Source organism: Ammospiza caudacuta, chromosome 3, assembly GCF_027887145.1.
Source record: "Ammospiza caudacuta isolate bAmmCau1 chromosome 3, bAmmCau1.pri, whole genome shotgun sequence".
Taxonomy (NCBI): Eukaryota; Metazoa; Chordata; class Aves; order Passeriformes; family Passerellidae; genus Ammospiza; species Ammospiza caudacuta.
Window position 1 is genome coordinate 109,985,088 of NC_080595.1, and position 144,179 is coordinate 110,129,266.

Genomic DNA, 144,179 nt, shown 5'->3' on the forward strand with positions numbered 1-144,179 from the left:
GACCAAAAGACCCATCCAAAAAGATCTTATTATCATCAAGCTAAGACATGAGCATCGCCTGAAAGACACCTGAAACTCTGGCTCTCAAAAGAATCAAACTTTGAATAATTTAATTTCCTAGAATTAATTAGGAAAATCACAGCTATTGAATGGATTAAATGAAGTTAACACAGATAGCTCAAGAAGGATGAGGGTTCAGACAATAGGTTTTTTCCTGTATCTTTATTGAGGTCTACTAAGCACAAAAATAGGCTCAAAGATCATCCTACATATGTTAGGATTAAGCCAGACTATGAAGTGGTGATCAGAATGGTTTTCTGGAGTGTTTGAGCACCTTATGTCTTTAATAGGATTCCTGTTTAATGGTAAAAATCAAGAAATTAGAAACCTAATAATCAAAAGTGAGAAAATACAGGGGAATTATACGTACAATTGCCTGATTTGGAACTTAAAAAAATAACTCTATACAAACTTAAACAATGATTATTCATAAACAATTTTGAAAGCTTGCCTATGTAATTCTTCTATGAGAGTATCAGTGGGGTTTTGGATCTTAATTGTAATTTTTTTCTTGACACTAAATTTATCTCAGTATGTCTTACTGTGTCTTAATGATTCCAACTGCAAGTACAAGCCTGTCATAGGAACATAAAACACTGTATTGTTAAAGTCTCTTTTAGTTTTTCTTTTTAAACACCTTTCACTAATAATTAATCTTTCTGGTTTGGAAATACATTCATTTTATTGCTATGAATAATATACATCAAACTGGAAATTGAAATAATTTACATAAAGGCATAAAGAAAAAGAGCTAAAGATTGCTGGACCGTGACACACTGGGAGCAGCTATGCTGTCCACCTTGCAGAGGGAATTCCTGCTGGATCATAGCAAATGTTTTGAAAATGTACCTCTTCCTATATATGGAGTGCAAATTGATACAGTTATGTCTACATAAACAGTTATATTTACTTAATTACACTTTACAGGAAAACTTAGGAAAAGTAATTTGAATATCTAAAGTCAAGCCAGCACATATGTGTTTATGAAATATCCCAAACTACACTTAAGATCGGCAATTTGAAGCACCCAGTAGCTGAAAATACTTGAAGAGAAGGATATTGCACTTGCAGCACTTATCTACAGCCATGATCTTCTAAAGAGGAGTGGGTGTGAAGCTGTGAAGAAAAGCAATTCCATTCTCAGTAGGCTACCACAGTACATTTTCAAAAGTTTCTAATTGAAGACATGCTTCATTTGCCTTAGCTATAAAAGAAGTCACATTTACTCATGATTATGTCTGTAAATGACCTCATAAAAAGTAGTCTTGAAAAAAAAAACCTAACCACAAAATCCATCCAAACAGAATTAACATTTAGAAAGCATTTTTAATTATGTAAAATTGTACATTTATTTGATCTTATTATCAACCCAACACCAAAAGAGTTAAACTGAAGAGGACATATATTAAGAGTCTCAAAAACAATACATGAAAAAAATGACAATATTGTAACTAATGTATTATTAATAGCCAGTATATATTGTGGTGCCTTCAGAAAGTTATGATAAAAGTGTTTAATAAACTAGAAAAAATTTATCACAAAACGTGCAAGAAAAACCAAGAATTGCGATACACAGTTTTTATTGATAGCACAGACAATTAATTTTACTTGAATGTTAGGACCTGAGGGCTTCTAATGCCATGGCCTAAGCATGCCTAGTATCATATTTAAGACTCTCAGCCATACTTAAGCACACAGAGATTTATGGTTCATTGTGTTAAAGGTGCTTTAATTTGCAGAATTTTAGATTGGTTAGGGTTTGGTGGACATAGTTTTGTTGGGTTGGGTTGTTTTTTATTTTTCCGGGGGTGAAGCTTTTTAAATAGGTGGTAGAAAATAGGAGTCAATACATTTTAAATAGAAACTAAATGTCCTAGGGAGAGAAAAAAAAAAAAAAAAAAAGCAAGAAGATGTATTAAAACCTTACAAATAATTTGCATAATTGACCTTCAAGGTAAGTATGGGAAAAGAAAAGGGAACTGGCAATTTATATAAGTTTGTTTTCATTATGTGCACAAATAGAACATGTCTGGGAGATCCTTCTAGTCACACCTCTAATTTTGCCTAAATTTATATTTCTATCAGCCTTAAACTAGTCAGTTGAATTTTAGTTGACAATGGTAAGCAATACTTTCTTCTGAGGTGTTCTTTGTTTATTTAAGGATAGATATACAGAAATATATAGATGCTTGTTTTTATAAAATATGCATTTCTTTCTACTATTTGAGAAGTCTTCATTGAGGCCAAGCAGATGTTATTTGCCCACCCAAGAGATGTGAGTGGGCAAAGCCTTCAGTGAGAAAATTAGCTCGCCTTTAAGGCCACAGCTTTGCCTTCTACATAGAATTTTCAGTCAACTCAGACAGAATAAAGCACTGCAAAATCTACACAGAGGATTGGCTTTCTTCAAATTAAGGAACCAGAGCAACTGTGAATTTCATGACATTTCACTCAAAAATTTTTTCAGATTTCATATTGAGAAAAAAAATCTTTTTTTCCTGACTTAAAACAGGAATAAATAACAAAATATTGGCAATTTGAATACTGATTCCCATCACATTCAAGCTTCTAATTTCCAATTTCTCTATGGACAGTCTCCAGGAATTTGCTGTAGTGCTGTAAAAAAGTTATCAGAGCTCAAATTTTGCTGACCATAAAGCAGCATGGTTCAGTGCTGATGGCTCTGTCTTTCATGCCACTTTCCCCCATCTGCCCCAGCACTCCAAATGGATCACTGTTACCTACTGAACTTTACTTCAGCAAATATGTACATATGAGCCAAATAAGTACCTCTCTACTATTGTATTTTAGAGGCCAATTCTCTCTGGCCTTAGAAAAAGAAGGAAAATATACACAGGTTCCAGTATTCCTTGGCACCTGTTCAAATAAAAGCAAATATACTGTATATGATTTTGTATCCGCATGTTGTTCAACGTACAATGTTTTTTCCTACAGAGTTTAAATTTGTGTTGTTTCTTCATAAGTTTTGAGCAATCTAGATATATTGAAAAATAAACTTTTAAAGGAGATACATAAGCAAATCCATAATTATAATAATTTAATTGACAACAAATCATCACTCACTCACTCACTCATTCACTCATCCACTCATCCACTCATCCACTCACTCCCCAGCCCCTTCACAGGGATGAGAAACAAAATCAGAAAAAGGTCAAACATATTGCTTGAGAGAAAGACAGTATAATAATTGGGGAGAAAAAAAGTAAAATTATAACAACAATAATAAAATAAAAATATTAACATCATTGTAATGAAAAAGAGAGGGAGATGGAGGAACAAAACCCAGTAAGTGATGCTCAACACAGTTGTTCACCCCATGCTGGCTGATGCCCACTCTGCCCCCAGGCAGCGACTGGCCCATCACCCACAACTGTCCCCGTTTATTCACTGAGCAGGATGCTCTATGGAACGGAATTTCCCTTTGGCCAGTTCAGGTCAGCTGTCCCAACCATGCTCCCTCCTGGCTTCTTGTGCAGCTGTTTTCTGGGAGAACACAGGGAGCTTAAAGCCCCTTGATTTAGATTAAGCACTATTTAAGATCAACTAAAACATCAGTGTAATGTCAACATTATTCTCTTACAAAATTCAAAACACAGCACTGTGTCTCTAGCAAGAAGAACATAAACTATATGCTGGCTGAAACTAGGTAAATGCTGTTCTAATTTCACTCATTTTATTATTAGTTATATTTTTTTTCTTCTCCTGAGGAAATTTACCTTCTCTCTTCAACAATTACTTGAAATTACTGTGTTACATTTGAACTCACATGTTTGGAAAAGATTCTATATGAACTAAATGGAATTTGTGTGTTTGTTATACGCAGTGTGGCCTTGTGTCACTAAATATAATTGGCATGATAAACTGTGCATAGCTTACCAGTTTTTGAACAGAGATTAAAAAAAAGGGTTGGGAAGCTCATTTTCTTCACTGGAAGTTTTAGTAAGATAGTCAGTTCTTTAAGTTTTTATGCTCTTTTCCTTATTTATTTAATTAGGGGCACCCAACAGGCCAACATATGCAATTTAATGGTGCAATTTGCAGAAGTTACAAAAAGCAGAAACCCTGCTGAAAATTTAAAGAGTGAGTGTACCTATTTTCTGCCTCTATTACTTGATATAATGGCTTCCCAGATGATACAGAATGGCAAGCAAGCAAAATGCTGATGATGCATGACTTACACCAACTGCTTGTGAATTGAAACCAGATGTGGACAGTGGGAGGCTGACCATTTCTGATTCAAGTTACAATATAAGTAGCTGGGGAAAAAAAAATAACAAAGTCTACCAGTGGTGTTCAAGAATACATGTCATAATTGAAATATCTCATTTTAAGAAGGCAGAAAAAATGACAGCTACCACAACAGTAAAAATGAAGCTGTATCAAACATAGAGTGCAATGAAATATACAATATCAATATAATGGAAATAGATAAAGCATAATATCATTGCTGTGATCATGTATGTTGCCATGTATATATCAAATTTATTTTGATTTTCAGCGTTACAATGTAAACACCAATAGTATTCAAACCTGAATACCTTGCAATGTTAAGTACCCTTGTCATTGCACTGGTATAATCCACTGTTTTGTACAGAAAAAAGTCTTTGTTAACAAAGAAGCACATGCTGCACACGCACATTGCTTTTAACTAGACTCTTGATTGCACTCAGCGTGCTCTGGAAAAAGGGAAAACAACCAAATTGGACTCTACTAGCACAAACTCCTGAATCAGTACACTATTCATTACCTATATTTTCATTACAAGTTTATTCATTTCCAACTACTCCTTATCATAGCATTCTCAATATTTGCAGTTTCTTACCTTCTCAGGCACACTGTATTTCTCTTGTACCGACTCTCACAAATCAACATTATTTATGGGTCCTTGGGGTTTTATCATACCAAAACTTTCTCTAAAAGGAAGATACTCTAAGGGATATTCATAGCTTTTATCGTGCCAGTTCTATTTGGTATTTAAATAAAATAACCTCTTCTACCTCCTCGTTTTTGTAAACTTCTTCATTAAAGATCAACTCTAAACACCCTTAATTAATGTCAAAGCTCTCTTGGTGCTTTCAGGTTGTACCAGATCCAAGTTTGTATTCAGTGTACTGCAGTGAAGGTTATTAGTCATCTGAGACTATTTTACTAGAGCCATGTTAAATCACTTTATACAAACTGTGACAGCATTTAACTTTCTGTGCTAACATTATTTTTCCAGCTTTCAACAAGTTTTTGGATATACTTCTAAGAGTGGCCTATTTTTTTTCCTGCTCACTTCAGATTAAAGTTCCATTTGGCTTGGGTATTTTGCCACCTTTCAAAGAATGAGACTATTCATCCTGGTTTGATCCTCATTCCAACTCCATGGTTTTTGTTTTTTTTTTTTTTTCTTTTTTTCCTGTGAAATTTATGTCTTTTTCTGGAATATGGAACTTTTCTTCCTTTCCCAATACTGCATTTAAAAATTTATATGACATTTTTGCATCAGCAGATTCATGTTTCAATAAATTACTTAGAAACTTGAAATCAATCTTTCCCTATCACTGTTATTCATTGGGATCTTTGCCAGGGCCTTCAGTGAAGAAATGGCATCAATATCATTCACAAGTTTTCAGTATTACTTAAAAGCAACAACCCTTTTGTACAGGGGAGGAAAAATCTATTTTCTAAGTTAAGAAAAAACTAGAGAGAAAGTGCATAACAAGTTCTTGAAGTATGCAAAGGAAAATATATTTCAGGATGAGATTATTGTCTTTTAGGATTAAAGAACTTGGTAGAAATGCAGCTGTTTTCAGTTTTTCTGATTGTACGTTTAGATTATTAATGGAGGATCAGATAACAGTTTTGGTTACTTTATCCTAAGGTTTTAGTACCAGTATTTATCATTTTTGCTCTCTTGGTCTGCATGAATAATCTACAAATTACCTTCTTTTTCTTTCTGATTTGGTTCCTCAAGTTTGAGAGAACTAGTCAATGAATTGATCTACTCAGAAAACTTAGAATAAATAAAATGTTCTCTCTGCACCTGGAGAAGGAGCAGATGCTGTCAGGAGTGGTTTAGTAGTTCAACAGACTGCTCTGTCTGCATACCCAGTGACTTTTGCTAGTTCACTAGTCTGATTTCCTTAAAGTATTGGCAGCAAATATGTTCTACTTCATACTTTTATCTTTTAAATTAAATTGAATACACTCTAATGAGTTTAGGCCTAACTGTCATAGTAATATTATCTCAAACTAAAGGCTTTAATGTGTGAAATAATTACAACTGCTAATTTAAATAAACAGCTCTGCATCTGTTTTGTTACATCATTGCTTTTTTTTTTTTTTTAAAGTCACATTGGGTAGTTTTTTCAGTTTCCTTAAGTATATTTTTTTCAGATAATGAGCTATGTGTGACACAGTGTCACACATTTTTTTTTCTCTGCTAATCAAGGTGCTGATTTGTCTTCTACATAAAGTATTGCTTGTCAGCAATGGAAGGGTAGGCTACCCTCACTTTCTAGAACACTTTCTAGGAGGGATGAATGACAGGATGAGCAGTCAACTCTCACTTCTTCCTCAGAAGAAGCAGGACTATTTAGTCTCACAAAATACATTGTTTCACTTTTTTTTTGGGTTTTTTTTTTTTTTTTTTTTTTGCTTCTTTTCAAAGTTTTCCTTTCTTTACCCTACAGAGTGCAGGATGAACTTGCTAATTTTTATTCACTACCACGATAGTTCAAATAAATGAGCCAACACATCTGCCTAGTACTCTGTATTGTAACTCCAAGTTTTCTACCATACTCCTTTTCTCAAAGTAGACATGATCTGAATCTTTACAACACCTCACAGAAGGTACTTAGATATCTAATCCTCATTAGTTTCATTAAGATTTATGGTTTATGGACTCACCTGAATGCAAACATTTCCAATCCCTGATCCTGCAGCAGCAAGGTTAAAGAGTTCTTCATCAGTGAACTAACTGAGGGTAGAACTTGATAAAATTATTACCATAATTAATTATTAGGAAACATTATTATTATAGGCTTACCATCATATACTTATGCAAGGTGTCAGAAAATGGAAAATGTGCACCTAGTCTTCTTAAGTCCAACATTCAAATTAAAAAAATTTCAACAATCTTCCCTGAATTATTGTATATTATGGATACATTAATTGCTTTTGTTAATTCAGAGTAATTAGCAATCCTAATTTTTGCTCATGTTATGAAAACAAGTTAATCAAAATGTTGTCTAAATAAGGGGAAGTATTATTCAGTACAGAAGTGCTCATCACTTGTGAAATAAGATCTTTCATTTGAAACGTTTCAGAATTCAGTTAAGCTATAAATTGCATCAAGCTTGGCTTCTTTTTCTGCTTTTTTATCTAATTATGCTTTATCTTTCAACAAACTGCTTCTCAATACCTTTTTTTGTACTGAAGAAAGCCCTCCAGAAATCAAAGCTGCTTATCTCCATCACTGTGGCTTATTTACTTATCTTCATCTGACAGAAATGTGTGACAGACTTCTTGTCCCATTGCTGCCTCTGTGAATGACAACTGGATGTTTATATTTCCAGTCCATAACTGATGCATTAAATGCATCTAAAACTTCTTTTTTCTCTGGTATTTGAGGTGTCCATTAATACATGTGTGACCATATTAACTCATATAAATGTTGATTACTGACATGTTCATACACTATCCCTTTATATTCATATGAATTGATCACTCATCAGCTTGGTTTCCTACAATCTTTCTAATCTTCCAGTTAGAATGCTTTAAAATGTCCTAAATATGCATTTTTTTTATTTACAGTCCATGTAAGGAAGTCAATCTCCTTCATGCAAAGTTACTCCTTTATAGATTCTGCTTGACATACCATTTCAAGAATGAAGTTATAACCATGAATATACATATTGCTGATTTAAAACTGGATGATGCACGTGGTCAGCTGGACTTTGCAGTGTTACACACTGTAACCTGGTGTGTAACACCCAGCTTTGAAGCAGCCACCTTCTCTATTGCAGTGAGGTTTTGCAGAAATTAATATACTCCAAGATGATTTTTAAACTCAATCCCGTGCAGTGGTCTATGATATATCTATTTAAATCTGAATTTCCAATATAGTAGAAATTCCTATTGTTGCTTTCCTTTTAGAGACGAAAGTATGGTCATACAAAGACAACTGAATTTCAGTTTTCAGGAGAGGCTTGCTTTCACACTATTTTCTGTTTTACAGTCTGAACAGAAGAATGTAAGGTAGCATGCAATCACACAGTCACAAAATGGTTTGGGTTGGACAGGGCCTTAAAAAACATCCAGTTCCAAACTTTCCCCTGCCATGGGAAGCCATTCCACCCACTAGAGCAGGGAGCTCAGGTCCTCATCCAACCTGGCCTTGAATTGTCATGGTTGTTACTACTTTTATAAGAAGATTTCACATCCCAAATATTACTGATGAGAAGATATTGAAAAAAGGAAAAGTTCAAAAACCCAAATAGTTAATAGTGATTTTTTTCTGCCAGGTGTAATCATGTTAGTTGAATAACATTTCATGCTACAATTCAGGGAGACCCTTGTTAATAAACCCCATAAATAATATAAGAATGAATACTGTAGTTGTAAAGAAGAAAAGATTTCTGACTACTGCAGATCCTGCAGGTGGTATGTGGGAGTATACAGTCCATTACCATTACAAAGTGTCATAAAAATACATTAATTAGTAAGAAATGTCTGCAGCAAGACTTGTATATTATATGGGTTTTTTCTGAATTTTACTGCTAAGATAGTTAAACTGAGCTCACTTGGAAATTTTTTAAGTCAAGTATATTAAATTGACACAAAAGAAAACTATGTATATAAAGATTTGCCCTTAGTATACTAATATTGTCTCAGAGACCTGAATGAAATAACACTCTGAGGAACAGCTTATAAAAAACAATTGATCTTTCTTTTCACTTTCCTCCTCCCCTTCTCCCACAACCCATACATTATTGCCTAAAAAAAAAAAACAAAATACATGTGTATGAAGGAACGATTTGATCTATTGTTGGCTAAAGATGGACCATGAATAATTTAAATTGTATGAGAAAACATTTTCAGTTTCTATTTTCTGCTTGTAAAGTGCTGCAGTTCCACTGCCATGAGTCCATAGGTAATTCTCAATTAATCATTTCACAGCCTTAAATTAATTTTAAATGAGAGCAGATGGAATGTGTTAGATTCCTTGGGAGGTCATGAAATGTGCTGGGTTTTTTCGGTTTCTGTGATGCTTGAGAGGTTTGGCTGAGTCTGGTTTTATGTGTCATTATGGCAGATTATTTTTTTTTGAGGGGGTGTGTTGTTTGGGTTTAGTTGCTGTTGACATGTATAACACCAATAATAATCCCATAATTTACATGACAGCTCCTACACTAGTAATATTTTGAAAAAATAACTTTCCTGATTAATTTTGCCTGAATCTTTATGGCAACAATTCAAGGATATCTGGTAATGTTCTAGAAGACTCAGTGTGAACATGGGGAGGCTTAGGTGGATTGGTAACCACTGCACAAGGTCCTGCAATCCATTTATGCTAATAATGGACAGAAAATATTTTATATTCTTTCCTTTAAAGTTTTGAGGCTGGGAGACTTTGGGGGGCTTTTGTGGGCAAAAAACAATTAAAAAAGATTTGCTGCTTTCTCTACTCTTTAAAAATCCTCATGAATATGAAAAATTATTCTAAACAGATTCCTAGATTAAGATTGATTCAGTATATGAATTTATATACATCTGAATATTTAATTAAATTAAAAGGAAAAAATGATACTGCACTTCAAGATATCAATTTAGATTATTAAAAGCAACAAGATGTGCAATAGTATTCGTATTATTTTATTTAAAACTTTTTTTTTCTTTTAAAGATGGGTATTTTGTATCATTTCATGTGTTGGAATGAGAGGACCAAGTAGAACAGTAACTCTAGCATCCCTTAGTTTCAGATTCCTTAATTTAAAATCCCATTGTCATTCTCTTTAAGGTCTCCCTTCAAGCTAGGAATGGATAAACATAACATTAAACATCAGAAATGTTCTGACTCTCAGTTTGTAGGAGATTACTGATTAATAGGAACAAATTGATATGAAGTAGCTGTTGATTTAGGAAGAAAAAAAATAAGCACTCTTATTGCATATTGAAAATGAACCAAACCACAAAACAAATAAAAAAAAAAACCTCCGAAAAACCATTTTGAATAATGTAATAGATACTGAAAACTCAAATTCTTGATATCTAACTCACTTGCTCCTGATAAGATCTAAAGCCTATTCATAATTATTTTTAATGTTGTAGTAGCTAGGACTTTTATTGCACTAAAATTTAAGGGGATGCATCATTTTAATAATAGCAAAGATTTTTATTTACCCTTTAGCTTAAGTATGAAAATAGTTGTGAAATTAAGTGAAATTAAACTGAGATTTCAAGTTTTCTCATGTTGTTTTAGAAAGAGAAAAAAATACTTTTGGTGTTTTTCTGACCAAAATAATAAAAGAAAAAATGAAAAGTTCAAAATTACAAGTATTGCATAGGTAGGTATGGCACCGGAATGTGAGGTACAGATTACCTGGGTTTGTAAATTGGAAGTAAGTGGAGCTGGAAGTTTCCTACCGAGTTTGTTTAATTTCCTTCCTCTAAATAAGGTTCTACTATACCTTTCTAATAGGGAAATGGCCTAAATTTTGTCCAAATTGTTGATAAAGTAATGACAGGTCCATTACAGTGTTCAAATAGTTCCTTTGTTGTCTTGCTTTCTTTTCCCCAAATGGATCATAAATGAATTTTTCTGCAGATTGTATTTCTTGTTCTATGGATGTAAAGAATAATTATTTCTATGTCCATTGCATCAGTTTATTATATATTTGGTTATTATGTTTCTCCTTGAACTGTGTAATAACTTGCACTGTGTTCCTGTAAAACAAGTAAATTCATTATTTGTTTGAACATACTATATCTATTTTAATGACTTTTCCAATGCTTTAAATAGTCCAGACAAAATTACAAAACAATTCTGTTAGTGATACTTATCACTGAAGAATCTTAAAAACAAATAAAAATTGAACCTTGCTGCCAGTGTTGTTATAAACACAGGTTAAAAATTGCAATCATCTTCAGAAAAACACCTAACTCCTGACCCTACACATATGTATGTGCTTAATCTGATGTAACAGAATTAAATTTTTTTGATCCTGTAGAGAAAACAGAATTTCACCTAAGCGGGAACTGGCCTGATAAAAATCCTTTTGCCTGAATTTTTTTTTATTATTCAATAAACATACTAAACTATCAAAATCAATAACCATCATCATTAAGAGACTATATCACTCATCCTTCAAAATGTCCTTTAGAAGAACGCAGCGTGTTGAGGCTTGCTTTATTCCCAGTCCTGCCCTCTGTATTTTACTTGTCCCCTAACTCATTTATTCCACACCACTTACCAGACTCTCATGCTTCTCAAGTGTTTTGTCTGTGTTTCCACTTTGATTCTGCTTTAGCCTAAGTGGGTGTGAAGGTCAGGAGTTGGGGAGCTGATGCCAGCAGATTTTAGGAGCAGTAGGTCCTTTAGACTCACTGTGGTCTGGTCATGTGGACTGACTGCCCACCTGTTGTTGGAATATTTTACCTGTGTTCCTGGAGCACATCTTATTCAGCTATACATGCAAAGGCACATATGCAAACACATGTATATTTAGACAGATGGATAGACAGATATAAGCTAGAGGTTCTGTTAAATAGCCTTTATACTCATCTCTTTTCTTTAAAAGATGGCTGCCTTTCTCAATTTTTTTATTCCCTTTGGTATTTTATGCTTTACTTTTTATTCTTTTAGCAACTGTTGAATATGTTTTTTCTATCTGTATGTTTATATAACCTAAAAGAGGTTAAATCTTCTGGGTGTACAAGAGTTACAAGAGTGACAAGAAAATGTCAATCTCCTAGTTATTTATATTGGCTAGGGTAGAAAAACATGGGCTTTTTTTCCCTGAAGTAAAAATTGAATGTTTCTGAAAAGTCTTCCATCAAACACTTTCCACTCCATTAATAATAGCAAAAATTCAAAAGTAGGTAAATCTAGCTAATTAAGCCTTGGAGTAAAGTGAAGAAAAACTGCAGCTATGAAGTTCTTACTGCATTTCATAACTCTGTCAGCATTGGAAGGCTATTATAATAGCTTTGCTTACAGATAGGTCACATATGTGCCAGCAGTCCTGGTATCAGCAACACAGCCCCTTCTGAAAAGGGTGGATTTGACCGCAGGATGAATGTGTCATTGCACAACTAACAACTGAATGTGAATGCACAAGAGGTCCAGGGAGGGAAAACCCTGAGAAATATTTGCATTCAAAAAGGCTTCAGAGGGTTCACTGGATCCTGAAAATGTATAAGCAGAAAATTCCATCTTACAACAGTGTTTCCTCAGGAGTACTTTGAAAAAAAAAGGTTGCATCTGCCAAGCTTCCTTGTCCAGTGACACTTACCTTGCAAATGTGTTAACATCAAGTATATAACAATTATGACTGGTTGGATTATCTCTTAATATAGCAATATAAAGATTTCACTGAAATCACTTCTCTATTCTACTATGAGGAAAACAATTGTTTTATTTTTATGTTTTATCAATAAGAACTGTTTTGAGGCTTTAGTATCCCAATCTTAAAAATCTTAATTTTTTGTAGCATTCATGGCCACATCTTGTTCTACGGAATTTTCAGTTATTGCCTTTGCAGGTTGACCGCTTTTATGAGAATTTCTCTGCAGCAGTAGCATGCTGTCAAGTGCTTAAAATCTGTCACTGTGTTCTTGATTCAGCTGTTTAATCTGTGAGAGCTAAATTCTGCTTCAAAATTTGCAAGTGTGAAAGCATTCAAAAAAATGTCTGCAAAAGTCTGCATGAGTGAAAAATGTAACCTCATCTCTCTTAGATGTGCAATGCTGTGATCAAAACCTTAATCAAGACAGACTCCCAGTCAAAGCAGACAGAACATGACTGGTTGTGTCTTTGTGGTCTTTGATACCTATTTCTTCATTTTAGCTAGACCAGACACTGAAATTCTTCTTAGAAAGAAATTTGGCTTGTAGATGTCTCTGTATTTATTCATTATATATTTATTTATTGTATAGTTATTTGTCTATATATATTATACATATACACTCACTTGTTGGAATATTCACAGAATTGGCAAAAATTGTACCAATTTGAAGGAGTCCATAAAAGAAAATTTCCAGAATCGTAAATGGTTTATTCATGTCTTAATTCACTAAAATATTGTAGAATACCTAGAAAGATCAGTATATTTCCCCACTACTGGTATTGATTATTTTTTAGTTATTTTTACCACAATAATTCCTTGAGGGTATAATTATCTCTTATTTAAAATCAATAATTTAGTTCATATTTCTACACCTTCTGATTCATAGGGAATTTATTTTATACTTTTCAATTCATATTGTAAAAGGAATACTTTTTTGCTACTGATTTCTTTCTTCTGAGTATTTTCAAGAATGCTATTACCTGCTTTTCATTTTTGCCATAAAAACTTAATTTCTGCAATTTCAGAAAGGAAAGAATTATCAATAATTGTTAAAAAAAAATAAGAATCTGGTTAGGACATTACTCTTGGTTCAATTCCTGAATAACTTTTTTGATAAGGTTTCTACTTTTCATTGGGAAAAAGGTTAGGCTGACTACTTCAAGAGATCTGAATTTTACACAGCTATTGTGCTTCAATTCTGTGTACGAGATGTTGATTTTCAGGTTTCAGTTCAGCTGTCATGCTTTATAATTCTAATCTCTGTTAAATACTATATGCTTCTACATTTGTGAATATTATTTTTATTTTTTAGCAGTCACGTACTTAATCAATGGCTCTACTCATATTTCTTAATAATTTTCTGGAAAGATTTTCAGTAATGAACTATTTTTTTCCATTGTTGCCCACCTCCAAAGAACACTGGTCTGACGCCCTCAGGAAATTTGCTGATAGCACCAAGCTGTGAGGGGGAGTCAACACGCTGGATTGAAGGGATGCCATCCATGGGGACCTTGAGAGGCATAAAAGGTGGGCCTGTGTGAAGATCACAAAGTTTAACAGAGCAAAGTGCAAGGTGCTACACCTGAGCCATGGCAATCCCAGACACATCTACAGAGAAGTGACTGAGAGACCCTGCAGAGAAGGACTAGGGGATGATGGCTACAGAAAAACTCAGCGTGAGCCAGCAGTGTGCTCTCACAGCCCAGAAATTCAGTGGTGTCCTGGGCTGAATCAAAAGGAGTGGGGCCAGTGTGTCGAGGCAGGTGATTCTCCCCCTCTATTCTGAAATCCCACTGGCAGTACTGTGTACAGTTCTGATGTCCCCAGCCTAAGGACATGGAACTGTTCTGGAGCAAGTCCAAGAGGCCACAAAGTTGACAAGAGGACTGGAGCATCTCCCCTGCAAAGAGAGTCTGGAAAAGCTGGGGCTGTTCAGCCTGGAGAAGGTTGTGTCTAGATCTCATGGCAGCCTTCCAGTATCTGAAGGGGGCCTACTGAAAAGATAGAGAGGGGCTCTAGTTCAGGAACTATACAGATTGTAGAATGGGCTGAAAAAGGAAATTTAGCAGATAGTAGGAAGAAATTTTTCACTTTGAAGATGGTAAGACACTGGAATAGGTTACTGGGCAAGATGTGGATGCCTCAACCCTGGCAATGTTCAAAGCTCAGTTGAACAAAAGCCTCAAGCAACCTGGTCCCTGCCCATATCAGGTGTGGTTGAGACTAGATGTTTTATAGCTTACATTCCAATCCCTGAACATTTTATGACCCTATTCTTTTTTTACTTTACCGAATCAGTCTCTTTATATAAAATTTTATTTTCCTGTTATAATTTCCCATTCAATTTTATAATAGAAGCAATGATGCATTTAGGTAAGTGTAAGGTAAGACTTTTTCTATGAAGAGAAAAAGTGAAGAGTTTGTGAAGAGTTTCCACTACAGTCAAGTCTTTATTGTACTGTTGTTCCTGAGATTCTGAAGGGTTTTTTTGTTTGGTTGGGTCTTTTTGTAACTTCAGGAGTTAAACATTCAGGCTATGAAAGAAACCTGAGTGAGACATTGCAAAACACAGTCATGTTATGACAAAGGACTACTCAAGGTTATTTTTTATTTTGTTCACAAAAAGGAGGATGACAATAATATCTATTCCTATATGGACAATGTCTGATTCATGCATGATTCCCTGAAAATAATTTATAATAAAGATTATTATTCCATATAAACCTCCTCTTACATGCTCCAAACCAGTTTCTATTCATCTGGCTGGTCAATATGTTCTGCCATACCATCTGGGAACTTGTCATTTCGGATCATGATTTGAAATGTTCCATACAGAAGTCGCAAATAGCATTGCACAATACCTTTAATTATTGGTAACACATTCTAGTCCTCTAAAATAGACATTAAGTTAGTGATTCACAGTTCATGGTGTTGGGTTGTTGTTTCTTCTAATTGTTTCTCTCTCTTTGTTATTATTATGCGTGTTACAGAAATGAGTTTGTGAGAATTCAGTCATTACTTGCTGACACTTTCTACACGGCCATATCAAGCTCTTTTTTAAGAGTATAGCTGTGCATTTTTATACTTCAGAAATAGAGTTATTTCTTTAATATGATGTCTTAAACATGAACGACTGAACCTAACCTTAAAATACTATTTTTTACATTCCATAAAAGCCTTTTCAGAATAAACTTTATAACCAACATTACTCATAATTGGTAAGAAAACAGAAACTATTTTTAAGTTTTTAGATGCATTATCAGCAGTAAAACGGTGAGTCTTAGGCTTAATTTTTTCTTAATGTTTATTTGATATGTGACATGATTGATAATGAAATGTCATAAAGAAAGATGTTTCCCTGATTTGCACAATTAAAAAGTTTAAAGCATATGAAGTCATTATCAATTAATGGTGTATCGATGGTGTATCACTTCTTAGAATTCTATGCTTTGTGCATTTTTGTCCTGTCTTTTCAACAGTTTTGGAAGATTGGAGAGCTTTGAGCACGCAATGCTGTGGAAGTGGAACTTTCCTCTTTATCTTGCTAACATAAAACAAATATATCAACATGTATTTAAAAATGTACATGGTGGACTGAAAACTGATGACACTATGCAATGTGGAGTTCATACCACATAATACTTACTTTTTTGACACATCACATTGCTTTTTTTGATGGCCAAAAATAATGCTGTGGAGAGCCTGATGGGTAAGGTTTGCAGGAAATAGTTTTTACAGAAGCTGTGAAAAATGGAAACAAAATGTGAGTTCTCATAAAATACATCAGCTGCCAAAATTAAAGTGGATGCATTATTCAGTACTGAAAATGTGATCCTGTTTTTCTTTGCTTTGGTTTTTCAGTTGAGCTACTTGTAGAAAGTTTAACGTGTTGACTGACTTAGAATGAAGAGGAAACTGTGTATCTAGGATTGGCAAAAGTAAAATGGTGCTTCAGTATCATATACTAGTGATGAATTCTGAGAAAAGCAAATCTGCTTTGCCGGCAGTGAAATTAAAATCACCTGGTTGCTTTGCTTAGGTTCCCTGAGTGACTTTGAATCTCAGCTTGGGGCTGGATACACTCCTGACATCTATGACACAACAGGTGATTCGATTTTTCCTGTGGTTCTGATGTCTGTAATGATGCCCTGCCCTGCAGGCTCCTGGTGTTCAGTGTGGTTGGACATAATGCTTAGCCTTTATTTCTGCAAATACAGTAAAAAAAGGTCACTCTTCTTTACTTACTCAATGCTGTTGTGATATCATAAAATATAAGGTGCTTTCAATTTCTTATATTTCTGTAAAATTTGATCAAAATTCACCATGTTAAAAATTTATTAGAAGAAATAAAGATTAAACTTATTTTCTTGTAAAAACACCTGAAAGTAAATGAACAAATAAAAAGGAACCAGGTGCAGCAGGAGAGGGAAAATTTTCTTGGAAGCATGTGGCTTAATTAGGAAACATGGCTAAATTAGTTAAGAAAAATGCTAAAATATAAAGAAAAATTTTCCATAATTTCATTATCCTCTTTTAGTTGCTCTTTTCTGGACATCTTTTGGTTTTCACCTCACAAAAATTAAAATGTCTAGCAATAAATTATCACCTTGTATTTGGATGCAATGCAGTATAATAAATATAGCCTTATTTTGCAATAATATAGTAAAAAATATCTCCTGATGTTCAAGAGAAGGCTTCTTTTTATTCATGGAGTAGCTGGTCAGTACACAATGAGTACCTCACAAAATATTTTTATTATTTTTAAAAACTGCCTGGCAGAGAAAAAAAAAAACCCAAAGCAAAAAAAAAAAAAAAACCAAACAAATAAACAAACAAACAAACAAAAAACAAAAAAAAAGCAAACAAAAAAAAAAACCAAAACAAGAAGAGGAAAACAAAACAAAAAAAAGAAAAAAAGAACAGGAAAAAATTTGAAAAGCCCCATAAATAATGGAAGTGTACACCTTTTCCCAGGAAATTCTATGTGTCAAACATGCATTACTATTCTTTGTTGTAGCTCACAATTATTTATATTTCACTATAATTTATAGCATATAAATTATGTCTTATCGTTAAACAGAACCCATTTTTTTATTTCTGCCAAACACAGTAGGTTTAAGGAATTTATAAAGTGTCAACTACCTGTGAAATCTAAATGATATTTCAGAAATAAAATAATTTTTAAGAGAAACAAAATAATTTATTTTGTCAAGATGTAGTTTCAGCATTCATTTATTGCCATAAGTGTTTTTACACGAGTGTTTGGGAACTTTTTGCATGACTCTATTTACAATAACTACCAAAATATAGCAAAAGAATCTTGGGAGTATTTTAGGATGATTTTTTGTTTTTCTCTCTTGCTACTATCACTTTATAATGTTAGATTTTTTTTTAAATTCAAGCTCCAAGTTTAGGTATTTCTTTGTCCCACTTAGCTATTTCTTATCTTTGCTTGAAATACTGAGGTTTTCATTGACTCTCACAGAATCACAGCATGGAAGAGACCTCTGGTGGTCATCTGGTCTATCCCCTCATCATGCAGGCGTGCCTAGAGCCCGTTGTTACCCAGGACCACATGCAGATAAATTTTGAATAACTCCAGCTAGTGATGAAAACTCCATAACCCCCCTGGGCAACCTGTGCTGTCACTCACAGTAGATGTTTACTGATATTTATGTGGGACATTTGTGCCTGTTGCCTCCTGTGCTGTCACTGAGCAGCACTGAGATGAGCCTTGTCCTCTTTCTCCCTCTCTTCAGGTATTTATTATATACATTGATACATTCCCCCCAAGCCTTCTCTAGGCTAAACTGTCCCAGAACAAGGTGTGTCTGCCTTTCACACTGGGCTACATGGACACTTGTGACCATAGACCTAAACCTTAATCTGCCTGCACTTGGCTGGCTGTAGTGATCCCATCCCTCATATTATCAGCATTATTAAATTTTCACAAGTAACACAAAGAAAGCCATATGGAAGCATCATTGTACATAATTTTGATCCAATACAAAGAGAATTTTTCATTGCCTTTTATCAAAATAAACCAATGCCTTTGAATGTCATGAACCAAGCAGTACTTGCATATAAAAGTTGTTAAGATCAGTAAGTGCAATGTAACATAATCCTACATCTGTTAGAAACAAATTGAGATCTGATAAGAGCTTCAAACTTAAGACTAGGGATATAAAGGTAGCTGCTATCTGCATCTGATATTGTTGGTTTTTCTTCCTTATAATTCTTATAGGTAGAAAAAAAATCTTTTCAGAAAAAGAGGGTAAACATCAACTGCAAAATATAAATATTGAATTACTCCTTTTACAAAAGAAGTAAAGAATGCAATACTTCTGTTTTACTCTTAGGAGATGTAAGGAATGTAGTGAGAAAGAAAATTAGTCTTTGTGATGAAATCTGAACACATATTTCACCTTCTCACAATGGTGAAATGAGGGTGAACTCAATCCCTTCGTTTATGTCATTAGTTAAGGTATTAGGTAACACTGGTCCCGGTCCGGACTGATGAGAGAGAAGGATGTTGGGGGGGGGGGACTCTTTCAAAGGCTTTACAGAAGTCCAGATAAATTATATCTGTGCCTTTTCCTTGTTCACTGACATTGTCACTCTGTTATCAAGGTTGTTTCTAAAAAAAGGCAGTGAGAGTTGAGGGGAAGTAGATATGTTATGTAAGGCTGTGTACTGGGTTTGCCCGGGATAGAGGACCCTGTGTTGCCCCCCGTGGTTAAACAACAGCAAGCCATTAAAACCCCGTGGATAGGAAGAATAAATTTAGGAGGTGGCTTAAAAACTCAAGGCTAATTTGTACTTATAGAGATTCAAGTGAAAAGAGAAGTCAAAACACCTGTTTCATCCTTGTTCAACACAGCCCAAATTCCAACACATTTTTTAACTTTAAGTACTCTGGGAAGATTTTGACCTTTAGTATTGTGTGATAATGCACACTTACCCACTGCAATTCCAAGTTTAAAATTGCCTTTAATATTTACCATCTTCAAAGCATAAAAATTAAGGGGGTTTATTGGATATTATACAAGTGATTACATTTCTATTGTACACATCTTTGGGAAATCATGTTTATACAAAGATATTGGATAGATTAATAAACCCTCACATGTTTGAATTAAAATGGTTGGGTTGTTAGCCAATAAAGCAGAGTTTATAAAATGGCTGAAATTATTGGCAAAAAAGATCTACATAGTCATCTAGCACAGTCTGTTCTCTGAAATGAATTCTGTGTAGTGCCATTACAATGAGGGTCAAACGACAGTCATGGGTGGCTATTTCCCTTGGGTGGCTTTTCCACGGTCTAAACAATTTAATTGTTCAGAATCTGTGTGTGAAATCTAATTTTCAAATTAAAAACTTCTCCCAACATGTGATAACTTTGATCAGTTAAGAAAAATCCATTTCAGTACGGTTCACCTAGCAGTTTGGCTTCAACAAGAACTGAAGCACTTAAGAGCTGATTTATAATGTGTTTTCCATGCTTTGCAGCCAAACCAAACTCCTCATAGTTTTAATGTTTTATTTTTCTCTTAAATTTCCACAGATATCTTTTCCTAATCTATTAACAGCTGGATGTGTCTCATTGCCTTTGAAAAGTGCGTGAAAAAATTAATATAGAAAGCAGTTTTGGTGAACTTATCTCAAGTAATCAATTTGTCAAGACTATTCTCTCTATTGACATTTTTAAGCAACGTTATTCAAATTAATTTTAAAGAGAAGGGTGTAAAGATTTTAAAAATCTTTTAATAATATATTTTAAAGCAATTTCAAAACTTTAAAATAATATATTTTATATTGACTGTTTTATATGAGTTCAAAGTGTTATGTTCCCTATGAGAAGTGAGTTAGTGAAATTAGATTGCTTGGTTTCTTTATCCAAGATGCAAGGAAAATAGCAAATCAACAGAACTTAGACATGAAAAATAAGTGACATGGTATCATTAAAAAGATGTATTTTTCTGCTTCTAAAATTTGATTTGGCCAAAGGAAATACTGTGTCCTGTGCATTTTGGTCTATTTTTTACTGTTTTCAAAGCTCATAGTGTTTATATTAAAAAGCTTTGTTTTTAATTTCATATTATTTTGATATTATTATTGATATTATAATTATGTTTTGTTTTTTTTTTAAAACTGTCTCACTGAGGAAGAAAAGACAGAAAGACAGATTAATGTTTCTCAAATCTTACAATGCCTTATGATCTAGGAATTTATTCATAATCCCCAGTCTGTGTTACCCATCCTCTCTGTAAGTGAGATGTACAGAGGAACAGACTTGGAAATTCAAGGAGAGTTTAGCTATTTGACCTGTGATTATAATTTTTGAAGTTTTGATTTGGAGTTGGATCTTTTTTTTTTTTTTTGGCAAAGGCAGACTGAAGTTTGCAAGAAGCAAATTCCATTTTGTTGGAACTAGTTCAGAAATTTTAAAAATATAGGAAATATTGTATTTCCCTGAAACAGAATACTTACTCTAATATTATGGATTTAAAACTTCTTTTTTTTTTCCCTTTGCATTCCATTACACCCCCTTCCATTACACCATGAAGCAAAAACTGAGAAAAATATGAGTAATTTCTGAAATAAATAATTCCATCTTATATGGCACATAAAAGTATAATAACATCAGTTATATTCAATACTACTTTAGACATCCTGAAACTTCCTTCTTCGTGTCTATTCATTGTCTGCAAAGACTGGCAAGCACTGCTAGTCTAGATTAAGATGGCTAAGTTAGGCAAATGTTGTGCAAGAAATCTTTGAAATAAAAGTCTTTAAGTGTGTGTTTCTATACCCAACCTTCTTCCATGATCCCAGAGAGAAGTGTCAGTTTCCCAGAATTCAGGCTTGTGAATCAGAAGTCCCTTTCTCATTCTGTTTACACATGTACAAAGTGACATTTCACCACTCACAACCAGTTCTGTACTGGTGACAGAAAAGAAATCAACCAGCAGCAGATGAATGGAAACAGGGAGTTATTTTTAAATTAAACATATATACAATTAATATATGGCATTATAATAATATAAGTACTCTTTATTAAGCATTACTAAATTAAAGTCAGAGTATTCCCCACAGTTGCTTAAGGAAAATTAATTGGTTTATATTTTTTGCAGGTAGGAAGATAAGTATTACAATGGATTAAAATATGCACACAAATAAGGCTCCTAAAATTACTTATCTTAAAAAGTATATATTTTTAAAACAAGTATATGCTTTCCCATTGCAATTTAGTACACTGCATAAGAACTTTCCATTTTCAGCCTGCAAAATGTAGTATATGCACAGCTGAAAACTAATAACTGGAGTGCTTTGTATGACTTTGTCTCCCCACTAAGAATCCAAGTTATGTACATAATTGTGCTGTATTGAAGATAGCAATGGACTGAATGCCTGCAAAGAAATGAACTCCACTCCTATGGACTTGGAGAATATTACTTCAAAGCAGCTTCTAGCAGAGAGCATCATGCTGCCAGTCATTAAAAATTAACTTCAAGGGACTCATAGGTGCTGTGTATAAATGAATTTTATTCTATAGAATTCAATTGATCCATATTCCACAGAGGACAAATATAGAACGTGAATAAGTCATTGCCAACCCTAACATTTCACTGCACTGCATTCATAGCTGCAATCCACCTGCTTTTCTCTACTTATGCATCATTTATGTGTTATTTATTTCAATCAGTTGGGGAGTTATAGCTTTATTACTGCATTCCTATTCTACATCTGAGAAATACGACATGCCTTAATTTGAGAAAAAGCCCATTAGTATAAAGTTTTTTTTTATTTTGTGCTCCATACCTTTGTTATTCACAGTAAGGAATTATGCACTGAAGCAGACAAGTAAAGTAATCTGTATTTGTTTTATAATAAATTGCATCATATTATGCCCAGAGGCTAGAGTAGAAAGAGTTTGTTCAATAATAAGGTCGGTTCATTAAACATTAGAGTATTGTGTTTTCTTCCAGAGTTACATGCTGATTTCATACAGAGTAATAGTGTTTGCTTCTGTAAGTACATGCTCCTACAGGCATGGATCTAGCATCTTATATACCACCATCAATAATAAAAATGGGGGGAAAACACTTCTTCTCTAAAAAAAAATATTTTTTGTAATTGTAAGTACCTGTGGATTACTAAATGACTTATTCTGAACTTCAGAGGAGGCAGGGAGAGGGGAAAATATTAGTGTTGTTTATATATTTTCTGTGATAGAGCGTCAGCACAATCTAGAGAACTTATACCGTCATTTTTACTCTCATATTGCGTAGCTTAAAAGTGGAATGACAAAATGGTTCACTGATTTTGAAACCCAGCTTCAGTTGGACTTTTCTATACCATTCTGTTATTTACATTTTTTTTTTCATTTTCTTTGAAACAAATCATGGTCATTGCACATACATGGATAATTAGCAGCATTTCAGCTCCCTAGAATGAATCTGAGCCAACAAAGTTATTTTCCCCTGTATCAAAGAATTGCCAAGCTTGATATATGGGATGGACATAGAAGCTGTTGAAATTCAGTGTTCTATTCCCAGCTCACAGCTGAATACCTCTAAAAATCAAATGTTCTTCTCAACTCTTATTGAACAGCATATCACACAAGTTTCAGCTTCTTCTGCTGGTCTGACACATACTAGACTGACAACATTTTTCTGTGAAGAACTGTTTCCATTATGCTCTTTGCAAAGTGCTTTCGAAAAAAAAAAAACCATACAGTATATTTTAATTGTTAAATTTGCTGAATAGCAGTTGCCAGATACGTCACAACAGCCTTTTAGAATGACTGTACTAAATGAATGAGGCTCATAAAAGACAGCTATGCTAATTACACTGTTTAGGAAAGGGAAAATACTAACACATATTTACTTGGTGATGACTAAAGACACTCAAAATTGCAAAGCAAGGGAGCTGTTATCTCCCAATTTTGTTAGAATTCAAGAACTTTTTAAAAAGTCTGTGAAATTATGTTTCAGAAATGCTAGTCCATATGCTGTTTTAAAACCAAAATATATAACTCATGTCAGGCAGCCTGGAGCATTTTCTATCTCTTTCCTCTGCAGAAACAAGCCAAAAGTCCTCATCTCATGGATTGAGCTCAGATTCTGAAGTATTCTGGGCGAAGGGCAGCAGATAAAAAACAAATGTTCATGTACAGTTAGTCTTAAAATTCTGAATGTCATATAACCATTACTTATTCCAAGTTTTACAGACTGTGACTAAATATGGACAGAGACAGCCAGAGCCTGCATGAGTCTGCTTTGCTGGAAGAAGATCTAGAATATAACAAAATTCAAGTATAAATCACACCAACACAGAGAGAAATGAGATGGGTTGCATTCATGTCTGACAGGAAGGGTTTATAAGACCAGTTTACAAGTTTGCATTGCCCTGTGACCTACTTCAACTTAAAAAGAATATTCTAAGGATATTCTATGGCTCTAGCATGAATTATGTGGGGATGAAATCTTCTTTCTTATCTACAAAATCACAAGAGAGAATAAATAACACCATGATAGGGAAAATGACACAGTTCAATGAATTAATTGCAAAAAAAGAATGATCAGAAAAGGTTGGGAGTCGCCCTGTCTTGGAGAAGTAAACTGACCTTGACTCTGGGAATGTAAAATTATTTCCTCTGCCACCAGCTAGAGGTGTCATAAAGTAAATGGTAGATTACATAAATTAATCCATGTTTCATTTGGTAATAAAAGAAACAGTGTTGGATTTTTTTTCTTTTTTTATTACCATGAAGGAAATATGCAAAGAGAAGATGAAGGTGGTGAAGGGAGGAAGGTGGAACTGAGATGTTCAAAGATAAAGGCATATATGTCACTGCATTTGTGGGAGGATTGTGCCTTTTTGGAGCGGCACTGGGAAGAAATGGAGATGCTCTGCAACTACTGAAACAGCACTAGAAATACATGTGGGGAAATGACTCAAATTTGATGAATATAATAATTTTTAAAAGCGCAGCAGCTATAGAGTGAGAGTATTAAGCAGAATCTATGTTTGAATTAACATTTTCATTGGCTAACCAATGAAATAGACCTCCAAGATTTTTTTCATTTCTGTAATTTATTACATAGTTGCCAAAAATCAACCTAAAGAGAAGGAACACAAGCAATGGAAGGTTTGAATATATCTGTTCCCAACCTGATGTAATCTATATTAAATTATAAATTTGTAAAATTAGCTTAAAAACTATCCAGAAATCTTAAGAGGATAATTTTTTTGCCTGTGAATTTCAGCTGCAGACAAAATCAGAATTCACTTCTTAAGCAAGGTATTTTGACAGAGATACCATTGAGAAATGTTATTCACATGATGAAGAAGAATAATTTTCTTTTTCTTTTAATTACACTTTGGGAGAAAAAAAAAAAGACCTGGGATCATCAGTGGAGAAAAGAAGGCACCAGCCTGTGAGATGTTTCTTTAAATGCAAGAAATTTTCAGGTAGTCCTAAGCTGAAAAATAACAATAACACAAAATTACTGGCAAATACTGGTTCCTCTCAGCACTAACCTGCAAACAAGGTAATACCAGAATGTTTGGGTAATGTGCTTTTGATTTCCATTGTAAATGAATTTACAAAATGTGATTAAACTTTATCTGCAACTTTTAGTTAGAGGGCAAATTAAAGCCAAGTTATGTACAAAGATCTCAAATGAGGCTGAACAGAATCTCCCAGTGAGAGTGACAGCATAATTAAAAAAATACGTATTCAGATGAGAAAAAAAGAACAAGGTCCATAACACTAGAGGATAGGCAAGAATAGGCAAGGAAAATTTGTAAATGCTTGGAAAAGAAAGTTGAAAACATTAAGATTAACATAATTCAGCTGGAAAATATAAAATTTTTGAAAGTATATATTAACTAAAACAAGTTTTCCCAAATGCAGACTAAGGTATTAAGATAAGTAGGAGTAGAATCATTGAATCTAGGTATCATCTGTTGCAGAAAAGACCCTTAAGACCACCAAGTCCAGGCATAAACCTAACACTTCCAAGTCCACCATTAAAGCATGTCCTTAAGGGCCTCAACCACACATGTTTTAAATACCTCCAGGGACAGTGACTCCACCACTTCTGTGGGCAACCTCCTCATGACTTCAGCACCATCAGCTTTGGTGACCATCTTTGGATACACTGCAGCACCTCCGTCTCTTTCTAGTAGTGAGGGATACAAATCTGAACACAGGAATCAAGGTCTGGCCTCAACAGTGTCAAGTACCAAGGAGAATTAGAAAGAAGAATATTGTACTGCAATTTATCATCATATTAATATATTCATTTAGAGAATATTTTACTGTCTATTGAGTCCTCTAATACCACTTTACATTTAAAATTTAGCATTATTAATTTCTGTTGGTAACCGTAGCAGTATTCATTAAATGAATAATTTGTGCATCTGTGAGTTTCTATATCATGCTGCTTATTTACACTTGTGACTTGTCTTTTTCAAGTGCAAATAATGAACAGAATCCAACAAGAATGTTAGATTGTATATCATAAAGTCGTTGAAGAGGAAATTTTGGTGAACTTTCCTACCTGAGAAGTTCTTACAAGATATTGAAAGCAAGGAGAGAGTTTTTCAACTCGTAGACGTTGAGTTCTTTGCAAATGAATCAAGCACAAAATATTACTCCTATACATTCACAGGGATTTTTTTGAGAAAATACTTATATTCTAATCAGAAACAAGTAGAACTGCAATAATCATGTTATTGTGCATCTAACTAAATGATATCCCAGAGTATCACAGATAAAAGTTTTATGCTGTGGCTTTTAAACAAATTCTTGAACTGTGCCCACAGGTACACTTGAAAATAAATACATGTAGAGAGTGCCTAAGAAAGCCCGTAAGAATGTTTTTAAGTAAAGAATTCAATATGTTAAAGTAGGATGTCAGTGTTAAGAAATTAGTATAAGTTTACAGGTATTACTGGATTATGCTGTTAGTATTTGCCTCCTTTAACTCTGTTTTGATAGTTGCTAAATTCAAACTTACACAAAAAATTTGGAAAATTTATTACAAAAATATACAAAATACAGACAGTGATATATTTAAACGGAAAGAATATGAATTTTATTTTAAAAATAAGGAATTTACATTTCTACTAAATATCTGGCCAACCCTTTTTGCCTGCTTCATGGAATGAGTCTTCTTGACCTGTTAAGCCATTAATTTATATTCCAGTCATTCAAGATTTTATATCAGAATAATGACCCTGTTCTGTCTCCCTTCAATTCCTAGATTGAAGCATAAATTTATTGTGACTGAATATGCTTTTTTCTGAATAACATGTGCTAGCCCTGCAAAACCTAAAATAAAATTAAAGGAAGCCACAGTGGTTGCATTACGATGATGACTAACCGCTAGAAAAACAGAAAGGGACAGCTTTTTTTTTTTTCTTTTTTTTTAATACTACCAATAGTATTTTCCTCTTAGCATTTCCAGAATGGAGGAAGCCACAAAATTTATAAAATATCTCTGGTTTGATTTTCTTTAAAAATAAACAAAGACTAGAATAATAAAAATCTGCTGCTGCTATTGTCAAGAAATATTTTTTCTGTGCTTCTTCATAGGCCTAACATTTTTTGAGGAGACTATTTTTGTCTGTTATGGCATACTGTTGTGTATTTTTGTGATATCTTTCTTAATAAGAATTTATTCACATTCAGCAAGCACACCTTTACAGTGATCAAAACCTACTTAATGATGATGGCATCAAAAATGAACATTCCAGCAAATGCACTTATCACTTATGTCAAGTCAATTCAAGTGTTTTTTCATCCCTTATCTCAGGCTGTCATGACTTAAACTGCCCTTGCCCATAGCAGAAATAAGGCTGTCAAACTAAATTTTCAAATTTATCAGTTTAAAGTCTGTTTTTAGGGCAGTCAAAGTTATCTGTGTTGAATTAATTACACAAATGCAGAGATCTCTGCTTTATCTATGTGCTTGGCTGCAAAATCATCAGCTGTGTTTCAACTCACTGTTAAGTCTGACAAGGAAAAAAAAGGATTAACAAATATTTCAAAAAAGTTTAAAATGCAGTGTGGTGAGTTGACCTTGGCTAGATCCTAGGTGCTCACCAAGCTGCTCTGTCACTCTCCTCCCCAGCAGGATGGAGCAGGGGAGAGAAAATAAAATGAAAAGAAACTCATGGGTCAAGGTAAAGGTAGTTTAATAAAGCAAAACCAAAGGCCACTTGCAGAAGCAAATTAAAATGAGATTTATTCTCTAATTCCCATCAGCAGGTGATGTCTGGTCACTTCCCAGAAAGCAGAATTTCAGTATGCATAGCAGGTACCTGTCAGACAGACAGCATCATCAGGAATGCCCCTATTCCTCCTCCTTTCTCCGAGCTTCTATTGCTGAGCAGCTATCACATGAAACAGAAACCCCTTTGCTCAGTTTGGGTCAGATGTCCTGATTGTGTCCCTTCCCAAGATTTTCCCCACCCCAGACTACTGGTGAGGGGCAATGTCAGAGAGCCATGCCAACACTGCTCAGAAGTAGACAAAATGTGTTAACAAAACCATTCTAGCTACCTAGAATAAATACCTAGCATAAAGCACAGTGGTATGGGAACAGCTGTGGAAAATTAATTCCATCTCATCTAGACCCAATACATGCAGTTTTACCATGAGAAGGCATTCTTTGATAGAAAAAGAAGAAGAAATATCACTTCAGATTCACTGGACTTGAATAACAAAAAAAAAAACTGAATACTGAAATACTGAAATATTTTCCATTTATTTTTATGTAATTAAGGTTCATTTGAGAACAAGGGGTTTTTTTAATTCCAGTTCTACTATCAGATATCCCTGGAGGTTATAGTTGGTTAACTCCCACCTTGTATTTCAGTCCATCAAAATTTCAATCATTTACCCTTCATGGGAATAAGCTCTCTTGAAAACAATCTCTCTTCAGCCAGCTGTTGAAAGGTAGCCTTTAAAATGAACATTACGGAATTTCACACTTCAGCAGTTAAATGTAGTGAGACTGGTGATAACATGACAAAGGATTTGGTATTTTCCTTGTAGATATATCAACTTTTTATTAACTAGACTTCTTGTTCATTAGTGTTGATCACCACCAGCATTCCCAGTAGCATCCATAGGAATCAAATAGAATGTTTAAAAATATTCACAATGCATTGTTTTAGTAGATTGAATACAACCACAACAAGTAACAAAGCTGTTTATGCTCTGCTTTGGGATTTGATGAATGGCATCAGAAATTATCAATAAAATAGCATTATGAGAAAAAAGAGAAAGGATTAACTTCATATCCATTTTCTATTTTCAGTCCTGTTCTTGTCTTGGGATTGCATACATTTGTCCCCATTTCTGCTCTTATTATAGCATAGCCTTTCAGTTCTCATGAGACCACATAAACCCTTCACCATTTTTCCTTTTATTATAAAGAGGGATCATTTATTAATGAAATGAAGCAAAACACTGTGGAAATAAATTATGTATTACGATTGCAGGCAAAAAAGATTTTAACACTAATAGAAAACCAGGAAAGATCAATTGGTTTTAAAACCGTAAAACTCTTAGTTGTCGTGATCCATTAGGCATGAAGGAAATTTAGCAGGGGCGAAACAGTGGTGTGGTGGCACCTTTGCCAATAAGCAGATGCTTAGCCCAGCATTGCTCACTCCCCATCCTCAGCAGGAGAGAGGAACAAAATAGGATGTAAAAGCTTGTTGCCTGGAACAACTGCTACCAAAACTTTGCCATCTACACACAGTGCAGATGTGAATAATGTTCATTTGTTTGTTCTTTGCTATAATGTGTCCAGATACTGTTCTCAGAACTCCTGAGTTTTGCACCATTCCAAGTGGGTAGCCACGGATTCATGTTTGTGCACCATGAGTTAGAATGAGCAAAAGGAATCAGATGCTTTGCCCTAGTTAGGGCAATGTCGAACATAATTAATAATGTTTACTACTACTCCTTTTTTTTTTTTGTTGGTTAATTTTGGGGTTTTTAGGGTTTTTTTGTTTTTGTTTTTTTTTAATAGTCTAGTCTTATTATATTAGTAACATTGAATATGACTTTGGAAAACATAAACTCATTAGGCTAAAAATAACCACACTATCTCATCATAAGTGAGGGAGGTAGACAGTGCTTACACATTAGCAGTCTCAGAAGAACATGGATAGAATTTTGGATGACTGCATGTTTTCATTAATGAAGCTACTTCTCGGTGTGCTATTGAATGTACACTTACACCTACAGCTAAGGGCTAACTCCGAGCTGCTCAAAAACTACCTTTGGATTAATTTGGTGTGCAAATGCAGCTAGACTGAGTGGCCAGTTTAATTGGTTTGTTTTCTGGGAGTGAGAAATATTTGCTGTTCTGTTTTGCCAAAATGGATGAATATCACAGTGACTAAAGGACCATCCTTAATAAGGCAGATGCCATAACCAGATGTCATTAGTCACCTGCTAATGCTATGAATTTGGACTGTCCCAAATATAGAAGCTTAATGGAAAAAGGAGTAGCACACTTAATTTGGGGCTATGTTCTGAAGTAGGCAAAAAAAACAATTATCTGTTTCCTTTTATAGTGTTTAGCCCATTATAAGGGTAATTTGTAAAATAGGCATTAAAATTATTGAATAATGGAAACTTTTAGCATTCTAATCTAAGACAAACTAGCTTGGGCTTTTTTTTTTTTATATCTTTTCAATGCAATGGTATTTTTGAACTCTTGTGTGTGTTTTTACATGTAGAAAAGATTCTTGCATTAAAAGCTCTTAATATTGAATGACAGTGACCGATATAAAATGGCAAATGTTCTGCTCTGGAACTCATCAGCATTTCCTAAAGCTTTTTAGAGGTCCATAATCATGCAGAACCTCAGATAGGCATTTGTGGTATCTGATTATTTTTCTAAGTGTTCTCTTGATATTAGGATTTATACCTTCATGAAAACAAAATAAAAGATTATTTGACACTTGAATTATGTATAGACATTCTTATGGCAATTGACAATAGAAATCAATAATTCAAAAGTAGAAGTGTCTTATTTACATTTTATATACATGTAACTACATTTTTCTTTTTCTTTTAAACTTAATATTGATAGCAAAAAATGTACTTTTATTTGCAAAATATAAACGAAATGCCTCTTTTTTTCTCTAGATATTGGGAAGAATTAATAGACTTTCTTTTCAAATTCTCTTGCAAATGACAAGTCTGTGACCATGTCTGAACCAGAGGAGATAAGGCATCTTTAGTTCCTTCAGTACTTCTGCCTCAGTAATGTTTTCTCATCAGTTCTTCTGCATGGGTAACGTTTTCTAATCATCTACTGACTTTTAGTCTTCTTTTCCAAACTCTGCCAGGGCACTGAATTCTCAGAATATGGTGCCTGAAACTGAGTGAAGACCATCTGTGCAAGATACACCAGTACCTAACAGAACAGGAGTATTTCACACATTACAAACCCACTTTTACTCCCTAGCTTGGTATTTATCTTTCTTATAACTTTATGACAATGTTGTTCTATGTTCTTCTTTTTGTCGATTTTAATCACATCTATTTTCAAGATTGCACCTGACCAGCCATTTCTCACCTTGGTTTTATGTAGCTGAATTTTAGCACCTAAATACAGAAGTTTTCATTTTACCTTCTTGGACTGTGGCCCACTTTTCAACCATGTCTCCAAATTTTCTAGATAATTTTACATTTTAATTTCAATATCCAACACGAAGGGAGCCATCACAGGTGAGATCGTCCAAAAATTAAAAAGAATACTTCCTTTGCCTTTAACTTAGTTACTAATTAAAACTTCAAAGAGTACCAAACCTAGAAAAAAACCTCTGGATCCTACTAAGTACATCTTTTTCTTTGACAATTGAAAACAACAGCCTATCAACAAATTTTCTGGTTTTCTTCTCCCATTTGAAATTATTTCATTTCCTTATTTCGCTTTCTGAGACGTCTCCTACTTCACATGTAACAAAGTTTTATAAGGATGGATACTCTTTAGTTTAGATTAAAAATTATAACAAAAATATTTTGATTGCATATATTTCTGAAAAGAAACTAAACTGGTTATTATTTCTTTCTTGATGTCTAACTGCTTCATAATTATTTCATTGAATGATAACAACTGCCTGCATTCCTTATGTACTTCTCTCTAGTATGGGCATAAAGCTTACTTTGTTCCAGTCTTCTAGAACAGTTTCCTGTCTTCCATAACTTTTAAAAGAAAATTTATGTATTTTTTAGGAACTCCATTGTGAATTTGACCAGTCAAAACTGTCTAAGCTGCATTTTTCTGTTTTACCTCTATGTCCTTGGTACTGCTAGTGAGCTAATCAAAACTGACTTATTTTTTGAAGAATGAATTTAAAAGACATTAAACATGCTGTCTCCTCAGCCCTAGATTTTCATTCCTGCTTTTCAGCAAATCAACATGTCTGCCTTTTCCAGAAATATTTGTAAAGAAACCATTTCTATATTACCAAGTCATGGGAGTTTTAAAATAAATTTTCATGATCATTTATTAAATTTCTCAACAAAGTTTATTTTATCATAGTCATCCCTACAGCTCAAATTTTCATTACTTTTCCATTATGCAGGACTTCTCAATACAGCCCAGCTGATGTCTCATGACCAGTCTAACTTTATACTGGTTGAAATAGTTTACAATTATGCCCTCGATTTTGCGGAAAGAACCCCAAACTGCCCTTAATTTCTTATCTCCTTGTGTATTCCACAGAAATGTCTTCACTGATTCTCTTATTTCATGATTTTTACTCTTGTGAAGCCTTCTTTTTTTCTTTTCCCTCTTTCTGACTCTACATGATCCTTGCCATTTCAGTTGAGTTCTGCTTTCACATTCTCAGCAGTAGCATAATGCCAGAAAGGAAACATTTCTGGGACTGGGCCCACACATTACCTGAAATGAACTATGCTCAGTGAGCAGCTCTTTCTGGGCCAGGATCCCAGGTCTCTTTTTACAGCCCAAAGTGATCCTTCGGGCATCTGTATCTAGGTGTTAGTTGTAGAAGCATTCTCTATACAGCTCACTTTAAAAACATGAATTTAAGTTGGTTTCTCAAGATTACCTACATCTCTAGGTTTTTCTCCACATTCTATACAGACCAAATTTTGTTTTGTACTCTTACAAGAAACTTTTTCTAGCAAAATAAAAATACTTTCTTCAAAGTGTGACCTTGTCCTTTTTCCTGGAATTTGGACTACTATGAATATAAACATTTTTGTAGTCTTGAAAATGTAGGGGTTTTGTATTTGAAACTATCTCACAAGAAGAAATTATATTATCAACACCCTTTCAGTTTTTAAAAAGGAAACAGGATAATAGAAAAAGTGTTGCATTTGTTGAAAGTTGAGTTTCTGCTAAGATTACATGAGAGTTTTCTCCACGGTCTTACAATTCCCAATTGTATTGTAAAAGTATTCACTAGAGACAAAATGTAAATGGTAAAGAACATTTCTCTATCTAAGAAGAAAAACAAGTCTTTATACGTATCCTTTCACTCTAACAGAAGAGACTTTTCTGCCACTTTTCCACTTCCCTCTCCAAAAATAATGAAAAAGCCTAAATAGTAATAGTTTCTTTTTTTTTTTTTTTTTTGTTTTTTTTTCACAGCTCAATCACACAAAGCACCTTTTCAGAAACAAGTAGAATTTGTATCTAAGTGGGTGAAAATCTCATCCTAGTCAAGACACTGGAAATGTCTATCAACTATGTCTAAATTTAGGAGATGTGCACAAGGTAGACAAAGACAGCAAAGTTCACCCTTGAGGATATTTAGAAGAAAACCTGTCATCTGTAAAACTGAAATGATAACAGCCATTAACTACTAGGGATGTGTTTCTTGTCAACTTTCCTGAAAAAGGAAGTGCATTTACTAAAAAGATAAAATGTGACTGTCAGGCTGAAAAAACAAAGAACCCAGAAAACACATGAACAGCATGATAAAAACAACCAACCAACCAAACCAAGCAACCAACAAAAGCCTCACAGAGAAAAGAAAAAGAAACCTACCACACACACACACACACACACACAAAGATGTTTTTATCTATACTGTGAAGTCCCATTTAATGCTAGTATGGGCTTTGTTTTTTCTCCTATTCTAGTACAGTATTCAGAGACAACAGAAAACATTTAAAGAAATAATGGCCACCTCTATTCAAAGCAATTACCTTGAAACATACAATTAAGTACACAATATGTGTGTGTATTCTATATTTTTATATAATTTATATTATAGAAATAATGCTCAGTGCAGCATTCCTTATTCATGCCTGAATTTTATTTAAATTACAGAAGGCAGAAATTCCAACCCTCTCCATGAGGCATTGAACACACAAAAAAGGACATTATCCCTCTCCCAAAGTGCTTAGAGTCCACAAGTATTAACAGGCAGGTCTCCAAACATCTTAAAGTATAAGACAAGTAGGAGGTATTTACAGATATTTTGATAAGTAGAAGTAAGAGAGCATCAGCAGGATTGTTTAAAACATTGATTGACAAAGAAAGCTCCAGGGACTCTGAGAATTCTAAAGAATAACAACACAGTGACAGTTCTTTTGAACAAAAACACTAGAAATGGGAATGGAAATTAGTTTTGCTCATAAGAGAGACTCCTTTGGGGAGGGAAGTCCTGTGTTAGTGCCTGCATTAAATCTCTTTTCACATTTAATATCCTTTCTCTGGAAAGTAACTGAAGGAAAACATACTTCAAAGACCCTTTTTTGGCTAAAAAGGGGTAAAGTGAACATCTCAAGAAACTTTCAATGAGGCTGATATGAAAGCCACAGGCACATGAGTATGGCAAGGCTTTATTTCTTCAAAAGGTTTTCACAACTTGTGGGGGTGACTAGAATGCCCCAGGTGTATGAACTGTCAAGCAAGTTTTAAAAAATTGCATGAGAATATACTACCAAACTAAAACCAAGAAGCTATTATGATCAGTGACTGCTCCTTTATCTTTTTTAGCTGATGGGAATCAAAACAGAAGATAGTTCAGCAAATGAGCACCTACCTGAGCATGTAGGTGTGTGTGTGTGCAATTTAATAACACGTGAGACTTTAAAGTAAAAATATAATGTAAGAGAAAAAAAATGCTGCTCATTATAAAAATTACTGTGGTAAGATAGGGATATTTAGTATCTGAGTGTTGAAAAAATGAAATTTGAGAAACATACATAAACTTGAAAGAAGCCTTGTAAGTATGTTCCCATGCCTAGGTTGCTACATAAATATTTTTTTGTCTTAGAAAAATCCAACAAAATCCCCAATAACTAATACACAGGTGCACAAATACAAACAAATTCTGCATTTGAACATCAGTTCAAGAAAGGAATCTTGGTGCACGTTATTAAATGCTCCGTGTTCTTTTACACCTGTACTATATATGGAACGACAAATAAAGACTTGCTTTATAAATATTTTGTATAGCTGGATTCCACTATGCACAAAGCATGAGCCATTTCTGCATATGAGAACTGAACAAGAACAGTTCAGTTTTTCATGCCTGCAAAAAGAACCATCCACTGAGCCAAATTTCCTCAGCCCCCAGGAGAAAAATCAGCAGGGGTAAGGAATGTGTTGGCTGAAAATGCTTTTAACAGTTAGTCTGGCGATTGGCTGTGTTGTTAATGTTTGGCTGGACCAAGCTGGCCTAACCTATTGCCAGCATAGCTCAGCATGAGAACTACATCAGCAGTGTAGAATGCAAATAAGTTTCACAGGAGAAAAACAAATGCACATTACAGAGGAAACTTCAACATCTGGGCATATGTACTTCAAAAATATCATGCATTCAACTCTGGACCACAAAGTTTGTGCCAAAAAACACAGTACAATAGTATGTTTATATGAACATTCAGAGATGCTTAAAGTATCAGAAAATCTTTAGGATTGATCAATATTTTGATGACACTGACCCAGATAGACTACTGTAGATATACATTTTCTAAAGAACACCTATTGGCTCTTAATAAACTAAATAAATTGGAGTGTCTTTTGCATGCATTGACAGTCAGCTTGCAAAGAATCCAAAATAGAATTTATGTTCATATACTTTGCTGATGCCAAGGAATTTCTAAGTCCCAGTGTTCTGCTGGACTTCTCAGCTAAAACACCAAACAGTTGTGGAACTTATAGACAACTTTAGGTTAATACTCAATTCCAATATTTATGCTGTACTGTGCTTTATTAAATTGTATACTTTATTAATGTACATTTCATTCAGTTGCAAGTGAAGAGTTCAGGAAGAAAATCAGTGTTTGGAAAGTTCTGTGTTTTCTTTTTGGGTTATTTGTTTGGTTTTTGTTTCAATTTCTCAATCACATCCTGCAAATATCTTGATGTATGCTGCAAATTAGAGTTCTTCAAAGCAACACTATTATCAGTGAGATAATACTTGAATGGTGATCATCATTCTTTTCAGCTGGATTTGACAATTAGTAAATCTCAAAAAAGACAGGCTCAACTGCAAGCATGACTGTGACTGTTGCATGTAGTATTAGTTCTGCTGGTCTAAAAACCATAATGTAAAGTTAAATTCATTCACTGGAATATTGAATAAAATTCTAATTGCTTTCACATTTTGTTTTTACTGTGCCACAGGTTTTTTATGCTATTAGAGCTATCTGTATAATGGGGAAAATTATATGCTATCTGTTGCCAAAATATTCTTTATTAATCCATGTTGCTTGATTATTTATGTGGAAGGAAATTTAGCAAGTCAAAATATTAATTTTTCATTTTGAATTCTATCTTTAAACAGGCTAAATAAAACAGAGCTCAGATCTGAAGCTAAGCAATTTGTTTAAATGAATGGCATTTCAGTGTTTTTTCTAATTGCCTACAAAAAAATACATTATTTACACAGTTTTATTAGAATTATTATGTGCAAACTAGAATTTTAAAATGTTTTCAATATGTTGACAGAATAAAGCTAGAATATTAACCAGAAAGGGAACAAAAATTTGTCTATGTATGTAAAAAGAAAATAAACTGCCCAAAATTATCAGAAAAACAATGTAATTTACAATGTATTTTAAATCATCATTAATATATTCAAAAGTTATCTACTTCATGAGTTACAATAATTTAATTCCTCATCATGTTAAATCAGATGAAGGAAGAATATTAAAAAAACCCACAATCGAACTTTTCCCATCTCTTTAGGTCTCTGGAGGATAAAGGCCATACTATTCACTCCTCACATTAGTACACAAGCTGATCATGTTGTGCGGGGTTTTAGTTTGTCTATTTGTTTGACTGTTTTCTTGCAGATTAAATATATAATAACAATTGGAGTGCATGATTGCAGAAAGAGGAGATAACTCAGCAAATTTCATTACTACAAATATTACTACAACATTGTCCTAAAAGCACCTGTAGCATCTTGAACTCCACTCAATAGCCTCTGAACGCCAGTGGCCTGAAAGAAATTAGTAAAGCAAAATTTTGTGCAGTCAATTCACTTCCCATGGGCAAAAGTTCAAGTGCAAAAGTTGAAGTGCATTTCCTGCTTGATGTCTCCTTGTTGTGTAAAGGAGAACATAAGAAAAAAACCCAACCTTCTTTAGAACAAGTAAGAAATTAATTTTAACAAAAGTTTGATCTATATTTTATCTAAATCTTTATCACAAGTTAGAACTTGATAAATCCTTATCAACATGCCATGGTTAAAGCTCTAGCTTAATGACAACTTGTAGTATATAAAGTTCGGTTTATAATTTTAAGTTACTTTAAAAATCTGTAGACCTATGGACTATGAATTTCATATTGTAATTCCATTCACATGTCACTCAAAGCAATATCTTGTGTCAGGATATAATAACTTCTGGGATTTGAGGACTGTATTCTTACAGTATTTTATTCAGAGATCATATCTAAAGGTTCAAATAACCTAAAAATGTGTATTTGATTTCTCATGCTGAATGTTATCATCTCAGTCATGATTATTACATACAAAGAAAAAAGTCCCTCTTTATTTATTGACTATCAGGTAGGTATGGAAGCATGACATAATTGTCTTATTATACTCTATTTTACATTTAACTGTGCCATCCTTATTTTATTGCAGTAACATTTGACATTTTAGAAAATAATGTCACAAGGTTTACAATTATTACAAATATTTCCTTAAATTTCAGAGTTTGCTGTCATAAGTAAGAGGCTTCATTTTCAGTTTTGCAGCGGAGAGGGGATTATTCTTTTTTGTAAATCCTTCAAGATAAGGGATCATATGGTCATTTATGTAGCTAATTGTATAAAAAGAATTTTCTTCTTTGTCTTAAACACATGTATGAATGAAAGACAGTTCTAAAAATGGCTAATTTATACTATGGTCAGTGAAAAATGGCATACAGAAAAAGGAGAAAAAAACAGAAAAGGGATAAAGAAAATAAAGACAAAGCAGTAATAAAGTTTTACAAATCAAATAAGAAATCAGTGCATATCAATTGATGATTTCACTGAAATTTAACTGAAAACTCGTTTTCTTTCACCAACTCTTCCAGGTGGAATATAATAAAACTTCCAAAAGTAGGAATGCACCATGCCTAAGTCCCTGAAGTTGTGATTCAGACTCACACAGCAAGCTTTCCTAAGCTGTGATCCCGTTCACATGGCATTTTATACAAAGCAGCTTTATTCATTTGAGCAAACACCTGCAGCTATACCTAGAGGGTGCCTTGAGCAACGGTGGGGCTGGGCACAGCTGCTCAGCCAAACAAATGGCTGAACATTTGTCCAGGTGTGAGGACAGAAATCTGGCAAGCTTTTGGGCAGTGCCAGCTGTCACCCTCCCAGACAAATCACAGACATATTTAGGGGGTTAGTGCAGGTCAGGGATCATTCATAAGAGGTTGAATGCAGTTATCTCATTTCAGAGGCTGGGATGGTTTAATCCCATAGTCACAGCCAGACTCTGACAGCTGGCATAAGGACTAGGGAAAAAGGCTTTTTCTATATTGTTTTGTATTTTACATGGAAAATACTTACCCTGTATGCAGCACTAGAGTTTCTGAAAAGCACGGTTGAGATCCCTTGGTCTGTTCAGCCTGGAGAAGGGGAGACTGAGGGGAGAACTCATTGCAATTACAATTTAGTCATGAGGGGAAGAGGAGGGGCCGGCACTGATCTCTTCTCTCTGGTGACCACGGACAGGACCTGAGGGAATGGCCTGAAGCTGTGTCAGGGAAGATTTAGGTTGGACACTAGATAAAGATTCTTCACCCAGAGGGTGTCTGGGCACTGGAACAGGTTCCCCAGGGAAGTGGTCACAGCACCAAGCCTGACTGAGCTCAAGGGGTGTTTGGACAATGCTCTCAGGCACAGGGTGTGACCCTTGGGGATGATCCTGTGCAGGGCTGGGAGTTGGACTCGATGATCCTTGTTGTCCCTTCCAACACAACTTATTCTGGGATTCATCATTTACAGTGATGAAATCTTATCAAGTTCACCCTGAGTTTGCTCTGTGCTTACGGGAAAACTGTCTCACAGAGTACCATGAATGTGATGTGTAATTCATGCAGATTACATGTTTCCATAAGAAAAAAGCTAACTGGGGATGTATTCCTGATTTCAACATCTTTTCTCCAAAAAGAAAATCTTAATTTAGCTACAAGGAGAGCACTGAAAAGCAGCAAAAAATTAAAGTGACACAGAGCTACCATCTCTTTTTTCAGTGAAAATCAAAAAAGGCTGAACCCCCAAGTACACAAAGTGGAGATTTTCAGCATTTCCATATTAGCAATGCATTATTCCAAATAATGTCCAAATTGACAACTATTCACTGAAGGTATCTATATATAATTTAAAACTGTAAATAACTTCAAGCTTTTGGCAATTTGATGGACCACAGGTCATGGCAAAAGACACAATTAGCTAGGTGCTTAGGTATAGTATATAAAAGCAGAGTTCTAACCTACCCATATTTTTAAGAGTTTTATAATAAGTGGGATGCTTCATGTTCTTTAGAGCTGTTTAACTCTGAAATATATTGTTAATTTCTCCTGATTTACAGAAGAAGACTTTGCCAACTGCTTCCAACTTCTATAGAGCAAGTCTTACAGGAGAGTCCTTATTCTAGGAATTAAGAGCACCTTTCACACTCAGTGTTAATCCAGGATGAAGGCCTCTTAAAGCTGTAGAAAGGACCATGATATCATGGTCATCCAGTGAAAATTAGTTTTAACTTACACTTGCAGCCCCTTTTACTTAGTTTTTAAATATATCAGTAAGCTTCCATGGAATTTTTCCTCATTGTATTTCCTGTTTTAATTTTGTCTTTACACATTTTTGAGTGTATAGTTATATATATATATATATATATATATACTCTATAATACAAATGAAGGGGAAAAAAAGACTGTTGCAGAAAAATATGAACATATTTTTTCACTGCAATGCTATATTTAAGATGGTGACATAAAACTTCATGTTACTCGTAAATGCTGTTACTAATTTATAGCAAGATGTATAAAGAATGTGTGTCATGAAGAGATTTGACTCAAAGAATGTTAACTGCCTCTTGACTTTGCTGAAGTTTAGAGAAAAAAAGACAATAAAGCTCTCCTGAGACAACACATTTTTCAAAGACATGCAATAGGTTCTAAAGACAAAAAAAATCTTTTTATTTTGGAAGATAACAAGGGAGGTAGTTTTATTTGTACTCCAGCTAATTTTGTTACAACATAAAAAAGCTGATCTACTGAGAATTTTTATCCAAATAGGGGACTTCAATTATCACTGTGGAAAAGAGGTGACATTCAAAGTTGATATATGGAAAACCCACATCTGTCAGTCTATATTTGAATGTCAATAATACACGTTATTCCAGTGAGAGGAGATCTTGCCTGAGGAATAAAAATTCTAAGCCTGTCAGAAGACAATTTCTTTTATAGCAAATGGAGAACCACTTACCCATGTTTAAGATGTTCTACTTGTGGTATTTCAGTTATAACAGCTGGGTTTAGCAGAATGTGTTTTTAATATGTCTTTGCTAATGGAGTATAGAAGTGGTAAGGACAAATCATGCAAAAGGAAAGAGGAACAAAGAAATAAGGAATCTTTACTGCGGCAGTTCATATCACTTCATTTGTAACTGAAATTGATTTACAAATCTACACATAAGGAAGAGAAAGAACTCTCAAGAAATCTTTTAAGTGTATGGAACTTAACTACTGAATTAAGAGTAAATGCTGAGTTAACACAGCTCTAAATGTTAAGCAATCTGCATGCAGGGTTTGTGATTTTGTATTTTTATCAAATAGACTAAATAATATCCCCTTCCTAGATCTTGATATTTCTGAAATAGTTTATAATCATGGCTAAGGTCAGTTCTCAAGTTAGTAATAACATTTCCCTGACATCTTTTGCAAAGAAAAATTAATTCTGACACTCAGTGGTGTAGGTAGACCCAAGAAAGACCAAGGTCAGAGCTGAGTTATTCAGAGTCCCACTGCTCAGGCAGGATGATGAGAAACAAAAATCAACCTCTCATTCTTTTATTCTTTGCCTTTCTTCTATTTAACAATATAAGTATTTGTTCTTGCAAGTGTAGTCAGCAAGCATGTTTTAAAAATACGACAGCTCTCATCAGAATCATAGAATCATTCAATCATTAATTTGAAAAAGATCTCTGAGATCATCAAGTCCATCCTTTGGTTGAACAATACCATGTCAACTAAACCATAGCACTAAGTGCCACATCCAGTTGTTTCTTGAACTTTCCAGGAATGCTGAATCCACACCACCTTCCTGGGCAGCCCAATCCAACGCTTAACCAGCCTTCAGTGAAAAAATTCTTCCTGATGTCCCTCCTGAAGCTTCCCTGGTGCAGCCTAACACTGCAGAAGAGACTGACCCCCAACAGGGTACAAGCCCCTTTCAGGTGGTTGTAGAGAGGGACAAGGCCAGCACTGAGCCTTCTTTTCTCCAGGTTAAACCAACTCAGTTCCTTCTTGTAGCAAGGGGCCCAGAACTGTAAAAAGGACTTGAGATGTGGCCTCACAAATACTGAGTACAGGATTCCTCCTTTGTTGTATCAGGAAAGGCATTGTATGGGGGAAATGGCAGACACTGAGCAAGACTTTCACCTTACTCAAAGAAATAGGCTCAGTTTGAATAAATTTCCTACTTTTAGAATAATATATGCAGAGAAAACAACCATATGTTCCATGCTTTTGAAACTGGAGGGATTCTGAAGATGATTTTTATGTTGTTCCACTTATTATTACTACTATTTATAATCATTATTATTTACATCTTTCACTGCACTTTATAAGAATCAGGCATTTCATTTGTCGTTTTCAGTTTCTATCTTTTCTACTTGGTGATAAGATTGAATATGGGGTTGCATTAAATATGTATTTTAGACTGCATCTTTTCCCATTCAAAAATTCTGGATGACAAAGCTTACTATTACCAGCTTTTGTACTCTCTTCTCCCAGATATAGTAGATTTTTTCTGTTAAGTTGCTCATGACTAAATACAGTCAAAAAGCTGTGAAACAAAACTAATGAAATGCATCTGTAAATGCCAGTTTTAGAACAACCTCATCCAAAGTGACTCTTCTTTTTTGGTTTGGTTGGGGTTTTTATGTTTGTTTGTTTGTTTTTTGGTGCTTTTTTGTTTGGTTGGTTTTTGGGGGGGTTTGTTGGCTTTGATTTTGCTTCTTTTTTGATTTTGTTTTTTTGGGGTTTGTTTTGGTTTTGATGGGATTTTTTTGTTGGTTTATTTTTTGGGTTTCTTCCCCCCTCATTTTGCCCTCTTTTTTGGAAGGAAAGAAAATAATCTTCCATTAAAAAAATTTGTCTTACTCACTTATTCTTAATTGCCCATGGAACTTCCATATATATGTATCAAAGACACCACAAAATATCTGGACTGAGCAGCAGTGATTGCTTCACAATCAGAAAAGCAACTTTTAAAATATACAAACATGACAGGCTAAATATGGAGGTAAAGTACCTTCAACAGAGACTGGAGAAGCACCATGTGAACATAGTTTTCCAAATATGGCAAAAGTCAACAGAATATTGGTATTTATTAAATGATTCTTGTAGAAAGCCCAATAGATGGATGGGTACAAGTGATGGGAGGTACTGCACCATTGGATTAAGTGTATGAAAAGGAATTATGGCATATGGAAAATTGTTGCCTTACATATGGTTTGAATAAATTAAGTTTTAAGAATTTTCTGTCTTAAGTGCCAAAATTTTCAATACTTTGGGATCTCATGAGAAAACTCTCTCAGAAAATCTTTTTTTTTTTATTAAAGCCATTCAAGTAATGAAAGGTAATAAACATTTTTGGTTACAAGTTAGCTGTCTTCCAGGTTTCAGACTCAGTTTTTAGAGATGATGGTTTAGTATTAAGTAGAATATAGGAATCTTCTTTCCAAAAACTTTTCTAGATACATTACATTACTACAGTTCTGGATATCAGTAGAATAGAACCTGAGTTGATTCTCAGGCATTTTTCCCCAAGGATTCTCTGTGTACAGTTATGGCTGGTTTTAGTGACACTACTTTTCTACACACTGGACATTACTTACCAGGATCTAGTTAGGAGGTGTTCGAGGACTCTATTGGATATATATATATCTGTGATGGATTTACGAACTATAGAAAAGCATTTCAATGTGGAAATTGCTAAGGACTCCATTAATTTCAAAAGGGCAAATTGATTCTGTGTATACAAAATATATACTGTGTTTTTAAAATGTTAAAACCTTGAATGAAAAGCATATTGATTGTTATAGGTATGAAAAAGTTTATGCTGACAGGTTTATGCTGCAATGTGCAATATACACACATATAACAAAAGTATTTGTATCTAAACTGTGTTGAAAAAAATAGGAGTTGCAGTAATTAATTATCTGTTTCAGTTCAATTTGCTTTCTATTGAGTACATCTCATGCTGTTTTATAGTACTTAATAAAATCTAATCCATTAGACAATGTGATAGAATCTTGTAATATATACTGACTGCAGGCCCCCTTTGGTTCCAAAACCAATTTATATGTAGATGATACCCATTTTAAATCTCCTCCAAAATAATTCAGTTTACACTTTCAAATAGTGCAAACTAAATACTTCTTGAAGGCCAACATTAAGTTTACAAAATCTTTTCATTGTGCTGTTCATGTAAGAAAAATATAATGAAGTGAAAAAGAAAAGGATTTATTTTCAGGGTACAAGTTAAAACAGCACAATGTACATTCATTTAAAAACTAAACAAGAAATGGGACAACTGGGATGTAAGTTTGGGAGTTGTTCTGAAACTACATTGATAGCATATGGGGAAATACAAATTCATAAATAAAGCAACTGAGAAATTTTCTGCAAAATAAAACAAAGAAAAAACCCAAACACCTTTGTTTACCTCACAAAGGATGCATCTGTCTAAACCAGAATTCATTCTAAAAAGAATATTTGCTCAAAAAGAAATTTTATATCATTAAAATAATACTTCATTGCCTTTTTTACCTGTTTTAATGGTACATGTGTTTCATAGACTTTTTTTCTTTGCAAGTGTAAAATTAGAAAATAAAATTAAAGATATTTATTATAATAGAAAAAATATATATATAATAGTTATCATGGAGCTGAAAAGGAAAAAAAATCATCAACAAACTCACAACTGAATAATTTCAGGATTGAAAATCTGTTTCACACACAACCATGTATGAAAATCACACCCCATTAATTTGATTAATATGAATTTTACTTCTGACAAGCAGAAAAAACTAAAAAGAATTAATCCTATATCTCTAGGTTAAAATTTACTTTTCTCTTTACAATTAACTTTATGTCTTTTAACTTATAAAAATAAAAAATGTTCTAGGGATCCTATATGAACAACCACTTTATATCCAAACATTGACCCTTGATGGTTTTTGCAGCTGAATTCATTAGCAAAGCTCATGTATTACAATCACTTAACATAAAGGAGTCCTTTAAAATATTCTGTATTCTTCTACATTTGCAGAAGGGGTCTCTGCATGATACACTATACACACGGCCCTCAAAATTCCTTTTTTATGACCAGCCCAAAATGGAGAAAAGCAGGGATTTGGCCCAGCAAACTGAGAGATGAAACTTGGGAACTATTCCTCTATGCTTGTAAATACTGAGAAGATAATAGTGGAGAGGAAAATATTTTGACTTCAGTTTCCAGTTTTACACTCAAAATGCTTGCAGAAATTGTAATTTGAGATAAATTGCTTACATAATTGAAACAGGAAATTTATTTTGTGCAATTATTGTTTATTGATGCCTAAACTATAATTATCATGCATTCAGAAGTTTTCTGTAGCCAAGAACACAATTCTCAGAGTAAAAGGTTTTGTTTAAGACATGTTTAACATTATGCTTCACCCTTGGGAATGTTGCCTTATAAATATGTATATAGGAATCAAGCTGGCAACATTTTAGGAAATACATTTAAAACTAAAAATTCCTATACTGGTGCCCAAGTGTCAGAAGGCAGTCATGGTATTAGCTCAGTTCTTTCTGAGGGATTCATCTCATGTTTCGACATTTCAAAATTTGACATCTGGGCTTATCTTAGTTATCCTAAGCTCCTCTGTAGCCAAGAGGGAGAGAGAATGGCCTGCATTTAGAGTAAGAACTTTTCTATAAAGATGGAGTTTCTAGGATAAAAAATATAGCAAGTCTGCCAGCTGCCAAGTAAAACTTCCCTTGACTGGAAAGCAAAGCACAAATTTATCTAATGTTTGATAATGGCAATATAAGTAATAGTAAGCAAACTTACAGCACCTGTGAGAGAAGAGCTAGATTTGTTTCTAGATATTGATGGTACAACCTATTTCTCTCTCTTCATCTCCCTTGATTCATTTAGAAATTCTTAAATGTTTTTTTAATGATCTTTTTTATTTGTAGTTCTTCACTGGACCTTCTACAATTATCCCAAAGACATTCTAAAGCATGTGCCTGTGAAGTGAAAGAGAAATGGGTCAAAAAACTTTTCTCAGAGCATATTTATGAACAGGCATAGCCAGATTAATTGCATTACTGCTTAATGGAACACATATTCAATTAGTTTTGCAATGGCCTTTCAATTAAATAAACTTTCTGCAGCCAATTTAAATGTCAGAAGAATGGGATTGAAACCAGACATTTTTAACTACAAATTAAAGTCCATAGATCTTTTTTTCTCCAATCCTATTTAAAAAGTAGAACACTGAATTTTCATTTTTGTGAAAGGGTTATAAAGTAGGTCATCTACAAGCTTATTTTATGAATTGTGGTGAAATTCAAGGGCTCCTCTCCACAGAGAAATAGTTACAGTAATACCTACAGACCACTACACGTCACCTTTTCCATGCTGGTAAGTCCTTTAGAACACACAGAAATTCCTACATATATTGTATCACTTTTAAATAGCAAAATTGAATGACATAGTGAAAGTGGAAATATGTTATGAATTTCTAGATATATTGTGAAAAGAAAAATAATTCTTTGGAAAAATACCTATTGTTGAAAACAAAATCATTGTGGGCTCTTTCTCTGTTTTTCATCTATTGCTTAAGATTTCCATTTCCATGACTTTTAACTATTTACAATTTCTCACAAGATTATGAAATTAATGCAAAAAACCCCAATTTAGCTTCATGAAGCTGATTCAGCTTCAAGCCAGTACAAAGTGGCAATAGTTTGTAAGGCCAAATTGTTCACTTCCATTAGAATAGCTCAGATGATGACAGACAATATGTGGTTCAAGATCCACAGCTAAGATTTTAGCTCTCATTAGCTCTTAGAAAAATACCTGACTTTCTCTTCTTTGTTGAAACAAAGCCACCTCTTTAGTGAAATTCTACCAGGGCATCTCTTTTGACTTCTGTTGTGAGCTTGAGTGATTTCATTTCTATTGAGTATAACAGAGATACTTGCATGAATACAAAGAAGATTTTGTAATATTTCCAAGAAATAAGAATGCAAATTTATTACTAAAAAGATAGAACAGCATCCCAGTCTATTTATATAGCTGTAAAAATTATTTTAAAAAGAGGTTCAGATCACATATGTCTGTACACACACATATAAGTTTAACATAATATATTGGTTTTTTAGCTGTAATGACTAATTCAGAGTTGCTGTAGCTTCATCATTGCAACTACATTGGGGTTTTTTGGCATATTACAGAACTTTTAGGTTTAATAGTTCAGGCTAAGGGACCAGATTTTGTCTAAGCCAAACAGTCTCAAATATCAGCCCAAGGTTTATTTGGAAAGAAGAGCAAGAACATGGCACTGAAAAATGAGCCTATAATGATTATGCTCACATTTCCTGGCTCTTTCTTCCTCTTAGGATCTTCTAAGCTGTCAAACTTTGCCGAATTGCTAATCCTCAGCAGGATTCTCTTCCTTTCTCTTCCAAGCTTCCCTTGCACTGTTTACACTTAAAAGGTAAAAATAAAATTCCTTTGGCTCTACAATTCTACCACTCTCGTGCATGAATCCATCTTCTTTTGTTTCTTTTTAACCTGACAGCTGGGAAATATTGTTAATGTTGCCTAGTGCTTACATTGGGAGACAGTGAACAATTATTAACCCTACATCACACATAATTTTGTAGTGTCATGTTCACCCTCTCCCCCAAAAATTGTGTCTTCACCATGAAGTTTGTATTTTGATACATAAATGGGTTTTCTACTTTCAGTCAGTCCTTTTTTTGTGCATCAGTTAAATTCAAAGGGAGGTTCTCACATAAGTGATAGCCATTTCACATACTACACAAGAAATATTACTGTTGCATTAATAAAGTTGATCTTAATTTTTCCTTTCAATTCCAGTGTCTTGTAACTGCAGCGGCGAAGTTACTATTTATACCACTGATTGCTTACCTCAAGGAGTAACATGAATTTCAGTTCTACTTCTAGATTAAGCACTCAATTAGCTAAGAAGAGTAAAACTGAAAGGAAACAATAAATTTTTCTCCTATTAAGAGGATAAAAGCATGAAATTGTTTCATTTATGACAAAATGTAGGAAAAATCATGAAAGATTAAATTCAAATAGGAAGGGAAAACCCCCACAGACACCGAACACTATTAGAACTTTGGCTGACAGGTGATACAAAAATGGTCCTTCAACAATGTTATATGCTTTTTTCAATATGCAGGAAATAAATGAGAAACTTATGCATTTTAGAGGCAGCATAAATATTTGTATACCCAAGGCATTATTTGAATAGTCTAAGAAAAGCTTCTGCTAGCATACTTCACTCGGAATTATTACCTCAAATTTAAGGTCTGGTTCACCTCAACTTGTTTCTGACACTCTTTCCCCTGTTCTGAAGAAAGGTTCTCACATTTGGTAAATAACTATTCTTTCTTCTCTTATATTAGCTTTGTTTTTAGTGCCCTGGTTCCAGTTCTGGCTAATATTTACCTTTATTACATATCATTTTTATAGGTGCTTCTAATATGGCAGGTTTTTTTTTTTAATTTTTGTTATGGATCTAGAATTTTTTACATCATACCATAGAAAATATTTATTTTAAACTTTATAAAAATTAGGCATCCCATACGTGTCATTCTACAGTCTCTTTTTATGGTCAGAGGACAAAGACATGAAGACAACATATTTTGACTTTTCTGGGCAAACATTTTTAGATTTTTTGTCTCTGTTCAGTGAAGATAAGATCTTAGAGTAGATTAAATGCCTGAAGCTAAGGGTAGTTGGATCCTACTTCATATGCTTTGTTAAATCAAAACAATGAATATTCTGTCTCCAGACGATATCATCATTACATGCTGGCTGTATAAATATCACTACAGACTCAGAATTCAAGATACAAAAAAAGTTAAATTTTCTGACACAGGATACTGACCTCTGCCCCTCTTATGGGTGATTCCACAGATCAGTCATAGAATGGAGAGAGATGAACCCTGAAATATTACCAGTGAGCAGTTTCTTTACAACACACAATTCTTTACAGTGCCATAACTGTGGTATAACCAAATCATAAGATTCAGTCGACATTTTTACCTTTACATTCTTTCAGAAAGGTAAGTTCAATATTCCCTTGTATGAAGAAAAGGAGAGAAAACTGCCAAACTGCCCCTCCCCCCCAAAAAAAATTAGAACCAAAAATAAGGACTGACATTGTCTGTCCTCATTTTACAAAAATATCCACAGTCAACGTGGGTGAAAAAGGTGAGGTCTTATTATCTCAGTGTCTCACTTTCTGCTTGCTTTCATGTTCAATATTTGAGATGTCCAGACTTAAAACCTTTACAATAATTCTTTAAGACATTGCAGCTCAATTAAATTTATAATCTACTTTGGCAGTAGAAATTTCTCTGTTATGTATCTGTGGTGAGTATATTTTCACCCCAACTGAAGTCTGAAATGGGAAGGCAACACTCATTAAGAGAGTCATTAATAGTTTTTATTAATGGTGGTCTTCTCCAGTTAGTGACTCTGATCTTGGCTTTTTTCTCATGGGTGGCAAGCATCCTAGACAGCTCAGCTCCTGGCTGGCTAGCAAAACTTACACATAAGCAAATGAGCATACCAATGCAGGAAAAGAATTTAGGAACACAGCTTTTATAAAGGTCTCTCCATATAATTATGTTGATGAGCAAGCCGCTTTTACCTGGTCAGATCCTTTGTTCTCCATTTCCACTCACTTATTGCACTCATGTTTTTCCATGATCCCTCAGTTTCCTTACTTGTTCTGTAATAAGTTCAACTTCCTTAAAAAATAGCACAGAAAGCTTTTAAAATTCACACAAAGTCCCCCAGATAGCCCATAAATTTGATATTTCTCATAGGCCCCACAATTATCATGACCAGGCAGCAGTTTGTTATCATATCAGTTGCACAAAGTTTTTCAAAGTGACCCTTTCTACATCCCATCAATCAGGGACCTCAGCACTCTACTGTCTGTAAAGGTCACTGATATCTGTGGGTCCATAGAATTTGTAGGTATTGACGTTTATGTTTAATTACTATTAACAAGGTTCCTATTAACTAGGTGTCAAAAACCACTCCCTTCATACAAGGCATCAAATTTGTGGAGCAGAATCAACATAACCACAGTACGTTTTTACTTCAGTGATACATACATGCTTTAGGATGAGAAAGTCTAACTCACCATCCAAAACTTGTTGAGGAGCCTAAGCAAGTAGCAAGAGCAGCTGCTTGGGACCTGCCCTGTTCACACAAAGCTGTCTCAGTGGCTGGGGCATGTTGGAGCTCCCACAACTTCACCATAGCAACAGACCCTTAGTGCCAGAGAACTTTCTCAGTGCCAAATGCAACATATGAAATTAAATCTAAATCTAAGTTCTTGCCACTTTCTAAATCTAAACCCTATCCATGAAAAATCTGCTGCGGTGATGTTCCTTAATAAAGTCCTCCAAATCCCTGGTATTTCTCCATTTTTCAGGATAGGATTTCTTATTGCAGAGCATGAGCTTTTGTCATTTATTAAAACTGCATTTTCTGAAGGTTGATTTGTTTGGGTTTGATTCAATATGATTTATTTGGTAAAGGTTGACATTTTGTGAATGTCATGACCACCTCAGAGAATACTGCTCATATAGATCTATTGAGTTAGCATTATACCAGGTAGCATTGGTCTTGCAAGCATGGTGTGGTGGTTTGACCAGGAAGAAGTGGGAATTCTGGGATGCTGTGGTCAAACCAATGGGTGCTCGGATTTTGATATTGGCACCTGGTGTGGCCAGTGGGGTTTGGACACACCTCTGAGAACACACAGGGGCTAAAAGCAGAGCTTCGGCCCTGGGAGGCTCTCTTAGGACTTTGAGGGACCGAGGTCGAAGCTCTCCCCTGTCCAGCCGCTGCTGCTGGGCGGGGGAGGGGCAGCCATGTGGTAGGCCTGGGCCTGGACAGACATGGGAGTGAGGAGGCCCTTGAGGATGGAAGGGTGGAGGAGCCCCAAGAGACATCGGGCAGCCATTCCCCCCACCCAGGAGAGAGAGAGGGAGAGCCAGCAACGACGAATGTGATAGCAGCCGGCCCAGGAGGAGAAGGAAGGCGGGAAAATGGAGCGAGGAGGTGCCGGCCAGAGCAGCAGCAAGTGTGGGAGTGCCAGAGCTCTGGGACAGACAGAGACTGAAATTTTTAACCCTTTTTCTTACATGATTGGGACCTTGCAAAAATGCTGATCCTCCTCGGAGCTGAATAAGAAGGAGACACAAGCTTTCCTAGGCGCCATAGGTTTTTAGAGGATGCATATTCCCGAATACAGTCAGATCGTGAGCCCTCTCTACCTAGTCACCCGTAAGAAGAACACTTTCCACTGGGGCTCAGAGCAGCAACAAGCCTTTGCACAGATCAAGCAGGAGATTGCCCATGCAATAGCCCTTGGCCCAGTCAGGACAGGACCAGAGGTGAAGAATGTGCTCTGCTCTGCAGCCAGGAGCCATGGCTTGTCCTGGAGCCTTTGGCAGAAGGTGCCTGGGGAGACTCGAGGCCGACCATTGGGATTTTGGAGTCGTAGCTACAGAGGCTCTGAAGCCAACTATACTCCAACAGAGAAAGAAATCTGCCTATGAAGGAGTCCAGGCTGCCTCAGAGGTAATAGGCACTGAAGCACAACTCCTCCTGGCACCCCGACTACCAGTATTGGGGTGGATGTTCAAAACAAAGGTTCCCTCTACGCACCATGCCACCAGTGCTACATGGAGCAAATGGATTTCTGTTATCACACACGCACCCGTATTGGAAAACTGAATCGCCCTGGGATTCCGGAAGTAATTACAAACTGGCCGGAAGGTGAAAACTTTGGTCTCTCTGATGAAGGGGAACAAGAAGTGACACGGGCTGAAGAAGCTTCACCATACAACCAACTGCCAGCAGAAGATACACGATACGCTCTCTTTACTGATGGTTCGTGCCGCATTGTGGGAATGAACCAAAAGTGGAAAGCAGCCGTATGGAGCCCCACACGACAGATGGCAGAGGCCACTGAAGGAGAAGGTGGATCAAGTCAACTTGCTGAACTCAAAGCTGTTCAACTGGCCCTGGACATTGCTGAGAGAGAGAAGTGGCCAAAGCTCTACCTTTATACTGATTCATGGATGGTAGCCAATGCTCTGTGGGGATGGCTGGAGAGGTGGAAAGAGGCTAACTGGCAGCATAGAGGAAAACCAATTTGGGCTGCTGAAGAGTGAAAAGACATTGCTACCAGGGTAGGGAAACTGCCTGTGAAGGTCCGCCATGTAGATGCCCATGTACCCAAGAGTAGAGCTAATGAGGAGCACCAAAACAATGAGCAAGTAGATCAGGCTGCAAAGATAGGGGTGTCCAAAATAGACCTAGATTGGGAACATAAGGGAGAGTTATTCCTAGCTCAATGGGCCCATGATGCCTCAGGCCATCAGGGCAGGGATGCCACCTATAAGTGGGCACGAGACCGAGGGGTGGATCTAACCATGGACAGTATTTCTCAGGTTATCCATGACTGTGAGACGTGTGCTGCCATCAAGCAGGCCAAGCGAGTGAAGCCCCTGTGGTACGGTGGGCGGTGGTCCAAGTACAAGTATGGGGAGGCCTGGCAGATTGACTACATCACACTGCCCCAGACATGCCAGGGCAAGCGCTACATGCTGACCATGGTGGAAGCCACCACGGGATGGTTGGAAACCTACATTGTGTCTCATGCTACAGCCTGGAACACCATCCTGGGCCTTGAAAAGCAAGTTCTGTGGAGACATGGCACCCCTGAGAGGATTGAGTCAGACAATGGGACTCATTTCAAGAACCACCTTATCAACACCTGGGCTAGGGAACATGGCATTGAGTGGGTGTACCATATCCCCTACCATGCACCAGCTGCAGGCAAAGTGGAGAGGTACAACAGACTGTTAAAAACCACATTGAAAGCATTAGGTGGGGGATCTTTCAAAAACTGGGAGCAGCATCTGGCAAAAGCCATCTGGTTAGTTAACACCCAAGGCTCCACTAACCGAGTGGGCCCTGCCCAATCTGAGCCTTTGCACAGAGTAGATGGAGACAAAGTCCCAGTGGTACATGTCAGAAGTTTATTAGGGAAGACAGTTTGGATTAATCCTGCCTCAAATACAGACAAACCCATTCGTGGGGTTGTTTTTGCTCAGGGACCAGGTTGCACATGGTGGATAATGCAAAAAGATGGAAGAACATGATGTGTACCTCAGGGAGATCTGATTGTTGGATAAAACCTGTCTAAATATCACTGTTTCCTGAACGTTATTACAATTGTCTGTGTATAGTTGTATAATGGATGTATCATGTATGTACTTGTAGAGTTAGAATTTATATTAGTGTTAGCAGTAAGCAGACAATATGGGGATAAGGGGTGGAATGTCCTGGGTTGACAATATGATGCTTTTATCCCCAATCATCTCATTCTGTTTATGTTGAATAATAATAAGTTTTGTACCTTTAAGAGTGTTACAGAAAGTGAAGGGGGGGAGAGAAGAAGCGCGCAGTTTGTTTTCAGACACTGCACTCACTCCTCCACATTCCTGCTCCTGACTGTGTTGTCTGCGGACAGACAGCAGGGCAGAGAGCTCTTCTTTTGCTTTTTAGTTAGTTAGTTTTAGCTAGCTGAGGCAAAGAAGTTCCCTGGAATATTTTTTTTCCTTTTTCTTTGGACCTCTTGAAACTGCTGTGGACTGAACACCCAGGAGAGCACCGGCAGCTGCAGCCATGGCCCACCGGGCCGGGCCTGGCCTGCGACAATTCCAGCACCGGAGGGACTGATCAGAGACTGAGTGAGCTGCTGCTTGAACCCGGGATTTTCTCAGTTTGTCATCTCTTTTAGAGTGGTGAGGGGTCTCATTGTTTTGATATTGTTTTGGTCTTATTGTTTAATAAACAGTTTTTTTCCACCTTTCTCCAAGGAGGTATTTTTTCCTCCCGGACCAGTTGTGGGGAGGGGCCGATTGGATCTGCTTTTCCCACCGGAGCTCCTTTGGGGGATTCTTCCCCAAATTTGCTCTAAACCTGGACACATGGAAACATGGTTTCTATAGAATGGAATTTCCTGTGTCCACTAAAATGGCACTGATGGCTGATCTGCCCAGAGCTTCTGTGAGCAGCTCCTGAAAACTTCCTGATCAACTTGGGGTTTGCTGAACGCATCACAGAACATGACTGAGTACCTGAGAGGTTTTCTGTTTATAAGCTTACTAAAATAAAAGAAGAACTAGCATTACTGCATGTTGCAATGAAAATACAGCTCTCAGAAACATGAACTGTAAGAGAAACTATGTTTAATAAAGATGAATATTAAAAAGAAAAACATTCCTAAAGCTTTTGTAGATGTGTATTATGCAGTCTACATTTTTGTTTACAATCTACACCACTTATTTTATTTACTTACAAATATAGGTCTGTACAAAAAGATACAGAACTTTAAATACTCATTAAAAAAATAGTACCAGAATACTTCAAAAGACCTTATCTGAAATGGATAGATTTTGTACCAATGGGTCCTATTTTACATGCAGAGTTTGATCTCAGAAGCAGTTGAAGGCAATTTCTGCTTTCAGAGTGTCATGAGTGTCTTTGATTTCTGAAACAAGTACGTATATAAACAATTAAATGTGATATAAACTCTTTATTTAAAAAAAGCAGTTTTTATGTGAGAGGAGAAAAAAGTTCCATCTTCCAATCCCTCTGATTAGAGCTGAAATTTTCATTTAGATTCTAGATAATGAAGTCTCTAAGCTATGAAACCACAAAGGCAAACTTTGAGGTGATTAAAGCCTTAGGCCTATTACTGTAGAAAATTACCTTATTTAGGAAACAAGAACAATTTGATGCTAACAGACTTGGAAAAGGAATAGACAAAAGAGCTTTTTGAAATAAGATTTTATTTACAAGTATTGTTCTCATTGCATAGTCTAAATAGTAATGGGTGCATTTGATTTAATTACATTTAATTAAATTGCATTTAATTGCAGTTAATTAGCATAGTAGTTTGCTATGTATTCCTACATAGTTCTAGTCTGATGCTTAGGTCCAGACCCACAAAGCAACCAAAATTCACAAGTTCTTATCTAGACCAATTTTAGAGTAGCCTTCTGGAGTATCTTTATTGAAAGCTCAGGGGGAATGTTGGGTAGAAGCCTCAGTGTTCGTTGTGAAGTTCCATAACCCACATAAATGCCTGCTTTTCCTGAGGCTTGGAGCTACTGCCATTTTTGCAATGCAGATATCTTTAGCCTTTTTTGCAACTCAGCCAGGTTAGAAAGTAAATTGTATTCCAGTTAAGGTCCAGTGATCCTTAGAAGCTCTGTCATAGCATGTCCAGCACAAGCTAATAAAAACAAGTGCTACACAGAACAGAGAAGCTATAGATGTTTCTATTCAAATATAGAGGAGAAGTGTATTTGTGCCTTTCTTAATGAAAACTGAAGGTATAATTCACAGACATGGTTTTGAAGAGTTTAATTCTACACACTCCTCAAGTGTATAGAATTAAACACTTAAAAATTACTTAGCTTGTGAAAGTCATACAGAAATAATAAGCAAAAGCCAGAATTAGGCTTTTGTGAGCAATTAGTAATTTCTCACTTTTTACTTTGAGCAAAATAAAAATAATTAGTAATCAGTAGTGATTAGCTACCTCTATTTTCCATGCAAGAATATACCACTTTGCCTCAATTTTTTCCCTTTCTCCTTTTCATGTCACAATGCAAAAACATCTTTAGTCTAGTACCTAGGTGTCCCTGACAGATTACTGTTTGAAGTATTTATACAAAAAATACAGCTGTCAATATTAAGATGTTTCTATTACTGTGTAAAAGCAAAGGGATTTTTTTTCTACAGATTCCTTATCACATAATGCATACACACTTTAACATTTTAATGATATTCAAGTATAGGGGATAAATATAAGCATAAAAACATCAAGACATAAAAATTGTGGAACCAAGAGTAAAAAAGAGGTAATGCATAAGAATCAAATGATGTCAAAATGGCTTCATTAATTAACTATGAAATTTTTAAAAAATTGAGACCATTTAGATTTACATTTTTCTTTTAAAATAGAAAATGAAATACCATTTAAAGTTTAACTTTTTTTTTTTTTTTATTTGTAGATGTAGCTGTGACCGCAAAATACTAAATAGAATGAGCTTGAAGAGGATCTTTTCTTGGGGAAGTGTAATAAAGCCTGTGCCCTGCATTATTTTGGTTTGATAGATAATCACCCTGCAGTCAGCCATATTAAATTAAATTAACATGACTCAAGCAAGTGACAAGAGATTTTTACTAAGAAGCAAGACAGTATTGGAATAAGGAGTTTGGAATTTATACTATTTTTGAACATCTCTACTAAATGCCTTTACATGCTCCAACAGCCTTTTTCAGAGCACATTTATTTAAAAGAGATTGAAAACCTCAGTAGCATTTGGATGGACTTCTCTTTTAGAATCTCTTCAAAATGAAAATCAATGTTATGTTGTAGCAAATATTCCACATTTTTTATATTCCAAAGAAGCACAGCAGCTAACAAAACTATGTTGGAGTGTAGAACCCCATACTGCAGCTTTCTTACTGCAGTATTTTATTCAGTACAATGTCCCACAAAGTTTTTTCACCTCACAAGGATATCCATTATTAATTAGCTTATAGCAATTTTCTTTAATGGAAGAATGTGTTGTGGAGCAAGTTGTTTTTAAATTAAATTATGTTTCTTCTAACACCTTTTAGTATAGCCTAAAAAAAATCCCTGTTTTATAGGAAGTGAATATACAAGAAATTTGGAATGAAAATGAATCAGAATTAATTTTGCCTCTTTTCATATGATGCTTCTGAAACGTTCATGAACAATCTGAACTCTACTGCTAGAGAGTGCACAAAGACAACTATGAAACTGTCTTATCTAAAAATATCACAGCTTGTTCCTATCAGATCAGCACGAATCTATAACCTTCCAGTTAGCATTTCTACATTTCTAATTTTCTCTTTACTGGTCTGATTTTTAAAATTTTTTAAAATGTATTTATTTTGGACAGCTTTAAAGATAGAATCATAATTTTAAGCAGTTTTTATATTTCAAGGCGATTTACTCAATATGTATTTATTAGTTTTTTAATTCACTCATTTTTTTGTCTTCCTTTGAAGGTTTACCAAAATATCTACAAATGTGGATATGTTTATACTTCATTTGTTGCCTTTTATCATTTCTAAACAGAAACACAGAAAATTTTTAGCCAATTAATCAGAATTTCAAGGAAACCCTGGATATGGTGTTGCAGCCATCTGAACAAAACTGGTGTAACACAGCTGCGCCGTGTTAATTTGGTTTTCTTGAGAAAAGAAATCATTGTGAAGGTATGAAAAATAGTATGAGCTAAAAGAGCTAGAAATCATAAATTTAAAAGCACAGGAGTAGATTAATCATAAAATAGCAGTATTTAGGCATTCAAAGACACAGGAAGAATAATACTATCTGAAAAACAGATGAGAAACAAACAAATAATTAGAACTTGAGAACATTATTCATCAACCTTCTTCAAGAAATACTTGACCATTCCCCATTGATGAAGGTTGCCCAACCAGCAGAAACCTACAGTGTGTCTCCTTGGGCTCGGAAGATTGGATCATGGTAATGTGTAGCCTACTTGCTTGTTAGTGACTTGATATTGATTATATACAGTGGAAAACAAATAATTGCACTGTACACTGCAGAACTGCACAAATATGGCCTGAAGCCTCTTTGTGTGCCATAAAACTTACCAACTGCAAGTGATCCAGAGAAGATTTGTAAAATTGTTGCTGAAACAATATGACTTCTCAAACAGGAGAGCACCATCACCTTTGCTTTCCAGCAGTCGTATTTTGACAAAAGACAAAAGAACGTGGACATCAGTAAAGCAAGGTCTGACATTTGGGGCTTACACACTCAGAACAAGTGTCACTCCTTCTTTCAAGCAAGCCAAGTGATAGAAAGGATATACAAAATATTCAGACAAGTACTAAACCCACAGAGTTGAAGGAAAAAGGTAACACTCCAAAATCTTTGGTAAAGGCAGACAAGGTAAACAAAACATTGACTCATCCACTAGACCTAGCATGTTATAAATATTTTTAAAAAATTAAAAATCAAGCTATATATATTTCTAATATACATGTTTACTGTTTTTAACTTTGCAAGAATGATAATTTTTGCATATGACTCTTTCATATTCTGCTTAAAATAATGTCACAAGCAGAGAGCTGAATAGGATTCCCTTCTTCAGATAAAGTCCCAGTATATTAAAACCTGCTGCCAGAGGAAACTGAGACAGATTCTGGTCCACACTACATTTCACCTCTGTTACATCAGCTTTAGTAACAGAATGCAGACTCTACCAACTCAGAATTCTTCTGATTTGAGAGAAATTCCTCTAAAGGAATTTAAGTTGCCCAGCTAGCTTTGCACAAGTATTTAATGTACATTTGTCAACGCAATGGGGTGTCAGTGCTCCAACTGTTCTGAACCATGCAAATGCCACTTGGGAGTTGTTGCAAGGTCTGAAGAATCCTTTTTTTTTCAACACAAGTCACAAAACCAAGTTTCACCAGCTCCATGAGGACTGGATGAGCACAATGTGCAGCATAAAGACTCTTTTCCCTGTTTTACTTTGATTTCTGAAATTAATGTAGCCAAGTGAGGGCTGGTAATCAGAGTGCATGTATGCTCTTGAGACAGAAAAGAGAACAGAGCAGCAGGCAACCTCCTGGTATGACTTTAGCAAGTAAAATAAGTCTGGCTGAATCTTTCCTACCAAACTCTCTTGAAGCAAAACCAGATTTTCAGTAAAATGATCCCTCTCACCAATATCCTCCATATAAAATTAAACAGCTTTTCAGAAAAACAGGACAAATTTCTGGGGTGCTAGGGGGAAGGGATGAGGGGGAAGAGGTGTGAAAGTGGAAAAGTAATTTTTTTTTATTTAGCAATATTAATTTGATGGAAATGTTTTGATATCCATGCCCTCTAAAAATTTGGGATTTATCTTTCTTTTTTAATTAAATAATTCTGAAAATGTTGCACAAAATTTAAGATTAGATAAATATTTCCTATCTCCTGTTGTCTGTTGCTTTAGAACTCCTAGTTGTCAAGTTGTTCTTTACAATATCAAAGGACTGAGGAGAAATAAGGCCATGCTATTCCATGATTCTTAGCACACAACTGGTATCAGCTGCAAATAGCAATATCTGCTTTGTTAAACTGACAATATAATAACATTGAAAAAATAAATAAAATCACAGACATACCAATGCTCAGAAGATGTACATTCCCAAGAAGTCCAACTGAATATAATGGAAGTTTGCAAAAAGAAAGAATGAAAAATTAGTAAATAAGGTACTTTTGGATAAGAAGCCACTTAAGCAATTAAGCTTTTTAAATCCAAGGCAAATATGTGATAGGATGGTATTCGTCACATCTTTTTCACTCCCAACGTTCACGTTTTAATGACTGAAATATCAACACTGACATAGCTGATGTGGACACCAAACTCTACCCACAGAAAAAGTTGTTAAATATATCAGCCATGACACCAAAAAAGTGCAATTAATCACCTTATCAGTAATATTCATCAGAATTTTCTAATATTCATCAGAATGTGAGCATCGTGTGATTAACAGAAAAAAAGAGGGGTCAGTGCCATAGAGCTGCCTTAACTGTGAGACCAGGCTGTCATTGGGAAAGAGAGAACAAATCACAGAGTGAATAGTAAATAGTGATTTATCTTAATATTCTCTATATTCACTATTATCTTAATAATGATAGTGAATTGTCTTTACATTCAAAACAAGCTATTCACCAAGCTTATCAGAAGTCACATTTTCACTGAGTCAACTGGAAGTATTGTCTGGAAAGGGTTATTGCAACAAGTCTCCAATCCATATTGTGCATATGGAGAAAGAAAATAGCACATTTCAAGTAATGTTTCCTTTAGACTGTGCTATTTAAGAATTGTCCAATTTGCAGCTGCAGATTTTAAGCACATGACCCGGTTTTCTCAGGGATTGTTCAGAGCTTTAATTCAGTCCCTTTATGAAATGTTTTTTCTTTAATTATGTTCACTGTCAAAAATACTTAATTTTTTTCCTTGATCAGCTAATTACTTCTTTCCATTGACTAGTTACTATTTTGGAATGCGCTGTTATCTATTTGTTTTCATATGCTAAATTTTTACTTTTCAATAATCTTTCTGACATTTCGTTCTTTATCTTCCCCTTTCTTGCATGGAATTGTTTGGAACATTTTCAGTCAGCTTATCTAAGTGTTTGCTTACAGAGATTTACTCTTTGTGTCTGCTTTTCTGTGTTGCCTTAATAATTCATGCTAAAAATGTTATTTAAGGAGCCTTGCAATTCTTCACTCTGAGTTTCTGAAGTGCTTCATAATAACTTTGTGTATCAAAGCTGCAAAGTGCAGTCTGTTTAACTACAGTCTACTCATTGTTCTTGAGGTTCTGAAGAGCTGGGTATTATACTTTCATCAGAAAAAATGTTTTCATGCATTGAATATTCAGTTCTTTGCTGTTCGACATAAATTTTTCACTGTTAAACTTCTGCAATACAGCTTTGTCTTGTGTAATAGCTTCCATACACACCCTACACAAAGTGTAGAACAGAATCAGAGGAACACAAAATTATACAAAGCAGAGAACCAGAAGGCCTTCAAATAAAGTCCTTCACTTTTAATGTGAGATGAGAGTGAGAAATAGCAGACAAAGGTAAACATAAAAGAAATTCACTACTGAAAGGGGGAAGTAAAGTATAGGGGAATGTGTGAAGACTACGGCAGAGAATAAAGTACTAATTCCAGAAGTATCATGATATAAAAATAAAAGCACAAAAATAGTAATAGAATTCAGTGCTAAATTTAGAAATATTCAGCACATAAATGAAGGAGCTTCAGGAAATGTGTATTGCATTTGATGTTGAAAAAGTTGTGAAGTGTGTGGGATTGACTTAATGATGATCGTTGATGATTTGAGAAAATGACAGAGAGGAGTTGAGTCATAAAAGCTGGAATTTTTGGACTTACCTGGAAGAATGTTGCCATGCTGAAAAACAAAGTATAAATGAGCATTTGAAGCAAAATGCACAAATTTGTGACCAAAATCAGCAGTCTACTCCTCATCAGCATGCCACATGAACATTTTCCAACATATTACAGAATCCTAATAAGAAATTATGTCATTCATGCACTTTTCAGTGTAGATGGTGAGGAATAACACAAAGCTTCATTACAAATGGGCCAACTATGGAGCACCGGTAGATGACACCCAGTAAAATAAGCTTAAGAATGAGAATTCTACCAATCATTTTAAATAAGATATAATTCAAATGCTAGATATCCTTTCTGAAGATAAAAAATGAACTGTTCTGTTTCTGTCTTTCTTGGGGATAAGAAATCAGCTTTTATATTTATTTGAAGTGAAATGCATTAAACTTATGCTTAAATTTTTTATGGTTCGGATAGTTTATTTTATCCTTCCAATGAGCATTCGTTTAAAGATGCCATGGTCAAGAGAGATTATGGACAGAATGAGGAAAAGAAAATACTTTTACCAATATGGCATGACAATTATGGTCAAGTGGATAAAATGAGTGAAAGGATTAAAGGAGATAAGCATGAAAAGGAACCTGAAAGATTCTGATTTTTCTTATACACATTTTTAAAAATACTTTTAAAGGAACTACAATAGAGCTTATGTTCTCATAACAGTGAATTTGGATGTTTTTTCATTCTGGAAGAGGCATTTTCTGAATATACAGAGTATTGTAAGAGAACACTTTTGGCTACTGTGTATTTGAAAAACTGTTATGACAGTTGTTAAATAGCATTTACCCATCAGGAATAATATTCATTTACGTTGCTGTTTGTATTAGTGAGTGTAACAGCCATCTATCGTTACCAAATTGACTGAGTTCCTATTATCTGTGAGAATAACCATGAAATTCAGAAGTGTCCAAGTGGATTAAAGCAGTGTTTGTAGATACAAATTCTGTCACTTGGATGAAGTCTTTGAATGCTAATATATTCTCTTTTCTGTGAGAAGTTGGAATATGCTGTTATTTTGACCCATTCCAACATGTGTATTAAAAACTGGCAGCCATTTAAATTTTCCCCATGTACTGATTCTCTATCCTATGAGGAACAGACAACACATGATGTACTAAAAAATGAGTCTTCATTGTGTTCTGTCTTTACATGAAACATTCTGTTCTCTCCCATTTTGTTACATTTAACATTCAGATATAAATTATTTATTTCCTGCTATAATTTTATTTTCATTGTTCATTCTTTTTCATCCCCCCACAGTAATATATTACAATAAGAGAATATTAAAATATAAGAATTTCCCAGTGACATTAATAAGTCATGAAAGGGCAAGTCCACAGGCAATATAATAGTGGCTAATATCTTTCAAGGCATAGTAGAATTCTTCAATTTAATAGGTTAAAAAATGACTGTCAAGCCTTTGATTATATTAGCATAGATGCTGCAAGATACCAAGGATGCCTAATTGCTACTAAGAAATTAAGACTAGGGCAGGATTTTTTTGGTTTTTTTTTTTTTTTTTTTTTTTTTTTTTTGTTATGAGTGCAAAATATGCCCTGTACATTTCAGTGCATCAAGTGACATCTGCATCCATATTCTCTTTTACATTAAAACATCTGGATGAGAGATTAACCCTACAGTCAATGAAGAAATCATGGAAGCAGATGGAAAGTCAAGAGCAGGGAGATACAAAGAAGATAGAATTCAGGGATATCTAAACTAAAGGGAAGTCAGAATGATCAAAAAGATTGAAAGCAAACCTACCTCAAACATCTATGTGCAGCCTGGGAAACATGCAGGAAGAACTAGAACTTCTCAGGTCATAGAACTGTGAAATAACTTGTGGGACAGCTCCCAAGACCTGGGTGCAATGAGAGAGTAGAACAAAGAATGATGAGCAAGGAAAATGAGGAATGAGTGCTCCCTTCACGTGAAGGAGCAGTTTGGGTGTATGAAGATTTCTTGTGGGATGGATGACAGATTGGTTGAGAGTGTGTGAGTCTGTATCAGAGAGGCTTATAAAGGTTGGCATTGGGGTGAAATCTTGAGTTTGATACTGCAACGCAATTGAGGGTACCAAACAGAAGAAAGACATTGCTCTTCCCAAGACATATGTAAATTAATAGTCAGGAGCTGGAGCATTTAACTTGTGAAGACACGCTGAAGGAGCTTGTCAAGTCCAGCCTGGAGATGGCTCTGAGGGGACCTAAAGACCCAACCTAAGGATCTGCAGAGAGTCTACCAAGAAGACTGAATATGGCTCTTCAGTGGCACACAGATCTCATGGAATGAGAGACAATCAACACAAACTGAAACAGCAAACACTCAAAATGGGTAAAAGAAAGGACTTTTTCGCTATGAGGCAGCCAAGCAGTGGAGTAGACTATCCAGTAAGGCTGTGTAGTCTCCATCCTTAAAAGTAGTTGAGGTTTATTGTATAAAGTCTGAACAGCCTAAGAGCTGACCTCAGAGCCAACCTTACTTTGGTCAGGAAGTCAGAATAAAAGTTTTCTGAGGTCCCTTCTGTCCTGAATTACTCAGTGACTCTATGATTTTACCCAGAGGTTGTTGTCTGAATAGCTATGGCATTCAAGAAGTCAAGATCTGAAGTCACCATCTTTATTATAATTAAAGGTTTACTTAGTGAAGTCCTAAAGCTGTACACACAGCCATTGAGAGGAATAAATGACTCTGTCACAAAATCAAGGTAGGTGTTTCAAATGGCCAGGATATGAGTCCTTCTGTCAACCACAAACAGTTATCACTTATTTGCACACCTATGAGATCATATTGAATAACTTCTTATGAAGAAAGGGAAAATGTGTGGCCTCACCATCACTACCTTCCCCAGCTTGAGTAGCATGATCCCCTTAAAACAGCACAGCAAAAGGAACTCTTCGTACACATATGAATTTGCTCTCCTAGAAACTGCTTATGGACTGGTGTGTTGATAAAAACAGATTTATAGAATGTAAGAACTGTAGCAAATCTTACAGTTCATCTTAATACCTGACATTTTCTGCTATATGAAAACACTCTCAGGGCATAGCATGAGAGGAAGATACTGCAAGTGAATTCTTTTACTCATTTTGTGACAAAATGTGAGTTTTAGATGAGACACCCTGTCACATACTATGTTTGCAAAATCATTTTTTACTGAAGAGCCCACATCTCCACAAAGAAAAACCAGTGGATAAGAATTGACCTTAACTTATTTAAACACACTAGAGCTTTTACTGGGAAAACATAACATAAGCTAAATGTGGAATAAAATTATGATATCTGGACTACAGAGATTTAAAATTATTCTAAAACTTTATATAAATTTTCCATACTGCTTTGCTAACCCTTATCATGATTTTTTTGAAGATTGATGCCAAACAAGAGTTTAGAACAGTCATTTTCAGATACAAGTCACAGTGCTATTTATCAAGGACATTCTCTACTTATCTTTTTCTTAAAAAGTTAAGCTGAATCTCTCTCATCATGTCAAATTGAAAATCTAAAGTGTGTTTGAGAAATTCAAGCACACTTCAGCTCAGGTCTGAATAAACAACTACAAAAGACACATCATACATAAGACACTGAAAGCAGTAGAACTAGTCATATAACACAATGAGAAAACTTTTTTTTATTATAGCAAAGTTATCTCTAACTCAGCCTGGCTAGTTAAAATGCTTGGCAGGTCAAAGAAATGTGGAAAAGTGCAATACAACCCTTTTCCAGTGTATTTTCCTTTTCAAAAATTACAGATGGAGTTCAAGAAAGGGGGCTAAATGAGTGCAACATAAAAACTCAAAAGAATTTCCCAAGAGAATCATTGAAGGTATTTTTTATTTGCCCTAGGCTAAAATTTATGGAATATCAGCAGTACTTTTGCTTGTCCTGTAAAGGGTTTCTTTAATAAAGTTCTGAAATAACATTATTGTAGAATCTTTTAGGGCAGTAAATATAAATGTAAATATAAAACACAAATATGTACTGCTTGTTTCCATTTAAATCAGATCTTGAGGGACTCCATAGCAGAGCTGAAGACCAGATCCAATCTCCCTTTTTGAAATTCTCATGGACACACAGTGAAACCCGCACTCCCCCCACTTTAGATAAGAGGAATATTTTTAAGTAGTTTTAAACTTTCAAGATTTTATAATCACACAGTAACCTTGAAATGTTTTTCCCTCTAGGGTCCCTGACTGAAATACACATTTCTCTGAAAGTCATGCATGAGTTAATTAATACATTAACCTGGAATAATTTTAAAAGTAGGAACTCAGATTTTTAAGACAACCTAGCTTTATTTTTATTTCTCCTAAAGCTAGACTAGACAACAGCTTCATTACTGGTCTGTCCTTATTTCAAATGTAACAAAGAAGGCCATAAAGTATTTTTAAAATGTCTTCCCATTTAAGAAAGTCCTTTTATGCAATCAATACTTTTATAGAGAGGAGAGGAGAGGAGAGGAGAGGAGAGGAGAGGAGAGGAGAGGAGAGGAGAGGAGAGGAGAGGAGAGGAGAGGAGAGGAGAGGAGAGGAGAGGAGAGGAGAGGAGAGGAGAGGAGAGGAGAGGAGAGGAGAGGAGAGGAGAGGAGAGGAGAGGAGAGGAGAGGAGAGGAGAGGAGAGGAGAGGAGAGGAGAGGAGAGGAGAGGAGAGGAGAGGAGAGGAGAGGAGAGGAGAGGAGAGGAGAGGAGAGGAGAGGAGAGGAGAGGAGAGGAGAGGAGAGGAGACTGGGATTTGGGCTTTGCCGCAACATTTGACTCTCCTAACAAAACAGAAAAGACAGACTCACAACAGGAAAGAAACTAATCCATTTTTCTACTAATCCAGTCTGGTTTCATGCTTTGTGATCAGTAGTAGACTGAAAAGTACTCCCTGTATAATCATTTGCACATTTTTCATGCTATTCACTCCACAGGACCAAGCCCTCTTTCAGCAGCCTGTATAAATAGTGTGCAATTAAGTGGCAGCTGTTCAGATTTCACATTGTCCTTTTATTAAGTGCACAGGTTCACATTCAACATAGCAAAAATATTCTCCTCTGCAGTCACAGACTCTCTTATATTATCCGATCTGTGATATTGTTTTCAGCTACTACATTTGAGGATTTCACAATAATAGCAAGTGTGTGAGGTGTTTTTTATTATTTTCATATTCTGTTTAGAGAATTAATCTGTTCTATATCATCATCTATATTCAGATCACGGTCTTCATTTATTTCAGTTTTATATTTGAATACTGAATATTTATGTTAAGGTATAGGCAGACACTTTAGGCACACTTTAAGGCACTGCCCCTTTCCTTGATCTGGGCTCAGTCCCTGAGCAACTCTGCTTGCCTCTGCCTGCCCGTCTCAAATAACTGTGAAAGAACAGGGTGTGAAGGTGCATGTGTTTGTGTGTTTGTGTGTCTGTTTGTACTGAGAGGAAGGAGGGAAAGGAGAATTCTGGCCTGAGAGTCCTGCCCAGCATTTCATAGGAAATTCATGTCCTGTTCTCAAGGCTAATACGACAGAATCACCGAATCATAGAATCATCCAGGTTGGAAAAGGCCTTTAAGATCACAAAATTCAACCACTGTCCCAGTACTGGCAAGTCCACCACCAAACCATGTCCCTGAGTGCCACATCTACATGTCTTTCAAATATCTTCAGGAATGGTGGCTCAACCACTTCCCTGACAAACCTTTTGTCTTGGTTTAAGACACTTATTTGAGGTGAAGACTCCAAAATTCATTATCTCCCCTTTTAGTTTTTAACCACTCTTCTTCACCAATAAGTAGATGAATGCAAGAAGATATAAGTGAAAAAAATACAGTTTACTGAGAAAAACAAAGCAGCCAATGCATCTGAAATTCCTGCCTTTTACAGTTTGTTCTTTAAAAGGTTAGAAAATCACACACAAATAGTCTGTGGTATTATTGTTCACATATTAAATGCCCATAATATTTCATGACACGACAGCATTCTTCAAGCCAAGATAACAGTAATAACCACTAGCTTAGAAAGGTGCTGAATTCCAGGGACACCCTGGCCACAAAGAAAACAAGCTGGCAGAGAAGCCCCTCCCCATACATGGTGGCCTCATAGGCAACGCTGTGACCAGAAGGCAAAAACAATATGGCAGAAAAGCCCAGACCACATGGTGGAGAGAGATAACAAAGGAAAAACAACACAAGCCTCAGTGATTACAAAACTCCTTTCTTCCCCAGACAATACCCAAAAGGGGCCAGGGATGAAACAAAACCTGGAGACCAATTTTTGTTTTTCCAAAAACAAGAGTCAATGCTGCCTGCTGTCTCACCTGACTGGGCCTCCCCTGGTGACAGCAGTTCTGGCAGCAGCTGGGGCTGTGAAATACTGTTTCACAGGGCTGTGGTAGTCAGTAGTAGTGGCTGGAGCTGGGGCGAGGCCTGAAGAACTCACAGAGTTTGATATCCTGGTGTAGCTGTCCCAAGTGGTAGCAAAGAAAAGGTCTGAAGGAAACCTCCTCCCTGGTTCCAGAAATGGGATTGTCCTGGCAAGAGTGACCAGAAAGGTGTTGCAAAATTTGCTCGTGGGCAGCTGGAGTGTGGCACAGCTGCCTCCCCCAAGTCACAGTAAATTTTTTTTTCATTTATTTATTTGTACACTTGTCTCCTTATTGGTTAAAGGGAAGGAACAAAAAGCTAAAAAGGGAGGTAATTCACTTTGGAGTTTCAACCCCATATAATTGTCTTAAACTAAGACACCTTTCCACAAAGAAATATTCCCCTAATACTGAGTCTAAATTGTCCCTGACACAAGGCCATTTTCTCTTATCCTATCATTTGTTATTGTAGAATTGTTACTTTGGTACAATTTTACAATACTTTGTACTTATTGTACATTGTTACTTGGAAGAAGAGACTAATCCCCACAGTCAGGATTTCATCCACAAAATCTTTCAGGTAACTGTAGACAGGAATAACATCCTCTTAAACCTCCTTTTCTCCAAGCACTACCCAGTACCCTCAGCTGCCCCTCATAATATTTGTGCTCCAGACCTTTCACCAGCTTCATGGCCCTTCTTTGGATTTGCTCCAGCCCCTCAATGACTTTCTGGTAGTGAGAGGCCTGGAACTGAACACAGGACTTTAGGTGCGGCCTCATCAGTGCCAATTACAAGGAGACAATAATTTCCCAAGTTCTGCTGGCCCCAGTTTCTGACACAAGCCAGAATGTTTTTGACTCTTTCGGCCACCTGGGTACACAGCTGGCTCGTGTTCAGCTGCTGTTGATCAACACCTCCAGGCCCTTTTCTGCTGAGCAGCTTTCCAGCCACTTTTCCTCACACCTGTGGCACTGTATGGGGTTGTTGTGACCTGAATGCAACACCTGGCACTTGGCCACGTTTAATCTCCTACAGCTGGACTCTCTCCATTGATTCAGCCTGTCCAGATTCCTCTGCAGAATCTTTCTACCCGCCAGTAGATTGATATTCATGCACAATTTGGTGTTGTCAGCAAACTTGATGAAAGTGGACTCAATTCCTTTGTCCAGATCCTCCAGCTTGTACAGAAGAGGTAATAGAGATAATAACTTCTTTTTCTTTGCTTCATTGCTGTTGAAGAAGCATGCTGTATATTAAATAACAGTGAGAACTGTTGCATAAAAGAAGAAAAATGTCATCAGAATAGATGTATTCTGTATCATGACAGATGAACAAAGGAACAAAATAAGGATCCAATAATGGTGACACCTCCTGAAATATTATGGTCATTTAATATGTGAATAATAATAACACAGATTATTTGTGTGTGATTTTCTAACCTTCTAAAGAACAAACTGTAAAAGGCAGTAGTTCAGATGCATGGCGCACACAGTGCAGCAAACTTTTGCACAAATCATATGAAAGACTGAAGTCTGTAGCCCCATAATACATACTTGTGGCATTTATCTGCTAATTGATATCACTAATGGATTTTTATTCTCTGCATAGATAAGGTAAAATGGATACAAATATCAATAAACAAACTGTAGAGGAACACTGAACCTCACAAGACCAGAGCTGTATTTTATGTCCTGGAGAACAGGCTATACTGACTATTTTTCATCTCTTTCACCCGACCTTGAAATAATCCTTTTTTTTTAATGCCTATCTTTCTTTCGGGCCTAGCTTTCTTATTGAAGTTTCATATTAGATCTAAAATCCTTTTTGTCACTTCAAGTTCTGGCTCATACCTTATCTTCAGCTTCCACTGAATCATGTCCTACCTCTCTCTGAGGCCTCTGGTTCTGTTTATTTATTTTTTCCAAATACCAAAGACTTTGTTTTGTTACCGCTGCATCAGAATTTTAGTGTGGATGGGCCACAGGGGAATGTTAAAATTGCAGATTCAAAGTTTAATTTTCCTTTCTGTTACCCTATAGATCAGAGTAACAAAAATAACAGCTTTGAGAAAACTTCTATCCAACTACTGCATCTGTCGTATGGAGTACGTAACATGAGAAAAAATATTCCTGTATTTTCCTCTGAAAATAAGTTTCTACTGAAGAAATGCAATTTGTAGGGGTTTTTTTAACAGAATGTAATTATATAAACCAGGTAGATTAATCAGATTAAGAGAAAAGAGGATTACTAAATTTTCAATTACTTTTTTCAAAGTATGCAGAGTTTTTTCCCTTTTCTAACTGGTTATGCTTTTTCTTTTACCTTAATCTGGTTCACAAGTATAAACCTTATTTTTCTGAAATTTGAAGGGATGAAACATTTTTGAATAGTATGAAAAGATTTCACTTTTCCAGGACTGAATATTTCAGCAGAGGCACAGTAAAAGAAATAAAAAAGTTAGACACTGTCAAAGATATCTTGGAGTGGGGGCTTCTACAACGTAAGCCCATAGTACGATTAATAATAAGCAAAGTATCCCTACACTTAAATTGATGTTCATTATAAATGTCATGATTTTAACTGAAAACCTAAAGAGCAAATACAAAAGCTGTATCTTTTTAATCTTTTTTGTTTATGATGGGAATTACATGCATCACAAAAAGTACACCATCCAATGTATCTCATGGCAATGGAAGTAATAGAAGAAGTTAGCTCTCGTCACAATATTTTTCCTGGTTTCTTCCTCAGGCCACCCACCCACACCTTCCTTTCTCCAGTTCTGCTGAACTCTCTGAAGCTGCTCTAATTCAGGGGGAGATTTCCATCCCAGTAGTGCTTCTGCAAGTTTTTCACCAAAGGGAAGTTTTTCACTTTGGGAAGTATCCCCACACCCCCTTTTCCTTTCCATACCTGCTGTATTTGGGATGGTTTGCAGCAGGCTGAAATTTGGAATGATTTTGGCACAAAAGCAACCAGGATCATCAGGATCAGTGAGCCACTATCATGCCTTTTAAGTCAGTATTAAACTATTCTGATGTTAAATATGGCTCATTCAGAGCCAATTCATATCCAGCTGAAGTCAGCAGGAGTCTTGCATGGGTTTCAGTGATCTTCATTAGAAGCCCAGAGAAAGCAAGACCTTTATTCCCTGTGTGAGCAAGATAACAAAAATGGAAACGGTAGTGATTGATTATGTAGGTCATTGTCAGTTCTGTGAGCTGTGTGTTATGCATAATGTATTAGGCCAACCCTAAGGAAAATAGTTTGTGATGGGCAGTAGAGCTGACTAAATTCTAGGTCCTAGAGTACTTCTTTTTTTCATCTTGATGTGAATAGATCTTGTGTTTTGCTGGGTCTTGGTAGAACAGAGATAAATTTAGAAGAAAATTTTGCCTTAGATCTTCACTCTTTCTATTGACTTAAATCAAAGCTGATTTGACTTAGCTAGGGCAAAATTTTATATGCACATTTTTGAATTTTAGTAGAATATATATTTATGTCCTAGGGTACTATGTTCACTTTTCAAATGTTGTTTTTAGTTGCCATTTTTTAGCTTTAATGTTTTTTAAAATAAATATGCACTCCCAGAAGCAAAATAAATTTAAAAATTCCTGTTTTCACTGTTTTTCATTTTTATATTAAGTATGCCCTGCATACTCTATAGTGCATGATTAGGTAAACAAGGCTTGATTACTAGAACTTGTTGCTCTTGGCATCATTAAGAATAAGGTCCACAAGAACAACCTGTGCACCTGGAATGACTATCAGAGCATTAGGCATAAATCACACAAATCTACCTCTGTTGCATTCCTGAAAGATGCAATACTCAAAACAAACAACTGAGCAGAAACTGAAAAAAGCCTGGAGTTACTGTAGAGTTTAATTATTCACTTGTGGGTTTTTTTGTTTGTTTCTTTTGGTTGTTGGGTTGTTGGATTTTTTTTTTAAATCTGTTTCTGGCAGTTGGAAGAAGTAAAGCACAGAATGAGTAAAAAAGTCTTCCAAGCATTTAGAACTTACATCCTCTCCAGAAATGTTTGATCTATTTGTGGCAGTACAATGAGCTGTTCCTTTGGCAAGAGGAGGTACACTAGGTAGTTCACACCACACAATTTATTTACAAGCTGCAACAGCTGCAACTCCATTTTTTTTTCCTGAAAGATAGAGGGAATACAGCCAAGTGTAACATAAATATGCAGGTCTGATGTGTCTGTGTCAGATACCATCCTCAAAGACATTTCACTTGGAAACAGTGAATTGAAATCTCCAGATATTACTTTACACTGAGAAAAATATAATAATGAAAACAATGCATTTAAAGAATATAGGGTCTGATTGTTTATTAATTTATTTATATATTTATTTATTTATTATGGAATGTAGCAACATCATGTGCTAAACAATCTTTTGATGGACATAAATAAAAATCTTTGAACTCTTATTCCTTCATCAAAAAATGCAACCTTTCTGTTTTGCACTGCACCAGTTATCCAGTTAATATAATATTTTTAATGAAAGGCAAATTGTATATGACTGAGATTATTGAATATTTGTTTCATTTTAATGGTACTTAAATATCAAATATGCGTTCCCTCGTGAAAAGGGTGATTCCAAATGCATCACTAGGAGTTGCTACATGCTAAACTGTTTTGGCCAGTCATGTTGGGATGAAAAATGGCAATTTTATATATCTCACAAGAGATATGCAAAAGGAGCACAGTTTCTTTATAATACTTTAGTAAATCCCATTTTAGAGCTAGAAATGGGAAATTGCTTTGGTTCCATTCAGTGCCCCGTTCCTCAAATTAAGATTTTTCAAGATAAAGGATTTGGCAAGATTATCACCCATTAAGCAACTGCCAACATAACCAGAGCCATGAAATGCTCTTTCTGAAAAAAGTAATAGGATGGGCTCAGCTGTGCAGACTCAGATTTCCCCATTGACTTTTCCCTTGGCTAGCAGAACTCTGGAGTAGGGGTGTTTCCAGCATCCCTTTTCCCCATAAAGAGTAGCCAATTAAAGTAAAATTTAAACAATGTTAATCAACAGGTGGATCAGCGCTACAGAAGCAAATGTGGTAAGTAATTAATTAAATTTAACTTTTTGCTCTTTTGAATTGCACAGTTAATGGAAAGAAGATGACGGTGATATTGTGAGAAATATTGAGAAGCATTTAAAGGTTCCATCTCTTGTTGTATAAATAAGAAAAAAGCACATTTGTGGCATAAATTTTCATGTTAATAAATGAAAAGTTGTTTTATAGAAATATTTAATAAAATTCTTTCAAATTTTTTACTATTTGGAAGAATATTCCTCTCGCAACTTTATCAAATATTCATGTAATCCCAGTTTACAGTAAAAACCATAATTAAAATTTGAAACAAATGTTTGAAGAAAATGTCTGGCAGCATTTTTGCAGCTCTAGTTAAGTGTGATGATAATTGAACAGAGCAAGAGTGAGAAGATAACTGGAATATCCACAAGAGAGTGGGAAAGATGCAGCAGGAGAAAAACATAAGAAAACATGCCTAACTTTTATACTCTACTTGCTTAGTTCTGCTTGCAAATTGCACGTTATCAAATTAAAATTAAAATATTAATAATCAAGAGGTTCTGTTGATATTTATCAGTGTTTCATGTAAATTGAGTGTGGATGTAACCATTTAAATTTAGTAAATTTTTTCTATTCTTTCCACTTCATTATTTGGTGTCTATGCTATTCAGAATTAATTTTATGTGAACCTATCATTCTCCATGCATGTCTGTGTAACTAAAGAATTTTTAATAGTCATGATCCAGCACCAGAAAAAAAAAAAACAAGAACCTCCCCTGAGGAAAAAAAAAAGAAACAAAACAAAAAACGCCAAACAAAAAAACACAAAACAGAAAACAAAGGAGATGGGTATTATTGTAACATTCAAAGAAATAATATTATAGCACCATTTATGTACTGTATTTCATTTGTATTCTCACAGGCCTAGAGGTGTGGAGACATTTAGTTCATGTAACTACTGAAATATCCGTTAAAAAAAGAAAAAATTGCTTTCATTGATTTTGAAATTCAGAAAGCCATAAATACAGCTACAATCCATGGTGGGAATCTACGCTGGCACAGACAGGGCTCTTTGTGCCATCTGCGCACGGACCTGATCCCTCGCGTGGCACTGCTGGAGCAGGGAGTTTGGGAGGCTCACCACCCATCACTGTTCTGCCTGCCATGCAACACAAAGCCCCAGTGCTGGGGCAGGGGCTGAAAGTGAAGCAGGACGTTGTGGGACAGAGGGAGTGACTGTGAAAGCCAAGCCCCAAGGCATGTGGGGAGTTACTGTGACCACCAAGAGTCAGCAATGGCCTTTCCCAGCCACTCCTCCCTCCTACCCACCACACAAGTCCATGCCAGGTGGAACACGTGCCCCTGCAATGTCACTTTTCTCTCCAAAGCGACAAAGGTCCCTTCCAGTATCATCATCCCTGCCTGTCACCATGTGGTTCCTCTTGGGGAATCTCTCAAGGAAGCATGCCCAGGCCCCAGAAAGGTGCTTGGCAGGTGGCACACATCCTCTCCTCTCCAACATACATTCTGTGTCAATGGGTAGGCATCAACCAAGATATTTATGGAAGAAGAAGCCAAAAGGATGATCTTCTCACCCACAAGGGGGGTGGTCACTCCAGCTGGGCAAGGGGGCCATGATGGCCCAGATGGCAGCTAACCCTCTGTGTGCTGGTTCCACCCCAAGCTCAGCTGTCCTCAGAGGGTCAGCCACTTGGGGAGGTGTTCCACCAAGGGACCACCACTTTCTTGAATTATTACCTCCTAACTCAGTTTGTTGGCATAAGCCAGAGATGGCCACATTTATCATACAGCCTCAGACTGATCTCTCTGATTTTCTCCCTACCAAAAGTCACTTACCTACTGTGACCTGGTCATTACTAGGCTAGATGGATGCTGATTTTATGCCTATATATTAAATTAGATTTTCTCTTTGAAAAGCAGATGATCTTTGCTTATATATATATATATTTATATATATTTTTATATATTTATATATATTTATATATATATTTTATATATATTTTATATATATAAAATATATGCATAATATAGATATAATATTTTTTTAAAATCTGTCATGTATATACCTGTGAGGTAAGCAAATTTAAGTTAGGCAAAATATACTTAGTTAAATACCCCTTAAAAATTTTCTCTTTTCAAAACCATCTGTCAAAGTCGGAATACCAGCTATTCTCAGTGAAGTAAGGCAGTGTTTTTAAAAGGACATTAGGCTTAACTCATATGCCACATCTGGCTTTCAAAATCATCAAGACATTGCTTTACATTAAATTATCTTTTAAATCTGGAAAAAAATACCACCACGAACATGCCCTTGTTCTGACACTTATGTGCAGGTTAACGGAAAGAAATTTCTCCCCTTTGGTGCATTTTATACCTACTTTGGAAAGAAGACCACCAGCCAGTTATAGTAATTAACAATGAAGTCCTTCCTTGATGTAAAACAAGTTAGCTAACTGAAATTTGAAAAAATATCAAATAACTGTAACCATTTTTGTTTCTGTCTGTTTCTATGTCTAGATCAAGCATTTTTATTTCAAGAATTGGATTCTCTACTGAAAAAAAACCCAACAGAACACTGTTTAATGCATACTCTGGTCTTCTAACAGCATGCAGAAAACTTATGGCCTCAGATAACGATGTTCTAAGGCAGTAGTGCTCAAATTATAGCTCTTAAGGGACCTGAATATGGCTCTCATGAAACCAATGTGTCTCGTTTGTGTTCCTTTTGCTGTATTTTGGTCCTAGAGACAGAAGAACAATGATAATAGGAAAAAAGCCCTGTACAAAAACACTCCTGCAAGGGAATACTGGAACAGTAGAAAACCACCTTACAGCCCTTTTAATTAAGTGAAAGATGCAGGGGAAAAAAAAGAGGCATGAGGCAATGACTTGGCTGAATGGAATTGCATATGAGAAAACAGAAATAAAAAATACTTCTTTTCCGGTGTTAAAGCTTTCCTGTCTCCTGACTAGGATATTCCAAATTCTTGAAATTAAAAATCCAACTTAGTCAAGCCAGCAGACAGTTTTGAAAACCCAAATGTTTCTGGTTCAAAAACTGTGGTTCTACTTGTACATAACTGTACAGTTGAAATCCAACCTGAGCTTCAGTTTCTATCCTAGTATTTTTTTTCATTTATTTACACTTCTTCCAAATATTATGTCAAAGGCTGACAAAAGAGTAGAATGACAGAAATGTCCTCACTCATTTTCAGTCCTGTCCTACAGACTTGAATTTCTATGACTCTATGAAACTTCAGTACAGATTACATAGAAATAATACTTTATCAAATCATATTTTTTCCAGAAGCTGAAAGATACTTTAGTGAAGTTCACATAACCTTGTTCTGAAGCCACTGCTATACTTCTTCTGTGTCATTGCTGACATTTCCAGATCCTTAGGCACACAAACTTTATAATTATTTCATTTTAAAACACATTTCCATTTAAACTGGAAAAAAATTTAATACTTCCTATGTGTTCTCAAGATGGATGAATATGAATATGAATTTAGAAAACACTAGATTTTTTTTTTTTGTGAACTTTCCATACATTTTTATCATTTCTATCTGCTTTTCCCAAATATCTGGGCACAGTTTTTTGACTGTCTCTTTTATCCGTGGAAACAGAGGTTTTGTCACTCAGTGTTATATCAGAGAGAGTATTGTTTGTAAAATACTGTATAACCACATATCAAAAGCAGGATCATGCCTATCAATAATGAAAAGGACTTTAAATGAATTGTTCTTACTTATTTGCTCTGACAGGTTGAGGAAGGGGGTACAGCCCCTCAGAACAGACTGTGCCTCAGTGCTGTGTTGCATATAAAGGATGTCAGCAGTGGCTTAGAGCTAAGCACTTTTGCCCTGATGCAGTCAGACAGATATGCATGTGCTTAGCTTAATGTACAAGAGCAGCTGACCAGGGACACATGGTGAGATCTGAGCTTTTGGCTCATTTCCTGGAGCAGAGCACAAGAGAAGAAAGATATTTAATTATCTTAAGGTCAGTAGGCCTTGTTCTGCAAATATACTGGCTTCAGAAAAAGAAAAATCATAGGCATACTTTTTTATCTTTTATTGCTAAACAAAGGAAATACGAATCTTCTAAGCATATGACTCAACAAACAAAGACATGAAAAACAGAATGACCCTTAGAAAAGTGTAGTCTTTTTGTATACTGGCAAAATTGAATATGACTAATCAAGTCAGGCTGATTACGCTCTATGAACTGTTCGTAGGCAATTTCAAAACCAAAAGTTATTTGAAAACCTTCACGTAACAAATACTTACCCTTTAAGAGGCGAGCTTTTTCTACCATTGTTCTACTACTACTCTACTAATAGCAGTAGAGTATCGAAACAAGTTTGATTGAGGGTAACTGATCTTGTGTTCAGAGATTGTTTTTGTTCATAAAACATATGAACATAAATTGTTCAGAAGCCTAAGTCAGATATTTTGTAAAAAAATTTGTTAAAATTTGCAAAATACAGAGCATGAGAAAATGAAACTGTAAAGATGCTGTATTTTTTTGAGAAATCTTACTGAATGCCTTTGGTGCATATGGACTATCTAGATTCCTAGTAGTCTTGTGGCTACATGTGAGTGATGCAAAAGGATGAAACAATGTGATAAAAGTTATTGTGCACAAATTACAGTTTTCATATGTAAGAGCTACAGGTATCCTTGCCTTTAAAATGAGATCATTACCCAAAAGTTGTGGTTCGACTTTAGACTTACTAAAATCACACAGACAGCCCAGAGCTCCTGATGTCCATGTGGGCCCCATAATCATATCTGGTTGTACAAGGGATAGTGAGGCCTTCTATCCTTTTGCTCCTGTCAAAAAGAGTTAGTTAAAAGGAAAAGTGAGACTGGACTTGGAAATTTTGATGGTTAGCCCAGTGCTATCCCACAGTGGTGCAAAAAACCCTTTAACAGACCCAAAATGTTTCATGTTACCAGTTTTTAAGTTCCTTCTTGCTCATGGCCTCCTGAGATGGGTAGAGGGAGCCTTGCTGCTATCAGCCATATGTAAGTTTTAGTACATGATTACTAGGTGAGAAAGTCTGGTGAGCAGAAGACTATTTACTGTGTATTTTTCACATTAGAATGTGAGCATGCTCTCTCTGGAGATGAAAGATTAAGGTGTGCACAGTTGTGTGCACAGCAGAAAATGTTGGCCTTTAAGTCTTTTAAAGTCTCTGAACTGCAAAACTAGTAGTTTTAGTATTTTTCTTAGATTAGATTTTACAGGATTTGCATACCAGAAAAAAAGAAAGAAAAATTTGAAGTCTAAAAGAAAAACTGCCAACAGTAGCAACACACCCAGTCTTAAACTTTTCTAAAATGGAGTATAATTCAGAAATTTCAAAGACCTACTGGAGGAAAAAATATACAAAATAAATAATTTTGGAAATTAGAATTCTCCCACTTCTACTATATACATATTTATCTTGATTTAAAATTCTGAACAGAAACATGCTCCACATTAAAAAGCACACTTTTTTTTCCTTATAAACATGTCTAGGTACCTAATGTAGTAATTTAAATAAAAATATTATTTTTCTGTACTTGGTGCTTGGCAACACTTAAAAATTCTAATTTTCTTTGAGACACAGATTTGTCCTTGTAAAATGTACTTTTATAAATTGATAGTATAGAGAATGCAACATTTTGGGAATGAAGACAAGAACTTTTATCTCTTCTCAATACGTTATCATAGGCTCAAGGGACTCAGTAGTCCAGTCTGTCTGCACCAAACACACACTGAAGGTACACCTGAGCCTGCATTTACTATATCTCCCTGATCTTGTGTGAGATATGGAGGGAGAAAAATGTTCCGTTTACATTTGTGAAATTGTTTCATTCTATTCCTTCCTTTCAAAGTTCATTTCTGGATGGATAATTACCTCTTCTGTGAAGGAAACTAAAATCTGCTCTGGTGGTTATGCTAACGAACTCTGGAAATATTCTGAAATTTGTTGTCACTGCCTTGTACTATAAAGTGTCTGCAGTGCAAGGCAGCTTAATGTTTGCTTTCAAACCTCAGCAGAGTGAGAGAAGAGAAAGCTTTGGGGCTTCAACGGAATAATTTCATGTTACAGTAAGTGGTAGAAGGCAGTTTAGCAGTCAGGTATTTAAACTGAGATATAAGTATTTATAGCTGCCTCCTGCTGCACGCTCAGCATTGTTTGCTGTTTTAGAGGTAGATCGCTGCTTAGCGTGTTTGATTTAGTTTCAAGTTAAGTGTGATGCTTGTGCTATGTTGCAGTGCTGAAATCTCCTTTATAACACATCAATTCACAGGCTTTAAAAACTGTCAGTAAACTATCATATAGCTGTACTGGTGTTTTGCTGCTTAAAAATTCATTGTTGTTGCTACCATTTGTTGTTTTAAAATTGTATTATTTTCCATCATATTATCAACTTCTTATTGGGATTTTCAGAAGCCTCTCATCAGGTTCAGTAATGCAGAAATAAAGCCATAAAACTCAAATTAAAGTCTAACACTTTATTTTGCAGAAAAAGCCACTGTTATGTGGTGTATTAAGACTAAAAGAGAAGGATTTGAACTCTAGGATCTTCTTACAGCTAATTGTCTTCAGTTACACAGTCAAAATATTTTTTTCAAAAACCCAATGCTTTAAGAATGAAAGATATGTTATTCTATAATTTTCAAGTCACAGGATTCAATAGAATTGAAGATAGCTCATTAAAAGACAAATAGTAGCATTTACTCAGAGTCATATAATTTAATCTGTGACCAGAGTGGATTCTCCCCACTGAATAAGAAAGCATATAATTTATATTCATTCCTTTCTTCATTTCTTTCTACCAAAACAATACTCTGTTGGGTGGAAGAGAGTATGATAAGTTCTTGTATCGTAGCTTTAATTCCACTACTTTCATGACAGAAAAAGTAGACTTGATCTCTGTTATTGGTTAATTAAAAACTAAATTTCTTTGGCTCATACTCTAGCTTGCCACTTTAAAATTAATTATGACCAATAACAAATAGCAAAGTGTTCCTTTTGCAGAATAAGTTCCCCATTGGGATGCAATGAAAATGTTAATAATTAATCAAATAGTCTAACTTGGTATTATTTTTTGCTACCTCACTCATATACAAAACCCCACTGATGTTAGTTGACTTTTTTGTTTCATAAATATTTATATATAATTGCATTTTCCTTGTAAATTGCATTTTTTTACCCCAAAGGCAGGAAAAAACAATTTGTGTGTTAATTTTATCTCACTAGTTTTGTTCAGCTTCAGTAGTTCTGTATATAAAATAAGAGATTAGATAAAAAGAAATGCATGCAACCTGTGTTTTATAATTTAAAGAATAATAATTAGACAATGCTGCTAATTTTGCAGCAAATCAGGTACATTGCTACCTCCCAGCAAAAAGTGAACAGCAGGCAATTCAGTGTTCCTGTTCCTCCTACTGCCCAACTTTAATACTAATTTTGTTTAGATTGTGCTGCCCCCTACAGAATAATTAAATATTTAGCATTTTACAAACCTGAGGGTTGGTGTCCATTATTTTTTAATATTACCTGGACAAGTTAATGAACATTTTCCATGGAAGGAAGCAGAGCTTTATTTGCTGTTATTACAAATTTTTAATATGTTCTGCATGACCTGTACTAAAAAAAAAAAAAAAAAAGAAAAAAGAAAAAAAGACCTCACTATTTTTTGTTATATTGATAAATAAAATTTAAAAAAAAAAGTGATGTGCACCATTATTGAACCACTAAAATAAGGTGAAATATTTTTTGCATCCTCCAAGAAAGCAGAGAGCAAGAGTACTAACCTTTGAATCTCAGGAAGTAAGCTAATTATGTACTTTATCAGCTGCTACCTATACTAGCATTCTTTCCTGACTCCACTATCTGTAACAAACAGCAGCAGTTAAATGCAATGATGCACTTCAGATTCTAATAGAAAACAGACTGTGAATAGGATAAGGAGAAATAGAAATAATACTTTAAATGTAAACTTTCTATTTCTAATTACATTTCAAAAATACAACATGCTCTTTGAAAAGTAGTGTTTGTACTAGTTGATATTCCTACAAAGTAACTTTATAAATAAAAAGATCTAGATTGTGTTTCCTGTGGCAAACCTCAAATTGAATAGGTAAGTTTGTTCTCCATAGATATGGCCTGGCTGTCTCATATTGCACTGTATATCTCCATCATTAAGGAGATTATGCATGAAGGAGAGGAAGCCATGGAATTTTCCATCAAATTCAGTCCTTGCAACTGTGTGGAGAAAGAAAATAAGCAGGAGATTTCATATGGCCTGGATTAGCTCCCTTTGGTGTTCCCTAGAAACCAGGCATTAGAGGAAAGAGAAGTGTCATGAATGTGCTTGAGTTTCTCTTAATAAATATTTCCCAGAACTCACAGCACAGAAACTCACCTGTCCTTGACTTACTGAGATTAGCAAGAATTTAGGACACTGCAGTAATTGCATCCCTGAAATGTCTCCATTTTTCTGAGTGTTTTCCCAAATGCTCAGTGACACTGGACTTGAGGAGACAGGTACAGGTTATCCCTTCCAAGGCATATGGTGAATGAATTATGGAGCAAAAAGTTGTTTGAACATGGCTGGTTTTGCTTACAAAATAATTTTGTAGAGATGTTAGCAAACCCAAGAAAACTTACAGGCATTTTGTTGCCTTGGCTCCTTCATATGTTGGAAAGAAATCCCAAATTTAATGAAGATTTTACAAGAGTTGGCTATAAAGGGGAAATGAATCCATGAAGACAAGACTCAAATACATTAATGGGTCGTACTCCTTAAATAAACACAGTAAAAATGTCCTCAACAAAATCCAAAGATCTTTCTCAGGTGAAGGGTGGCACGCTTTGCACCAGTAAATGCAATAAAGACCTGTGTATAAAATAACTTGTCCAGAGAAATTTTATGGATGGTATTACTTTCAATTAATAAACTATTTGCTTTTGAAACATATTTCAGTAATTTCTCACCTTCATGTTTAAAGAATGAATGTATTTACTGGAGGTAGAAAAAGGAAGCAGAAAGATGAAAAAGGCTTCAGAAAACAGGTAGATTTTTTTTCTTCCCAGAAAGAACAGAGACATTAAAGGCAGAGGAAAGGCCCCTGCAAAAGTACCTATTAAATGTATTTTCTAACTTTCATCCATTCTCTTACTCTCTATAAGAATCTGCCATTCACTCAAATGATACATTTATTTCTGATGTATGACAGGAGCACATATGTTCACTGCTTCACAAAAAACTATAATTTAAAATACAAAACTGAGCTATTAAAGCTGAAAGCTTTTAGAACAAATCACAGATCTGACACATTTCTATGGTTTTAACTTGACTAGGTTAGGAGAGGAACTGAATAGAAAAACAGCTTTGCAAGCTTCATCTAATACTTCAAATAGACTAAGTGCAGATTTTGTAGATTTAAATATTCACATTAATATTGATTTGAAGGAGTATCAGGGAAGAAAAACAACACCATTAAAATGATAGAGACATAATTCCAATTATAGTTGTTGGTAATGGAACTGCTGCATTACTAAAATCTACAGTCTTAGATTAGAGAGGTACTGCAGTGATTCAAGCGCAGGGAGAAGATAAAAGAACAAGAAACATGTCATTGCTACAAAACCAGAACCAATAAAGAATGTAAAGCATTTAAACTGCAAGATATTTTTATCACAATAAAACTGTGCCACTATATGGAAGAAGAGTTCTCAAGTATTTATCAAGCAAAGGTCTGAAAACCTGTAGACTCTGAACAAGACCTGGATTCCAGTTCAGACTTTCAAGATCCTTTCTGTATTTTACATGTTTGATATTTAATTTAAATAATAAAGAGGATGTTGTTATGGGAGAAAAAAACCTCAAATATCTTTCTCAGATGAAAGCCCCATTCTGAGTCTTTTATACGATACTACTATTCTGTAATACAACCCCAAAAGGAGGAAAGTGCTACCTCACCCAACTGACATTGCAGCCTTCTCAGAGGAAAAAAACTAACTGAATATTGGTCAGGAGACTCCTTAGCATATGAATTTCAGTAAGTTTTATGTATTAATAATGTGGTCCTGTGAATCAGGTAATCTCATGGCCAGTGTGAGGGAGGAAGATGAAGTGTGGGTGGAAGTCATCTTTGGGTACAGATGTAAGTTCTTTGCAAAAGCAACATTGCAGCATACATTCCCACTTGTGTTTCTGTCAATGAGACAGTTCCATTGTGTTGATAGCACACAGCATTAATCCTCTGTGGAACATAGTGTTAAAACAGTTTCTTTTATGCAATTCAGCATTCTAGTATTTCACGGGCAGACAGAAGCTAAGGAAATGATTTTGCTGTCCAGCTGATGAAGAGTTGCAGAATTTTAGAATTCAATGTTCTTTTTCCAATAAGCTCAGCAAGGAATGTTTTTTAGACAGCTTCCAAACTGTCCTTGAGTTTGCCAGATATAAAATAATATAGAATTTACACAGTTTTCTCTAAAACCCAGGATTGTTTAAACTGATGGTCTTAATCACATCAGAGAATGATTCCTTAAACTTGAATGACCCTAACTCTGACTTTGAAAGATCTTTAAAACATTGGTCACATTGTGTCATTCAGGCCTGGGCAGACACTTGGTATGTGTTAAGATCAGGTTTGGTGATGTTTCAAGTGTCTGTTCAGGGTTAGACATAAAGGTGTACAGAAGAAAATTCATCACATTTTCAGGTCTTAACTTCCTTTCATCTACAACCATTATCTATGCAAAAATAAGAATAAGGTTTTCACAAACCTTTTCTTTGGGGGCAAGCAAAGAAAAAAACACAGATATAAACTTCCCAAGTGCAAGTTTATATATTTATAATTTTTGGCTTGCATTCTTTTAATTTAATTTTGTCAGTTTTGTTTACTTCACTGCCTTTTTTTCCCGTTGCTATCTTGCCATTAGTGCTTTGCTTCGATGATGTGGCTCATTTGTAGATCTTAGCATGCAAATTGTAATCTAACCTAAATATTTCAGCAATGCTCATGTTTGCTTCTCATCTTCCTTTGTGCAGCATTACCTTTTCTTAGACCAGTTATTTTAATGGTAGGGTTGCATTCTTCTCTGATGAACTATTTATAGAAATCATTCTATACAATGCAACTATTTCTCATTCTAATTTGTCTTTTCATAGGTTAAAATGCATCATAGGAAATTTAAAACACACAGTTAAATACCAGAATATATTTTTAATTTAAGCTACAACTGTCTATGTCGGCATAACATATTTAATTACCTGATATATGGACTCAGCATTTCCTATATTTTATGAAGTTCTGTGCAATTGAAGTAACAGTACCAACACCTTAAGTTTGGTTAAACAACATGCACACAAGATGCTGACTTCCTAATATTAATGGTCTGAAAACCTGATCCTCTCCTTCCATAATTCTGCTTTACAAAGTGAAACCCTGGGGTTTTGTGTGAGTGCAATAACAGCAGAGGTAAGATTCCCTTAACAGAAAGGATTCTCCATGACACAGTGCTGCAGTGAGGAATATTCTATTCCCTTAAAACATCCAGTTGTGGTTCCTAATTTTAGCCAATCACTGCTCCACCGTATCATCTCTGACATTTAGTTCTGCAGTTTGACACACAAAGTCACCTTGATAGAAAAACAAAATTATTCTTTATTGAATTCCTATACAACATAAACTAGGGGAAGAGATTGCATGATTGCTTTTAGCATATGGCAGACCTCAGAATTTACTGTATTGTGAAAATACTGACCCACAAATCTTTCTACACAAAAAAAAAAAAAAAAACAAAAAAACCCAAAAAAAACCAGCCAGTATTAACCAGAAAGAAAGGGTTAGCCAGTACATCCATTCCTGCTGAAAGTAAAGACTCTTGTTCTGTGGGCACACAAGAGAAATAACATTCTTTGATTGTTCCATTTTGATCTGAGAAACAGGACAAGCGCTGGGTGCTATTGCCCCTTGTCCTGTAAGCTTGCAGCAATCTGCAGGATTGGCCTTCTCTGAACTTCCCTGAACAGTTGGGTCTGTTTGGCTCTGCTTTAATAGTTCTCCATTACTTTAGTGACTTAATATAGTAATGTCTTGATTTTTTTATTTTTGTCATAAAAGCTATCCTACTAAGGTGAGATGCAGAATGCAAGTGTGCATCATGTGATAAATATGTATTTCTTTTTTGCCTTGTTTATTTTAATTTTTAAAGAAATTAGGTTCACTCTACATCTTGTCACGTAAGAAATGTTAAGCAACTTTTCTTTATAGATTGTTTCTATATTTACTTTATCTGCATCTCTTCTATTCCTTCTTTTTGTTTCTCATAGGGAAAATTCCTAGTCTAAAATAAATGTTCTTGTAAATGCTGTATAAGGTGTCTTTTTATAATTATATTATATGGAGCTGCATGCTTATTTTTTGTGATGGTCTGCTTAGTAAAAATTTTATTTTGATAATCTTCACTGTCTTGCCCTTCATTCTTTCTTTTGCCATCTTTTTTCTTGTACATTGTAACTATGACTACCCACCATTATCAAGGATACAAGTGGGTTTTGATATCTATTCCTCTTTCATTAAATTTGAAAACACAATTTACATCATGGAGCATTACTGAATGATGTTTCTACAGGATTTGATGCCATGGTCATGGGTTACTTGTAAGGTAATTGCTAATTTTGATTCCACCCCTCTATATTGTCAGTTGGAGTTGCACTTCTCCTGGTACGCTTGCTTTTATTTATGAACATTACATTTATTGTATTTTAAAATTCATTTCATTACCAATCAGACTCATTATTGGATTAATTATTGGAGTATATGAGATTCAAAAGTCTATGTCACTTTTGAATAAGCTTAATAATTACTCAACATGAACCAGCTCTACCAGTCACTTCTCACACCTGATCCAGAAAAATTATAAATACAATGAGCAACACAGGTACAACAGAAACCCCTCTGGGATTCTTATCACTACCCTCCACCCACTACAGTATCTAATAATTTTTCCCTGCATTTTTTTCCAGGCTTTCAATCAACTATTTAACTGTGACAGGACTTTTCCTCTTTCAAAAAAAAAAATCGTTAAAGGCTTTTTTTTTGGAAGCTGATATATAGTTATGAAACTTATTGACAAGTTCATTGACATCACCAAAAATCTCTTTAAAACTTGCAGGTTGTGTCTTTATTCTAAAAAAGCTGTATTGACATTCACCACTGTATCATACATTCACGTAATTCTATTCTTTGTTATAGTTTTGATTGCTTTGCTCAGTAGAAAAGTCAAGTGCCCTCAGACCAGTGTCTATTTGTATAGAGGTCTTCTAAAAGCCTTTGGGAAAATGACACTGCATTTACTGTCTTCCTTTCCTGTGATAACATGACATAATAAAATGTGAGACTTTATACCATAGTCACCGTGTTGTCAACTTCACCCTAAGCTTCAGAGTTTATGCATAAAGAGAACCTAGTCCTTGCTAGTGAGAAATTCTGGTGAGGAACTTATTGTGTATCCCTTTTTTCTCTTGGGTTTTATTCCTCACTTTTTCTCCTCTTGGTTGTTATTATTGTTTTTATTACTGGGTTTTCATGGGTTGGGGTTTTTTTCCTTAATTTGAATTTTTAAAGTGATCTTATCTCAACCCAGAATTTTTATCACTTTTGTCTAATTCTCCTCCCCACTCTACCAGAGCAGAGTGATCTTCAGGTTTTGTCATGAAGAGTAAACTTTTCTAGGAGAAATGCAGACACAGCAGAGACTCTCTGATCCAAACACTCTTGTCAAGCAGGGCCCACATCTGTGTCCAGATGACTTCTGAATACCCACAAGGCAGGAGACACAAATTCTGGACTTTTTCCCTCTGTCCTGTTGAGGGGAGGGAGTGATAGATTGGCTTGGTAAGCACCTGACAGCTTGCCAAGGTAGTCCCACCACACTTAGGTACTAAAACCAAAACCAGCCAAAATAACATAGAAATTTCATTTAATGGCCTTTTCCTGGTCTTATCTATGTTGGTTATTTTGTCTTGTAATTCCACTTATTCAAAGAGTTGCTCTTGGGTACACTGTTTGCAATTGTGAACTTCATGTAGTTATGCTTATTATGCTTGTGAAAAAGCAATTAATGTTTCCGTGCTGATGGCCATGTCATGTTCTGCAGAAAAGCTGCAGATGTGTTTTCTCTGGGAATCTTCATATGTATCATCTTCTACATCCAGAAATAAAATGCCTCTTTGTTTTTGAAAAATAATGTATTTTAAATGGATAATGAAAAAATCACAACTGTGTTTTATAAACTCAAATGTGCCTTCTTCATACTATAAAGTCCAATTCTTTGTAAGCAGAGGCTGTAAAATACCAGTTCTACCTCTGTAATGTAACCATACTTGTAACCACACATGTAACCAATGTGTAGAACTGTGGTAGAATGTATTTCTAGAAAAGCATCACACACATATTTGATAAGAAATAAGTGCAGTGTACTATAACTCTGTAATGATTTGAAAGGAATGGTGGTGGGGGGTTGTGTGCTCATTTTTAGTGTTCTCCTTATCATCTCCTCTACAGAAGAAATAACCCTGTTCTATTTTCTCTTCAATAAAACCACATGGAATTAAATTGAGAGAGAGAGCAGCATCTGCATAGCTAATACTGCCCTCAAAATAGAATGTAAAATAACGCTGAACACTGACAGTGCACTGAACATTGAAATAAAATATGTCAAATAACTAATTTTGTCTCTCCTTCCTAATGACTCTGTTGCTGGAAAACGAACTTATGCCTGATAGCTGTGGCTGGACACTGATTTCCTGTATCTGATCATAATTTGTAAGCCATGTGTTCAGCCACTTCTCTGAAATGGTAACTATCGGCAGTGGCAATTTGTGACTGAGAAATAATGTAGCAAGGAGTTTAGCATGAAAGGTAGGAAGGTCCACTGCAACATGAGTTACAGTGGCTGGAAGCAGGAATGCCAGAGGCAGAAGGATTTCCTGTGAAGGAGTGAATTTTCCCTTGGTGATAAGAAACAGCAGCAACTTTGTTGTGTAACCAACCTGGAATCTGTGTGCTCAGGGGTCACCTTTAGGGAGCAGAGCTGGGCTGGGAATAGACTCAGGGCTGGACAGAAAGGTAGGAGGTAAAGATGTAAACCCCTAAAAAGATGTGTCACAAGCCAATACCTTGTATGTATGTACCTTCATCTGCACCAGTCCTTTGGGCAGAGGTGCCTCATGCAGCTGCCCAAAGGGCTGGTGCAGATGGAGGTACACACCCCATGTCAGATTGTGACGCATCTGTGTATGGGTTTACGTCTTTATGGAACCGCCTCTAGCAGTAAGACTCTGCCCACTACATTGTTCCTTATTGCATATTCATATTTAGGCACAAGCATGTGTTCTATGTCATCTGGGCTACTCAATTTCCACGGGATCTGACTCCACAAGCATCCCAGTGAAGACTGCACTTCTTAACAGAGCACCAACACACGAGTCTTGTCCTCAGACAAGCCCACCCATTCTCTGTAAGTGTCCTGTTCAGCGCAAGCAAAACCACTGCTGTGCACCAGAGCAGCTGCCACACAGTCTGAGAGGCAAAGCCTTCATCTTATGTACCTTCAGGATAGCTTTTCAGATTATGATTACCAAAGGGAAGGAAACATCTCAGAATGTTACTGAAAAAAAGTGGGTTTTTAAGTAAAAAAGGCCTACTTTTAAGTTGTACATGTGAATGCCTTTGTCACTTGAGCTTTCTTGGTTGAGTAGCTATATTTTTTTTTAATATTTGCTCAGGTCTATGTTAAAATGACTTCATCTCTGTTCAAACAATGAAGAAAAATGGCATATTTTATGCCTGATGTCTTCTTAAACTCTCTCTAGTGTCTCTAAAACTGAATTCAGGAAACACTTCATTAAATACTGTGCATTCACAAACTTCTTAAACAGCAGCATCTGACTAATACATGTAAAATGAGATACAATCATTTGTGGCAGGCAGATTTGCACAGCAAAGGATGTGTATGACAACAGGCACAGTTACTGGCATAGTCTTCCTTGATTAATAAGTTGTAGTAGATACAGTTGTTTAAAAAGACAGGTCTGAAATGGAGCTAATATGGCTCATTATTAAGCATTCAGCAATGTGACTGTGATCTCTGCTTCTTTAAGCAGCTCTGCTGGACAGTCACAGTTCTCATGTGCACCAGTGTGAGAGACAGAGACTTCTTCCATTTACCCCACAGGCCTTTTTTAATTCATTGTTCCCCTTATAGAACTAGAGAAATCCAGGATGATGTCATGCCTGAGGTTTTGGAGTAGGCACATAAATCATTTTTATAGATTTTTTCATATGTAAAGTTGGTATACCAACAAAACTATTCTGCTGTCCTGTCAGTGAGTGTGCAACAATTATTATTTGTCCACAAAGGACTTTCTTTGCTATTGAAGGAACTAGAGATCTGGTTGCAGTAACATTGTCCTGGGAACAGAGCTAACTGGCTGCTCTTTACAGTTTTCATACTCATCAGAAAAAAAATCCAGACCAGATCATTAGCCTTATCTAAATATACCCTAAAACCTGACATTTAAGAGGTTAAATTCTCATTAAAAGCTACAGGAAGGTAATAAAAATTGAAATTAGACAGTACTGTCAGCACACTACATCTTTGCAAAAAGTAATCTCAAGGTTGAGTAACGATGGGATGAGTTTATGTTAGAAAATACACTCATGTAGCCTTGGGAAAAAATCATTTTCCATTGCCTCACATTGACACTGGATGCCAAATGTAGCATTAAAATCTCACACTGTCCAGTGTACTGGATCTGGCTGAAATAGAGTATTTTTTCCCCACAGTAGCCTCACAGTGCTGTGCACTGGGAGCCAGAAGGGTGCTGACAGCACACTGGTGTTTTGGCTACTGCTGAGCAGCGTTGGCACATCATCACTGCTCCAACGTCCCTCCTCCCCTTCAGCAGGCCCAGGAGTGAGCAAAATCTTGGGATGGGACACAACTCGAAGCTGACGCAAACTGGCCAAAATTATCTGCTCAGACATAAAAGAAAAGAAAAAGGAGGAGGAAGGCTGGGGAAGAACATTCATTATTTACAATATTTGTCTTCCAGAGCAACGATTACACTTGCTGAAGCCCTGTTTCTTGGGAAGTGAATGAACATTGCTTGCTCACAGAAAGTAGAGAATAAAATGTTTAGGGGTTTTTCCTTTACTTGATGTGCGATACCTTTTGCTTTTGCTTTAGCAAACTGCCTTATCTCAACCTAAAAATTTTTACATCTTATTTTCTCTGCCCTTCCCAGCTGTGGAAGAAAGTGATAGAGTGTCTTAGTGGGAACCTGGCATCCAGCAAAGGACAACCCACCACATTCACCTATGAACAGCAATGCAAGCTTTTTATTAAAAGCAAATCAGGCACTTAAAACTTCTGTCCTTTAGGACCAGTGAAAAAATCTCATTCCATTGAGCATTTCACTAAGGAAGTTTTAGATTTCCACAACAATTGCTTGAAAAAATAATCTTAACATCACACAGGAATTTATGTCTTCCATCAAATAAGAGTGCTGATGACTATTTAAATATTTTATACTCCAGGATTAGTCACTAGTGGTCACAGATACTGAGTGGATTTCATCTCAGGTAATTACCCACTGTGTAGGTATCCACATCAAGACATTGTAAGTTTATTTTGTAGTCAACAAGGAAAAATAAGCAATCTTAGGCCATGAGTCTTCTGAATTAGTTTAGATGTCTGTTTTAGAGCAAGGTAAATCAAGCCAAAAAAGTGCCTACTGACTTTGCTTCGTGGTAAGAGAGGCCAAATGAAGCCCCATGTTTGATGGATTAATAATTCCTTCTGAGAGACATGGTGTGACAGCACAGGGTTTGTGTTCACTGTTTCATGCATGGCATCATAGTGAAATAAGAGACCTAGAAGAAGTGTTCAAAGGCAACATGTATGTGAGAAGTGAGCGCTGCAATTGCAGCCAATACAGAAAATTTGTATCTTGGGACGAGGGAAAGCCAGAAAAAGAATAGAAGGAAAGATGAACTAGTTATCTCAAAGCAGTGAGCTGATGCAAATGGCAGAGAGTAGCAATCAATATAAACAGCTGTGATCCCACTCAGATTTTTGTGTATACACACTGACTGCTTTGGTCTTATTAATGTTGTGCAGTCACCAACCAGAAGTGTCAGCTTGTGAAAGCAGAATGGCTGAAATATAGGAAAGAAATTTAACAAAATGGAAGGCAGAGGCATAAGTTTATAGCAGCTTATAGTGACAACAGCAAATACTGTCTTCTTGACCTATCACTAAGAGGAATTTTATTTCTTTCAATTTAGCTGTTTGGCAGGCACACAATTTCTGGGGTTGACATCATCATTTATGCCTTTTTTTGATCTTGGCAGCATTTTCAGCTGTTTTACAAGAAGCATTTTGAATTGCCTATTAAGAACTTTTAATCTATTTATTTATTTATTCTGAAAAGCATACTCATGCATGCATCATCAATCATCTTCTATGAGCTTGAGTCAGCTGTGGATTCTGAGCTGAACAGGTGACTCATACTGACAGAAAACACACAAATTGTATTATTGTTAGGTGCTCTTGCTGACATTATTAGTGTCATAAGGACAGAGTGGGCAGACTGAACTTGGGATGTTTTTACCTTCAAACAAAAGCTGAATCATGTTGATATTCTATGTCTGCAACTTAAAAAAGAACCCCTTGGTCAGGGGAGATACAAAAGCAGAAGTTTTGTGATTATTATTGTGACAATTCATTGATTTTAAAGCCATAACAAGGGGCATATAACAATGAGTCAGAAGGAACAAAAGTATGAGTTAGCCTTATGGTATCAGCTGAACTCTGTAAAAACCCTTGGTCTTGCAACATATGTAGGATTGCTGGGATAGTTGAGAAACACTTGGTGCTTCCACTCTGTCGTTTTACTCTGTACTTCTTGGTCTGGTCAAAACTTCCCCCAGTGTTATGTACCTCTGACTTTTGATAGCCATTCGCTGGCAAGAAGAATACAACATAAAATGGAATTTGGTGGTGTTTTAGAAATCCTGGATGAATATTTTTAAAAGAGGAGTTGAGGGTCCTTGCAGACGATGAGATGAACATGTGCTACAGATCTGGCAAATCTCGCAAAAAGCCTGATATGCAGCCATACTGGGTTAATGGCAAGAGTACAAAAAAAGTTGAAGAAAGTGATTTTTCCCTGAACTTTTATGTCCCAAAATACAAGGTAAGCTGGAACTAATCTTTGTGATGACTAGAGAGTGGAGCAAGCAATACATAGTTTGAGACCAAATTAAATATATTCCTTCACCCTGGAGAAAAGGAGTCTGAGGGAGGGCTTACTGCAGACTTCCATTAACTGGAAATTGCAGAGATGGAGCCAGACTTGCCCCAGCAGTGCACAATGAATGGCAAGATACCACAGTCACAGCTGTAAGGGAAATTCTGATTGGGCACAAGAAAAAACCTCTTTGCTCAGAGAGTATTTAACCACTGAAGCAGGTTATACAGAGTGGTTGTAGAAAAAGCACCCTCAGAAATATTCATAACTGGAATGAACAAGACTCAGGGAAATCTGTTTTTTCTAGACCTGGTTTAACTTAGCAACCAGCACTGCTTTGAACAGCAGGTTGTCTTGAATGATCTCCAGGGTTCCATTCCAAAAGTCCTTTCCTTTAATCATGCTTTTAGCCCTGGAATTAAAGAATTCTCCCTCTGACAGCTGTTGCCATTAATATTTACATGAAATCCTGCAGGAGCTCTTGGCCAGCTACCTGCATCTTTGGGCTGCTGAAATCAGTCACGTAGACCACCACATGACTAGAATATGTTGGAACAGACAGATATAATATAATGCAAATTAGAGGAAATGATGAAAATTACTTGTATCCTGTATTAGTTTTGGGGAAATATATCATGCACATCATGCTAGCTATTCACTGAAAACATCTGTTCAGTAGAAACTAAAAGCAACTAAGATATTTTTACTTAATTAAAAGAAATAGAGATCATTGAGAGTCTGACACTAAGTCATTCTCCTATGATCTAGCCTGTACCTATTTAATTTATTCTGGTTTTCACAGCAAGGTTAATGTTACTATTAACTTACTCAGTTAAAAATTATTTCAAAGAGAAGTTTTCTATCTGCAGAGATTCATGATGTTGTACTGAACTCAGTAAATAACCTCACTCAGTATATAATGGTCGGAGTATCAGAATTATGGGTTGTTGACTGCCTGGATAATGAGATGGGATTTTGTTCCAAATGTCAAATGTATATATTCTGCCTTTTCACCACATTTATCAGTAAGTGCTATAAGCCCTGAATTTCACAAATTGTCAGGCATATTTATTGTGGGAGTGTAGCTTTCTGCTTCCAGTTCTCTTTTCATTTAGAATTGCTAATTAGTTACCTCACAGTTTAAGATGATATGGCTTAGACTGCAAATTATTTCAGGGTAGTTATAAGCTAGATGAAGAGCAGCTGAAAAACAGGTGTCTGCCTTGTGATTGGATGCTGTGTTAAAAATGAAGAGAAAGTAATGATTGCTGAAGAAGGAAATTGGACAGAAATCTTTACCTCAACATGCAAGTGCGCACAGTATGTTCGACATTTTATGAAGTAAGTACAAACACCACCTCATTTCAGAGGTTTAATGACAAAATGAGAATAATATGTCAGCAAAAGGGTAGGACACCAGCAGACAGATAAGGATTTGCATTGAAAAGTGTACAGAAGACATCCTTTGTACTGTTTCAAATTTTCACCGTGGGAGACATAGAGGTCTGAATTATATGGTCAATTTTCATCCCAGTCCTGTAGATGAACTGTGTCCAAATGGATAGTAATTCATTATACTATGCTTTTCTATTGTTTTCATGTGCAGTTTTAATCAGTTTAAAATGTGTTGTGCTTAGCAATATGGATTAAAGCTCTGCCTTCCAGGACAAACTATACTTTCCTCCAAGTCAAGAAAAGCCTTAAACTTCTGACAAGCAAAATCCTTTGGCGTCCAATAGTTTCACTAAGATTTAGTGCTTTTTTTACAGGTATTACATATCAGGGACAAAGAGAATTTTCTGATTTTTGAACATTATTCCTTTAACTGCAATGGATCCCCAAAGCCTTGTTGGGAACCATTCATGAAAAATACACCCTATCAAGTTTTATGTGCACATGTTCAAAAACAGTTTTCTGTGAAAATAAAGAGGATAAGCAGGAACTTTTAACCATTGTTGAACTATTTCAGTCTCCTCTAAAATTAGCCAGCATAAAATAGCATAAAACGATTTTTTCTCTGGTCAATTATGACTCCTTGAAATTTCCCAGCTATATAGAACATAACTATCTCAAACCCCAAAACAACAAGCAAACCGAAAATTATGTAATAGATTTAACATACTGCAACTTCTCAGCTTATGTGAATACACAACATAAAACTGCAGATTTTGCAGGCTGCAGCTGCCCTTTCTGTTCTTACAGAACATTGCTAAGGAAGAAGGGAGTCTAGAAAGCACATAAGGCTGGAAGTTCAGCTGAAATTGGACTGCTCTGAAAGCCACAGGAGGTCTGGCTTGAAAAGCACATTTCCATGACATTTTCAGTATTGAATTCTTGAGTTTGCTTTTTCATTCTGAGTAAAATATTATTTTTCTAGAAAACAAACAAACATTAAAATTCAATTTCCTGATCGTTTCATGCAAAACATATCTACAACTCTGTGCCAGAGAAAATGGGTTTAGTGACATGTTTAAACATCATAGTGTGGATGCAAATTGATAGAATCAAAATTATCTGCCAACAAGGAAATATTGGCACACAAATTCAGAAATCAGGCATGAATTTTAGCCATTGTAAAGGACTGAAGAGACAGTTACTATTATGTGGTATGTGTAAAGACTATTCAAAGTACCAATGGAAAGAATAATTTTTCCAGCTATGAGCTATAACTTAATAGAAACAGTTTTTCTTTATCAAGAAATAAAACTTGTAGGAGAGCTCTTGACAAGGTATGAGACAGTCATTAATACAAGGCAGTGCAATAAGATGAGGCTTTTCCTCTCTGCTGGCAAGACTTGCGAGAACAAAGAATTGTCAGTTTATATCTTGCAGTCTGCCATATAATGTGATATGTACCTAATTCAGCTTCAGGCTTCAGTGCTTTGAATAAGATAACACTTGAGATTATGACATCTAAATAGAGATGTGTTCATCATGACATCTTTAGGTCCTGTGGATATCCACACAACAGAGATGTGGGACTTGATTCAGTTAACCAAAGGGAGGACTGGAGGTGCCCTGCAATATTTCATCCAGATTCCAGCTGCCACTCTGGAATATTGTGGGTCCCTTGTAGGTCTTGTCTCAGACCTACTAGTCACGTGGGAAGGTCTCAGAAAACTTCACATGCTTGTTAGACAGCTGGATTTGAAGCCACAGGGGGGTCTAGGGTGGACAGCTAGAGCACAGGCACGAGTAATAATGCCCCAAAGTATCACAGAGTAAATGATATGAAGAAAACTCATGTTTTAAAGTGACAGCCGGAGAACTGTGAGAATGTCTTAGGTCATTACTAATCTAAGTCATATGTGTGGCTACCTGAACAGATTCCTCAGCGCCAGTGCAAGGTATAGACTTACGCAAATGTCATATTTTTACCCCAGATGGTAACCATGTAGCTACTCCCTCATTCCTCACCCCACCCTCTTCCTGTGGGATGAGAAGCAGAATAGGAAAAAGGTAAAACCCATGGGTTTAGACAAGAACAAACAAAAAATCAAAATAAAGTAGCATATAATGTTGATGATGATAATAATAGTAACAAAAAGGAAGAGAACAGAGAGATAGAAAAAGGAATAACCCCAAGAAAAACAGGTGACACATAACAGAGTCCCTCAGTATCTTCTGGCTGATGCCCACCCTGTTCCCACGCAGTGACTGGCCCCTCCTGGACAACTCTCCGCGATTTACGTACTGAGCATGATTCTCTGTGGTGTGGAATATCCCTTTGGCCAGTTTGGGTCATCTTTCCCTGGTCCCTTCTGGCTTATTGCACTCCTGCTTGTTGGCAGAGCAGGAGAAACTGAAAGTTCTTGAATTAGAGTAAGCACTTGATTATCAACTACTCAAACATCAGTGTGTCATCAACACTGCAATTCACTAACACTAGAATTCAAAACAGAAATAAAATAAAAAAGATTGTTGTCTAAAGATGTATTCTCAATACTAAAAATCCCCTCTTCAGTTTCCTGATAAATATATGCTAATTTTGATTATATTTTGCCAAATCTTAGAGAAATTAAGGTTACAAAATATATATAAATTATTATTTAACATGAGAAGTAAAATGAAGAATATTTGATGTTTAGCGATTCCATATAAATGTCACAGATTATCAGTTTATTTCAAACTGTGGTCACAGTTTCAAAGACTTTGATGGGATTTCCTCACTTGAAACAGATATCAAGGAGTAAACAACAAGGCATTTGCTGAATTTGTTTGTTGCTTTCTGATACCATATTAAATAACTTTGGCCCAACAAACTAAAATTACTGTGCAACTTGTGTCTTCATCATAACATTTTATTTGAGCAACAACCTTAATCATGCTCACTCTTAATTACAATTTAAGATGTATTAATAAATTATAACAGTAGGAAGTTCTCATGATTTATTAATAGAGAATACTTTATCTTTTCTTATCCATCCTCTAAATGACAGAAGATATTTGAAAGTGGCAGTCTACAAGAGTTCTAGATAAGTTAATATTAATAAACTTGATAGAGCAGTCTGACTAGAAACTGATCTGTCAGAATTCACCCTTCTCTATGTATAATTGTCTCGATCAAATCCATGATTTGCTTACTTAACAATTTATTTGAAAATGTAATGGTTAAATAGGAAGACTCCCCAGCAGTTTCTGAAAACTGATTGAGGAATAGGGCAAAATAAACATATGGAACATATAATTGTTCAAAATTGTTGTATGTTGTTCAAAATTAGAAACAACCCACCAAGGAAAAGACAGTTACTCAAGTAAATAACAAACATACTACACTTATGCTCCCAGAACATCATTATATCTGCAGTTCTGGTTTGGTTGGTTTGTTTTGTTGGCTTTTATTTTTTCCTTTTTTGCCTTTTTTTCTCCTTCTAGTTGTTCCATCTGCTGATCACATTAGAAATAGCATATAATTACATATGTGAATAATTACTGATGTTAAATTGCTCTAAAACTGTAATTTCCATAGCAGGACTGTAGTGAACATCTACTTTTTGTGGGCTTAACATGATTATTGAAATATGAGACAGTAAAAGGGTTGTTTTTCAGGTTTTTTTACTTTTTTTGATAATGTCTTTGCAGCAATTTATATAATATGCTTATTTAATTCTTAAATACAGTAACTAATTAAATAGTTAAATGTGTCAGAAGTAAAATTTTTTTGGCAACTTCTCCTACACCTAATATAACTGTGAGCCCTACCTGACACATATAAAGAAAGTAATCATTAGATTAATGCTATAGCTTATTTCTCCAGTAAATAAGAAATGAAAAGACCAAATTTCATACTCTTTTTTCACTTCTTAGAGAATATTATACCATCTCTGGGTGGGAGACAAGAAATTAAGAAAATTTAAATATGCTGTTAAGTACAATTTATCCACATCACAATGATTAATATAACTTCTTTGAGAGGAATAGGATAAATTGATATTTTTCTTTCCTATAATTTAGGTATTCAGAATAGTTTTTTAAAAAATGCAAGCTCTATTCTAAGGTTTGAAGCAAGGTATATATTCCCTGAAATGAAGATAAGAATATGGATACTACTTTAAATGAGAAAATGGGGTGAAAAATGCAATGGAATATAATTTAAATAATAGAAACATAATCATCTGCCTCTCAAAAGTAGGGGAAGCATCAGCAATAAAATGATTGGATAAGACATAGCATTTCTGCCATACTTGGGAGCTGACTGGACCTGCAGGGACGATTTAGCAAGAAAGAATGTCTGTAAATCTGAAGAGAGAGAACTGGAGCGTTGTGCTAAAGTCTAAAAGGATACGTAATTAAATGGCCAATAATGCAGTTTGTGTAAACACTGAGCAGAATGCCTTTACTCAGTGACAATTTATTCCCAGTAAATCTCTCAAAAAATATTTAATTGAGCATGCTTGTAATTAGACCATGACCTATGGCTTTAACCTCTCAGACAGTACCACATTTCAACAAAATATTTTCTGTTTCCATTTTTAATACCAATACATGTATAATTTCATAGCTGGTTTCTTACAAACCAAGACATCTTTGCAGAACTATAACCAGCTTCTTAAAGATCACATTTCACAAAAAAAAAAAAAGTTGTCTTAGAAAGATTACTAAAAGCAGTATTTATCCTGCTCTTTATGCTTTAATTTTATGATCATATCAGTTCCATACAATGAAGTTTAGAGGTGAAATAGTTCAAAAATGTATTAGAGTTGTGGTATGCACTGAAGTACTGAGTGAATCTGGATTGTTGGATTAAACACTGCAAAAAATCATTGGCACACAATGAGGGGAAAAAAATCCAGCACCTAAATGAAAATTGGAGACTGACTGGCACCTTAGATTTTCCTGGATTACTCAAACCAATTAAACACATGAGCAGACCTTCACAAATGGAGCTGCAGTGAATGGAAATGGAAAAGAAAATAGATTCATTATAAAACAGACTGCCAGAAAGATGAAAAGAACTACCAGATTTACTATATATTGCTTGCTTCTTCTTGCAGTAAGGTATTTCTTTGCTGCAGTGTTCCCAATTTTGACATTAGATTTCTTTTAAAATCAGATCTGAAATTTTACTGTAAGGTATATAATATTTATAGAAACAAACTGTCTATGATTTATTGCAATACTAGCTATGCTTGCTTTCTATTCTTGTCTTTTTATCTCTTTCTCTTTTTCCCTTCAGCAAAAACATCTCTTTCTGGAAAGGTTGGAGAGATAGGTGACAGCAGATCTGAAGAAATGCAGCCTGGAATCTAATTAAATTGACTAGTGCAATGTTGTACTGTTGCCAGTTTGTATTTGTCAGAAGTAGTTAAAAGAATGAGGGCTAAAATATCTTTATGAGAAAGACAAGAAGTTGGGCAACAAAAAATGGAAGACTATGAACAAAATGACGTGTAAACTTTCTGGGAAAAGAAAGGAGAAATCTTCCTTGGAAAGGAGGATTTTGGGAACTTTCCATTTCCAGACTGTAAGAAGCTTTTTGCAATTGATCAGTTCTTTTTTTTTTCACAAGTTTCCTTTAAAATATTTTGTTTTTCGAGGAATGTCTTGAATTGTAAAAATATGTTACTATGAAAATGGTTAAGGCAAATATTGAAAATCTCAAGCATTCAAAAAATAAAAATAAAGAGAATTATATGAAAAATCTTGTTTTGTCATTGTATCTTACTTAGACATTTCTGTGATTTTTCAGTAACATCCCATCATATTTACCTTTTTTTTCCTCAATATATCATAGTCTGTGGGCATCTAGTAATTTTGCATTTTAATCAATGTAAATATTTTCTTACTCACTTGAATATGCCATGAACTTGAATATTTGAAGATATATTAATTACAATAACCTTGAAAGTACAGAACCAATGAGGTTTGTCATAGCTTCATTTACATTTCCATTTTCAAAATATTCTGAAATTATCAAACAGTAACAAAAATTACATCCTCACAAGCTTTTGATGAGTCTATTCCCATATTCTAATGAAAAAATAATACATCATTTTTCCCAAAAGCTAAGATTTCTGGCATTTCATTCATCACTTGCAGAAGTCCATACTGCACCTTCCAAAGGAGTTAGAGGTGCTCATAGGTGCAGGCTGTCAAATTACTTAGGAGTTGTTAACATGAGAGGTATTCATAGACACCATAAACTGAAACAAGACCAAACTCAGAAAACTTGCTCCTACTTCCTATGAGTCGAACAGATTAAAATTAAGACAGGATCCAAGATTTCAAAAGCAAGCATCATGAAATAAATATTACTATTTCAACTGGTTTTAGATCATACCTTCAATGAGAAAACACTAATTCAAAGGTCAGTAAAACTGCTGGGAGCACAGGATACAATATAGATGAACACCATCTAAAAAACCCAAGCATCACCAATCCACAGAGATCTTGACTGAAAACTTTTCAGGATGTAGTAATGGAGGCAGAATAATCTCACTGGGCCCAGAAAGATTCAACATGTACCTTGGGAAAGACTGATGAATCCAAGAGAAGGTACTGGTACACATTTGGTTTTGGAAGGTTTCCACTTGGTATATTCTATACTTCCCCCCCTTTAACTTCTTTCTGAAAAATTTAGAAATTGAATGATCTTCCTACTGTGAAAGAGACATACTTTCCTCCTCTTCTCTTCCTTCTTGTAATTTTGTACTAAAAATCATATATAATTACTGAAATACTGATAGTACATATCTCCTTAGCCCAGAAGGGTTTTTTTTTCTCTTTCAAACTCAATAGTGATGAAAAGATAACATTTAAAACAATTTCAGCAACTTCAGGCTATTTTCCTGAGGGATTTTATTGTCAAGTTAACAAATTTAAAATCAACAGAATACTCAATCACCTTATACTTATTCTATTTTTGGTCTATAGTTATCACATGAATTTGACACTATTCAATGCTTGTCTAAAATAACTAAATGGGTAGAAGAGTGTTATCCAAAATTCCTCATTGTTCTTTATAGGAGAAATTATCCTTTAAGGCATCAGCAGCAGGTTGCACCAGCCTTCATCTAAGAGCCAACAAATACTTTTTCTGCATTCCCCGTACTCCACAACTGACTTCACATTAGGATGACAAATAACCTTCCTACACCTTCAATAATAAGTGTTCCTCCCATATTCTCAACATCTCCAGAATTAATCATTACATATCACACTACAGAAGTTTATCTATTTTTGTGCATTAATCCAATAATATTTAAAATAAACCAACAATAAAGAACAAGTTTCTTCCTCCCAGAAAGAAAAGACCTCTAATTTCTGTAGGCACAGTATCAACTGTGAAAGGGAGAATTGCTATCACCATGACATATTGTCTCTTTAAAATTATTTCCTAGTTTTCAAGAACTCAAAGAAACCTTTGATAACTTAGTAACTTCTACTATTTACCAATTTCAGTGAATAGTTGTACAGGAAAATATAATTAAAAATGAGAATGAAGTAATTATAGTAGTGTAAATCTGCTAATAATTTCCATTTATGGATGCAGATTTTTTTCTGCTTGTTCTGTCTCTGTTCTGAAATGTGATGTATCCTGTTCTGGTTTCTGGCTGTTGTCTCTCATTAGTCTAAACAAGAAATATAATTTTGTAATTTTGGACCCACAAACAGCATTCAAAATTTGGAAAATATTGCCACTTAAATAACCAGAAAATCAGTAAATGAATATAAGTTTGAAAAAAAATTAATATTCTTTTTATTACATTACACACTTACCCAAATAAATTTTTCATTTCAGTGAATTATTGAATATCCTTTACAACTTCTCAGTGAATTAACTCATTTTAGTCTAACACAATTGAATAGATGATAGGTTGGGGATTTTTGCTATTAGTCTTGACATTTGTCCAACATGTTTTGACTTAAATGGGGAATATTTTCAGCAGATTTTTTAATTAATATTATTATTTATAAAATAATCAAGATTTCAGTTGACAAATCTGTTAAATTTAGTGTAATTATCACTTTTGATTACACCTGTCCATTAAAGTTTGAAACGCTGCTTTGGGACATGTAATTTCTGTACTGAGTTCAAAGAGATTGTTTATGCAGTTACAGTTTCACATTTTTATTTCAAAAAAAATGAGCTTACAATTTAGCAATGTGTATAATTTTATTCATATTTGTTTATCACTCTTTGTTTTGTTGTTGGGGATATTATTGAAGAGTTTCTTCCCTGTATTTAAAGGAAAATGCCAAGATTTATACAAATTAAAAAAAAAAATAAAATCCAGCTAGGCTGTTTTTCCCTGGCAGACACTTATTAAAATACTGATGAAGTTGGACGGATGGATCCTTATTTACTGAGGGAAAAAATGACATGTAATGGTTAAAGTAAATTTCAAGGTATTGTAAAGAGAATCAGTGAAACTATTGAAAATATGAGATAAAAGATGCTGAAATTCAACAGTCGCTTCTGACTTTATCTGAACCTTTCCACATCTTCAGATGTTATGGAATTCTCTAAATGCTGTACCTAACAGAGAAGTCCAGAAGAAAGCAGCACAGAACAGACACCCTCCTGTCACCTCTTCACTTTAGTATTCTTACAGTCTCTCCAAGGTAGAAATGACAGTGACTGCAAAGACTAGAAGAGGAGAACCTGCCACTCACAGATCAATTTATGTGCAAACTAAAATATCATCAGCTGAGTGTTTATTAGATAACAGATCTTCTTCAACATAGGCCTCTCAAGCTTCCTCTCTTATGCTGCCATTCAGCAGTTTGCATGATCCCAGAAGACAGAGAAAAAGAAACATTAAACGAAATTATTGTTTCATTACTGTGAGATAACCTTTCTGCATTCTAGATTATTTTTAATTTCTTGTCATTATATGTTAGAGCTGGAGGGTCTTGTTGATTGATTATCCTGTTGCTGTAAAGGATGGTAAGTCTATTTCTTTCAGTTCAGGGCAATCTATTACAGGTCCTGAAAAAAAGTGTAAGCTTTGCGCATCCATCCTATGGGAAGGATGATATTAAAAATAAAAAAAATACAGCTTTCCATGAGCTACTGTATATAGAAGTCCTCTCATATAAAAAAAGGTTTATCTTGCATTAATACTTTGCTAAAGAACATATATTTATATAGAGAACAGTGTTATGGGCTTTTCTAACAAAAATCATCCTTTTACTATGTATAAATATATATATAAATATATACACTTCTTAGGGTGTAAGAGAATCGATTTTTAATTAAAATATTTAATCATTTTAATTAAATACGTGGGTCTTTTGTTTTGACATCCAAGCACTAAACCAGGTTTTGAAATTAACTGTCAGTTTTTCTTCCTTCCTTAATGATTCTATTGAAAATCTCTTGAGAACAAGACCAGATATGATAAATATCACTATCAGTTCTTCCTACATTTTATTAGAACTTGATGCTGTTAACTTATGAGCTTTTCTGCTGACATCTGATTTCACTTTTATAATCTCATGAAACCAAACATGACAGAATTTTCTTCTAATATTGTCTAAAATGTCCAAGGGCATTTAAATGGGGAAAATAGATCAGATACAATACAGTTTTCCTTATTGGTATATGTTGCTAAATAAAATGTTATTGACATGACAGATTACCCATCTTCATAAATTGTGCACAGATTTGTTTGATGTTTGGGACTCATACATTGCAGGAATGTACTGATGTTGACTTGTCTGTAGAATTAGTATATAAATAATATAGACATTTTATTGATATGGAAAACTCATCCAACTGTTAAGACTCCTTTATAATCATAAATACTATTGAGAAAGGTTCCATAAACACTATCAGCTTAAGCATCGATCTAACTTTTAATATTTCCAGCTTTTCTCATTCCTGTTTTATTTATTTTATCCATTTGTCTTTCATTTTTATGATATTGACCATTTTTTCCTTGGACAAAATGAAGCAGAAGAAAATCAATCATTCCTCTATGCATATGATGCCTTGGGCACATCATCCTACTGGGAATGCTCTACAGATTTAAGGTACATTTCCTTGTACTTTATTTGCAGGACAAATGAACTTCCACGTCTTATGTACTTGTACTTATTTACTGATTTTAGAGTCCATAAAAGATACTTATTGCATAAAAATTTCGTAGGTCTCAGTCACAAATTACAAACTGAATACAAATATAATACCTTCCATTTAACACAGAAAGAAAATAAAATATAAAATGTCCAGTTCTCTATTCGCACACCATTGTCCTCAGGACATGGGTAGCACATTGGCATGAACAGGTGATTCAGATCACTTGAAAAACCTCTGTCAGAAGTATGAGCAAGTGGAACGGGGGAAGAGTGTGAGGAGTTCTCCCCTAAGGAGGAAGAGGGAGAGACAACATGAAATAAGCTGACCACAGACCCTCTTCTTCATCACCCTGAGCCGCTGGTGAGAAGAGGGAGAAAATTCAAAACTGAAGCTGAGCCCTGGAAGAAGGGTGGTGGGGAGGTGTGCTTCAAGATTTGGACTTTATTTGCTCATTATCCTGCTCTGGTTTTTATTAGTAATCACTTAATCTAATCTCCTGAAATAGAGTCTTTTTTGCCACTGGCAGTAATTGCCGAGAGATCTTTCCCTGTCGTTTCCTTGACTCTTCCTTCACCTCTGTGCAGCTGAGTTGGGATGTGAGAGTGGCTTGGGTGGGCATCCAGCCAGGGTAAACCCACCCCACTAATAGAAACAATTGATTCAATTTGCAGTCCATGCAGTAATGTGGGAGTAGGAAGGTAGGAGCAATATTTTGATCTACAAGGCCTGTTCAGGAGATACTAGTAACATGTTAAACCAGCAATATTTTTCCATGTCATCAGTGCTTTCCAGGAACTTGTATTTCTCAATATATGTCTCCTTTCCAAGCCCTTACCCACATCTGCTGTGACACCTTTACATTTACAGAAATAGTAAAACTATATTTTTAGAAGATTTATAGTTCATGGAACAGTAATTCTCTGTCCAGGGAAGTGGGTAGACATGGAAGTCCCTTTACACCAAAGCATTAGTACAAAACAAAAGGAAACAATCCAGGTAAACTTGATAATGGGTCCAAGTTTGGATGAAAGATTCAATGAGTTTGGATAAATACCACAGCCATGTTACTCCTACTATTCTCTGCTTTTATTAATAGGAGGCACACCTGGAGCCATCTCTGCTAGGAAAACTCTGATGTATTCACCATCCAGGTTTCTGTAATCTATTCAGGATAATGAGGCCTGATTATATAAAATTTGACACTACGTTGTGTAGCAAAAGCTAAAGACTCCAGATGAATATTTTTTTTCCTTGAGAACAGAAGTGAAAAGATATAAGTAGTTTATAGCAAAGAATAGATAGATGTTACTGTGCAAGTGAAAAAACCTAATAAATAATAGCTCTGGTTTTACACAATTCGTGGTAGTCTATCATTTAGTCTAGCTATCTTAAATCAAAACTAACAATGATTTTCGCACGAAGAGTTTGTAAAAAATATATACCAACCAGCAGTAAAATGTAATGTAACGAAAGCAGGATATTGAATTGATTTACTGTATCCAAGATTAATTCAGTAACAGTACTAGATTTAAGGCTGTTTGGCTCAATGTTGTGATATAACTGTTTCTTCAGAAAGGCATTATTTTTTTACTGTGTCATGACAATTCTTTGATTATGAATAAAATTCCTTTGTTCTTATGCTTTTTCTTCATCTGATGTCAGCCACCAGCATTTAGGTAGCAGAAACAGTCAGAGCAATCAATATTCTCATTGATTTATAAATATGATATACACAATATACACACGTATATTATATATATGCATTGTCATTGTTCATGAGTGTAATATAGGTATTTATCATGTTTATTGGCTAAAAGCAATATCAATTACTATTTAAAGACCAAGAAAAGTAATTCCTTTCTAAATAAAATTAACTTTATGTTTTCCAATTATGTGTTCCAGTCTCACTGATTAAACAAAACTTAACTAAATTACCTACAACATAAAGACTACAAAGATGTTATTTTTTATCATTGACTTCAGCTCCCCTGAATACAATACTTCAGCATCTGGCTTCTCAGATCATTCCAGGTTTTAAATAGATTTTAATATTTTTTATTGTATGTATACAGGCTGATGATTTAAATAATAAGAAAGACACTGAATGTAAATGAAAAAGCTGAGTTAAAATTAAATTGCAATGAAAGAAAAGCCCATAATAGGGCCCATGAAGATATATTCACATTATTACCACATGAACAGTTAGCTGGAAGAAATAGCAGATGAATTTCAATTGCTGAGGCCATTAATTAATGTTTTAATGAGAGGAGTACGAATCTGACATACTTTCAGTTAATAATATTAAGGTAATAAGGCAGATGACCAAGCCCTGGGATAAGGTTTAGCTAACTGAACAGATCAGGACAAATCACTGAGTACCACAGGAAAAACTGCTGGACACAACAAATAACCAGCAGGTGTTGGAAGAACTCCCTGTGGGACCAGATGCTTCATCCCAGATGGTGGATGCAGCCCTCTCAGCCCCAGACTTCAGGATGTGCCTGGGGCCTCTCTTTAATGCCAGGAGAGATGGCTTTTCATCCCTCAGAATCTGTGCTGGCTGTGAAGAGCTGAGTGGCTGGGTTGGAGGAGTTACAGGAGGTAACGAGCAGCCTACACAGCACCACAAGAGAGTGTCAAAAGGAAACAGGCAGGATCTGCTCAGAGTTCCACAACTGCGGCACTGATTCACCTCGCCTAAAACCGAAGAGGACTCAGATGCGCTTTTGAGCTGAACATCTGAGCCACCTCACCCTAAAACTTGCAAGAACACCAGGAGGAAGCAGCATACAGTACTGAGAGGTGGCTGGATTTCACTAACACTGAAAGTTATGTGAGAGACACACAAAGTCTCTCACATTACTCTGAAGGATAGTGGAGTATTGATGCCTTTTCAGGAGCGGTTTTCCAAGGCCAGCAGTATCTTGTTGACCATGTCCATTGTATTATTTAAGACTGAGGCAGTAAAAAGACCAAGATAGCAACATCAGAAATACCACAGTGTTGTCTTTCATGTTTGGATATATATGAACCTAAATTTCTCACTTTTTAGAATCTAAGGAATTGTAATAGTCTATGAGTTCCTTCATTTACCTATTTTTAGTTTTCTAGAAATATTTTATTACTCATTAGGTTGGACATGAAAATGTCGCCATATTTGCCTTCTAAAGTAAGTCATGTCCGATGTGGATGATTCAGTGTTTGGTGCTCTGTATGTCTAAATTAAAAAATCTCAAATTCATTTGTAAATGTTTCTTTCCATGGAAAATAGTGATTTATAATCAACACGCAATTTGGCTATCATATTCAAAGCTTGTATTTTATGACTCAAGGAAAGTTCCAGACCTTTTATTGCTTTAAAGAATTCTTGCATATTTGCTTTGAAGGGTCTATTTAGTCAGGTCTCTATCTATTTGCAACCTTTTTGGTATTTTCTTTAAAGCAAAAGAAAGAGAAGAATAAAAAAGGAATAAAAAAAAAATCTTCTCTAAAAAAGAAATAAAAGCATGTAAGTATTCACAGCTTCCAGACATACTATACTATTTACTGAGAGTTTTAAAAACCACAATTATTATTTGAAATTCCTTTGATTTAAAAGACATCTGTACACCTTGGAGCTTAAAGTCAAACCTCACAAAGCTTATCATATTCTGACAGTGACTAATTTAGACAGTCATCTGCAGATTTATTTCAGAAAAATGAGGTCAACTCAAAATGCCAATATTTCTGTTCATCTATCAATGCCGTATCTTCTGAGAAGTGATGAAAAAAATCACAGCCTAGCTCACTGGAATGTATGTACAGTGAGAGGCAGGAGACCAGGTCTGTACCTATAATTTTATAGAAAAATACGTAAGCATATACCTATCTATCAAGAAAGATAACAGTTAATGTAAACAGCAATCATTTTTAACTTTTTAAATTAAATATTTATATAATTCCCTGTTTTCCACACAATTTAAAAGAATTAAGGAATTTTTTTTAAACATATTCCTACATAAAGAAGAATATCTATAAACATGTAGATGTGTATGGAAGTTTATGTAGAATTTCTGCATTGGCTCAGATGTTTCAGTGCTAAGTGAACAGTTTTCCACAAATGTGGCCAGATGAAATGCCTAGACTTTCTCATGCCATGAGCTACCCTCTGTCAGAATCTGGACTGTTATACCTTTGTATTAAAACGTTGTTTTAATGATGGAAGGTGAGAATTTTTTTCTCATTTTCTCAGCTATATTTTCATCCTAAGCTAGGCAATAGCAAATTACTTGATGAAAATTAATGATTATCCATCCCTTTTTTAGAAGTGACTTAATTATAAGTTTTATAAATAATGGATTACTAATTCATTACATAACAAGCTGTTGAAATTAGCTCATTACTGTACCTTCTGTCATGGTTATAGGAGCCTGCCATACATAGCAATCCAATTTACTGAAATATATCTCAGCAGCACTGACAGAACCATGATGATCGAACTAAGGTGCCTCTAGCATTTCAAATGTAAACTTTGCTTTTACCTTCTAATTTGTCAGCTGTTTGGGTCAAACTTGGTACAAAAATTTAGTAATCAATCTTCTTGCCTGTTCTTGCCAAAGCCAAAACAGATAAAATGTGGAAATTTTAAAAAAAAGATATTTCTAAAATTTTCTTTATTTTTGAGGAAGGCTTAGATGGATATGAAATGAGTATGTATATACTGTTATACTTGAGATTAACACACTGATTTATTTGATTTGAAATAAAGTAAGAAACCTCTGAATTATTACCCTGTGTAGTTTAAAACTTTGCTACCAGTGATGTACAGTTGTATTTTTGCATCTCATATTAGAAATCCAATCTCCATCATTATATTTCTATTAGAAATCAAAATTTCACTAATACTGTATGGTTCTGTTCCACAGAATTTTACATTAGCTAATGAGAGATGATTCTGCAACTGCAATTTTTTTGTCACATAGAAGTTTCAATACGAGAAATCTAACCGTTTTGGAGATAAGATCTTACAACTTACTAAAAATAAACAAAAAAAAATAAAAGAGAAACAAGACCTGAAGAAATGGAAACTAAAAGGAAAAAGAAAGGCAAAAAAAAGCTCAGGTTGTTAATTAATTTTAACCTTCTAATTTATAGTCAATTTGGATTACCATTAATTGCATGGCTAAATAGAGACTCTTTCAAATTACAAACAATTGTTCACATCAAATCAAGGAGACTTAATCCATCCTCAATTGGGAATTCTGACTGAAACATTTTTTTTTTTACATTACAAATAGATTTTAAGTTACTTTGAAAGTCTCCTGCAAGTATCTGAGCCACAGTTGAAGCAGAAGTTGAGAGAATTAAAATGTTGAAAATTGTTTGGTTTTGATGAAGAGAAGAATGTTGTACTATTTTCATCACATTTCATCACATCATTTCTAATTCTTGACTGACAGCAATATTTAAAGAGATACAGGAGGAAAACTTCTGTATCTCTTTAAATATTGCTGTCAGTCAAGAATTAGAAAGCCTATCCAAGTATTTCTCATCCAGCTGGAATAGGAATTTATTTGAGGATGCTCAGGTTGTGGGCCTAAGTGGCATGTTAATTTTTAAGCATGCAGATATTTGATTCAAACCTTATATATATATATGGACAAACATAAAGATTAAAACTGTAGACACAAAATTCATTGTCACTTTTACATCAGCATATAAATTTGGTCAGAAATCAACATTGTGCAGATTTCATCTTAAAATTGCTAGGATAATTGATCATTTCTTACAAAAATCCATTTTGAGGACTATATGATAAAAAAGTATAGCACACAGTTAAGAGACAACCTGCTCTGAAGGATAATGTGCAGGATTTAAAATTCATATTTATGCTTTTTTTGGTTTTCAGAAGCACTTTTATCTTGGGGTTTATGGGGGTGGTTCCTTTGCTTGGTTGATTCATTTTGGGGGGTCTTAGTGAAGAAAAAATGTAGGACTTCTAGGTGAATAAACCAGGATATTTGTTAAATATAATGAGAAAATGAGCAATAGAAATAAATTTCCTTTTGGTAGTGTTGTGGTATAGAATGTTGCTGGGTTTGGGGTTTTTTGGGTTTTTTGTTGTTTTTTAATGAATATTGTCTGTTCTCTCAAGTACATAATTAACCATTATGCAATCAAATCAATATATATTATTACCCAGAGAGAGAAACACACTATTTATGGACAAATTATGTGAATTGGTTTCAAATACCTGAAAATTCAAGCTGCAATTTTATGTTTATTGACAATCAAATTCCTCCAACTGTGTTCTGTGATTGACTTTTTATGAGCTCAGTGTATTATGACTAATGGTTTCAAAACAAAATATTTAATACTAACTGCTACATACAAATGGTCACAAACTTATGCTTGTACTATAATTTTTCATACATGATCTGATCCATATTTTGACTGTATTGAATTAATTTTCAAAGAATTGCAGTTATTATAAAAAAATGTTGCACTGTGAAAATATGAAAGTCTTGGCCTATATTTTCCTATTTTGATTTATAAACAAGTTTGACAAATTCCACAGGACTAATTACCAGGCTTCTCAATATTATACTGGTGATGAAATACAGACAAAATCTCCAATTCTTGCTGTTCCAGTTACAGCCACTCATCTGAGAGCAGGGAATTTGATTTTGATAATTCCTAGCCACCTCAATTGTCCAAGATAAGTCCATTAATAATTCAGTAAAGCTGACCAAAACTCAGGTACCTCCTCAGATACTTGAGGTGGAAAGTGCCATTGGTACCCAAATATTTCATACAGTGCACATACTGACACATGTGCCTGGACATATTTGAGGTTTAAAACCAAACATATGAATAAAAAGGGAGAACATTTTATATTTCTTCCCTTCCTTGCCATGACATGTCAACTGGTTGATAAATTCTGTGTGCAATTCACTGCATGTTGAGCAAATCAATATAAATAGAAGTTGTTATTTTATTTCCCTACCAATGTATTTGAAGTACATTTTTGGCTGTCCTATGAACTCATAATCCCAAAGAGAAAGACTTCAAATATGTTCTGAAGAGAAGCACTTCCTCCTCAATGCATCTTTGCATGGGCATCTTGAATACGAATTAAATTGCATTATCAGTGTTCAGCTTTGGGTTTCTTTACATGTGATAAGGAGAAATAGTAGAACTGATTCTGTAGGCATCCCCTTTGCTGCAATAATGGAAACAACCTAATAATGCTCAGCAAACTAGGAAGTGCATTGTTGTCTCTTGTGTAAATAAATATTGGTTTGGAGGTTTACTTGAAAAATGAAATTACCTTCCAGATGCTTGGATTTCTTAAATGCCATAAATTCACCTAACTAAAGGATATTTGGGGATTCCTTATAAAATTGAGAGGAAATTTAAGCAGGCCATATGTAAATATTGTTTTTCTGTTTTCTCAGCTGAATTTTCCTTCCTGTTAGGGTATCTGGATGTTGAAAGAATCCAGATCAGAAAACACTGAAAGTTCTGTCATCTGCAACTTCTTTGGTATATCCTGACATTAATTTGGTGGAGCAATGAACAAGTCAGAATAAGATAATTCCACCTAGGGTGACCTAGTGAGAGCAGCACTCTGAGAAGTCTTTCACTCAGTGCAGTACCACACTCAATTCAAAGCAAGGCAAGCAAAAAATGGGCAATCACAAATATGCTTGTAACTGAGCTTATGGATAACAAAAGAGTGAAAGTGACTTTATGACACCAGCTGGAAAAATTATCTCATAATATAAAAAAATTTACAGTATTCCCTAAGTTATCTTTTTAGCAATTGAATTCCTTAAAAATCAGATACAAGTGTCTTGTAAACTTTTATGTTTTGACTCAATTTTCATGCATTAATCTGTTTCAGCTAATTTTTAAAAATTTGTTTTTCATTTCTTCTTTGTCTCATCCAAGGGAAAAAAAATGCTAGGTGCAAAAAAATTGTGAGTTATACTGCACAATTTTGCAAGCTGGCAATGTATTGACTATTATACCCTTACTCACAAGAGCCTGTAAAATGAAAGATTCACTCTTGTCAAGAACCCTCTCAATTGAGACAGTGCTTACACAGGACCATTGTGAAATTCTGCTTCAAAAGGAGAAAAATCAATTCATACTTTACACTTCTGCTTAAAAATTCAGAGCTTTACCTTTCTTGAAGCATCAAGGAATAAAAATTCAACTTCATATGAAAAAATACATGGAGGGAAAATATTAATATCTCCTGGCAGTAAGTTTTCTTACTCTTACAGGCATTCCTACTATGATGTAATGAGCCACTCAGGCACATATTAGATTGTACAAGTAGGTTAAATGATGCATCTTTTGGAGGGCTGCTGATATAAACAACTGTTTCTTTTTAGTGTTTTCACAATTGTCCCAAGTTAAATCCACAATCTCATTCTGTACAACAACATTAGATGAAAGTACCTGAGTCAAGATAGATGGGTCATCAGTGACCTTTGCGTTGCATAGAGGTGAAACATTTAAACATTTTTTGTGAATTTTTTGTTTGTTTGTGGAGAAGTGATGGTGGGTTTTGTTTCTTTCTTTCTTTTTGTGCATGCGGGATTGGTTTTGATTTTGGGCATAGGATTCTATCTTTAACTTGGTTTATGGAGGCCTTATGACAGTATGTTCTTAAGTGGAATGTTTTTATGATTTTATCTTAAATATCTTAACATAGATACTCAGATCTCATGAGATCCATTTGTTTCATCTCAATTGCATCTGATTAACATGAGTGATCAGTTTTACCTTCATAAATCAAGCATTTATAATTCCTGTCCAGACAGTGAAGAGAAGTAAAATCTGTACCAACAGAGATTATCTCATCCATCTACATTACCTCTGTCTCCTTTACATGCCCTGAGCCCTTGTTTTAAGGTAAGTTCACACATACTTGGTTGCCAAAACAGTTTTAATAGTTACTTTAATTATTTGTACTATAACAATGATGCTTGTATTTTGTAACAGATTTATGATAATTTCAATTTAATTACAGTTTAACATTAATATCTTTGTAGTATATATAGCTCACTTGAGCATTTTCATGGTGTTTTATTTTCTTGGGAAGGAATTCTATTATAAATGTCTTCTTATCAAAATTAATAGCCCATTCTTGTTTGATGTGGAGGGTAATTATATGGTGTTAAATTAATTTTAGTAGTATCAAATGTAATTTTTTCCCCACATCCATCTGTATATCTCCCTAATTAAAATGTCATGTAGTGTTTCTGTAGGATAAGGAAGAAATTGCCTGTTTCAGTCTACTGGCATTTTAACCAAATATTTACATAAGACAGTGCATTTAATAACAAAAAGATTATCATATTCCATACAGTGTTGCAGAAAGTTTTTCAGTAACAGCTTCAGAAATGGAAATCTTTATGAAAGGGCTATGGAAATCTGTAAACTTTCGCAAGGTTGTTTACCTTAATTTGTTCATAAGGCATATTTCATAAGCATGTTTATGTTTACTAGGAGATTTAAATCTTTTCCCTGTCTCCTTCTGTCTACCTTTTTATGCTTTAGTGCCCTTGAATGGGAAAAAATGGAAACTCAGTCCTTTTTAATAAATATTGAACACGAAACATATGCAGTGCCTTTCTTCTTTTGACATTTCCAAGAGTTACATAGTATGAAATTAACAAACCTTGAGCATCTTTCTACTTAGAAACATTTGAACAATTTGTGAAGGGAAAGAGATGGGGAAAGACAGAAAATGTAATAGATAGATATTACAGATAAAGCGTAGGCTTTGCCCAAGCTGTTCTTTATATTTCATTTCACTACAGCTAACTTAGCATGCTGAGAAATAAGACTCAAAAACAAACAGAGAGTTTTGAATTGGGATAAAAAATTGTTTCATTTGAAAAAAGACTTCATATCTATATAATGATAAAAAATGTCCCTTCCTTTCCCTGTAACCCCATGGAAACAGGAGGTCAAATTTAGTTATGGTATTACTATATTGATTACCATTACTTCTGGTCTGTTGAAAGAAAAAAAGTTTCCTCTAAAGAACTTTCCAGCTGGTAATAAAAGAAGAAGCCCTGGAAAAGTTTAGGGCTTTTTAAAATGTATTAATTAATTATGCACTATCAAAATTAGCTTACCAGTTTTAAGACTGTGAGAGTCTGTCAGAATTTTCCCTCATTTGCCTCACGATCGTCCTTGGGAGACCACTGAAGAGAAGACCCCCCGTGTCTATATCTGGCTCTGAAGGAGAAAAGTCACACGCCATGGGCCCTGAGACCTGAAAGCTCAGTGTTGAGCTATTGTTTTCACAGGTGTGTTTGCTGTATGCTAAGAAGAGGGCACCGCGCCCCGTTTGCAACAATAGCAGCTCTGGAAGCTGTCCCACCTCTCAGCCTGGCTGGACTTCTCCTGAATTTTGGGTGGTCTCCCACAGAAGACCCTCACCTGTTTTACAACCACCGTGACAGAGAGACTGAGATGTAAGAAGCTTCTCCACCAAGGACTGAGACATGAAACTCCTAACAGGCCCCTCTGCTCCTTCCAAGGACTGGGACTGAAACCCCCAGCCCGGGGGAGGTGTGTGAGGAGGCAAGCTGACCAAAGCGAGATGTTTGCCTGCAGATTGTGACCACTGGAGCAAGAAAATAATGGCTCTCGCTTACTGCTGAGAACGTAGACTACCTGTTACATCTATCAAGCTCATTTACTGCTGAGAATGTAGACTACCTGTTACATCTGTTCCCTATTGTATCTATTTCCCCCCCCCTCGCAATTTTCAGTAATAAAAACCTCTGAGTTAGCTAGAGCCTTTGAGATCTCCCCAGCGTAGCAGGCGGACCCTCGGCTGGACTGGACCAAAGGACTACGTCTCTGCGTTGGTAGCTATATCCCCTCTCTCTCTCTCTCTCTTTCTCTATCTTTTTCTCTCCCTTAATCCCTCTATCGCATTTTTGCTGTAGTTATTTCAATAAAACCACATTTGATTTGATTATCACTGCAAACCCCCTTGTACCGTGTTGGTCTTTGCACTCTGAGATCATTCCTATGAACCATCAGGTCATCTGTCCACTAGGACGGACCCTGACAAAGACTGAAGAAGTAGTTGCTCTGTAGCTTGTTCTACTGAAGAAGAGACATACCTTACTGTCAAACCTAACCTTTCAAAAGAACAACAACAACAAAACTTTACTGGAAACTTTAGAAAATTAAAGAACCTTGGCAAAAGTTTTAGAGCGGCATTTAATATACATAAAACAATTCCCAAAGCATTAACGTAGCCCATTCAATTAAGCAATTTCTAAGCCTGTCCAATTTTCAGTTACTCAAAAATTCCAAGATGGAATTTGAAGAAAAAAGAGAAAGGCAGAAGAGATAAAGAAAAGAATAGATATAGCTATGGCTCCTGGTTCCAAAAGTGCTCAGCCAATAAAAATTCCAAGAGGATGTAGTGTCAATACATGTTTTTCTTGTGTCCAGGTTTAAATACACATTGGCCTTCCTAAGCCCTTCCCTCAGGGGTGACTTCTGGTCATTTGGGCTCTCAGGAGCAGGGTTAGGGGCTCCGGGGGATATTTTCAGCCACCAATCCTTCCAATCCCCCACAGCATATAAAGGGACTGAACTTTAGCCTTAGTTATGTAACCAGAGCAAAATAAGGTGAATAATTAATGGGATTGTATAACTTAGCATAATGCTTATGTATATTAAATGCAAATCAAAATTTGGATATGTAAGATTGAAAGATGTAATAGAGAAGTTGCCTGTGTTTGACACCTTCCCTATCATGATCTACAGAATTTTGTGCAAAAGTAAGGTTCATAAAATTTTGGTGACCAAGTATTTTGAGATCCTTGTATTTAAAGTCATGTTCATCATAGCTTTTACTTTTCTCACCTATATGGGCAGCCATGATGGGAATGTGGCCCTAACTGGCTGCATGGAAATGATACTGAAGAATTCCTAACAGATTTAAATTGCGCAACATCCCCTTAGGACTACTCCCATTCCTCCTTTTGTCATCATTAATTTGAATGGAGTTTGAGAGCAAAAGGGTACCAGCTTTTGCTACTTTTTGGCTACTTTTCAAAAATCATGAAAAAAAAAAATGTCCTCAAACTATAAATGAAAGAAGCAGATCTCTTTAAACTCCTTTTACAGATGAGAATTTTTAAGCCTAAGATCGATTTCCTTGAGCTCATCAAGCAAGTTTCAGATTCTGAACTAAAAACTTAAACCTTTCACTTAATATTTTACAAAAGCATTAACAATATATGTCAGGAAGAATTGCCCCTACATTCAAATGTAACACAAGAACTTTAGAAGTCTTATTATTCCCTGATGCTCACTATCATGCAGGAAATTATTTGAGCCAATACTTAATCTTCAGAGTTTTCAAGAGCTATCGTACAGCACAGGATAGAATAGTATGCATTATATTATTAATTGCTCTGGCCATCTAGAATTTGTACTGCACATTCTTTTCATATTTTGGCATAATTTAATTATAAAGTCAGGCGATTTTCAAAAGATTTATTTTTAAAGACTAGGTATATTTATGGATATGTATCAGCAGTGCAATCTACACTTCAGTGATTTTCAAAAACCTGTTTCAGACAGATACAGAGAAGGTATTCTATCTTTTTTCTTACTAAATATCTCTGAGGAAATCACTAAAAGAAGTTTAAACAACTGCATTATTTATTTACTCCCTTGGGTGTACATGTGGGTTTTGCTTACAGTTTAGAAAGAATACATTACAGTACATCTTGCCAATAAATGGGCATGCAGTTGTCTGAAAGAACCTGGTATTCTTGCCATAGTATGAGTTCTTGCTCCTTATATTCAGTGAAAATGTTTTCCTAAGAAGTGTCATGGCTTAAAAAGGTAATTTACAATGAGTTGGAACCTGATATTCAAGATCTCCATGAAAAAAAGTTGAAAACACATTTTATTAGGACTAGTCATTTTGGGACCAAGATATCAAAAATTAAAGTGGGACATTATCAATATAATATATATGGATATGTATGGAAATATACTATAGGTATCCATTCTAGTGGGACATTATCCATACTAATTTCTTAAATTACATTTCAAAAATTCACACTGATTATATTTCTCCATTTCTATTCAACTTGTAGCAAACATCTTTTGTTTTTAATGCACATTGTATTATTTTATGCTCTACTTTTCCATTTTCTTCTGACATGGTGTGGATTAGACCTTACTGTTAGATTTTAAACTGTATTCCAGATTCTTAAATTAGAGTATCTCTCACAAACAAAGTCTATATGGAAGAGGAAGGAAGGAAAAGATCTTTAAAAGACAGTGAATGAATAAAAGTTCTTCTCCAAGCTCATATGTTTTCTCCTGATGAAAATTTATTTTAGATGTTAGCGACAACCATGTCTATAATTTAAATTATTTCAATAATTATTTTTCTGCAATGTATTTGTATAGCAGAAACTAATCTGCTAAATGATTTCATTATCAACATACTTAAGGTGTATGGGGGTGCAATCACTATATACCTTATATGAAATATTTTCCAGAATTTAATGATATCAACCACATTAATAATAATCATCATAATTGTTGCTAAAAAGAATAGAATCAAAAAATGGAGGAGAATATTGTCACTTGACCTGCTCCTGGTCATGCTACTTTTAATGCAGCCCAAGATAAGATTGCCTTTCTGGGCTGCAAACTCACATTGCTGAGTCACTTCCAAATTTTCATTGACCAGTGTCCCCAAGACCTTCTCCACAGGGCTGCCATCAATATTTTGTCATTCTATAGTACTGAAATCCTGTCTTGAACTTCATTCCCATTGGACATAAATGCTACAACTACATATTGGTATTTGTGCGCTTCCAATAGCAACTTTATTACTAATAATCAATCACATCAAAACATTAAAAAACATATGAAATTACAACAGAAATACCTTAATACTAACTCTCATATTTCATTTGAATAATGCAGGTCTATAATTTGTACTTTTCTGCAGCCTAATAAGCTTTTTTTTTAAGGATAAACTTATAATATGCTTATCAGAAGTAGTTACAATTTCGTTGGATAGAATAAGCTATGTAGGTGAATATAATTTTTTCTTCTTATGTATATCTATCTCTATATTTGTTTCCCCCGACATCTGAAAACAATTAAGCAGAATTAAGGCTTGCATCCTGTTCTACAAAACTAGCCAGGTATAAAGAAGAGATTACACATTTTATTTGTAACATCAAATGATGTCTTTGCAATGTGGGGAGTTTCCAGTATCAATTTTATGGTAAATTATACTAGCAAAAAAAAAAATAACACCAGAAATTTAGTTAAAAAATATTTTAGAGCTTTAAAGACTGAAAGCCCCTTGGATCCCAACATTTTCATTTTCACAAAGATGGTTGTTCATGACAATCTGACTCTCTGGGAGAAGGCCATAAACTACTCTTTCTGGGGCCTGCAAGTATCTTCCTCAATATCAAACAAGGGCAACATAACGCCTTCAAGGGCTAACGTACACGGATTAAGCAGTGATCAAATATTCCAAGACCAAGAGTGAAGAAAAAAGCTAGTTTAATTCACATTAGAATGCATGAAATAGAGATCCATTCATTTTCAGTTAAATCTGAAAAGCATTAAAACTTTTGTCTAAGGATTGTGAATCATTCAATCTAGGTCTTCAGGAAGCAGAAGAAGTTTGCACCAATTCTGAGACAGTAAATTAACAAGGACACAATCTTAAAAGGTGCTGGCAGAGGAATAGGTTGGAAATTAGGAAGAAGTTCTTCACAGAAAAGGTGATCAGGCATTGGACTGGGCTGCCCAGAGAGGTGGTAGAGTCTGTCCCTGGAGCTGTTTAAGAAAAGACTGGATGTGGCCCTTAGTGCCATGGTCTAGCTGACATGGTGGTGTTAAGTGATAGGTTGGACACAATGATCTCAAAGGTCTTTTCCAAACAAGTTGAATCTGTAATTTTGTGAAGAATGAGACATAATAGCCTACATAACTAGTGCAAGATTTACAGCGTTGTGCTGGCCTATTTCTAGGGAGTGTTTTATGGACAATAGTTTATTTACACTGAGGGATTTCAACTGAAAACAATTGAAAGTGAAATAAAAAAGGAAACAAATGGAGGAGAAAAAAAAATTGGGGAAATTTGGGACATTTAGTGACTATAAGAAAATGGACAGAGATTATATCAGGAGCAGTGCAAAGGACCAAAACATGCCAAAACTAAGCTCACAGATGTTGCAAAAGCAGGGGGAAAAGTCAAGAAGGAAGACACAACTTGAAGGGGAAGACTGGAAGGAGGTGGCATGGACATTAAAAAAAAAATAAATTAAAAAAAAAAAAAATTCATAGTCACAACCTTCAAAAGGCAGGCCATATGCCATCAGGTGCAGGCACATGCAGCAAAGCTTGCAAAAATTGGTCCCCGCTGAAGGCCAATACAGAAAAGAAGTACCTACAAAAGACCTGGAATGGAGATACCATCAAAAGAATTGCAATTGGAGGAGAAAAAAAAAATTTTGGAAATTTTATGACTACAAAGAAATAGACCAGGACTCTATCCAGTGCAGTGCAAAGGATCAAACAGGCAAAAACTAAGCTCACAGAAGTTGCAAAAGCAGGATAAAAAGTCAAGGACTAAGACAAAGCTTGGAGGGGAAGGTGTGAAGCACATGCTATGGATAGTTAAAAAAAAAAAATAAAATTTTCACAAAGTCAAAGCCACACAAAGGCAGGACATATGCCATCAAGTGCAGGGGCATGCACCAAAACTTGTCCAAACAGATCCCCGCAGATGGCCAAAACAGAAAAGAAGGACCGACAAACACTCTGGAATGGAGGTACCATCAAAGGAATTGCAATTGGAGGAAAAAAAAAATTATGAAAATTTTGTGACTGTCATGGGTTGACAGCCTTTATCCCAATATCGTGTGTTGTGTCTGGCAGCTGTGCCTTTTCTCTCTCTCCCCGCCCGGCCGTCTTGCTGCGGCGGAGCGGGGAAGAGAGGAGGGAGTGTGTGACCAGGCACTTTTGCTTTTGGCTTTTGGCTGCTTGGCTTGGCTAGCCGCTTGCTTGCTTGCTTTCTGCTTTTTGCGCTGGTTTTTTTTTCCTTTTCTTTTGTTCCCTCTTTCTTACCCTCCCCTGAAGATACTGGACCAGCTCCGGACCTGACCTGAGACGTCCAGGACCCCCCTGGAGCTTGCGAGAGAAACTCGGCGCCCTCCACAATACAGCCTGGTTTTCTTTTCTTTTCTTGTGTTGGGGAGTGTTCTTTTGTTACTTGTAAATAAATAGGTTTTGATTTCCACTTTGCTCTTCCGAGAAATTCCTTCCCGAACGCGATGTTGGGGGAGGGGTGGTTGGAAGTTTGTTTTGTTTTGGGGGGCTCCCTTTTGGAGATTTCCCCTAATTTGTCCTAAACCAGGACAGTATATCTCTTGGTGCATTGGCCAGGAAATGGAGGCCAAAAAACAGTGGAAAAAAAACCCTACAGCACTAATATTTTGGTTTTGGTTGTTTTGTGGGCATATTGGTGATTCATAATTTCATTTGGAGTAGAAGCTTGCCAGTATTTCTGGTCCCTAGGAGTTTTTGAAGTTTTAATACCTTTGTGGTCCCTTGGGTTATTTCCTTACCCAAAAATAGCTCTGGTGTTGTCCCTAATAAGTAGCTTTTGTAAGCGGGGGGCACTAACCAGAGTAGTCATTGTGCTGGTCTTATGTGTGATGATGTGTCGGATGAAAATGTTGGACTTTATTTCAGGAATGTATGGATTGTTGTTATGGCTGTGTACTCAGTTTGTTTGGGGAGAAGAAGGGGAAGGGGCTTTTCAGCCTTTGTCTTCCTTCTTCTCCTCCAAATTGTTGACATCTCTATTAGAAAATACTGAATTTCCCCTGAGCTTGAAAGAAACCATCTTTCTGGCATTTAATTTATTAAGCCTTTTCTATACTGTCTGGAGTGTTTATAAAATGAAAGCTGAGATTTCTAGAGGGGTTAGAGAGACTCCTGATTCAGGAGTAAAACAAAGCAGGAAAAATCTTGACTGGAGCGGGAAATGGGAGGATATGGGCCAGACTTTAAAGTAATTTTCTGATCCTATAGACTGGGACTTTCCATCTGATCAAATTCAGAATCCAGTCGAGGTGGCAAAGTATTTGAGGGAGAAGTGCCATGGTAATACTAAGGAAGAAAGGATTACTGCAGTGAGCTGGGCCTTGGCATTTGTTTACCGTACTCTGTTAGATACTGTGGAGCAGCAGATAGCAGAAAGGGAACAGGGAGATAAGTTAGTTACTACCCCAGTGACCCAGGCTGCAGCTAACCTCCCAGGCTCCAGGCTAGCAGCTGCATCAGACAGTAGGCCCCAAACCATGGCTGTTGCAGCTAAAACAAGAGGTGGAAAGTGTAAAGGCAAGACAGATCGAAAGGTGGAGGATGATGAGGATGATGCGACCGATTGAAAGGTGGAGGATGATGATGATGATGCAGGAGAAGGACCCTCACCAAAATCAGAGGCCACATCAAGGGGTACAGAATCTGGAGCTAATATTGACTCCTTTTCTCTGAAGGACCTCAGAGGCCTAAGAAAGGATTACAGACGACAACCTGACGAATCTATAATTAGTTAGTTAGTCCGCCTTTGGGATGCTGCAGGGGAGGTTACGATTTTGGATGGTACTGAAGCGAGGCATTTGGGATCCCTGTCACATGATCCTGTCATCGATCAAGGTATGATGAGGGGGGCTAACCCTCACAGCCTCTGGGAACGGGTCCTAAGAAGCGTAGCAGAACGATACCTGTGTACGGATGATCTCTATATGCAGCAGACACGGTGGAAGACCATAGAACAGGGGATCCAATGCCTGAGAGAGATGGCGGTGGCAGAGCTCATTTTTTCAGATGATACAACAACTAGGAATCCGGACCTGGTACCATGCACACCTGTAATGTGGAGGAAACTTGTGCGACTTGGGCCACCTGAATACGCTTCGGCCCTAGCAATAATGAAGCGGGATGGTACATATGAGACTGTGCTCGATATGGCAAAGAAGCTTCGAGCGTATGCAGATGCTGTGCATGGCCCAACTCATGCCAGAATTGCAGCAGTGGAAACCCGACTGCAGAAACTAGAGGACAAAATAGAGGAGAATCATAAGAAACTCCGGGAAGAGATTAAGGAGGACCTTATTCAAATCTCAGCTGTACAAATTAGAGGTCCTGGTGTCCAACACTGGCGCTCCTTTGATGGGGAGAGAAGGTACATCCCACGGACTGAGTTATGGGCTTTTCTGCGTGAGTCTGGAGAAGACATGAGGAGATGGGATGGAAAACCCACCGCTGCTTTGGCACAAAGGGTGTGTGATTTGAAGAAAAGAGAAAGTATCACCAAAAGGATAGCAGCTCCGGTCGCTCGTAGCCGAGATGTTAAGTATAATGATGACAATGACACGTCCGATCCCCTTGAAGGAACTTCTAAGGCATATGCCCAAGGAAAGAAGGACAATCTGGCTTAGAGGGGCCCTGCCTCCAGCCAGGAAGAGGCACGGGAGAACCAGGTTTTTTGGAAGGTGTGGATCAGATGGCCTGGCACATCAGAGCCACAAGACTATGAAGCATTGGTTGACACTGGATCACAGTGTACCTTAATGCCATCGGAACACGTGGGGACAGAACCTGTTTCCATTGCTGGAGTGACAGGGGAATCACAACAGTTGACTTTGTTGGAAGCTGAGGTGAGCTTGACTGGGAAGGAGTGGCAGGAACATCCGATTGTGACTGGTCCAGAGGCTCCATGTATTTTGGGCATAGACTTCCTCTGGAATGGCTATTACAAAGATCCTAAGGGATTCAGGTGGGCTTTTGGAATAGCTGCAGTGGAGATAGAGGGTGTTAAACAATTGAATACCTTGTCTGGACTATCAGAGAACCCATCTGCAGTAGGACTTTTGAAGGTAGAGGAGAAACGAGTGCCAATTGCCACCTCAACAGTGCACCGCAGGCAGTACCGGACGAATCGAGATGCCGTGATCCCCATCCACAAAATGATCCTAGAGCTGGAGAGCCAAAGGGTGGCCAGTAAAACCCACTCACCCTTTAACAGCCCTATCTGGCCCGTGCGAAAATCTGATGGAGAATGGAGATTGACTGTGGACTATTGTGCCTTGAATGAAGTGACTCCACCACTGAGTGCGGCTGTACCGGACATACAGGAACTGCAGTACGAGCTGGAGTCTAAGGCAGCAAAGTGGTATGCGACCATCGATATTGCTAACACGTTTTTCTCCATCCCTCTGGCAGCAGAATGCAGGCCTCAGTTTGCATTTACATGGAGGGGAGTGCAGTACACCTGGAACCGACTGCCCCAGGGGTGGAAACACAGTCCTACCATCTGTCATGGACTGATCCAGGCTGCACTAGAAGAGGGTGAGGCTCCAGAACATTAACGATATATTGATGATATCATTGTTTGGGGGAACACGGCAATAGAAGTGTTTGAGAAAGGAGAGAAGATCATTCATATTCTCCTGAAAGCCGGATTTGCCATTAAGAAGAGCAAAGTCCCCCACCAACCGATAAGAAGGAAACACAAGCCTTCTTAGGCGCTATAGGTTTCTGGAGGATGCACATCCCTGAGTATAGTCAGATTGTGAGACCCCTTTATCTGGTTACCCGCAAGAAGAATGACTTGCATTGGAGCCCTGAGCAGCAGCAAGCTTTTGTCCAAATCAAGCAGGAGATCACTCATGCTGTAGCCCTTGGTCCAGTCAGGATGGGACCAGATGTGAAGAACGTGCTCTACTCTGCAGCCGGGAGCCATGGTCTCTCCTGGAGCCTTTGGCAGAAGGTGCCTGGCGAGACCCGATGCCGACCATTGGGATTTTGGAGTCGGAGTTACAGGGGGTCTGAAGATAACTATACCCCAACAGAAAAAGAAATTTTGGCCGCCTATGAAGGAGTCCAACCGCCTTGGAGGTGATTGGTACAGAGGCACAACTTCTTCTGGCACCCCGACTACCAGTGCTGGGATGGATGTTCAGAGGAAAGGTTCCCTCTACCCACCATGTCACCAGTGCTACTTGGAGTAAGTGGATTGCCCTCATTACACAGAGCGCTCGAATTGGGAAGTTAAATCACCCTGGGATCCTGGAAATAATTACAAATTGGCCCGAAGGTGAAAGCTTTAGTGTCGCAGATGAGGAACAAGAGCCAGTGACCCGGGTTGAGGAAGCTCCGCCATACAATCAGTTGCCAGCAGAAGAAACACGTTACGCTCTATTCACCGATGGTTCTTGTCGCGTCATAGGGATGAAACGGAGGTGGAAAGCAGCTGTGTGGAGTCCCACTCGACGGGTTGCAGAGGCTACTGAAGGAGAAGGTGAATCCAGACAATTTGCTGAAATCAAAGCTATTCAACTCTCCCTTGCAGAGAGAGAGAATTGGCCAAGGCTCTATACCGATTCTTGGATGGCAGCCAACGCTCTATGGGGATGGCTGAAGAGATGGAAAGAGGCGAACTGGCAGCGAAGAGGAAAACCAATTTGGGCTGCGGAAGAGTGGAAAGATATCGCTACTCGGGTAGAGAAGTTACCTGTGAAAGTTCGCCATGTAGATGCCCATGTCCCCAGAAGTAGAGCTAATGAAGAGCAGCAAAACAACCAGCAAGACCATCAGGCTGCAAAGATAGGGGAGTTGAAGATAGATCTCGACTGGGAGCATAAGGGAGAGTTATTCTTGGCATGATGGGCCCATGATGCCTCAGGCCACCAGGGTAGAGATGCCACCTATAAGTGGGCACGAGACCGAGGGGTGGATCTAACCATGGACAGTATCTCTCAGGTTATCCATGACTGTGAGACGTGCGCTGCCATCAAGCAGGCCAAGCGGGTGAAGCCCCTCTGGTATGGGGGGCGGTGGTCTAAGTACAAATACGGGGAGGCCTGGCAGATTGACTACATCACACTGCCTCAAACCCGCCAGGGCAAGCGCTATGTACTAACCATGGTAGAAGCCACCACGGGATGGTTGGAAACCTACCCTGTGTCTCATGCCACAGCCCGTAACACTATTGTGGGCCTTGAAAAGCAGGTCCTCTGGAGGCATGGTACTCCCGAGAGAATTGAGTCGGATAATGGAACTCATTTTAAAAACAATCTTATTAATACTTGGGCTAGGGAACATGGCATGGAGTGGGTATACCATATCCACTATCATGCACCAGCTGCAGGGAAAGTGGAAAGGTATAATGGATTGTTAAAAGCACCTTAAAAGCATTGGGTGGGGGGTCTTTAAAAAACTGGGAGCAGCATTTGGCAAAGGCTACCTGGTTAGTTAACACTCGAGGTTCCACCAACCGAGCGGGTCCTGCTCAGTCTGAGCTCCTTAATATAGTAGATGGGGATAAAGCCCCAGTGGCCAATGTCAGAGGTTTGTTGGGAAAGACAGTATGGATCAACCCTGCCTCGAGTACAGACAAACCCATCCGTGGGATTGTCTTTGCTCAAGGACCAGGTTATACATGGTGGAAAATGCAGAAAAATGGAACAACACGGTGTGTACCTCAGGGAGACCTGATTGTGGGATGAGATTCATATATGAATGTCATTGTTTGTTGAATGTGAAACAGAAGGAAACTGTAAGTGTCAAAGGTCTGAGCAAGTAAGATGAGAGGAATGCGTAAGTGTCAAAGGTGTAAGTGAAATGAAAGTTTTTTATTGTATGTTCATGATATGGGATAAGGGGTGGAGGGACGTGGGTTGACAGCCAATCCCAATATCGTGTGTTGTGTCTGGCAGCTGTGCCTTTTCTCTCTCCCCCCACCCGGCCGTCTTGCTGCGGCGGAGCGGGGAAGAGAGGAGGGAGTGTGTGACCAGGCACTTTCGCTTTTGGCTTTTGGCTGCTTGGCTTGGCTAGCCGCTTGCTTGCTTGCTTTCTGCTTTTTGCGCTGGTTTTTTTTTCCTTTTCTTTTGTTCCCTCTTTCTTACCCTCCCCTGAAGATACTGGACCAGCTCCGGACCTGACCTGAGACGTCCAGGACCCCCCTGGAGCTTGCGAGAGAAACTCGGCGCCCTCCACAATACAGCCTGGTTTTCTTTTCTTTTCTTGTGTTGGGGAGTGTTCTTTTGTTACTTGTAAATAAATAGGTTTTGATTTCCATTTTGTTCCTCCGAGAAATTCCTTCCTGAACCCGGTGTTGGGGGAGAGGTGGTTGGAGGTTTGCTTAGTTTTGGGAGGCTACCTTTTGGAGATTTCCCCTAATATGCCTAAACCAGGAGAGTGACTACAAAAAATGGACCGGCATACTATCCAGCGCAGTGCAAAGGACAAAAACAGGCTAAAACTACGCTCGCAGGCGCTGCAAAAGCACGGGAAAAAGACAAGGAGGAAGACACAGCATGGAGGGAAAGATATGAGCGACATGCTATGGATAGTCAAAAAAAAAAAAATTCAAAAAGCCAAAGCCATGAAAAGGCATGGCGTGCCATCAAGTACAGGGACATGCAACAAATATTACCCTCTTGGTCACCATTGAAAGTGCAAGATTCCTTTTACCTTCCAGAGAGGAAATTTCCTCTTGGGAAGGAAAAAGGAATCTTGCGACTCCCAAAAGAAAGGCTTACAAACACTCTGGAAAGGAGACAGCTTCAAATGAAATGCAATTGAAAAAAGCAGAAAATCGGGAATTTTAGTGTCTTCAAAAAATAACCTGTGAGGAAATCAGCTGCATTGCAAGTGACCAAAACATGCCAAAACTAACTCACAGAGGTTGCAAAAGCAGGGGAAAAAGACAAAAAGGAAGACAAAACTTGTAGGAGAAGATATGAGGGACATGGCATGGATACTTAAAAAAAAGGAAAAAATTTTTCCCAAAGTCAAAGCCATCAAAATGCAGGCAGGCCATACGCCATCAAGTGCAGGCATATGTAGCAAAACTTGCCAAAACTGATCCCTACTGAAGGCCAAAACAGATAAGAAGGACTTACAAACACGCTGGAATGGAGATACCATCAAAGGAATTTCAATTGGAGGAGAAAAAAACAAAATTTGGGAAATTTTGTGACTCTAAGGAAATGGCCCAGGATTATATCAGGGCCAGTGCAAGTGACCAAAACATGCCAAAACTAAGCTCACAGATGTTAAAAAGCAGGGGTAAAAGACACACAGGAAGACAAAACTTGTACGAGAAGATATAAGGGACATGGCATGGATACTTAAAAAAAAGGAAAAAATCTTTCCCAAAGGCAAAGCCATCAAAATGCAGGCAGGCCATACGCCATCAAGTGCAGGCATATGTAGCAAAACTTGCCAAAACTGATCCCTACTGAAGGCCAAAACAGATAAGAAGGACTTACAAACATGCTGGAATGGAGATACCATCAAAGGAATTTCAATTGGAGGAGAAAAAAACAAAATTTGGGAAATTTTGTGACTCTAAGGAAATGGCCCAGGACTATATCAGGGGCAGTGCAAAGGACCAAAAGATGCCAAAACTAAGCTCACAGATGTTGCAAAAGCAGGGGAAAAAGACAAAAAGGAAGACAAAACTTGTAGGAGAAGATATGAGGGACATGGCATGGATACTTAAGAAAAAGGAAAAAATCTTTCCCAAAGTCAAAGCCATCAAAATGCAGGCAGGCCATACGCCATCAAGTGCAGGCACATGCAGCAAAACTTGCCAAAACTGATCCCTACTGAAGGCCAAAACAGATAAGAAGGACTTACAAACATGCTGGAATGGAGATACCATCAAAGGAATTTCAATTGGAGGAGAAAAAAACAAAATTTGGGAAATTTTGTGACTCTAAGGAAATGGCCCAGGATTATATCAGGGGCAGTGCAAGTGACCAAAACATGCCAAAACTAAGCTCACAGAGGTTGCAAAAGCAGGGGAAACTGACAAAAAGGAAGACAAAACTTGTAGGAGAAGATATGAGGGACATGGCATGGATACTTAAAAAAAAGGAAAAAATCTTTCCCAAAGTCAAAGCCATCAAAATGCAGGCAGGCCATACGCCATCAAGTGCAGGCATATGTAGCAAAACTTGCCAAAACTGATCCCTACTGAAGGCCAAAACAGATAAGAAGGACTTACAAACATGCTGGAATGGAGATACCATCAAAGGAATTTCAATTGGAGGAGAAAAAAACAAAATTTGGGAAATTTTGTGACTCTAAGGAAATGGCCCAGGACTATATCAGGGGCAGTGCAAAGGACCAAAAGATGCCAAAACTAAGCTCACAGATGTTGCAAAAGCAGGGGAAAAAGACAATAGGGAAGACAAAACTTGTAGGAGAAGATAGGAGGGACATGGCATGGATACTTAAAAAAAAGGAAAAAAATCTTTCCCAAAGTCAAAGCCATCAAAAGGCATGGCATGCCATCAAGGACAGGGACATGCACCAAAGATTCCTCTATTGGTCCCCATTGAAATCGCAAGATTCCTTTTCCCTTCCCGAAAGGAAATTTCATTTCCTTTCGGGAAGGGAAAAGGAATCTTGCGACTCCCAAAAGAAAGGCTAACAAACACTCTGGAAAGGAGATAGCTTCAAATGAAATGCAATTGAAAAAGCAGAAAATCGGGAATTTTAGTGTCTTCAAAAAATAGCCTGTGAGGAAATCAGCTGCATTGCAAGTGACCAAAACATGCCAAAACTAAGCTCACAGAGGTTGCAAAAGCAGGGGAAAAAAAACAAAAAGGAAGACAAAACTTGTAGGAGAAGATAGGAAGGACATGTCATGGATACTTAAAAAAAAGGAAAAAATCTTTCCCAAGTCAAAGCCATCAAAATGCAGGCAGGCCATACGCCATCAAGTGCAGGAACATGCAGCAAAACTTGCCAAAACTGATCCCTACTGAAGGCCAAAACAGATAAGAAGGACTTACAAACATGCTGGAATGGAGATACCATCAAAGGAATTTCAATTGGAGGAGAAAAAAACAAAATTTGGGAAATTTTGTGACTCTAAGGAAATGGCCCAGGACTATATCAGGGGCAGTGCAAAGGACCAAAAGATGCCAAAACTAAGCTCACAGATGTTGCAAAAGCAGGGGAAAAAGACAATAGGGAAGACAAAACTTGTAGGAGAAGATAGGAGGGACATGGCATGGATACTTAAAAAAAGGAAAAAATCTTTCCCAAAGTCAAAGCCATCAAATTGCAGGCAGGCAATACGCCATCAAGTGCAGGCACATGCAGCAAAACTTGCCAAAACTGATCCCTACTGAAGGCCAAAACAGATAAGAAGGACTTACAAACATGCTGGAATGGAGATACCATCAAAGGAATTTCAATTGGAGGAGAAAAAAACAAAATTTGGGAAATTTTGTGACTCTAAGGAAATGGCCCAGGACTATATCAGGGGCATTGCAAGTGACCAAAACATGCCAAAACTAAGCTCACAGAGGTTGCAAAAGCAGGGGAAACCGACAAAAAGGAAGACAAAACTTGTAGGAGAAGATAGGAGGGACATGGCATGGATACTTAAAAAAAAGGAAAAAATTTTTCCCAAAGTCAAAGCCATCAAAATGCAGGCAGGCCATACGCCATCAAGTGCAGGCATATGTAGCAAACCTTTCCAAAACTGATCCCTACTGAAGGCCAAAACAGATAAGAAGGACTTACAAACACGCTGGAATGGAGATACCATCAAAGGAATTTCAATTGGAGGAGAAAAAAACAAAATTTGGGAAATTTTGTGACTCTAAGGAAATGGCCCAGGATTATATCAGGGCCAGTGCAAGTGACCAAAACATGCCAAAACTAAGCTCACAGATGTTAAAAAGCAGGGGTAAAAGACACACAGGAAGACAAAACTTGTAGGAGAAGATATGAGGGACATGGCATGGATACTTAAAAAAAAGGAAAAAATTTTTCCCAAAGTCAAAGCCATCAAAATTCAGGCGGGCCATACGCCATCAAGTGCAGGCACATGCAGCAAAACTTTCCAAAACTGATCCCTACTGAAGGCCAAAACAGATAAGAAGGACTTACAGACATGCTGGAATGGAGATACCATCAAAGGAATTTCAATTGGAGGAGAAAAAAACAAAATTTGGGAAATTTTGTGACTCTAAGGAAATGGCCCAGGACTATATCAGGGGCAGTGCAAAGGACTAAAAGATGCCAAAACTAAGCTCACAGATGTTGCAAAAGCAGGGGAAAAAGACAATAGGGAAGACAAAACTTGTAGGAGAAGATAGGAGGGACATGGCATGGATACTTAAAAAAAAGGAAAAAAATCTTTCCCAAAGTCAAAGCGATCAAAAGGCATGGCATGCCATCAAGGACAGGGACATGCACCAAAGATTCCTCTATTGGTCCCCATTGAAATCGCAAGATTCCTTTTCCCTTCCCGAAAGGAAATTTCATTTCCTTTCGGGAAGGGAAAAGGAATCTTGCGACTCCCAAAAGAAAGGCTTACAAACACTCTGGAAAGGAGATAGCTTCAAATGAAATGCAATTGAAAAAGCAGAAAATCGGGAATTTTAGCGTCTTCAAAAAATAGCCTGTGAGGAAATCAGCTGCATTGCAAGTGACCAAAACATGCCAAAACTAAGCTCACAGAGGTTGCAAAAGCAGGGGAAAAAAACAAATAGGAAGACAAAACTTGTAGGAGAAGATATGAGGGACATGTCATGGATACTTAAAAAAAAGGAAAAAATCTTTCCCAAGTCAAAGCCATCAAATTGCAGGCAGGCCATACGCCATCAAGTGCAGGCACATGCAGCAAAACTTGCCAAAACTGATCCCTACTGAAGGCCAAAACAGATAAGAAGGACTTACAAACATGCTGGAATGGAGATACCATCAAAGGAATTTCAATTGGAGGAGAAAAAAACAAAATTTGGGAAATTTTGTGACTCTAAGGAAATGGCCCAGGACTATATCAGGGGCAGTGCAAAGGACCAAAAGATGCCAAAACTAAGCTCACAGATGTTGCAAAAGCAGGGGAAAAAGACAATAGGGAAGACAAAACTTGTAGGAGAAGATAGGAGGGACATGGCATGGATACTTAAGAAAAAGGAAAAAATCTTTCCCAAAGTCAAAGCCATCAAAATGCAGGCAGGCCATACGCCATCAAGTGCAGGCACATGCAGCAAAACTTTCCAAAACTGATCCCTACTGAAGGCCAAAACAGATAAGAAGGACTTACAAACATGCTGGAATGGAGATACCATCAAAGGAATTTCAATTGGAGGAGAAAAAAACAAAATTTGGGAAATTTTGTGACTCTAAGGAAATGGCCCAGGACTATATCAGGGGCATTGCAAGTGACCAAAACATGCCAAAACTAAGCTCACAGAGGTTGCAAAAGCAGGGGAAACCGACAAAAAGGAAGACAAATCTTGTAGGAGAAGATATGAGGGACATGGCATGGATACTTAAGAAAAAGGAAAAAATCTTTCCCAAAGTCAAAGCCATCAAAATGCAGGCAGGCCATACGCCATCAAGTGCAGGCACATGCAGCAAAACTTGCCAAAACTGATCCCTACTGAAGGCCAAAACAGATAAGAAGGACTTACAAACATGCTGGAATGGAGATACCATCAAAGGAATTTCAATTGGAGGAGAAAAAACAAAATTTGGGAAATTTTGTGACTCTAAGGAAATGGCCCAGGATTATATCAGGGGCAGTGCAAGTGACCAAAACATGCCAAAACTAAGCTCACAGAGGTTGCAAAAGCAGGGGAAACTGACAAAAAGGAAGACAAAACTTGTAGGAGAAGATATGAGGGACATGGCATGGATACTTAAAAAAAAGGAAAAAATCTTTCCCAAAGTCAAAGCCATCAAAATGCTGGCAGGCCATACGCCATCAAGTGCAGGCACATGCAGCAAAACTTGCCAAAACTGATCCCTACTGAAGGCCAAAACAGATAAGAAGGACTTACAAACATGCTGGAATGGAGATACCATCAAAGGAATTTCAATTGGAGGAGAAAAAAACAAAATTTGGGAAATTTTGTGACTCTAAGGAAATGGCCCAGGACTATATCAGGGGCAGTGCAAAGGACCAAAAGATGCCAAAACTAAGCTCACAGATGTTGCAAAAGCAGGGGAAAAAGACAAAAAGGAAGACAAAACTTGTAGGAGAAGATAGGAGGGACATGGCATGGATACTTAAAAAAAAGGAAAAAATTTTTCCCAAAGTCAAAGCCATCAAAATGCAGGCAGGCCATACGCCATCAAGTGCAGGCATATGTAGCAAAACTTGCCAAAACTGATCCCTACTGAAGGCCAAAACAGATAAGAAGGACTTACAAACACGCTGGAATGGAGATACCATCAAAGGAATTTCAATTGGAGGAGAAAAAAACAAAATTTGGGAAATTTTGTGACTCTAAGGAAATGGCCCAGGATTATATCAGGGCCAGTGCAAGTGACCAAAACATGCCAAAACTAAGCTCACAGATGTTAAAAAGCAGGGGTAAAAGACACACAGGAAGACAAAACTTGTAGGAGAAGATATGAGGGACATGGCATGGATACTTAAAAAAAAGGAAAAAATTTTTCCCAAAGTCAAAGCCATCAAAATTCAGGCGGGCCATACGCCATCAAGTGCAGGCACATGCAGCAAAACTTTCCAAAACTGATCCCTACTGAAGGCCAAAACAGATAAGAAGGACTTACAGACATGCTGGAATGGAGATACCATCAAAGGAATTTCAATTGGAGGAGAAAAAAACAAAATTTGGGAAATTTTGTGACTCTAAGGAAATGGCCCAGGACTATATCAGGGGCAGTGCAAAGGACCAAAAGATGCCAAAACTAAGCTCACAGATGTTGCAAAAGCAGGGGAAAAAGACAATAGGGAAGACAAAACTTGTAGGAGAAGATAGGAGGGACATGGCATGGATACTTAAAAAAAAGGAAAAAAATCTTTCCCAAAGTCAAAGCCATCAAAAGGCATGGCATGCCATCAAGGACAGGGACATGCACCAAAGATTCCTCTATTGGTCCCCATTGAAATCGCAAGATTCCTTTTCCCTTCCCGAAAGGAAATTTCATTTCCTTTCGGGAAGGGAAAAGGAATCTTGCGACTCCCAAAAGAAAGGCTTACAAACACTCTGGAAAGGAGATAGCTTCAAATGAAATGCAATTGAAAAAGCAGAAAATCGGGAATTTTAGCGTCTTCAAAAAATAGCCTGTGAGGAAATCAGCTGCATTGCAAGTGACCAAAACATGCCAAAACTAAGCTCACAGAGGTTGCAAAAGCAGGGGAAAAAAACAAATAGGAAGACAAAACTTGTAGGAGAAGATATGAGGGACATGTCATGGATACTTAAAAAAAAGGAAAAAATCTTTCCCAAGTCAAAGCCATCAAATTGCAGGCAGGCCATACGCCATCAAGTGCAGGCACATGCAGCAAAAATTGCCAAAACTGATCCCTACTGAAGGCCAAAACAGATAAGAAGGACTTACAAACATGCTGGAATGGAGATACCATCAAAGGAATTTCAATTGGAGGAGAAAAAAACAAAATTTGGGAAATTTTGTGACTCTAAGGAAATGGCCCAGGATTATATCAGGGGCAGTGCAAGTGACCAAAACATGCCAAAACTAAGCTCACAGAGGTTGCAAAAGCAGGGGAAACCGACAAAAAGGAAGACAAAACTTGTAGGAGAAGATATGAGGGACATGGCATGGATACTTAAAAAAAAGGAAAAAATCTTTCCCAAAGTCAAAGCCATCAAAATGCAGGCAGGCCATACGCCATCAAGTGCAGGCACATGCAGCAAAACTTGCCAAAACTGATCCCTACTGAAGGCCAAAACAGATAAGAAGGACTTACAAACATGCTGGAATGGAGATACCATCAAAGGAATTTCAATTGGAGGAGAAAAAAACAAAATTTGGGAAATTTTGTGACTCTAAGGAAATGGCCCAGGACTATATCAGGGGCAGTGCAAAGGACCAAAAGATGCCAAAACTAAGCTCACAGATGTTGCAAAAGCAGGGGAAAAAGACAATAGGGAAGACAAAACTTGTAGGAGAAGATAGGAGGGACATGGCATGGATACTTAAAAAAAAGGAAAAAAATCTTTCCCAAAGTCAAAGCCATCAAAAGGCATGGCATGCCATCAAGGACAGGGACATGCACCAAAGATTCCTCTATTGGTCCCCATTGAAATCGCAAGATTCCTTTTCCCTTCCCGAAAGGAAATTTCATTTCCTTTCGGGAAGGGAAAAGGAATCTTGCGACTCCCAAAAGAAAGGCTTACAAACACTCTGGAAAGGAGACAGCTTCAAATGAAATGCAATTGAAAAAAGCAGAAAATCGGGAATTTTAGTGTCTTCAAAAAATAACCTGTGAGGAAATCAGCTGCATTGCAAGTGACCAAAACATGCCAAAACTAACTCACAGAGGTTGCAAAAGCAGGGGAAAAAGACAAAAAGGAAGACAAAACTTGTAGGAGAAGATAGGAGGGACATGGCATGGATACTTAAAAAAAAGGAAAAAATTTTTCCCAAAGTCAAAGCCATCAAAATGCAGGCAGGCCATACGCCATCAAGTGCAGGCATATGTAGCAAAACTTGCCAAAACTGATCCCTACTGAAGGCCAAAACAGATAAGAAGGACTTACAAACACGCTGGAATGGAGATACCATCAAAGGAATTTCAATTGGAGGAGAAAAAAACAAAATTTGGGAAATTTTGTGACTCTAAGGAAATGGCCCAGGATTATATCAGGGCCAGTGCAAGTGACCAAAACATGCCAAAACTAAGCTCACAGATGTTAAAAAGCAGGGGTAAAAGACACACAGGAAGACAAAACTTGTACGAGAAGATATAAGGGACATGGCATGGATACTTAAAAAAAAGGAAAAAATCTTTCCCAAAGTCAAAGCCATCAAAATGCAGGCAGGCCATACGCCATCAAGTGCAGGCATATGTAGCAAAACTTGCCAAAACTGATCCCTACTGAAGGCCAAAACAGATAAGAAGGACTTACAAACATGCTGGAATGGAGATACCATCAAAGGAATTTCAATTGGAGGAGAAAAAAACAAAATTTGGGAAATTTTGTGACTCTAAGGAAATGGCCCAGGACTATATCAGGGGCAGTGCAAAGGACCAAAAGATGCCAAAACTAAGCTCACAGATGTTGCAAAAGCAGGGGAAAAAGACAAAAAGGAAGACAAAACTTGTAGGAGAAGATAGGAGGGACATGGCATGGATACTTAAAAAAAAGGAAAAAATTTTTCCCAAAGTCAAAGCCATCAAAATGCAGGCAGGCCATACGCCATCAAGTGCAGGCATATGTAGCAAAACTTGCCAAAACTGATCCCTACTGAAGGCCAAAACAGATAAGAAGGACTTACAAACACGCTGGAATGGAGATACCATCAAAGGAATTTCAATTGGAGGAGAAAAAAACAAAATTTGGGAAATTTTGTGACTCTAAGGAAATGGCCCAGGATTATATCAGGGGCAGTGCAAGTGACCAAAACATGCCAAAACTAAGCTCACAGAGGTTGCAAAAGCAGGGGAAACCGACAAAAAGGAAGACAAATCTTGTAGGAGTAGATATGAGGGACATGGCATGGATACTTAAAAAAAAGGAAAAAATCTTTCCCAAAGTCAAAGCCATCAAAATGCAGGCAGGCCATACGCCATCAAGTGCAGGCACATGCAGCAAAACTTGCCAAAACTGATCCCTACTGAAGGCCAAAACAGATAAGAAGGACTTACAAACATGCTGGAATGGAGATACCATCAAAGGAATTTCAATTGGAGGAGAAAAAAACAAAATTTGGGAAATTTTGTGACTCTAAGGAAATGGCCCAGGATTATATCAGGGGCAGTGCAAGTGACCAAAACATGCCAAAACTAAGCTCACAGAGGTTGCAAAAGCAGGGGAAACTGACAAAAAGGAAGACAAAACTTGTAGGAGAAGATATGAGGGACATGGCATGGATACTTAAAAAAAAGGAAAAAATTTTTCCCAAAGTCAAAGCCATCAAAATTCAGGCGGGCCATACGCCATCAAGTGCAGGCACATGCAGCAAAACTTTCCAAAACTGATCCCTACTGAAGGCCAAAACAGATAAGAAGGACTTACAGACATGCTGGAATGGAGATACCATCAAAGGAATTTCAATTGGAGGAGAAAAAAAACAAAATTTGGGAAATTTTGTGACTCTAAGGAAATGGCCCAGGACTATATCAGGGGCAGTGCAAAGGACCAAAAGATGCCAAAACTAAGCTCACAGATGTTGCAAAAGCAGGGGAAAAAGACAATAGGGAAGACAAAACTTGTAGGAGAAGATAGGAGGGACATGGCATGGATACTTAAAAAAAAGGAAAAAAATCTTTCCCAAAGTCAAAGCCATCAAAAGGCATGGCATGCCATCAAGGACAGGGACATGCACCAAAGATTCCTCTATTGGTCCCCATTGAAATCGCAAGATTCCTTTTCCCTTCCCGAAAGGAAATTTCATTTCCTTTCGGGAAGGGAAAAGGAATCTTGCGACTCCCAAAAGAAAGGCTTACAAACACTCTGGAAAGGAGATAGCTTCAAATGAAATGCAATTGAAAAAGCAGAAAATCGGGAATTTTAGCGTCTTCAAAAAATAGCCTGTGAGGAAATCAGCTGCATTGCAAGTGACCAAAACATGCCAAAACTAAGCTCACAGAGGTTGCAAAAGCAGGGGAAAAAAACAAAAAGGAAGACAAAACTTGTAGGAGAAGATATGAGGGACATGTCATGGATACTTAAAAAAAAGGAAAAAATCTTTCCCAAGTCAAAGCCATCAAATTGCAGGCAGGCCATACGCCATCAAGTGCAGGCACATGCAGCAAAACTTGCCAAAACTGATCCCTACTGAAGGCCAAAACAGATAAGAAGGACTTACAAACATGCTGGAATGGAGATACCATCAAAGGAATTTCAATTGGAGGAGAAAAAAACAAAATTTGGGAAATTTTGTGACTCTAAGGAAATGGCCCAGGACTATATCAGGGGCAGTGCAAAGGACCAAAAGATGCCAAAACTAAGCTCACAGATGTTGCAAAAGCAGGGGAAAAAGACAATAGGGAAGACAAAACTTGTAGGAGAAGATAGGAGGGACATGGCATGGATACTTAAGAAAAAGGAAAAAATCTTTCCCAAAGTCAAAGCCATCAAAATGCAGGCAGGCCATACGCCATCAAGTGCAGGCACATGCAGCAAAACTTGCCAAAACTGATCCCTACTGAAGGCCAAAACAGATAAGAAGGACTTACAAACATGCTGGAATGGAGATACCATCAAAGGAATTTCAATTGGAGGAGAAAAAAACAAAATTTGGGAAATTTTGTGACTCTAAGGAAATGGCCCAGGATTATATCAGGGCCAGTGCAAGTGACCAAAACATGCCAAAACTAAGCTCACAGAGGTTGCAAAAGCAGGGGAAACTGACAAAAAGGAAGACAAAACTTGTAGGAGAAGATATGAGGGACATGGCATGGATACTTAAAAAAAAGGAAAAAATTTTTCCCAAAGTCAAAGCCATCAAAATGCTGGCAGGCCATACGCCATCAAGTGCAGGCACATGCAGCAAAACTTGCCAAAACTGATCCCTACTGAAGGCCAAAAGAGATAAGAAGGACTTACAAACATGCTGGAATGGAGATACCATCAAAGGAATTTCAATTGGAGGAGAAAAAAACAAAATTTGGGAAATTTTGTGACTCTAAGGAAATGGCCCAGGACTATATCAGGGGCAGTGCAAAGGACCAAAAGATGCCAAAACTAAGCTCACAGATGTTGCAAAAGCAGGGGAAAAAGACAAAAAGGAAGACAAAACTTGTAGGAGAAGATAGGAGGGACATGGCATGGATACTTAAAAAAAAGGAAAAAATTTTTCCCAAAGTCAAAGCCATCAAAATGCAGGCAGGCCATACGCCATCAAGTGCAGGCATATGTAGCAAAACTTGCCAAAACTGATCCCTACTGAAGGCCAAAACAGATAAGAAGGACTTACAAACACGCTGGAATGGAGATACCATCAAAGGAATTTCAATTGGAGGAGAAAAAAACAAAATTTGGGAAATTTTGTGACTCTAAGGAAATGGCCCAGGATTATATCAGGGCCAGTGCAAGTGACCAAAACATGCCAAAACTAAGCTCACAGATGTTAAAAAGCAGGGGTAAAAGACACACAGGAAGACAAAACTTGTAGGAGAAGATATGAGGGACATGGCATGGATACTTAAAAAAAAGGAAAAAATTTTTCCCAAAGTCAAAGCCATCAAAATTCAGGCGGGCCATACGCCATCAAGTGCAGGCACATGCAGCAAAACTTTCCAAAACTGATCCCTACTGAAGGCCAAAACAGATAAGAAGGACTTACAGACATGCTGGAATGGAGATACCATCAAAGGAATTTCAATTGGAGGAGAAAAAAACAAAATTTGGGAAATTTTGTGACTCTAAGGAAATGGCCCAGGACTATATCAGGGGCAGTGCAAAGGACCAAAAGATGCCAAAACTAAGCTCACAGATGTTGCAAAAGCAGGGGAAAAAGACAATAGGGAAGACAAAACTTGTAGGAGAAGATAGGAGGGACATGGCATGGATACTTAAAAAAAAGGAAAAAAATCTTTCCCAAAGTCAAAGCCATCAAAAGGCATGGCATGCCATCAAGGACAGGGACATGCACCAAAGATTCCTCTATTGGTCCCCATTGAAATCGCAAGATTCCTTTTCCCTTCCCGAAAGGAAATTTCATTTCCTTTCGGGAAGGGAAAAGGAATCTTGCGACTCCCAAAAGAAAGGCTTACAAACACTCTGGAAAGGAGATAGCTTCAAATGAAATGCAATTGAAAAAGCAGAAAATCGGGAATTTTAGTGTCTTCAAAAAATAGCCTGTGAGGAAATCAGCTGCATTGCAAGTGACCAAAACATGCCAAAACTAAGCTCACAGAGGTTGCAAAAGCAGGGGAAAAAAACAAATAGGAAGACAAAACTTGTAGGAGAAGATATGAGGGACATGTCATGGATACTTAAAAAAAAGGAAAAAATCTTTCCCAAGTCAAAGCCATCAAATTGCAGGCAGGCCATACGCCATCAAGTGCAGGCACATGCAGCAAAATTGCCAAAACTGATCCCTACTGAAGGCCAAAACAGATAAGAAGGACTTACAAACATGCTGGAATGGAGATACCATCAAAGGAATTTCAATTGGAGGAGAAAAAAACAAAATTTGGGAAATTTTGTGACTCTAAGGAAATGGCCCAGGATTATATCAGGGGCAGTGCAAGTGACCAAAACATGCCAAAACTAAGCTCACAGAGGTTGCAAAAGCAGGGGAAACTGACAAAAAGGAAGACAAAACTTGTAGGAGAAGATATGAGGGACATGGCATGGATACTTAAAAAAAAGGAAAAAATTTTTCCCAAAGTCAAAGCCATCAAAATTCAGGCGGGCCATACGCCATCAAGTGCAGGCATATGTAGCAAAACTTGCCAAAACTGATCCCTACTGAAGGCCAAAACAGATAAGAAGGACTTACAAACACGCTGGAATGGAGATACCATCAAAGGAATTTCAATTGGAGGAGAAAAAAACAAAATTTGGGAAATTTTGTGACTCTAAGGAAATGGCCCAGGACTATATCAGGGGCATTGCAAGTGACCAAAACATGCCAAAACTAATCTCACAGATGTTGCAAAAGCAGGGGAAAAAGACAATAGGGAAGACAAAACTTGTAGGAGAAGATAGGAGGGACATGGCATGGATACTTAAAAAAAAGGAAAAAAATCTTTCCCAAAGTCAAAGCCATCAAAAGGCATGGCATGCCATCAAGGGCAGGGACATGCACCAAAGATTCCTCTATTGGTCCCCATTGAAATCGCAAGATTCCTTTTCCCTTCCCGAAAGGAAATTTCATTTCCTTTCGGGAAGGGAAAAGGAATCTTGCGAATCCCAAAAGAAAGGCTTACAAACACTCTGGAAAGGAGACAGCTTCAAATGAAATGCAATTGAAAAAAGCAGAAAATCGGGAATTTTAGTGTCTTCAAAAAATAGCCTGTGAGGAAATCAGCTGCATTGCAAGTGACCAAAACATGCCAAAACTAAGCTCACAGAGGTTGCAAAAGCAGGGGAAAAAGACAAAAAGGAAGACAAAACTTGTAGGAGAAGATATGAGGGACATGGCATGGATACTTAAAAAAAAGGAAAAAATTTTTCCCAAAGTCAAAGCCATCAAAATGCAGGCAGGCCATACGCCATCAAGTGCAGGCATATGTAGCAAAACTTGCCAAAACTGATCCCTACTGAAGGCCAAAACAGATAAGAAGGACTTACAAACACGCTGGAATGGAGATACCATCAAAGGAATTTCAATTGGAGGAGAAAAAAACAAAATTTGGGAAATTTTGTGACTCTAAGGAAATGGCCCAGGATTATATCAGGGCCAGTGCAAGTGACCAAAACATGCCAAAACTAAGCTCACAGATGTTAAAAAGCAGGGGTAAAAGACACACAGGAAGACAAAACTTGTACGAGAAGATTTAAGGGACATGGCATGGATACTTAAAAAAAAGGAAAAAATCTTTCCCAAAGTCAAAGCCATCAAAATGCAGGCAGGCCATACGCCATCAAGTGCAGGCATATGTAGCAAAACTTGCCAAAACTGATCCCTACTGAAGGCCAAAACAGATAAGAAGGACTTACAAACACGCTGGAATGGAGATACCATCAAAGGAATTTCAATTGGAGGAGAAAAAAACAAAATTTGGGAAATTTTGTGACTCTAACGAAATGGCCCAGGACTATATTAGGGGCAGTGCAAAGGACCAAAAGATGCCAAAACTAAGCTCACAGATGTTGCAAAAGCAGGGGAAAAAGACAATAGGGAAGACAAAACATGTAGGAGAAGATAGGAGGGACATGGCATGGTTACTTAAAAAAAAGGAAAAAAATCTTTCCCAAAGTCAAAGCCATCAAAAGGCATGGCATGCCATCAAGGACAGGGACATGCACCAAAGATTCCTCTATTGGTCCCCATTGAAATCGCAAGATTCCTTTTCCCTTCCCGAAAGGAAATTTCATTTCCTTTCGGGAAGGGAAAAGGAATCTTGCGACTCCCAAAAGAAAGGCTAACAAACACTCTGGAAAGGAGATAGCTTCAAATGAAATGCAATTGAAAAAGCAGAAAATCGGGAATTTTAGTGTCTTCAAAAAATAGCCTGTGAGGAAATCAGCTGCATTGCAAGTGACCAAAACATGCCAAAACTAAGCTCACAGAGGTTGCAAAAGCAGGGGAAAAAAACAAAAAGGAAGACAAAACTTGTAGGAGAAGATATGAGGGACATGTCATGGATACTTAAAAAAAAGGAAAAATTTTTTCCCAAAGTCAAAGCCATCAAATTGCAGGCAGGCCATACGCCATCAAGTGCAGGCACATGCAGCAAAACTTGCCAAAACTGATCCCTACTGAAGGCCAAAACAGATAAGAAGGACTTACAAACATGCTGGAATGGAGATACCATCAAAGGAATTTCAATTGGAGGAGAAAAAAACAAAATTTGGGAAATTTTGTGGCTCTAAGGAAATGGCCCAGGATTATATCAGGGGCAGTGCAAGTGACCAAAACATGCCAAAACTAAGCTCACAGAGGTTGCAAAAGCAGGGGAAACTGACAAAAAGGAAGACAAAACTTGTAGGAGAAGATATGAGGGACATGGCATGGATACTTAAAAAAAAGGAAAAAATCTTTCCCAAAGTCAAAGCCATCAAAATGCTGGCAGGCCATACGCCATCAAGTGCAGGCACATGCAGCAAAACTTGCCAAAACTGATCCCTACTGAAGGCCAAAACAGATAAGAAGGACTTACAAACATGCTGGAATGGAGATACCATCAAAGGAATTTCAATTGGAGGAGAAAAAAACAAAATTTGGGAAATTTTGTGACTCTAAGGAAATGGCCCAGGACTATATCAGGGGCATTGCAAGTGACCAAAACATGCCAAAACTAAGCTCACAGAGGTTGCAAAAGCAGGGGAAACCGACAAAAAGGAAGACAAATCTTGTAGGAGAAGATATGAGGGACATGGCATGGATACTTAAGAAAAAGGAAAAAATCTTTCCCAAAGTCAAAGCCATCAAAATGCAGGCAGGCCATACGCCATCAAGTGCAGGCACATGCAGCAAAACTTGCCAAAACTGATCCCTACTGAAGGCCAAAACAGATAAGAAGGACTTACAAACACGCTGGAATGGAGATACCATCAAAGGAATTTCAATTGGAGGAGAAAAAAACAAAATTTGGGAAATTTTGTGACTCTAAGGAAATGGCCCAGGATTATATCAGGGCCAGTGCAAGTGACCAAAACATGCCAAAACTAAGCTCACAGATGTTAAAAAGCAGGGGAAACAGACACACAGGAAGACAAAACTTGTAGGAGAAGATATGAGGGACATGGCATGGATACTTAAAAAAAAGGAAAAAATTTTTCCCAAAGTCAAAGCAATCAAAATTCAGGCGGGCCATACGCCATCAAGTGCAGGCATATGTAGCAAAACTTGCCAAAACTGATCCCTACTGAAGGCCAAAACAGATAAGAAGGACTTACAAACACGCTGGAATGGAGATACCATCAAAGGAATTTCAATTGGAGGAGAAAAAAACAAAATTTGGGAAATTTTGTGACTCTAAGGAAATGGCCCAGGACTATATCAGGGGCAGTGCAAAGGACCAAAAGATGCCAAAACTAAGCTCACAGATGTTGCAAAAGCAGGGGAAAAAGACAATAGGGAAGACAAAACTTGTAGGAGAAGATAGGAGGGACATGGCATGGATACTTAAAAAAAAGGAAAAAAATCTTTCCCAAAGTCAAAGCCATCAAAAGGCATGGCATGCCATCAAGGGCAGGGACATGCACCAAAGATTCCTCTATTGGTCCCCATTGAAATCGCAAGATTCCTTTTCCCTTCCCGAAAGGAAATTTCATTTCCTTTCGGGAAGGGAAAAGGAATCTTGCGAATCCCAAAAGAAAGGCTTACAAACACTCTGGAAAGGAGACAGCTTCAAATGAAATGCAATTGAAAAAAGCAGAAAATCGGGAATTTTAGTGTCTTCAAAAAATAGCCTGTGAGGAAATCAGCTGCATTGCAAGTGACCAAAACATGCCAAAACTAAGCTCACAGAGGTTGCAAAAGCAGGGGAAAAAAACAAAAAGGAAGACAAAACTTGTAGGAGAAGATATGAGGGACATGTCATGGATACTTAAAAAAAAGGAAAAATTTTTTCCCAAAGTCAAAGCCATCAAATTGCAGGCAGGCCATACGCCATCAAGTGCAGGCACATGCAGCAAAACTTGCCAAAACTGATCCCTACTGAAGGCCAAAACAGATAAGAAGGACTTACAAACATGCTGGAATGGAGATACCATCAAAGGAATTTCAATTGGAGGAGAAAAAAACAAAATTTGGGAAATTTTGTGACTCTAAGGAAATGGCCCAGGACTATATCAGGGGCAGTGCAAAGGACCAAAAGATGCCAAAACTAAGCTCACAGAGGTTGCAAAAGCAGGGGAAAAAGACAATAGGGAAGACAAAACTTGTAGGAGAAGATAGGAGGGACATGGCATGGATACTTAAAAAAAAGGAAAAAATCTTTCCCAAAGTCAAAGCCATCAAAATGCAGGCAGGCCATACGCCATCAAGTGCAGGCACATGCAGCAAAACTTGCCAAAACTGATCCCTACTGAAGGCCAAAACAGATAAGAAGGACTTACAAACATGCTGGAATGGAGATACCATCAAAGGAATTTCAATTGGAGGAGAAAAAAACAAAATTTGGGAAATTTTGTGACTCTAAGGAAATGGCCCAGGATTATATCAGGGGCAGTGCAAGTGACCAAAACATGCCAAAACTAAGCTCACAGAGGTTGCAAAAGCAGGGGAAACTGACAAAAAGGAAGACAAAACTTGTAGGAGAAGATATGAGGGACATGGCATGGATACTTAAAAAAAAGGAAAAAATCTTTCCCAAAGTCAAAGCCATCAAAATGCTGGCAGGCCATACGCCATCAAGTGCAGGCACATGCAGCAAAACTTGCCAAAACTGATCCCTACTGAAGGCCAAAACAGATAAGAAGGACTTACAAACATGCTGGAATGGAGATACCATCAAAGGAATTTCAATTGGAGGAGAAAAAAACAAAATTTGGGAAATTTTGTGACTCTAAGGAAATGGCCCAGGACTATATCAGGGGCATTGCAAGTGACCAAAACATGCCAAAACTAAGCTCACAGAGGTTGCAAAAGCAGGGGAAACCGACAAAAAGGAAGACAAATCTTGTAGGAGAAGATATGAGGGACATGGCATGGATACTTAAGAAAAAGGAAAAAATCTTTCCCAAAGTCAAAGCCATCAAAATGCAGGCAGGCCATACGCCATCAAGTGCAGGCACATGCAGCAAAACTTGCCAAAACTGATCCCTACTGAAGGCCAAAACAGATAAGAAGGACTTACAAACACGCTGGAATGGAGATACCATCAAAGGAATTTCAATTGGAGGAGAAAAATCAAAATTTGGGAAATTTTGTGACTCTAAGGAAATGGCCCAGGATTATATCAGGGGCAGTGCAAGTGACCAAAACATGCCAAAACTAAGCTCACAGATGTTGCAAAAGCAGGGGAAAAAGACAATAGGGAAGACAAAACTTGTAGGAGAAGATAGGAGGGACATGGCATGGATACTTAAGAAAAAGGAAAAAATCTTTCCCAAAGTCAAAGCCATCAAAATGCAGGCAGGCCATACGCCATCAAGTGCAGGCATATGTAGCAAAACTTGCCAAAACTGATCCCTACTGAAGGCCAAAACAGATAAGAAGGACTTACAAACACGCTGGAATGGAGATACCATCAAAGGAATTTCAATTGGAGGAGAAAAAAACAAAATTTGGGAAATTTTGTGACTCTAAGGAAATGGCCCAGGACTATATCAGGGGCAGTGCAAAGGACCAAAAGATGCCAAAACTAAGCTCACAGATGTTGCAAAAGCAGGGGAAAAAGACAATAGGGAAGACAAAACTTGTAGGAGAAGATAGGAGGGACATGGCATGGATACTTAAAAAAAAGGAAAAAAATCTTTCCCAAAGTCAAAGCCATCAAAAGGCATGGCATGCCATCAAGGGCAGGGACATGCACC